The sequence below is a fragment of the Plecotus auritus genome (genome assembly GCF_963455305.1).
Source record: "Plecotus auritus genome assembly, chromosome: 1".
NCBI lineage: Eukaryota > Metazoa > Chordata > Mammalia > Chiroptera > Vespertilionidae > Plecotus > Plecotus auritus.
In genome coordinates, this window is record NC_137770.1 from 84,818,969 (window position 1) to 84,951,341 (window position 132,373).

The following is a 132,373-nucleotide window of genomic DNA, read 5'->3' on the forward strand; positions in this document are numbered from 1 at the left end:
TAGTTGGACTCTAGACTGGAGGTCTGAATGAACAGGAGAACTTGAAGTTGACCTGACACTATGGCCTAGAGGCCTTGGGGCCTGCTGGGAGGGGAAATCAGAGGGAGGAGTTGCTGAACCTTCTGTGTGTAGGGCAGACCAGGCCGTGGTGCCTCTTCTCCCAGCACATGATGCACTGTCACCCCCACTACTGAAGGTACTCCCAAACTGGTTTCCTCACTCCACCTGAGTCCACAAAAGACAGTCTGGCCAAGACTGCTGTGTCACCAACACTCTGTTCACAGATTTGAGGGGTCCAAATAAGCTGACGATCCTTTCCCTGACCCCATGTTTATTTGCCACCAAACTGGACATTTTTTTCTTCACAAGGTCACTTGTCATCCTTCTTCCCTGTGTATAATCAATTCCAGCAGAATAGTTCAGACCTAAATCACCACTTACTGATGGCCATGGCCTCCAGCTTCCCCCTTCCAGCACACGACACTAAATTAGAGGAGAAGGGGCCCAGCAGACCAGATTCCTTCCTGTCATGTCACTCATAAGCCTTCAGTGGCTCATATATCACCTATGTCAGTGGTCGGCAAACCGCGGCTTGCGAGCCACATGCAGCTTATGAGCTGCGGTTTGCTGCTCTGTTGACTAAAGAGTTTGCTGACCACTGTCATATACTACCCTTTACCTCTTTGCACACAATATGCCACAATTGCCTAATCCTCACAGCTTCCAACTACACGGTAACATTTAGTCTAGTCCAGTGGTCGGCAAACTCATTAGTCAACAGAGCGGCAAACCGCGGCTCGCGAGCCGCATGTGGCTCACGAGCCGCGGTTTGCCGACCACTGGCCTATGTGATAAAATCTAAATATCTAGAACCTTGAGGATCTTGCTGGCTCACTTGACAAACTTGAGTGCTGCTTTTGAGTTTGTCTACCTCCTCAGGCCTTCCTTTTCTTCAGTCTTTCCCATCCTCCTCTAGGCATTGAAGAAATCAGGTACTGAGTGCACAGGTGCACAAGCCCTGTTGTGCCCTCAATTTGCTGAATTCCCTTCTGGACCTTTGTACCTGCTACCTCCTTGATTTCCATTTTCTCTCGTACCCCACATCCAATCCATCAGCAAGCCCTGACATTATTCCTTCAAAAGCTACCCAACTGCTGCTCTTTGCTTTCACCACCAACACTTGGGAACAAGTCACCATTATCTCATACACTTCTTCTGGTTTCCTTCCACATCTTCTTTCCTACTTTTACTCTTGTCCACCCTCAGCCTGTTCTCAACACAAAAGTCTGGTTATGTTACTCCTCTGTTCAAAACCCTCCATCGGCTCTCAACTCAGGTTAAAAGCCCAAACCCTTACCATGGCCTCCACAGTCCTTGTGATGTGGCCGCTCTCCTCTCTAACCTCACCCCTCGCCATTCTCTGCCTCAGTCACTTTGCTCCAGGTTCCCTGAACCCACCAAACACACTTCTGCCCTGGACCTTTACACTTGCTGGTTCTTTTGTCTAAAATACTCTTCCTTCAGGTAGGCACATGACTTGCCTCCTCTCTTCCCTGAGCACCCACCTAAATGGCACTCTATATTCTCATATGCTGTCTCATTCTTCTTCATAGTACTGACCACTTCACATATTTCTATATGTCAGCTTGCCTAGCTCCTCTCCTTCCTTACTCTTTGAGAACAGGGACTTGTTCTGTTCATTGCTATATTCCCAGTACCTAAAGGAGCACCTGGCACATTGTAGGCACTTGTTGTGCCCAGGCGGCATGGCTCAGATGTTGAGCATCAACCTATGAACCAGGAGGAAGTCATGGTTCGATTTTCGGTCAGGGCACATGCCTGGGTTGTGGGCTCAGTCCCCAGTGGGTCATGCAGGAGGCAACCAATCAATGACGCTCTCTCATTGATGTTTCTATCTCCCTCTCCCTTCCTCTCTGCAGTCAATAAAAATACCCTATCTAATAAAGAGGGAATATGCTAATTGACCCTCACACCGGCACAAAGATGGCACCCACAGCCAATAAGGAGGGATATGCTAATTGACTGCCCCGCCCTCAAAGATGGCAGCGCCCACAGCCAATAAGGAGGGAACATGCTAATTGAATGCCACTCACTCAAAGATGGCGGCGCCCACAGCCACAAGATGGTGGCGCCCAGTCCCCTCAGCCCCGCAGTCTCCTTAGCCCTCCAGACACCCAGAGCTGGTCTGAGGCACAGGCAAGCCTCAGATGTTGGCTGCCCAGCCACCCAGGGCCAGCCCGAGGGGCATGCAAGCCTCGGATGGCAGCTGCCCAGCTGCTCAGGGCTGCCCGAGGCTCAGGTAACCAGGACTGGCCGAGGCTTGCGCTGCCAGCAAGTGGTAGCAGCAGAGGTTGTGATGGGGTGTAACCTCCCACCCCTGAGGGCTCCCAGCCTGTGAGAGGGGGCAGGCCGGGCTGAGGGACCCCCCCGCCCAGTGCATGAATTCTCATGCACCAGGCCTCTAGTAAAAAAATAAAATACGGCATAAATACTTGTGGAATGAATGAATGAATGAATGGGTGAACAAATTATCTCCTAAACTAGGCTCTAAGCACCTTAAGGGAAGGCATCTCTATTTTATCATCTTTGTGCCCCAATGTGAACACTTGTAAACATTGACAGTTTATGTAATGACTGAAACAATTGTAAGTATCTACACCAGGGGTGGGCAAACTTTTTGACTTGAGGGCCACAATGGGTTCTTAAACTGGACCAGAGGGCCGGAACAAAAGCATGGATGGAGTGTTTGTGTGAACTAATATAAATTCAAAGTAAAGGAGCGGAGGGGAGAGCAAGAGAACCGGATAGAACAGCCCGCGGGCCGTAGTTTGCCCACGGCTGATCTACACTAATAAAAGAGAAAGATGCAAATTGACCGTACCTTTGCAACACCCATCAGCCAATCAGGAGTGAGTATGCAAATTAACCCAACAAAGATGGTGGGTTAATTTGCATATGCAGGCACCGAGCGGCCAGGGGCAGGGCAGGACGCCTGTGTCGTTGCCATGGCGACGACGCAGGCGCCCCAGCCACAGGCCTCTGGGCAGTGTGGAAAGGCAGAAAGGTGGCTCCGGGCCGGAGCAAAGGCAGGAAGGTGGCTCTGGTCCAGAGCGAAGGTGGTGCCGGCAGCCAGAGGAAGGAAGGCCCATTCTTGCACAAATCTTCGTGCATCGGGCCTCTAGTCTTATATAAGCCAATTTAGCTGAACACAGTTAAATAGGGATTGGGAACACTGAAAGAGAGCAAAGTCCCTAACCAGGCTGTGACCAAGGAGTGTGTGGTCTGGAGAAAGTCTGTATTGGCCTCCATTGTCTCATTTGTAAAGACAAGGTTTGGCTTAGATTTTGAAATCCCTTTTAGCCTTGACATTCTGTGGTTGTAAGTTTAGGGCAGTGGTCGGCAAACTCATTAGTCAACAGCGGCAAACCGCAGCTCGCGAGCCGCATGTGGCTCACGAGCTGCAGTTTGCCAACCACTGGTTTAGGGCAACTGCACAGTCATTTGGCAGGTATTTATTGAACTAGGTTCTGGGCACTAATTGAAAACACAAGACCCCAATCTCAGAGCTCCCAGATTGAAAGAGCAAAATAAGCCGAAACCGGTTTGGCTCAGTGGATAGAGCGTTGGCTTGCGGACTGAAGGTCCCAGGTTCGATCCCGGTCGGGGGCATGTGCCTTGGTTGCGGGCACATCCCCAGTGGGGGTGTGCAGGAGGCAGCTGATCGATGTTTCTCTCTCATCGATGTTTCTGACTCTCTATTCCTCTTCCTCTCTGTAAAAAATCAATAAAATATATTAAAAAAAAAAAAGAGCAAAATAAAATAGGGTCAGCTGGGCTGCAATAGGAGCTGAGTCATAAAGAGGCCTCGAGTGGAGGCTGGGAAGGTCATCTATCTAGACCAGTGGTCGGCAAACTCATTAGTCAACAGAGCCAAATATCAACAGTACAATGATTGAAATTTCTTTTGAGAGCCAAATTTTTTAAACTTAAACTTCTTCTAACGCCACTTCTTCAAAATAGACTCTCCCAGGCTGTGGTATTTTGTGGAAGAGCCACACTCAAGGGGCCAAAGAGCCGCATGTGGCTCGCGAGCCGCAGTTTGCCGACCACGGATCTAGATTAAAGAAATGGATGTGCAAAGGCAGGAGGCATGGAGACAAGGGATATTTGTAACTAGAAAATAACAATTTTACACGAAGAATTGTTTGAGACAAATGGCTTTTGGGTGCTGAGAGTGTATCCTGCATCCAACAAAGCTAAAGGTCAGTTCCAGCCAGGAGAACATTTACAACTGGAAAACAGCCAGATCAGGCATGCCCACAAGTTAAACTGTTCAAGTTTAGGAAATGACCCAGCAAGTCCTCTCATTACTTCCTTTGAGATCTGAGTTTTCCCCCCATCAACCTGTGGTGACTCCCAGGTCACCTCACACCATTTCTACCTGCCAGCTCACGATTGGCACAAAGACGGACCAATCAATTGCTGCCTGGTGGGATTTTTGCGGGGAGGGGGCAAGGTCTAACTGCAGGTCAGCCTAGGAACACGGCCAAGGCTGTAGCCCCAGGCAGCACCTTTCTGGTTGAAATACCCTTGTTACCAGGCTGGATGCAGGAGAGTCTGAGATTTACTCTCCTCTCATTGGTCGGCGAAAAGCACCTCCGGGGAACCCTTGTTACTAGAGAAGAGAACGAGAGCCCATTGGTCAGGACACCTCACAATGGTCGGGCACCTCGCAGGTTCTGCCAATTGGTTCGTTTCTGCCTGGAGGGTGGGGGGAGGAGAAGGGAGGGCTGTCGCCTCGACCTCAGCAGGCAGCTGGGCGCCCTGGAAGGAGCTCAACCACGCCGACCCATTCCTATTGGCTGCTCTGGGGACCACCCTCTTCTGGTGCGGAGAGGTGGGCGGAGCAACCGAGCGCGTGTTCCTGCGGCGCGACCTAGGCCCGCGGGAGGGCGACCCGGTTGAGATTGTTGCTGCCCGAGTTGAGAGCAAAGGCCCCAGAGCCCGGCATCTCTGCCGGGAGCAGCCGTTTCTCAGGAGCTCTGCATCCCCGACCTGCTCCAGTAAGTTCGAAGCACCATGTGGCGTGCGAACCCTTCAGGGCTGACGAAGGGAGCATCCCTGTGTATCTAGTCTGCGTTTCCTTGTATCTGTCCCCTTAATCGTTTATCCATCACGTGTTTATCGGTTCCTTTATTTGGCGTATGGGTCCATCTGCTGCCCCACCTGTCCAAATCCTTATTTCTTTCTGACGGTGCTGGGAAATACTGTGCCCTAAAGAATTTGGATCGAGAGACAAACGGAGGAGCGGTGAAGACGAGAAGGTGAAACCCCAGAGGGACGATGTTCTACTATCCCAATGTGCTTCAGCGCCACACGGGCTGCTTTTCCACTATCTGGTAAAAGCGGCTGGGCCGGGGGCGGCGGGGGGGTGGGGGGTGACGTTGGGGGAGGTGGCAGCTGTAAGGGCCGCCCTGGGATCCCCACCTGACAGCCCCCTCCATCCCCACTCCCACTCTGTCCAGGTTGGCAGCAACACGTGGCAGCCGGTTGGTAAAGCGTGAATACCTGAAGGTGAATGTGGTGAAGACCTGGTAAGGCCCAGAAAAGAGAGGGGTGACCTGGTACTGGTGTTGGTTAGGGGTGGGCAAAGTTGTGGGACTGGTTCTTAGGGCAGGCACAGCGGTGACCAGGGCACGTTGTTTCCCCAGCGAGGAAATCCTCAGTTATGTGCTGGTACAAGTGCAGCCCTCGCAGCCCGGCCTGCCCCGCCCCCGCTTCTCCCTCTATCTCTCAGCCCAGCTCCAGATTGGGGTGATCCGGGTCTACTCACAACAATGCCAGTACCTCGTAGGTAAGGCTGGGAAGGCTGCCCGAAAGTGGGGCAGAGCTGAGTGGCCCTCAGCTAGGCTGGCTCTCTACCTTGCCCTCCCTGCCCACAGAGGACATCCAGCACATCCTGGAGCGCCTGCACCGTGCCCGGTTGCAGATCCGAATAGATATGGTGGAGACTGAACTGTGAGTGTCCTCTGGGACTGAGACCACCCAGCAGCCTTTGGTGGGGAACCTCACTGCTTGGCCTTAGCCCATCTCAGCCTCAGTCCTTGATAGCCACATTTTCTCTCAGACCCAGCCTGCTGCTTCCTAACTGCCTGGCCATGATGGAAACCCTGGAAGATGCTCCGGACCCCTTTTTTGGGATGATGTCTGTGGATCCCAGACTTCCCAGCCCCTTCGATATACCTCAGGTGGGGCTCATTCTCCCAGTTGACAGTACAGATGGGGAGTGTTATTCCTGGACCAGTCTGACACTGGGGTTAGGGGGAAGGGAGCTGCCACAGCTCTGCCCCACAGGAGACAAGCCTGCTCCACTTACTCAAGACCAACCTAGAGGCAGCTCTTATCCCCGCTCATCTCCATACTGTCCCCACTGCTGAGGCCCTAATCCAGGCCTTCATTGTCCCTCGGCACTATGTTTCACTACCCGTGTCCTCCATTTATTCCTAACACCCCCTGCAACTTAGGCAATGTTATTCCCTTCTTTTAAAGACATCTTCAGTGATTCCCCACTGCAAACAGAATACTAGCATTTAGGGCTCTGTGCCCTGGTGCAGAGCTAGCCATCCCCAGACATCTCAGCTCATTCTCTGGGCATTTTTGTCTCCCAACACACCAGTCTGGCCCCTGGTCCCAAAGATGCCACATTCAGTTCTTTGCTTAAGTCCATAATGGTTACCCCTGTTCTTTACTAGTCAAATCCTACAGATTCTTATAGACCTCACTCAGATGCTACCCTTTTCCATGAAGCTTCTATCCCACTCCCAGCCAGAACCAAATGTTGTTCTGGAACTCAGCCTTGTTTTATCCTTTGTGTTGACCCTTGCTAGGGTCAGATACAAACTTGTCTTCTAGACCATATGCTCCTTAAGATCAAGAACCCTTTTTTTCCCTTCTGTCCCCCACAACTTGATATAAGGGTGCAGTGCTTCTAGCACAGATTAATTGACAAAGGCTAAGTAACTGGTGGGGGGAACGGGGATCATGTGGGCAGGAACGGGAGGAAAGGAAACGAGATGGCGAGTGGGTTCACTGCATGCTAATACAAGAATTAGGCATTAAAGGTATTATTGTCCATTGTGTGAATAAGATTGTGAAACTGGGAAAACGGGGGGTTGAAGCTGACCCCTATATTTTGTCTCCAATCCCTCTCCAAAGATTCGACACCTTTTGGAGGCTGTGACCCCAGAGAGAGTACCTGAGGAGACCCCTCCTGAAGTCCCTATAGAGCCTGGGAAGCCAGGTGAGCAGAGAAGGACTTCTTTCTGGTGAGAGGCATAGAAGCTCTAACAGCTTAAGAAATAACCATCTTTGAGCTTCTCTTAAGAGCCAGGCCCTGGCCCTGGCCGGGTGGCTCATTTGGTTAGAGCATGGTTCTATACATCAAAAGGTTGTGGATTCTGTCCCTGGTCGGGTCACATACAGGAGGAAGCCAATCGATGTTTCTTCCTCCCTCCCTCCCTCCCTCCCTCCCTCCCTCCCTCCCTCCCTCCCTCCCTCCCTCCCTCCCTCTTACCCTCCCTGCCTTCCTCTCTCCCCCACTCTCTCTATAAAAAAAACCACAAAAACATATCCTTGGGTGAGGATTAAAAATACTTTTTTTTAAAAAAAGTCCGGCCAGTGTGGCTCATGGTTGAGCATTGACCTATGAACCAGGAGGTCATGGTTCAATTCCCAGTCAGGGCATATGCCTGGGTTGCAGGATTGATCACCAGTGGGGGCGGGGGTGAGGGTACGGGGCGGGGGCGGGGGAGTGCAGGAGGTAGCAGATCAATGATTCTCATCATTGATGTTTCTATCTCTGGGGCCAGGACCTGATCTGGAAGTAGCTCTGCTGCTTCTTCCACCCTGAAATCAATTTTAAAAATACATATTTTTAAAAAGAGCCAGTTCTATGAGATCAGAATTCTTATCCCCATTTTACAGATGAGAAAAGTGAAGCCCATAGTGGTTAAGTAACTTATCCAAGGTCAAATGGCCAGTGACTAGCCTGGGCCTGACTGGAACTCAGGTTGACTTGACTCATGAGTCCATGCTTTTGCCTCACATGGGTATGAGAACTTGGAAGGAAGCAGAGTGGCCGGTGTGACTTCTCTGCCCCTTCAGACAGGACCCTGGTCACTGTGCTGTCTCCGGAGGCCATCACCCTCCAGGAAGCAGAACCCATACGCATGCTACAGATCGATGTGAGTTGTCCTCAGACATACAGAGCCTGAGGCCTGAGTCCTGCTTCTGAGCCCAGCCCTCCTTGCATCTACTTCTCTCTGCCCAGAGTCCTGCCTTCTCTGTCTCCATTTCCCCTCTCTCTGCCCCTGGCACTTGAGTGCCCATTGGGCTACCTCGACCCTGCCCTGTGGCATGCTTCTTAGACTCGCTCTCCTGGATCCACTTTCTTTTTTCAGAAATGGAATTGAGTTCCCTCTCCTTGTTCTTCCTCTCACAACAGGGTGAACGAGACCTCCCAGAGGTTAGCCGTCGAGACTTGGACCTGCTCATTGCTGAGGAAGATGAAGCTATCTTGTTAGAGGAACAAGGCAGGCCTGTCCAGCAGTGTGGGACGTGCCTGGTGCTGGACAGTCAGGCCCTGGGCATGGGCAAGCTGGGCTTGGGCAGTGCTATCTCATCCCTTCTGTGCTCTGATCCTCTCTCTCCCTGCAGTGTCCAAGGAGGAACCTCGAGCCCCAGAAGTGGAAACTACAGTTCCCCCACTCTCACCTCTAGCTCTTCCACAGTAAGGGCAGGAACCCCTGAGCCAAGTAGGGGGTCAGTGCTGGGAGGAGTGTTCTCATCGCTCTTGCCCATTTTCCATCAGGGTGGAAGAGGCTGCAGAGCCACTTCCAGGCCAGGTCCTGGCCCCAGAGGAGGTGAAGCCAGCAGTCTGGGAGCCTGAGGCCCTGCTTGCTGGTGAGTAGCCATCATGCCTAGATCCTTCCTGGGGGCACCTGCCCAGCTGTTGCAGACAGGGGCCCTGTATTCCCACTTGCTAAAGGCAAGGCCCTCTAGCTTCTTGCCTGGGTGGCTGTGAGGGCAGAGGGTATGGGGCAGAGCCAGGACCTAGCATGTTGTTGCAGAGGTGACGCCCCCGCCACCGCAGGAGCTGCATCTCCCAGCCCCACTCAGCCCAGAGGTGAGTAGTAGTCCTTCTAAGCCTTCTCTTCACCCTCCTCACCCATAATCAGCTTCCCCAAGCCCCAGGCTACTGGTAGCCTACAAAAACCTTTGTGCAGCCCTAGCTGGTTTGGCTCAGTGGATAGCGTGTCAGCCTGGAGACTGAAGGATCCCAGGTCCCATTCTAGTCAAGGGCACATACCCTGGTTGCAGGCTTGATCCCCAGTAGCAGGTATGTAGGAGGCAGCCTATCAATGATTCTTATCATTCATGTTTCTATCTCTCTCCCTCTCTGAAATCAATTAAAAAATCCTTTGTGCAAATTAGTAAAAGGTGGCCCTACCTATACCACAATTTTACCAGCTGAAAGGGAGGAGCTGCACATGCTTCTGGAGTGCCCACCCAAGTCCTTTCCTAGGATACCTCGGGGGCCTGTTTGCAGTTCCACCAGGATGTCAAAAAAATGAATAATTAATAGCTTTGCCCCCACCTCCCTTCCCCACTTTGCAGAGGAGGCCCCCAGCCTCCCCACCTGCTCGCCGCCGCCGCAGTCGCCGCCGCCAGTTATTGTTCTGGGACAAGGAGACTCAGATCTCCAGGGAGAATTTCCAGAAACAACTGCAAACCAGAGCTCACTGCTGGGAGTGTGTGAGTGCAGCCCGGACCTTGCAGGGGATGGAGACAGGGAGGGCCTGGGGTAGGTACATGCTGGGCCTTGTAAACTCTTGGGGAGGCATTGGGAACATCCCCTTAAGTGCATGCATTGGGGTCTGCACATAACACAACTCCCCATACTCCTTTAGTGACCCTGCCCAGCATATCTGTCGGCACCAGTTAAAAATCCTACTTTTGCCGAAACCGGTTTGGCTCAGTGGATAGAGCGTCGGCCTGCGGACTGAAAGGTCCCAGGTTCGATTCCGGTCAAGGGCATGTACCTTGGTTGCGGGCACACCCCCAGTAGGGGGTGTGCAGGAGGCAGCTGATCGATGTTTCTCTCTCATCGATGTTTCTAGCTCTCTATCCCTCTCCTCTCTCTTCCTCTCTGTAAAAAATTAATAAAATATATTTAAAAAAAAAAATCCTACTTTTAGCAATGAGCACAGCAGGCAGGGGCATGAACCTGGAAGTTGGAAGGCCAGAAGCACTGACACAAGGCATTGCAGAAGTAGAGAAGGGGCAGTGTGGAGTGACTCACTCTTAACTGGGCTCTGACCTTCCCTATCACGCAGCCAATGGTGCAACCCCCTGAGAGGACCATCAGAAGCCCCACAGAGCTGTTTCGAACCCCAACTTACTGTAAGAGTGATGGGAGTTGGCATGTGGGATCCTCGTTCTTGGTGTTCCTTATGCCTCAAACCCTGTCCCTGCTACCACCTTGTCCCTACCCAGCTGGCTGGCTACCCCCAGAACTGCTGGCTTTCTGGACCCGCTGTGCCCAGCCACCCCCAAAAGCACTCAGACGAATGCTACCCCTGGAGCCTGAAGAGGCTGCTGAGAGGGAGGCAGCAGCTGAGGAGGAAAGGAGAAAAATGGAAACCCTGAGTGATATTGAGGTAATTGTGCCCTCACTCCTTCCTGAAGGACCTGCTTTGCTTAAACTCCAGCAGGCTGCCTTCTGCCCATGTGAGCCAATGGCATCGGGCTCGGTGTCCTGTCCCAGAGCCAAAGCTGTTCCAAGGCGGGGACTGTTTCACTTCTGCCCCAAGTGCTTCTGTGATGTTTGGGGTCTTAATTCTCTTTCTTTTACCCCCAGGTCCCGAGGGAAGCCCAAGAGCCCAGTGGGCCCCTTATGCTGTCTTCAGGTAAGCACCTGAAGAAGGGGCGGTGAAGACCACCACCCTAACCATTGTCCCAGGAAACTGGTATCTCAACTGCTGAGTTTTTGTCAGAGGGAGTATTTAACATAGCATAGATTGGTTCTCTTCAGTTCTCCCTCCTGGGTGCTTGTAACAAGTCACTGCACAGCTCTGACATCCAATTCACCCAGGTGGCCCCAAGGCCCCAGCTGCTCAGATCCAAGCAGACTGAATCAGGACCTTCCCTCCCTCAACAGAGCTCTCCATAGAAGCAGCTGAGGAGGAGAAGTCTCACATCAGCCTCATCCCCCCAGAAGAGCGGTGGTAAGCAGCTAGGCCTGGTGAGCTCAGGCACAGCCCTGGCCACGTAGGGTAGTGGCTAGGATGGGCATGCCTCTGGTCACCATCAATCACAGCTGCTACTTCCCTGCTCCACCTGACTCGCATGTTCTCCTAGGGCCTGGGCTGAGGCGGAGCAGCCAGAGCCCCCTGTATTGCCTGTGGTGCCCGAACTCCCTGAGGTGCCCATGGAGATGCCTTTGGAGCTGCCTCCGGAGGCAGAGCTGCTCTCACTTGAGGCTGTGTACAGGTACCAGGGAGGGGCTGCCTCGACTGGGTGGGCCTGGTGGGGGCCTTAGCTAACTGTTCTTGACCCCTACAGGGCAGTGGCACTGGAGCTGCAGGCCAACAGGAAGCCAGATTTCAGCAGCCTGGTGTCACCTCTTAGCCCTCGCAGGATGGCTGCCCGGGTCTTCTACCTGCTCCTGGGTGAGAGTGGGCACATGTGTGTGGACACACTGGCCAGAGGCCACTGTAGGGATTCCCCCTGACCAGCTCCCTCTTTCTGCCTTGACAGTGCTCGCAGCCCAGCAGATCTTTCGCATGGAACAAGAGAAGCCATACGGGCGCCTCCTGATCCAGCCAGGGCCCCGATTCCACTGTGGTTAGAGCCAATTTAGAAGCTGCCAAGAAACCAGCTATGTTAAATCCTGTCTTGCCTTACTTACTAGACACCCTGCCTATCTCCTTTCTGGAAGTCACCTCTATTCCTCATGCTCTCAGAGCAGAGCTACTGTTTAAGCAGAAAATGAACTGCCTTTATTATATTATGTTGTCACAGGTCAATTTGTGTTGTCCCATAGCATAGCAGATCCAGCCCCAGGGACAGCTACATAAGGCATACAGTAAGCAGGGCTGGGACCCCAGAATCTGGTAAGGCATGAGGTGGAACTGGGCTGAGAGGTAGTCTTGGGGCCCAGGCAGGCTGTTCTCTCTGGCCCAGCTGCAGCCCACAGTCTAGGTGAGGCCCAGGATGGCCTGGAGCTCCTGAGCCTTGTCGCCAGGCAGTGAGCCCAGTGCTGAATGGAAGCTGTCGGTGTGCTGTTCAGCCAAGAACGTCAGGAGCAGCAGCAGTGCGGCCTTGGTGTCTGGGTGGGGTGAAGAGAGAGATCCAGGGAGGACTGGCCCCCAACCCCTAGATGCCCCAGACCCTCTGAGCCTTGCTGCTTCTTGCCTCCCCCTGCCCTGCCCATGAAGGCCACCCTCACCTGGTGGGATCTTGTCGTCAGCCTGAATGAGGCTGCAGATGCGTAGAAGCTCAGGAGCCACATCTACAACCTGTGGAAAAAGGACCAACTTGGGCAGCTACACCCCTAAGCCCTAGGACTGGTGTGGGTGGTAGGGGCCAGGGAGACAGTCTCCTCCCACCAAGGCTGCTGGAGCCTGACACTAATTCACAAGAATCCAAGATAATTGTAAAACATGAGAAGGACCCATGAAATACAATGATGATAATTTTAGGGGTGGGGAGTGGAGAGGATTAGGGGATTGTGATTAAAGATGATTGAAATCATGACCTCAAAATCAAAAGCCCAAACACCCAGGAGCTCCACCAACACAGTAATTTCTAAAGGTACACACAAAGGTGAAAGACAGGAATACTAGGACATCAGTCCAAACCTATCTATTTGGTGCAGTCAAATCTCAACAGAAAGCAAAGCTGTTCTGACTGGAATGGATGGTGAGGTGGCCCAGACTGGTACCCAAGCTCCATGAAGCATAGCCTGAAAGAGCCCTGTTCTAGGAAACCAGCCTAGTCAGGTTGTGACTAATGGATCAAACCAGAAGAGGGAGGCTCCCTGAGGAAAAATGCTATGTGGTGAGAGTATGTTGTTGCAGGCCAACTCTGCCTATCGCTGAGAAGTAGCTCTGCTCTCAGAGCAGGAATAGCACTTCCACTTACATGATAGGCCTGGCTATCAATCCTTGCAGATCAATGAGAAAGCAGAATAGGGAGTGTCAAAGGGCAGCTTAAACCACCACTCTGCATCACCTACAACTGAGGCCAACTCTGCCTATCACGGAGAAGGGATCATTAAGGTCCCCTGAGGGCTCCAGCACTGGGGTTACCTGGTCAGGGCTGTTCTGGTACAGGAAGCTGAAGAAGTGTCCTATGGTGACCCACTCCTCCAAGTCCTCCTTCAGTGGCAGGGCGTGCAGCAGAGCAGCCAGCACCTGGACAGACAGATGGCTCTGGTCTCTTGCCCTGCACCCTCCTCAGCTTCCTACCACTGCCCAATGCCCCTATCCCTCACCTGGGGCTCTGGTTTCCTTGTGGGACTGGCCATCAGTAGGCGGGCCAGTGCCCCACAAATGTTGTCATGGACACGATCATGGCGCTCCCGTGCCAGGAGGGGTAGGAGGAGCCCCAACAGCTTGGAGAAGTATCTGATCCATGGTCAAGGAAAAGGCACTCTCTCATCCCCAAGCCCAGGGACACTCTCCCAATCCCACCCCAGTCACTTCTGTAAGCTGAGGATACTCCTGGGCAGGGCGGCCCCCATGCTCAGCCAACACGCCCAGCCCAAAGATGGCATTGCTCCGCACTTCGGGGTCTGTCTCCCGGGCGGCGCTCAGCAGCACGGGAAGCAGGCGGGACACAAACTGGGCTGAGGCAGCACCCAGGCCCTGAATGGACTCCGCCAGCGTCCCCACTGCAAAGGACTTCTCTGCCACTGTGCACCCCTGTTTCTGATGGGAGGAGTGCACATCAGCCTGGGACTGGGACAGAATGGGGGCGCTGGGCAGAATGGGGTTTGAAGCCAGAGGGTAGAGCACTCACCATCTTGCAGAGCAATAATGGCAAGAACCCAGCAAAGAAGGGGGCAAAAGTGTCTCCTCCTGCTGCAGCTGCCAGGGCAGGAATGGCCTCACCAGCGTACTCTAGCAACATGGCATCGTATTCAGCCTGTGGGGCCAGGTCAGGGCTGGAGCACCAGGGCCAGCTCTGTGACTGTGGCACCTCCCACCATGCTCCTCCACTGCTGAAGGTGGTCCCTGTGAAAGGACTGGCCCCTCCCAGGCTGGGCTTGTTTGTAGCCCAGCTTTTTTTCTTGGCCCTCCTACTCTCACCTATCAATCCAAGCCCACCCTAAATCCCCACCTCCAGGAAGCCTTCCTTGAACCCCCACTGCCTGAGTGGGAGCGGGGTTGTATCATTCAGAACTATTACCAATCTTTTAGTAGCCCTGGCTCCCCTAGGCCAAGCCCAAGTGCACTGTCCACCCTGCCCTTTGGAGACTACCAGACAAATTACCTGGTCTCACAGTTTGCATCCATAGCTCTCACCTGGTCCTCGTCCTCCTCCTCCTCCTCCGTGTCCTGACAGGCTGTCTGTAGGAAGTAGCTCAGCTCAGCCTGAGCTCTCTTGCCCCTTCCCCTCTCCACTGGGTAAGGGCATGGGGAGCTAGACTTGTAGCCTCTGATCATCCCCACCTGGGGCTGGGCCACCTCTTCATCCTGCAGCCCACCTGCCTTGCTCACCTTCCTCTGCAGCACAGCCTTCAGCATGTTGCAGAGCTCAGCGAGGCGCCCCGGGGGCTGCAATGTGAGGGTCCCACAGCTGCGCAGCACCCCAGTCAGGGCCTCCAGCACGGCCATCACCACTTGGCGCTCCCGCTCCTTGTATACTGCCTGCATGTAGGATGGTACCACCTGGGCCAGGATGACCTGCAGAGCTAAGGACATGAATGGCTGAAGTCCTGGTCAGGCCCTGCCCCTCTACCCCCCAACCTCTGGTTCCAGAGGCCCCAGCCTGGCCCTGGCACCCTTCTCACCAGCAGTACTGGGTTCTGAGGGGCAGCTTTGAGAGGTCTTGTGCAGTGCACAGCAGAACTGTCCCAGAGCCTCATGAGCTGCCTTTCGCACATTCAGGTGAGGGCACTGCAGGATGAGGAGGAGTAGAATGTGCCTGCTCTGTGCAGGGGGAACACAGGGCCCCTAACTCAGTGTCCACCCACCTCACCCACTGTCCACTCACCTTCAGATGTTTGAATACTTCTTCAAAGACACTCTCCATGTAGGGAAGGAAGGCCACACTGTGAACAGACACATGGCCATGGGGAAGAGGCTCCCAGGCAGGGTACCCCGTGTCAGGGAACCCAGTGCCAGGGAAGGGCCGATACTCACCTGGTGTTCACAGAGATCTCCCCCAGGGCAGCACAGGTGTCTTCCTTCTCATCAAAAAAGGCATTTTCCAGAATGTACCTAGAGTAAGGTAGGGAGTTAGCAGCGATCAGGCACCAGCAGGAATAGGTCTGGCACTGGCCCCTTGTCCAAAGCTAGGATTCCTATAATAGCACCCCTCCGCACCCTGAGATCTCTGAGTCATCCTCCTCCTCCTCGTCCTCATCCATGAGTTCTTCCTCTTCCTCTCCATCACTCTCATCATCAAACAGAAGAAAGGAGCTGCTGCTGTCGTACTGAGGCTGGACAGAGGAGGCACAGCAGGGATTTGGGCTCAGCTGGTTTAAGGAGATAAGTCTCACCCCTGGGCTGGCCTTCCCCAACCGCCTAGCCCTCCCATTCTGCTCACCACAATGCCCTCAGTGGAACGCAGTGACAACAGCATGAGTTGGGTGATTTGTGGCAGGTAGGGTGCCAGGCCCTCACCCATCAGCCCCGATAAGGCTGCAAACAGGCTGTACCTGGTGGAGGCAGGTGGAAGCTGTACAGTCCTGCCTACTACAGCCAGACAGGATGGAGGAGCCAGGGGAAACCTATGGTCCAGAACCAGAGGACTGAGGTCTGGAGTGGGGACAAATGAGGGTTCACTCACGTGCAGCGCCGCAAGTCAGGGTCGTCTACCTGGTAACATAGGCCCAGCCCCAGGTGGCAGCATTCCTCAGCCAGGGGCCTCATGGGCTCCCCCACTGCTCGTGCCAGCACCCCCAGTGTCTCTGTGGGGGCAAAGACTTGGTTAGCACTAGGATTTGGAGCTGGACAGAGGAATGCAGGGCCAAGGCCTGGGACCAAAGGTGGCAGTTGGAGGTAATTCAGAAATCCCACCTACTCTTAGATACAACGAGAATGCCTTCTTCAACGAGCAGGAAGACACCTGGGCTGCCCTGGGGAGATCTCTGTGAACAGCAAGTGAGCACCGGCCCTTCCCTGGCACTGGGAACCCTGCCTGGGAGCCCCTTCCTTACCCAGGCTCTGGATCCGCAAAGGCTGAAGGTCCTCATGGCCTATCATCAGGAAGTCCCGCAGATGCTCCATGACGGTGGGGAAGTAGGGCAACAGGGAGGCCTGGGCAGCCGTGGCTGAAGGACAGAATCAGGTGTGGGATGTGGGGGGTGCTGGAACCAACTGCTACAGGCTTTCTGGGTGAACCCCGCACCCTATCTCCTGCCTCCCTCTCCTCACCAATGGCCCCCAGGGCGCTCACAGCCAGCTCCTTGGCCCGGGGGCTGCTGGGGTTCCTCAGAGGCTGCAGCATACATTCCATAAGCTCCGGAAGGTAGGGCTGCACTTTTGGCCCTGTAGGAAAGGGCACCCCTCTCACAACCAAACCAGGTCTCCCCTTCTGAGGGTCTAACTGGTTCTAGGCTGACACTCCTTGTAGCTCTGCTACACCCTTCTCCCACCATAGGCAGCAGTTCTAGGAGTGGCATATCCTGCCCCACTTCAGCCAAAGCTATAGCTTTGTCCCCTACCTCGCACCCCCAACTGCCATCACTACCTAGGTTCTCCACGAAATTCTCAAGGGCATAGCAGGCCCTGGCTAGATGGTGTGCATGCCCAGGAGACACTGACTTCAGGTAGGCAAGGAGCAGTGGCATCACCTCCTGTGAATAGCTGCTGATTTGAGGCTGTGGGAGAGAGCGAGCCCTGAGTCAGCTCAACCGCAGGGCACATACTATACCTAAGTGCCAATGGCAGAGACATGAAGATGGTCCCTGGGACGGGTAGCTACCCACATGCAGCCCCGCTGACCTGTAGGTTATCTGAGAACTGGCCCAGGGCAAACAGCGCAGCATTACGCACAACTTGTGATGGGTCCTCCAGGCCCTTGCACACAATCTGCAGTAGTGGAGGCAGCAGTCTGGATGAGGCAGGACAAGAGAACATATTCTGAGGGTCAGGAACCGAGAGACCTAGGATGAGCTGTTCTCCTGTTTCCGCTGGGAAAACCAAGGCTTTTTCCATCATCAGATGGTAGGTACCACCCCCTGGTCCCTATAGCTGGGATAGCAATTTAATTTATCTTTCAAATCAGAATACTTCTGAGATTAAAGGGTAAACATTATTGATAATTAGGCATGAGTGACAAGCACAGGCGAGGACTACCATGGGCCATGTGGTCCTCCTTCCCATGGTCTACCCTCACTGTAAGACGGAAATAAACACCTCTGCCTGATGTGGTCGCTAGCTCCATCAGACAGCACAGCCAGTACCAGGAGCCCAGCCTTGCGCTGGTATGGGTTCTCACTCCGCAAGGCCTCTTCCAGCATGGGCATCTAGGGGAGCACAGGACATTCTCTTGAAACCCCAGCAAAGCCTGCCCATTCTTGTGGCAACAGGCCCTCCACACCCATAAGGGCCCAAATATCCTCCACCTTGGGGGACTAGGGGCACTGGGGCACCAGAAGAATGGAGCCACACTTACCAGCGGGGTAAAGAGCTTCTCAGGGGGCAAATGTAGTGCCAACATCTCCACAACCTACAAAATGATAGGGAAACTTTGCTGGACCCTATCTCTGGTCCCCAACCTCCCCCAGTCACCTAACACCCTGCCCCCCCCCCCTTTGTCTCATATCCCACCTGTACAGCAAAGTGCTTGGGTGTCTCTCCCACCAGCCCAGTCTCCAGTTCTTCCTCCTCTGAATCCTGGTCCTCAGGATCCAGCTGGCCCAAGGGGGGCTCGGCAGCCATAATGGGGAAAAGGGTGTGCAGCAAGGAGGGCAGGAGACGATTCTTCAGTAAGGCCTTGAAAGGGAGGGTGGAAAGGTGTTCCTGAGAATCTGCTCCCCAGATGGACTCACATTAAAAATTCTAGCCTTCCAGGCCAGAAAAGGGTCCAGCAGGAGATTCCAGATCTCCCAGTCGGAGCCAGGATGAGGACAGACCAAGTCTTAAGCATCTTAGCTATGGTACTTTAGATACTTGAAGACTGTAAAAACAAAAAACAAACCAAGAGTAAGATGAGGGATGGAGGTGGCAGAGAGCACTCACTCACCTTGCTCTTGACTTTGACCAAAAAAGTGAGGCTGCAGAGAATACGTACACGTACTGCATCACCCAGAGCCATGTTTCCAGCCACCTGTCCAGAGACTAAGGTGAATCAGAAACAGGCAAAAAAAAAATCCAGAACAAGCAGCAGGGGCCACGCCCACCCCAGGCTCACCTCAAGGCAGAATGTGAGGATCTCAGAGAGGTGGGAGGTGATGATAGGCATCTCTGACTCCAGCAATTCATCCAGGGCCTCCAGGGCCTTACAGGCCTTTGCCTGCCACACAGAAAGACAAGTCATAGGGTTACCATACTATTATTCAGTGGACCAGGCTGGATGCTCCTTCCTGCTCTTCCCTTCCAACAGAGGTCCTGCCCAAATGTCCTCACCTCATCTACAGAGATCAGAGTCTGCACGGCCGTGATGAGCTTGGGCACTAACATCCGTGCTAGAAGCTGGAGGACAAAGGATGACTTGAGTCACAGAGAACATGATGCAGCCTAGTCTCAGGCCCAGAAGCTGGCAGCGTCCTTGAAATCTGGACACAGGAGCAGCCCAGGTACAGCCACCCAGTCTCCCCTCTCAATTGTTAGGAAGGACAAAAGGCAGAGAAAGAATCTAAAGTAGCTCTGTGTCCTGCAAGGGTAAGGACACAAAGGCTTGACGATAGGGGGCCAGGGAAGGTGAGGGCCCACATCTCACCACATCATCAGTGCCGAGATAAGGGGCCATGGTGGTCAGAGTGCGCAGAGAGTAGAAGAGAAGCCCAGGAGAGCCCACCTCACCAAGGGTCTCATTCAGAAGCCGAAGAAGCTCCCGGTGATGGGGTCGGAAGGCCTCAGGCCGGGAGGTCACCACTATACTTAGCAGCATAAGCCCCATCTGTCCAGGAGTAGGGATGAGAGGGAAAAACGTATGTGGTCTATCCAGCCTCTTAGTCCCTCCCTCCTGCCAGCCATGTGACAGTACCTCTCTCTCGGGGATGTGGGGACTGTGGGTACTGTGCTGAAGCAGCTGCATGAGTTGAGGCCAGGCCTCCAGGCCTTCCTTCCGAAAAATAGTGGCTGAGAGCTGGGCCAGGCTAAGGCTCACAATGTGCCTGTGAACAGGAGAGATTCCCCAACCCCCAATCATCCTCCAATACCCTCCCCTGCACATGCTGGCCCTGCTTCCATAGGTTGCCAAGAGAGAAACTTCCAGGTGGAGACGCAGGGTCTTAGCCAGGTTGGGACACATAAGACAAGAGGCTCAGGGGGAAATCAACAGCATGGTGGGTGTATAATCTGGTGAGCTTGACCTCATTCATACTGAATTTCAGTTCCATTCTTCAGCAGAACATCACAGCACATTCTCAAGAACTTCCGTCTTCAACACACCTTTAGAATCCTTGCTCTACCCTTGGACTAAAACTGAAGTCCCTGCCCCCCAACTCCCAGCCTGGAGTTGAAAAGAGAGGGCAGAAACCCAGAGTGGGTATCAGCCTGGAGCCAGTTAGGCTCCGGGAGGAGGTGGGTCGGTCGGGGGGAACTTACTCTGTCTCTCTCTGGAGGGTCGTCAGGACCAGGGACTTGAGGCTGGAACACAGGGGCAGGCAGGTGTTTGGTCCTCTGCCCGCCCATCCCGGCCGGGTCCCGCCTCTCGCCCCGCCCCGCCCCGCCCACCTCTCCCGTTGCTCCGCCGCCAGCCTTCGCCAGCGGGTGTTGAGTCGTCTGCGGGTCAGCACGGCTGCGAACTGGCGGATCTGGGACGAGGAAGCAGGCACGTGAGGGTCTGGGCAGGAGCAGGGCCCTGACCAGTGGCGTACTGTGGAGAGCTCAGTGGGAAGGGGAGGGGCCTCACCTGGGGATCGGTCGCCGAGGCCAGTAGGTCGCAGAGCGCGGGTAGTGCGGCGGGGTCCCGAAGGGCGGTCTGAAGCTGCTCGGTGGCCTGAGGGAGGCTGGGGGTCAGAGTCGGGTTTTCCCCGCAACCTCCCAATCGCCCCGGTCCGGCCCCGCCTGCCCTGTACCCGGCGGATGCGCTCGGTGTCCGGCAGCAACAGCTCCCGCAGGATCTGTTCCAGGCCCGCGGGCTCCATGGCAGCAGCCGAGCGGCGGTTACTTGGCCGGGAGGTGGGAGGGTCTGCACGTGGAGGCTCTGAAACCCACTTCCGGCGGAAAGGGCGTTGCTTCGCGACCCTCCCGTCGCCTGGGTGATTCAACTTGCTTCCCGCAAGAGCTCTGGCTCCTCCACTTCCGTTGGGCTAAGCGCGGTTGAGCCGTGGAAACTGCGCCCAGCCGATACAGGTTCCTCCTGCCGAGAGTTCCTAAGCTCCGTGGAACACAGAATTTCGTGAATTCCGGGGCCAACCCGGCTTCCTAAGGGACACGGACTGTAAAGGCAGGTCTCGAGTTCCTATATCCAGACCAAACCCTCCAACTACAGGATCCTTTTTCTTAATAAATTTTATTTTGATAATTGTAAAAAGAAAAATCAGGACCAAAACCAAAGGCAACTTAAAAAGTTCAAATATATACTTCTTATATGATAGAGATTTATAATTTCCGGAACTTCCCGGGGAAGGGAGGCCCAAAGGGCAAAGGGAAAAGCAATGCCATCACACAATTCAGTCAGTCAGGGGAGATGTTGGTAAGAAATAAACGAAGCGTGAAGAAAGGGAGAGAAGAGCAGTTTGCCACCCAAAACTAGTCCATTTTGAGGTTAACATAGATATAACGGATGAACTTTAGGGAAGAAAAAAAGGAGATGGTGCCCAGCATGAGGAAGAAGATGTAACCAGTGAGTAAGGAGTAGCCAAAGAACTCCACTGTCTGTACCGGCCCTGACATGTTGGAGCGCCTGGCATAGTAGAAGACTGAGTAGAGGAAGATGAAGAGCCCAGTGGAGCCAACACTCAGTACAGATCGCCACCACCAGCGGTAATCCTCCCCTGACAACTGGAAGTAGGTGAGCGCAATGGAGATGCAAGCCCCCACACTCAGCAGGATGGCAAAGACAAAGAAGAGGATGCCATACAAAGTGTACTGCTCCCGACCCCATACTGTGGCAAAGATGTAGTACAGCTCCACAGAGATGGCACTGTGAAGAGAAGAGACAAGACACTGCATTAAAGGGCTGTGCACTGCCAGCACAGTGGCCAGGCCAAAAGCTAGCCATCACCCCTCCATGTTACCACGTCACTTGTGGCAATTGGGTCCATTGTTGGGGATTCTTTTACCTATGATCAGCTGCTTTCATTTTAAGAACATTTTTGATAGGTTGAGAGCAGGGATCTTGACTGTTTTATTTTCCATTGTATTATCTACCCACCACTAAGAGGTACTCAACAAATTGAATGAGTAATCAAATGGGCTTTAACTCACATAGCATTTGCAAACACTAAAGTCAGAAATCAGGAAGATGGTGAAAGGAGCAATTTCTCTGGAGAGCTTTACAAGTGAGACACCTCATATTTGTACTGATTCAAACTCAGTCCTGCTTGGAGAAAGGAGGAACCCTTAAGTGATCTCTTTATGGTATAGCTGAACCAGAGATTATCACTGACATTGGGTTAGGGCAGTGGTCGGCAAACTCATTAGTCCACAGGGCCAAATATCAACAGTATAACGATTGAAATTACTTTTGAGAGCCAAATTTTTTAAACTTAAACTTCTTCTAATGCCACTTCTTCAAAATAGACTCGCCCAGGCCGTGGCAGTTTGTGGAAGAGCCACACTCAAGGGGCCAAAGAGCCGCATGTGGCTCGCGAGCCGCAGTTTGCCGACCACAGGGTTAGGGCATAGGGTGAGAGGGGAAAAGGAAAAGTTGAGGTCAGAAACCTGAAAGTGGTGGCCATAGGATAAAGGGAGGATACCTGAAAGGCAGGAAGCCTCCAACAGTCATGTGGATGAGAGTAGACTTATACCAGGGCTGAGGCGGGATTTCCCTGGCGATGTTCTTAGTGCGACAAGGTGCATCAAAGGGGTTAGCATTGTTCTTCCCGAAGATACCGCCAATGACAGTGAGCGGAAAGCCCACCAGCAGCCAAACTGTCAGAAGCAGCAGGATGGTGGTGGCTGGCAAAGCTTGTGTCGAACCATTGGCCCAATGTACTGAGTTCACCACACTCCAGGTCAGGAAGAAAGGCACTGCAAGGATAGGCCCCCAAAGAGAGGGTCAGTACTAGGAGCTACATCCCTGGGGGCATCCACTCACACTGCTCCCAGGCACATGCCACCCTTTCCTGTTCTATTTCTTGTTCCTTATCTTACCAAAACCCCTTCCCTCCCATCCATTATCATTAAGGATCAAGGCAGCTTTACATAATGATCTAAGACTGACACAAATCCACCTGCCCCCAAGGGCCTGTCTTGCTGTGGTATCAATGATTCCTAACATGAAACATTCCTGTCCTGTAGAAAGCCCTGGTTCAACCATAAATGTGATGGAATATAAATCAGGCCTTCAGCATTGGGAACATGAAAGTTTTAGAATGCAAATTACTACTGCCTTTGAAAGGTTATAATAGCTTGAAGGCTAGAGTGCGGTAGCCCACCTCAAAAATAAGAAAATTAAACCCTAGCCAGTTTGGCTCAGTGGCTAGTGTCGGCCCGTGGACTGAAGGATCCTGGGTTCGATTCTGGTCAAGGGCATGTACCTTGGTTGCAGTCTCGATCCCCATGCAGGAGGCAACCAATCGATGTGTCTCTCTCACATTGATGTTTATCTCTCCCCCTCCACTCTCTCTGAAAAATCAATGAAAAAATATCCTTAGGTGAGGATTAACAAAAAATATATTAATAATAAAATAAGAAAACTAAAAAAAAATTTGAGTACCAAAAAATAAATTCAAGAGTGTTATCTCAATGTAATAGTTGAGACTACAGGCTCTAGAGTTGGACTGCTTGGGTCTGAAACCTGGTTCACTACTTTTTAAAAATATATATATTTATTGATTTCAGAGAGGAAGGGAAAGGGAGAAAGAAACATCGATGATGAGAGAGAATTATTGATTGGCTGCCTCCTGCATGCACTCTACTGGGAATTGAGATGCAACCCGGGTATGTGCCCTTGACCAGAATCAAACCTGGAACCCTTAAGTCCACAGACTAATGCTGAGCCAAACCGGCTAGGGCTGGTTCACTACTTTTTTTTGTTAATCCTCACCAGAGGATATTCTTCCATTGATTTTTTTTTTTTTTTAGAGTGGAAGGGAGAGGAAGACACAGAGAAACATGGATCAGCTGCCTCCTGCATGCGCCTCAACCAGGGCGGGGATTGAGCCTGCAACTGAGACATGTGCCCCTGACCGAATCCAACCTGGGACCCTTGAGTCCACAGGCCAACATTCTATCAACTAAGCCAAACTGGCTAAGTCTGGTTCACTACTTTTTAGGAGTATAATCTCAGACAAGCTACTTAACCTGTCTGAAATTAAAAATGGGGGCAATATTACCTACTTCATAGAGTTATTGTGAGGCTTAAATGAGATGAAAGCATGTTGAGTACTTACCACACTGCCTAGGACATTTTAAGGGCTTCATGTTTTTAACCATGCAAAATAAATGCATTCTTGTCTTTTGAATGGTTTTCTTATTGTTTGTTTGTTTTTTGTCTTCCTATTTTCATTCCCTTGGAGCCTCTGACTCTATCCCAGGTTCCATGATGTATTCTAAATTCCTAAGTTGGCCCACCAGGGAAAGGGCAATTCTCACCAGAGAAGAGACTGGTGGTAAGGATGATGTTCCACACCCAACGCTCACCACCGATCTGCCGGTAGAAGTGGCTGGACACATAGCCAGAGATGCAGCAGGTCAAGGCATACAACAGGATGGCTGCTGAGTTAATGGCCCCATGATGGTGCACATTGAACATGCCAAGCAGCGCCATGACAATAATGCCTGCAGGGTGGTAGTGGAAAATCTGTGTTAGGTCTCACCTATCCCTCTTATGGCAATTTCATAGGAATTAGCCCCTTCTCCCAGACCCAAGACCTCCAGCAAAACACTATCTCCCAGTTCTGTTGTCCAGAAAACCCACAATTAGAATATACACATCCTTGTTAGAGTCATCTCACCCTTAGTCTGCCCCTCACCTTGGACAGATCTGCAGATTCTTTTTGAACAAACCACCTACTTGGATTTAATCCTTTAGAAATAATCACTGGTTAATTTTTATCACCTCACCAGTGCCAAGGGCCAGGAACTGGGCACCCACACCAAGCACAGCGCAGAGCAGACCACGGTATGGAGGGAAACGGAAGACATCTGTATGGATGATTTTCCAGCCGTTGTCACCTTGGTCAAAGTCATCACCAGAACCTGCAGAGGTTGTCTCCTCATCCAAGTTGTACCGAGCCAGGTCATTCCGAAGCACACGCATGAGAATGACAGCCACAAAACCCACCAGTAAAAACACAAGCACCATGGAATTAATGATGGATAACCAATGGATTTCCAGTGTTCGGGGAAAGAAACCACCATCATCACCACGGCGCCTGTCACTCCGATGCTCCACTGAAGTCTCAGACCAGCGCACACTGTAAGTGTGGGTGAGGCCTAGGAACTCATCAGGTCGTAACCCGTCTAAACTGTGGGGCTTGACGTCCCGCACTGAGACATTGGCAAATATAATTCGATCTCCATGGAATTCCAGGTGAAAATCCAAATGGGTCCAGAGTCCTATCTTGTGGCTGTGAGGCAGGAAGCCACTCTCCTCCATGTAGCCCACAAAGCCACGGAGTGGTAAGTCGTCCACCACAAATTCAAAATAGTACAATTCCTCGATGGCCTGGCGCAGCTGTTCCACCTACAAAGAGCAAGTCAGGAATCAGACAAGACCTCCCTAGCACAGGGTTAGAGAAGGGTTTTTCAACTTTGGCACTATTGACATTTGGGGCTGAATAATTCTTTGTTGTTGGATGATGTAAGATACATCATTCCTGGCTTCTTCTCACTAGAGTAACATTCCTCAGTAATGACAATCAAAAATATCTCCAGCCCTAACCGGTTTGGCTCAGTGGATAGAGCGTTGGCCTGCGGACTGAAGGGTGTCTGGTTCAATTCCGGTCAAGGGCATGTACCTTGGTTGCGGGCACATCCCCAGGAGGGGGTGTGCAAGAGGCAGCTGATCGATGTTTCTCTCTCATTGATGTTTCTAACTCTCTATCCCTCTCCCTTCCTCTCTGTAAAAAATCAATAAAATATATTTTAAAAAAAATCTCCAGGCAGTGCCAAATGTCCCTTGGGAGACAAAACTGCCCCTTGTCTAGATCCACTGGGTTAGACCCAAGTATGTTGTGATTCTCCAAGAGCAAGTATGACTTGACAGGGTTAAGGCCTAGAAAAAGGAGAGAGGCAAGGTGTAAGAAGGTCTAGAGTAGATTAAGGAAAAGTATCCAAATATAAGATTTGCTAAAGAAAATGGTATGAGGGGTAATGGGGGAATAAGGATACATATGTAACACCTTAATCAATAAAGAAATTTAAAAAAAAAAGAAAATGGTATGACAGCCCTGGCTGGTGTTGCTAAATAGTTAGAGCATCACCCTACGCACCAAATGGTTCGATTCCCGGTTAAGGGCACATTCCTGGGTTGTGGTTCACGCCCTGCCCCCAATCAGGGCTTGTGTGGGAGGCAACCGGTTGGTGTGTCTCTCTCACATCAATGTTTCTCTTTCCTTCCTTTCCTCCCTCCCTTCCAGTCTCTGAAAAGCAATGGAAAAACATACCTAGTGAGGATTAACAAAAAGAAAGAAAATAGCATGACAGGGAAGTTAAGAGTGTAAAGGAGCCAATTATGGAAGGGCCGAAAGGTAAGTATGGACGGAAATAACTATGTAGTAGTGATAGTTGGGAGCTTACTACCAGAGAGAAGCTTGAGTCAGGAGCCCTGGGCTCTAATATCAGCTCTGCAATTCGCTATCCATGTAGTCTTGAAAAAGTCACCTCTGAGCAAAGTACTATGTTTCTTCATTAATTGAATGCAAATAATACCACCTGCCCTGCCTGTCACATGGGGTTGTAGTTAAAATCAAGTCAGATCTTTCCATAAAGATGCTTTGAAAACCATAAATATGATGCACTGTTATTAGTCCCTGGGAGGGAGGGCTAAGTTCTAGACAATGCAGAGACTGACCTGTGCAGAACTGAGCTGCATGTGGCACAGAATTCTCTTTTCCACATTCTCCCGAAAGCGAATCTCATACAAAGACTCAGCCATTCTGTCACCATCCAGCACTTCACCCAGGCTAAGGCTTTTGTGCCGTATCTTCTCAGGGCAGCAGACTGGAAGCTGATAGTAGTGGTAAGTCTCCTGAGGGTTATGGTAGGGTCCCACTTTGTTGACATACAGAATGACAGGGTCGCCGGCTTTGTAGTGTGTCACACCTGCCACCCCTGGCTCATGGCTTGTGCTCAGCAGCAGCATCAGGAGTGGCAACCACTGGCAGTTCCAACTTCTAGGGGGCCCTAGGACTGTCATCCTTAAGGCAGTGGAACCTGTTTGGGAGAGTGCTGAGGTTATGGAAACCAGCAATCAACTCATGACGCCCCAAGTCAAGCCTTTCAATTGAGTGACGCTCAATGATTGCAATTCCTCTCATTGGCATATCTGACCTTCTCTCAGAAAGCCATCTCCTGATCCCCTACACCACACCATGTTCCTGTCCCAAAGGCTGGCTGCACCTCTGCTCTCTTGTCCTCAACCCGGAGTTCCCTCCACCTCCCGCAGCCCACCTGCTCCAGGCTCCCCCCGCGCGCCCCAGCCCGTTGCCATGACAACGCCACGAGGCCTCGCACCTCCAGCACCTTCCCGCCGCAGTCCCGGGGTCCTCACCGCGCGGGAAGGGCTGGCCGAGGCGGCGCCAGAAGCCTCAGCGGCCCCGTAGCTGCCCTTGGGTTCCCGCTGGGGTCTGCCCCAGAGCTGCGCGCTCGCGGCGGCCTGCTGAGGACCTGGGGACAGACCTCCATGGGGTTGGCCGCCGCTGTGCCTGATCGTAGCGACTGCAGTCACACCACGTGGGACCCCGCACTCGGCTCATTGAAGTGCTCGCTCATGAGCTTTGTGAAGCGGCAGATCCGGCCCATCTCTGGAGACCGCTCAAGGCTCAGCCTGCCTCTCCCTGGGCGGGGGGCCCTCCTGGCGATCGGGAGAGCAGCCCAAGACACGTCAGTCTTACCACTTCCGTTCTCACCCGCGGGGACCTCAGCCCGGCTGGGAGCTTCTTCCTAGATGTTAAAGGGGACTGGGGCCCCGCTGACGGTTTCCTGAGCAGGGCTGCGGACCGGGTCTGGCTATCTAGATAAAGACGCCTTTTCGGGAAAAGAGTCGTCGCCGGGCTGCCCTCCTGTCCCCGGGAAGGTTTTGGGCGGAGGCCTTGAGAGCAGTTCCGCGTGCGCGCCCAGTGACTGTCCAGGACGTGGAACCCGGGCGGCGGCCGTGCCCACACCTAGTGGACGACCCGAAGCGTTTGCCGGCTGCTCCAATGGCATTTCGCCACCGACTGCTGAGGCCTAGACCTGAGCGGTTCATGGCCCCCAACCCGGGCCTGGTGAGGCTTTGGACACAGCCCACACAGGGTCCTAGAGCCTGGATCTCACCTCCCTCCTCCCCGTCATGAATGGCCTGTCTTCCCGAGGCTGTATTGGAGGCCCCTTGGCCGTGTGATGACCGTTCATGACTGACGATAGGCTAGCGGCTAGCCTGAGCGGGGGCTGGTGTAGAGGCACACAGAGAGGGTGTCTGCCGGTTCACCCTGTGAATTGGGCAGTCTGACAGGATTATTGTTAATTGCAGGTAAAGAATCTTGCCATGCGTTCGTCTCTTTTCTGTTTTTTTGTCCTTATTTATCTATGTATATGTATTTGAACTGCTCTTAATTTTGTATTGCAGATTATTCAAGGGTATCTACCTTTAAGGGCATTTTTCTGGAGATCAGGCCCAGAGGCAGTGACTTTCCTTTGGCCACCTGGGAGCAACATGTAAAGAAGCTGAAAGTTACAAGTGGCTTCTGGCCTGAAAAGTCCTTCATTTACTTACATCTGCTCTCTCTGACCCAGCCCTCCTTTCTGCAGGAGGTGAGGTTCCAGGAAGTAGGGGGTTGCGTTTTTTAGAAAATGAATCTTGCAGTTAGAAAAGTAGCTTAAGCCCTAGCCTGTTTGGCTTGGTGGATACAGCTTCGGCCTGTGGACGGCAGGGTCCCGGGTTTGATTCAGTTCAAGGGCACAAGCCCGGGTTATGGCTCCATCCTCAGTAGGCGGCGCGCAGGAGGCAGCCGATCAATGATTCTCTCTCATCATTGATGTTTCTATCTCTTTCTTCCTCTCCCTTTCTGAAATAAGTAAAAAAAAGTAAAAAGGTTTGGTTTTTATTTGTGTTTTGTTTGTTTGTTTTTTAAGTAGCTTAAGTGGCTTTGGAAGAGGTTTTTTTTTTTTTTTTTTTTTTTTAAAGACAGGATCTGACACGACCAGATTAGGGTGAGGGGAGTGAGGTAAGTCATCCCAGTGCAGGGTTGGATCTTGTCTCTGTTTTATTTTGTTTTTTGTTTTTTTTAAAAAAATGTATTTTATTGATTTTTTACAGAGAGAAAGGAAGAGGGATAGAGAGTTAGAAACATCGATCAGCTGCCTCCTGCACACCTCCTACTGGGGATGTGCCCGCAACCAAGGTACATGCCCTTGACCGGAATCGCACCTGGGACCTTTCATTCCGCAGGCTGATGCTCTATCCACTGAGCCAAACCGGTTTCGGCGAGTTTTTGAGTTTTTAAGCAACAACCATCTCTAAAGCCAGAAACCTGGGCCTCACCATCTCCCTCCCCACCCACCAGATCAATGCCACTAAATCCCTTCTGCTTATTTCACGAATATCTTCCAAATACCTGCTCTCCCTGGCTGTCTTGATTCAGGCCCACTGTCTCACCTAAATTACCATGACAGCAGCTTATTAAAAACATAGATATCTGGGTACCACCAAATCAGGATTTTGGAGGAGTGGGCATCACTATTTTTTAATAAGCTCTCATTTTGGTGCACACCAAAATTTGATCATGAGTATATAAGGTAAAGTCAAAAAAGCTTGGCATGGCCTGGCTGGCATAGCTCAGTGGCTGAGCTTTGACCTATGAGCCAGGAGGTCATGGTTTGATTCCCAGTCGGCATAGGCCCAGGTTGCCGGCTCAATCCCCAATAGTGGGGGCATTCAGGAGGCAGCTGATCAATGATTCTCATCATTGATGTTTCTATCTCTCCCTCTCCTTTCCTCTCTGAAATCAATAAAAATATATTAAAAACAAAAAAAGCTTGGCATGTAAGGTCACTCGGACCTGGGCCTTAATTGTTTTTTTAGGTACATTCTTCCCCTTCTGTAATCCTATCCTGTATTCAAGTTAAAGTTCTTTTTTCTTTTTTATTAATTTTCGAGAGAGGAAGGGAGAGATACATTGATTTGTTGTTCCACTTATTTATGCATTTATTGGTTGCTTCTTGTATGTGTCCTGATCTGAGATAGAACTGGCAACAGTGGCGTTTTGGGATGATGCTCTAACCAACTGCTATCTGGCCAGGGCTCATGTTGAAATTCTAAATGTCGTTCTCTCAAGCCTGCAAGCCTCATGTGGTTCCTTCTGCCTCAACTGCCCAATCTACCATTCCTTACCTGCCTGGAGACTTTTGAACAGTGCAAGCACCATCTTCTCTATAAAGCCTTCCCTTGCATCTCCTTCCATGCTTTGTTTGTAGCACTTTATCTCACTGTACTGTTATTTCTTATGTGTGTCTCCCTTGTTAATTGCTAACTCCTTACAGAAATTTATCCATTTCGGTATCCTCTGGACCTAGCAGTGTTTTTGTCAATAGTAGGTAGCTTAATACACGTTCTTCAAATGAAGTGGGTAACTCCCCTCCACCCCTGCCTCCTTACCACAGTGCCCTGGACAATGCTCATCTTGATAGATTGAAGATATGTAGGTCAGGTTGTCAATAAATGGGAATTTATCAATAGCCTATGGCATAATCTGTTAATGAAGTTTTTGTTTTATTTTGGAGGATGGAAGATAAAAGACATCTGATTCTTCCCTTGGTTTTTCCTCTGCATGCCCCCGTTCCCTCCCCGCAAATCTTAAAGCCAGACAACCCCTTTATGACCACAACCTCTTGTCCTGGCATTCCCACCAAATTTGTTCTTTCATTTCACTGAGACCTAGAACCCCTACCCCTACCTCTTTGGCTTTTTTCTGTCTTGTTTTCCAACCCATGCAGCTTAGATTCTGCATTCCATCATTTCAGCCACATTCTTGTCTGTATTTTGTTTGTTTTTTTAAATATATTTATTGATTTCAGAGAGGAAGGGAGAGGGAGAGATAGAAACATCAATGATGAGAATCATTGATCAGCTGCCTCCTGCATGGCCCCCACTGGGGATCGAACCCAGGACCCTTCAGTCCGCAGGCCGATGCTTTATCTACTGAGCCAAACCAGCTAGGGCTGCAATCAATTTTTAAAAAATAAAATTAAAAACATAGGCAAGCCCTAACTGGTTTGGCTCAATGGATAGAGCGTTGGTCTGTGGACTAAAGGGTCCTGGGTTCAATTCTGATCAAGGGCACATGCCTGGGTTGTGGGCTCAATCCCCAGTGGAGGGCCATGCAGGAGGCAGCCGATCAATGATTCTCATCATTGATGTTTCTACCTCTCCCTCTCCCTTCCTCTCTGAAATCAATAAAAATATATTTTTTAAAAAAGAATTTGTACTTGATCCTAAGGAGAATGGGAACATATTAAATTGTTTTAAATGGGCCTAGCTGGTGTGGCTTAGCAGTTGAGCATTGACCTAGGAACCTAGAGGTCCCTGGTTTGATTCTGGGTCAGGTCACATACTGGGGTTGTGGGCTCGATGCCCAGTAGGGGTTGTGCAGGAGGCAGCTGATTGATGATTTTCATCATTGATGTCTTATCTCTCTCCCTTTCTCTCTGCAATCAATAAAAATATATTTTAAGAAATTGTTTTAGCCCTAACCGGTTTGGCTCAGTGGATAGAGCGTTGGCCTGCGGACTCAAGGGTCACAGGTTCGATTCCGGTCAAGGGCATGTACCTTGGTTGCGTGCACATCCCCAGTAGCGGGTGTGCAGGAGGCAGCTGATCGATGTCTGTCTCTCATTGATGTTTCTAACTCTATCCTCCCTTACTCTCTGTAAAAAATCAATAAAATATATTTTTTTTAAAAAAGAAATTGTTTTAAATGGAATTAAATCAGGTTTATGCTTTGGACTTTAGGGTGAAGTAGAGTTTAGGGTCATGGAAGGCCAGATAATGCATTTCAGGGTTAAGAGGTGGAGTCTACTTCTCCACACCTTCTGAGTGATCCTTGTAACCTTGTAATTGTCTTTACTCTTATAAAGGTATTGAAGTGATGCTTTGTGATTTTAGAGCCTAGCCTTAATTGGTCATGCAACTTGTGATTTTTTTTTTCTCTTGAAATTCAGTGTCACTGTGTGAGGGAACTCAAGCTAGTCTGCTGGATAATGAGACCATATGAAACAGAAACAAACCATCCCAGCTGAGGTGAGATCACCAGATGAAACACCCAACTAAGTCTAGCTCAATTTGCAAAAATAAAGTTGTTTTAAGCCAAAAACAGAAAAATATATGAATTTTAAAGTTAGCTTCTTTAGAATTGCATCTACAATACCTTTCAATTCTCGTTAATATTCTCACACTCATTGCCCTAGCCAGTTTGGCTCAGTGGATAGAGTGTCGGCCTGAGCACTAAAAGGTCCCAGGTTCGATTCCTGCCAAGGGCACCAGCCTGGGTTGCAGGCTTGATCCTTCCCCCCCGCCCCCCCCCCCCCCGCCCCAGTAGGGGGCGTGCAGTAGACAGCCAATCAGTGATTCTCATCATTGATGTTTCTCTCCTTTCCTCTCTGAAATCAATTTTTTTTTAAAAAAATCCTCATACTCATGTGTTTTTCACGCTGGATATAAAATCTGGGAGCACAGGGTCTACTAGCCTTGTTGCTTATTTTATCTCAGTACTCAGCACACTGCCTGGCACATAGTAGATGCTCAATAAAAATGAATGGTTGAAGTGACCATATCTATGGAGGGAGTCTCACCAGATTGTGAAGGTGCTCCAGGAATGGGTATGTTCCAAACCACTTCATTCTCAAGCCTTGTGGCCAGTGGTGAATAGAAGGTGAATTGTGATGTGTGCGGAACATGGGACCTTGGGGAATTCCATAATCAAGAGGAGAATGAGTAACAACAGCTAGTGGAGACAAAGAATTACTTCTCCCTTTCCCCCCTCCATGTTCCCAGTAGACAGCTGAACCCAGCATCCCAGATTTGTGTGACTACACAGGCAAGCTTTTGGAGACTAACTTCACTTTGGTACCCTAGGCCTTAGTGGCTCAAGGTGTTGGTTTTCTGAGCAGACAGGAGGCTCTTAAGTAGAATAGCTCCCTGCTCTCAGCAAGCCCAGCACATGGGAAAGGGAGACACCCAGGAGGCAGCACCACCCACTTCAGCCTACCGCTCTGTCATGGAGGAGTACGGTTATGAAGTGGGCAAGGCCATTGGCAATGGCTCCTATGGGACAGTGTATGAAGCTTACTACACAAAGCAGAAGGTCATGGTGGCTGTCAAGATCATTTCAAAGAAGAAGGCCTCTGAGGACTATCTTAACAAGTTCCTGCCTCGTGAGATACAGGTTAGAAAGACAGGAAGAGGGAACTGGTACCAAGCTGCTTAAGGCTTCTCAGAAGAGGTATGGCTAGGAGGGGATGGGACCAGAAACCCCCAAACCAGAGCTGATATAAATTCACTCTCTTTCCACTCACTCATTCACTGCCAGCCCTCAAAAAGGGAAAGTGCAAAGCACAGGGTTTGCCCACAGGCCACCAAACCCTCTTTTGTTCCTATTGCAAAGTTCTATGAAAGAAGCCCTGAGAGAGTGGGGGGCTGGGAGCACAGCCACGGTTCTCCCTTCCCAGGTTTGATGGGTCCCTCTTCTGGGGCCAGGTAATGAAGGTCCTGCGGCACAAGAACCTCATCAACTTTTACCAGGCCATCGAGACCACGTCCCGTGTGTACATAATTCTGGAGCTGGCTCAGGGCGGCGATGTCCTTGAATGGGTCCAGCGCTACGGGGCCTGCTCTGAGCCCCTTGCGGGCAAGTGGTTCTCCCAGATGACCCTGGGCATCGCCTACCTGCACAGCAAGGGCATCGTGCACCGGTGAGTGTGCTGCCACCCGGACTGGGGCCTTTGGGCTCTCAAGGGGGTTTTATGCACATTTCTGCCCTGTTTTTTCTTCCTTTGACCTCCCTTCTCAGTATCCAGGCCCATTCATCCATATTTTTTAGTCAGCTGGTCAAGAACATTTATTAAGTACCCACTGTGAGTAAAGCACTTTATGAAATGGTGAGCTCTCAGGGGTCCTCAGATACCACCCTCTTTCCTCTTTGGGTTCTGCTCACAACTTCATGGCTTTCCTTCTCTTTGTTTTCTCACAATGGCATCTCTCTGCCACTATGCCTTTCCTCATCTCTAGCCTCTGACCTCTGGCCCTTCAGTTCTGAGTCTAATACTAAGTCCTCTCCCTGACCCCCAGCTTTTCTGCTCCTTATAGGGACTTAAAGTTGGAGAACTTATTGCTGGACAAGCGGGAGAATGTGAAGATATCAGACTTTGGCTTCGCCAAGATGGTACCTTCTAACCATTCTGTGCGTAATAGCCCTTCTTTACACCAAAGGAACTGTTTTACCCACCTCAGCCAGACCTACTGTGGCAGCTTTGCTTATGCCTGCCCAGAGATCTTGTTAGGCTTACCCTACAACCCTTTCCTGTCTGACACCTGGAGCATGGGCGTCATCCTCTACACTCTACTGGTTGCCCGTCTGCCCTTTGATGACACCAATCTCAAGAAGCTGCTGAAAGAGACTCAGAAGGAGGTCACTTTTCCACCTAATTTGTCCATCTCCCAGGAGTGCAAGGTGCTGGCTCCCCCAATAGTACTGAGGACTCAGGGATGACCCACAGGGAGGGAACCCAACCTAGGCTTCCCAACCCTGGAGAAGGCTCTTCCCTACCAGAGCCATCTTGCACTCTAGCCCCTGCCCTAGAATAGTGGGAAGGACTTAAAGGGCCAACCACTGGGCTCGCACCTTAGATGTGAGTGGTGAGCAGGATGCACCTAACATTTTAGGCCAGAAGAGGATTATGCAAGGGACCCCCGGCCCAATGAATCCATCCTTCTCTTCCCCTCCAGGGAGTTAAAGGCCTGGTTCTTCAGGATAAAATCAGGGCCAGAGCCCCTTCCATCAGAGTGGTGTGATGGGCTATCATGCTTCTTTCTTAGGTCCCCAGTTCATTGCCTGTGTGGCATAATGGGAGGCTCAGCCAAGATCCCTCTCTCCCCTGCCTTAGAACCTGGTCTTCCAGACGCTACGTCAAGCCACCAAGCGTGCCACCATCCTGGACATCATCAAGGATCCATGGGTGCTCAAGTTCCAGCCTGAGCAACCCACCCATGAGATCAGGCTGCTTGAGGCCATGTGCCAGCCGCTCAGCACGGCGAATCGTCGCCCATCCTTGGAAATCAATATCTGAAAGTGGCTGAGGCAGGGGTTGAGAGAGGAGCAAAGCAGGAAGGGTCTGGGGCAAAAATCTTTTATACCAAAAATAAATCTAATTCTGATTTAGTTTCATCAGTTGGGGTCAAAGATATTCTTTCCTCAGGGAATCTTAGCAGGGAACACTGCTGAGGGTAAGAGGTAGATTTCTGCCCAGAGCCTGTGACTAGTAATCTTGACAGCTGTTAAGTCCACATTGTCATTCACAGTGTAGTTCATATTTGGCTTATGGGGGAGGGGGTGCTCAGATGAAAACGTGCTTTAGGGAAGCTTCATTATTCTGGCTAAGTACATGTTCACTATTTTACATTTCTTTGCACTTTAAATGGTCAAGTCATAGGGTAGAGGCCCTGGTTGCTCTGGTCATGGCTCTGCCTCTGTCTATAGTCTAAAGCAGTGGTTCTCAACCTTTGTAATGCTGCGACCCTTTAATACAGTTCCTCATGTTGTGGTGACCCCCAACCATAAAATTATTTTCGTTGCTACTTCATAACTGTAATTTTGCTACTGTTATGAATCGTAATGTAAATATCTGTGTTTTCCCATGGTCTTAGGCTCTACAGCAACAGTTCTCAACCTGTGGGTTGCGACCCACAGGTTGAGAACCGCTAGCAGGGTTGCCTAAGACCATCGGAAAACACAGATATTTACATTACGATTCATAACAGTAGCAAAATTACAGTTATGAAGTAGCAACGAAAATAATTTTATGGTTGGGGGTCACCACAACATGAGGAACTGTATTAAAGGGTCGCAGCATTAAAAAGGTTGAGAACCACTGGTCTAAAGGGACAGCATTGTTTGTTCTTTTATTTGTTTTAAAATATATTTTATTGATTTTTTTGCAGAGAGGAAGGGAGAGGGATAGAGAGTTAGAAACATCGATCAGCTGCCTCTTGCACACCCCCTACTGGGGATGTGCCCGCAACCAAGGTACATGCCCTTGACCGGAATCGAACCTGGGACCCTTCAGTCCGCAGGCCAACGCTCTATCCACTGAGCCAAACCGGTTTCGGCTGTTCTTTTAGAAATGGGTTATCAAGCCTGGCCAGCGGTGCTCAGTGGTTGGAGGTCACAGTTCAATTACAGGTCGGGGCACATGTCTGGGCTGCCAGCTCAATCCCCAGTAGGGGGCAGCCGATCAATGATTCTCTCTCATCATTGATGTTTCTCTCTCTCCCTCCCTCTCTGAAAGCAATACAAATGTATTTTTTTAAAAAAGAAAAGAAATGGTTATCAGGATATATGAAGTATCTTGTTCCTTGTCGCTCCTCTAAATTCACTATTGAAACAACCCTAGTGTATCATAGCCCCATACACTATTGCTCCTAGACAGAAAAGCGTTCAAGTCTACTAACTATGGGTTCTGGATAAAGGAAAGCTACTTGCCCCTTTATCCCTGTATTCTCCCTCCCTATCCTATCTAATAAATCCTATCTAATAAAGATGGAATATGCTAATTGACCATCACTCCATCACAAAGATGGCTGCACCCACAGCTAAGGCCAAGTTCCCATAAGGAGCCTTAACGAGCAATCAGCAGGGACCTGAGGCTACGCCCTCCCCCGCCCCCATGGGGCTTGACAGGGGACCTCAGGCCATGCCCCCCGCCTGGCAGGGCTTGACAGGGGACCTCAAGGTGCTCTTCCAGTCCTGGTGCTGGGCTAGGGGACCTCAGGCTGCTCCCCACGCCCCAGCGCCAGGCCAGGGGACCTCAGGCTGTGCCCCCCACAGGTGGGGCTTGACAGGGGACTTCAAGCCCTGCCCGCCACCCTGGCACCAGGCCAGGGGACCTCAGACTGCACCACCCACCCAGGTGGGGCTTGACAGGGGACCTCAGGCCGCGCCTCCCGCCTGGGCACCAGGCCGGGGGACCTCAGGCTTTGCCCCCTGCCCTGGTGCCCAGCCGGGAGACCTCAGGTAGCGAACCCCGCCCCGGCGCCAGGCCAGGGGACCTGAGGCCACGCCCCCCACCTGGCGGGGCTTGATGGGAGACCTCAAGGTGCGCTTCCTGTCCTGGTGCTGGGCTAGGGGACCTCAGGCTGCTCCCCCCGCCCCAGCACCAGGCCAGGGGACCTGAGGCTGGGACCCCCTGCCTGGCGGGGCTTGACAGGGGACCTCAAGGTGCACCCCCAATGCTGGGTCCGGGGAACTCAGGCCACGCCCCCCACCCAGCGGGGCTTGATGGGGGACCTGAGGCTGTGCCCCCCTCCCGGTGCTGGGCTGGGGGACCTGAGGCTGTGCGCCCCCCCCACCCCCGCCTGGCGGGGCTTGACGGGGGACCTCAGGCCATGCCCCCCACCCAGCAGGGCTTGCTTGACAGGGGATCTCAGGCCGTGTCCCCCACCTGGTGGGGCTTGACGGGAGACCTCAAGGCACACTCCCGCCCCGGTCTGGGCTGGGGGACCTCAGGCCATGCCCCCCGTCCTGGCACCGGGCCAAGGGATCTGAGGCTACGTTCCCCTGCCTGGTGGGCTTGACAAGGGTGGGACTGGCCAGGTCTGGATCTAGCCCAATGGAGTGGGGGGGCACGGCTGGGTCTGGGTCTCACACGATTTTGAGGTGCATGTGGGTGGGCGGGGACTTGACTCTGGGTCCCATGGTGCGCCCCAGACTCTGATAGGAGGAAGGTTTTCATATACATTTTACTAATTTTCTTTCATCTCTGACACTTCTATTTTAGAGAAAGGGCAAATAGCAATATTAAATTATTTCCTCTAATTCCCTTTTAATGTGCACGAATTTCGTGCATCAGGCCACTAGTCATTAATAATGGGCTTTGCAAAAGGAAATGGGTAGTAAATCATGGGGCTGTCTTGTCAGACGCTGACTGGGGGAAAGTGATGAGGGAAGATGCAGAGAAAGCTCCAGTTCTAAGATAAGCAATAGATGGCAGTTTCCTCAACCACAGCTCTAGCAACTCTAGGACAAACCAACTTGAAAGATGAACCTAGTAGGTAAGATATTGGAAACATTTATTCTGTGTTCCAATGCCCCTTCATTATTCCTGTTATTATTCATTGCCTGAAACAGCTCCAACTTTCAGGTGTAGACAAGGCAGTATAAGCACTAGGATTCCATCTGCCCAATTTTATTGAAGATAAGGGCACTGTAACTGCTATCAAAGAGAAGGGAGCCCAGGGACTCCTCCCGCACCAAGATCCTTCTTCGGAGTTGAGCCAGGGATTGGAGGGCAACAGACCCTTTCTCTGGCAGGGCTATACCACCACCCTCAGCAGGGCCTCCCAAAAAGGCTATGTTCCTTTAGCTCAGCACTTGGCACTTAAGGAAAAGAGATCAATGAAGGCAGCATCAGGAAGATAAGCCCAGACTCATCAGGATACCCACTGAGCCAACTGCTGTAGTGCTTCTTCATCTTCATCCACTTTGGGAGCTTTGGGGACAAGGATATCCAGAGAAAGACGTGTTAAAGCCTCAGTATCTTCCAATCACCCCTTGCTACAGCACTCAGAATCTGCTGAATTCACTCTCCCCAGCAAAGAACCTAAAGATTTGGTACTTCTGCTTGCTGGGCTGCTGCTAATCCTGTATCTTTGTGCAAATTTTTAAAAGGTGCCTGTTTTGCACAGCATCTGTAGCCCTACACCAGGGCACACAGTTTGCTGAGTGGAGCACAGACTGGATTTTAGTCCCCATTCCCCTTTAGCCAGGTGCCCTTACAACAACAACCTGTGCAACTTTAGCAGCAGCGCTTTCTGCCTGGTTCCTTTAAGGCAGGATGGATGAGGAAATCTCTCCCCATATCTATCCCACCCTCTCAAGTCCTTGAGACATCAGAACAGCCCTGGGTACCTGGCCCTGCAGGCAGATGTGTAGAGGGTACACTGGGAAGTTTGACTGGGGGTTCTTCCTCCTTGTCGCCCACATGTAACAACTCCCGAGCCAATTCCTCCTGTTCTAGGTCCTCTAGTTCCGCCAACAGTTCATCCTAGATAGGGAATGACAAGATTCAAGACAAAGAAAGGAAACTTTTGCTTCTGAAAACATACCATGTTCCCCTCTAAACTTGCCCCCCAATTCTCTTGGACATTGTTTTTGGCTGGTCCCATGCTTTCTCCAAGACTTCCTGACCCCTCATTCCCAATCACCTCATCCACATCATCTGCAAAGCCCACAGGCCGAGAAATAGCATCAGAAATCTGCTGGGCCACCTCCTGTTGTTCTGTGATGTTGGCCATCAGTTCATCCACCTTGTCAATGTCCCTGAGAAGATATATAGCCAAGAAATCAGGCAACTGCCCCCCTGACTTTCTGATCTCACATGAATGAAGTCCCTTGTCTGTGGCCTCACTGATAAATCCATGGTTAGCAGATATAAGAGATCCCTGGAAAATTGTAACTAGGCAAGTTACAATGGCAAACTGAAAAATGGCAAGAATCCACATGGGAATGGGGGTGGGGCTGGGAATAGATTACACTCCCTTTTCTGAAGAATCTTTAAAAATTAGGGGAATCATTTTTCCTTGCTAGAAAGTTCTAGCCAGAAAAGAGAGATTCTTGCAAGAAGAAGGGGTGCTGACAGAGGTCTAGCCATCATAGGTGTCTATACTGTAGATTCACATTCTGAGAGCTTTTATTTATTTTTTACAGAGAGGAAGGGAGAGGGATAGAGAGTTAGAAACATCGCCTCCTGCACACTCCCTACTGGGGATGTGCCCGCAACCAAGGTACATGCCCTTGACTGGAATCGAACCTGGGACCCTTCAGTCCGCAGGCCGACGCTCTATCCACTGAGCCAAACCAGTTAGGGCATTCTGAGAGCTTTTAAAATCCAAAGCATAATATCAAGCTACTCTCCTGTGCTTGGGCCCCCTCCCCCCATACCCACATGTCCTGGTAGGCTTTCTTCATGCCATGGGCAGCAAGCTCCATAGTGCGAAGCACTTCTGCATTGGTGGTGGCATTCTCAATGGCTTCACGCTGAAACTCCAGGGTGGATAATGTCCCATCCGTTTGTGCTAGCTGCTGTTCCAATCTTTTCTTCCTCCGCAAAGCCTGTAGGGCAGCTGACCCAGCCCACACCTTGAACATCAGAGTCAGAAGCCCCTGCTTCCCACCTGGGTCCTCCCTAATGGCACCTTTCCCCTGTCACCTCTCTTATTTTTGGTCCCATGTTTCTTGGCTGTTTGTAGTTCCTGTTGAATCTTCTGTTCCAGAAACTCCTGTTTCTTGATCAGTATCTTCTCCGTTTCCTTCAGTTTCTGTATCGCCTCTTCAGGGGTTGGTCCCTTCTCCTTCTTCCCTGGAGTCCAATAGAGAAGGCCCATATTGTGTGAAGGGAAAAAATTAACCACCAATCATGGAGTGCACGGTATGTGCTAGGCACTTGGCTGTGTTATTTTAATCCCAAAATGACTCTCTACAATGAACGGACTTTACAAATGTGAAAACAGGCACAAAGACACTAATTTTTTTTTATATGAAATCACAATTAGTAAGAGATTGAGCAGTAATTGAAATGTGGCAGTATGACTTCCAAAGCCAGTATTCTTTTGCTGTCCAAGCTGCCTCTTCAAGTCATTTCCAGCCTTTAAAATTTTTTTTGTAGACTTTATTTCTTAGAGCAGTTTTAGGGTCACAGCAAAATTGAGTGGAAGGTACAGATATTTTCCATTTGCCCTTTGCTCCCACATATGCATAACCTCCCATTATCACATCCTCCACCAGAATTGTCACTTTTTATAATCACTGTTCCATTTGCTATCCTAGAAGATACCCAAGGTCCTGACACCACAGGCTTAAATGAAATGAAGTACAGGGGGACAGAGAAAAAAAATTAAAACCTGATCTCAATTTTTCCTTTCATCTTCTGCACTTCTCAGTTATTTCCATCAGCCCACAAATCTGATGGCCCTTGCCTACTTAAAATCCTTCCATACTCACTACTGCCTACAGGATAAAATCCAAAACTTTAAAAATGAGACACACAAGGTCCTCTCCAACTACACTTCCTTCTGCTTTCTTTTCCCTTTCAGTGCACATATTCGTGGAACTACTCTTCCACATAAATATCCTCTTTCCAGCTTTGTTTTGCGCACACACGCAGTTACCCCTTCCTGGGGGTATCTCAATTCTCCACTGGGCATACTTCTAGCCGTCTGGACCCCGGACACCTGCTTCTTCTATGCTTCCCTGGTTCTCACGAACATCACCAGGTAGTGCTACATTATATTGTAAATGCCAGTTTTTGCTTGTCTTCCCACATCAGATAGGAGCTTTGAGAAGGCCCCTTTCTTCGTCACCTCAGATTCCCTCTTGCCCTGCATCAGGAGAGCACAAGAGTTTTGGAAAGGACTGGAAACTGGCCGTCGGAACCTAAACCGTGGGAGCCAGCACTGCCGCCGTCCTCCACTCCGGTGCCTTCCCGGACCTAGAGTTCTTCCTTCCGAGGTGGCGGAAGTCGGGCAGGCAGCGCCTGGTGCACTGGAGGCCGTGCTAGGCCATCACCAGGATTTTCGGGAAAGCCTGTCCCCTGGGTTTCTTCCCCGTCTGTCTCCCATTCCCCTTCCCTTGTGGCCCGTGCTCACCCCTCCCGAAGAGTCGGCTGAGACCACTCATCGCCCCTGCCTCTCCTGCCTCAGCCCCACGGCGTCCTGCACACTTCCGCCTTATTTCTGGGAGCCTGCATCCCATCACTCAGAGACCCGCCTCGGCCAATCCCTTCTTGGGGCACCGCTGCGACATCAACAGGCGCCACTGCTATCACGTGACACGAGCCACCAGCCCCAAACCCGCAGGCTCGGTTCAAACAGACTGTCCAACTTATGAGGGGAGCGGGGGCGGGGCGGGGTGAGTGGGTAAGAGATCAACCAAAGGACTAGAATGCATGCATATGAGCATAACCAATGGACACGGGGTGGGGTGGAGGTGAGGGCATGTGCTGGGGGGTGGGGGCGGCCGGGGAGAGGTCAATGGGGGAAAAAGGAGACTTATGTAATACTTTAAACAGTAAAGAATTTTTTTTAAAAAAAGAAGTACAGCCGAAACCGGTTTGGCTCAGGCAGGGGTGGGCAAACTTTTTGACTCGAGGGCCACAATGGGTTCTTAAACTGGACCGGAGGGCCGGAACAAAAGCATGGATGGAGTGTTTGTGTGAACTAATAAAAATTCAAAGTAAAGGAGCGGAGGGGAGAGCAAGAGAACCGGATAGAACAGCCGGATCCGGCCCGCGGGCCGTAGTTTGCCCAAGGCTGGAATAGAGCGTCAGCCTGCTGACTGAAGGGTCCCGGGTTCGATTCTGGTCAAGGGCATGTACCTTGGTTGCGGGCACATCCCCAGTGGGGGGTGTGCAGGAGGCAGCTGATCGATGTTTCTCTCTCATTGATGTTTCTAGCTCTCTATCCCTCTCCCTTCCTCTCTGTAAAAAATCAATAAAATATATTTAAAAAAAGAAGTACAAATTAGTAGTTACAAAATAATCATGAGGATATAAAGTACAGTAAAGGGAATATAGTCAATAATATTATAATAACTATGCATGGTGTCAGGTGGGTACTTGAAATATTGGGGGGATCACTTTGTAAAGTATATAATTGTCTAACCACTATGCTGTACACATGAAACCAAAACAAAATAATATTAAATGTAAACTGTAACCAAAACTAAAATTTTAAAAATAAAAAATACACACATACACACACAAAAATAAAGCAGCTGCTTCACTTTGAAGTATTAAAAGGCTGCCCCCACCCCGCCCCAAAATAAACTGTTTCCTGTAAGGAAATGTACAGGGGACAGTGGAAGACTTAGTTCTTCATGCCCTGGACAGCTCAGGAGAGGGAATGGGGATGGGGCCAGTACGAGGGGATCAGAGTCCTGGTTTTGCCACAAGGCTGTAAGGCAGAACCTGATGCAGTCTAACCCTCACACTCTGGGTAGCCAACCCTGGTCCACACGCGAGAAAAACAAACTCCACACTGTGATAAGATTTCTTCTGTCACACAAATACACTTTATAATTTACACTTGCACCTGAAAATGCCTTCCTAGTTTTCTTGAGTTTTATGCCTCAGACGAGGCTCATTCACAGGACTGGACCTCAGGGTCCAGCGTGGGCCTTTGCAAATGTCTCTAATCCTTGAGTTAGTATTTGAAGACTCATTCCATTCTGAACATGAATGCAGGTAACACCTAGAAAGAAAAGAGATATTTATACCTAACTTCTCCTAGGAACCTTTTCTTCCCCATTTCCCAAATGGTTCTTCTCACCACTTAGTACCCAGTTTGCTGACATCTACAATATTCCGCTTCTCATCATCGAAGAAGATCATCTGGGAGAAAGGAACTCCAGTCTTCTGCTGCAGCCTGTGCAAGGCAGGGCAGGGGAGTAACCAAGTTGGCTTTAGTTCTTCCATTCTCTCTGCTCTTCTCTCCCCCTACTTCTACCCTCATCTTCCTCATACCTCTCAAAATGTGTGACCTTGCTGCCTGGATAGATTTCCCTTTGAACAAAGTATCTGACAAGGTCTAAGAGCTCCAGTAGCTGGTTGGCCCCTTCAATTTCACCTGTCCTGCAAAAAGATGTAGTAGATGCGATCAGGAGAGTGGAGGGCCAGAGCTGCAAGTGAAGTTATGTATCATCAGCGGGAAATCAACTTGCTACTTCCCCAGGATGGATGGATAGGCTTCCTAGGTTCTTATTCTACTTCAAATCCTTCCTGTCTGACATAGGTGGCGCTAAGCCAACATTTTTTTTTTTTTTGCGTGTTAAAGAGGAGGTTTATTCCGCACTAACGAGCGAGATTCATTACGGAGCGGGGTAGAAAGACCAGGATTAGAGGAGAAGGAGGAGCCAGTCGGACTGCCTCGCAGGCTGGGAGACAGCCTAAGCCAACATTTAATAAAGGCACAGGAGAAGTCATAATTTTAAAAATGTAAAATACTTACCAATTTTCCACCGCCTAAATTTTTGTAACCAAGGGGTTACACGAGAAGTCTCACGTATGCATCTGTCAACATTAGATTGACAGTTTTTTTCAGTTGTTCTTACCGTGAAGCGGCTGCCATGGGTACCCCAAGGCCTCGAAATCGATCCAGGACCTCGGGCACCTCTGGGTACAGTCGGATGGTCCTGCCCTGCCTATCTCGTACAGTTCCATCACTGGAGAAGGCGAGAATGCACTCAGCTCCAGCCCGACCCTCTGGCCCGTCCTCCCCAGCCCGCCCTCACCTGCTCTTGTGGAATGGGGGGTCTACGTGCGTGTCCACCCAGAATGGCCAGAGCGTGTAATCTGCGCGGGGAAGAAAGGGGAGGGTTCAGCCTGGAGGGGGCAGGGACTCGAGAACTGGAACTGGGGTTTGGAAAAGGAGAGCGCCCTACGAAACTCTCCGCAGTAGAGTCCCTCACCCAGATCGAAGACAGCGAGCTTAGGGAGCGGCGCCATCTCCGGCGCCCACAGGCTGCGTGCAGGGAGGCGGGGCCTTCTCTGGGGCTCAGAGACACCCTCCGGCAGCAGCCACCTCTCCAGACTGTGGCGTCGGTCAGCCTGAAGGCCGTGCAAGAGTGCCATCTGATGGTGGAGGGCGGGAAGGACAGCAGCAAGTGCCGATGCGACCGCACGCTGGACCACAGCGGTTTCTGCTTCACCCAGTCTCCCGAGATTCTACTAGAGACACCAAGGAAAGGAAGACCTTTCTTCTGGCACTGGTCCCTCATTTCACCTTACCAACTAAGACAAGTGATCCATCATAGCTTGTGTCACTCCTCACTCAACCTCTGTTCTTATCAGAGTCTTTCCATAGTATAGAGCCCAGAGCCCTCAGCAATATTCCAGCCATAAAGAATGTGGTATCTGTAAAACCTTTCAGGCCTCTCTCAAGTCAGACCCAAATGTCCAGTAGGTCCACAATAGGAGATAATTCACTCTCCTGGTTTCTACCACCCATGTCAGTAGTATGATAGATGTATAACCACCAGTTTGGGGGGAGAAACTGATTTTCATTGTTTGCCAATTACTGTAAATATTCTACCATGGCCAATTTCAAGCTACCAACATGAAGTTACTTAATATGGGGTTGTAAAGAGATGCCAATAATTAGCTCTCATGAACTGGTGAGATCTGGCTCCAGTACACCACTGCCACGGACAGTGGCAGGATTCTGAGGGCACATCCCTTCCACTGTCCTACTCTTTCAGCCTGCTATAACTGGGTGTGCACTGAGTCCATTTTGACTTCAGTCATGTTTGTATAACAGAAGAAAGATTCCAGGAGGCCAAGAAATATTTTATTGACAACCAGGGACATAGTCATAAGAGAGGGAAGTACACAGGACTGCAAACTAAAATCCAATAGCCAGCAGGGGCCATTTGGGACAGGAATACTGCATCCTGGGGTCCTCACAGTCTCCTACCCGTAGACACACAAGACTGGGCATCCAGGAGAGGGGGCAGTGACTCTGGTGTCCCAGAGAGTTACAGGATATATGATGCCTCATTACAAGAGACAGGGTAAGGAGGTAAAATGGAGAGAGGGTCCATCACTGCCTAAAACCACCTCCTCCTCTTAGAGCCAACACCAGGTGGAGGACTGAGCCACCTAGGATTTTATAATCAGCTGCTGTCTTCTCATCATTCCTGCAGGAAAAGAAGGCATAAAAAGGATTAGAAAAATCATCTAGAACAGGGCTTTTAACCTGGGTTTCATGGATCTCTCTTGGGGGGGGGGGGGGAGGTCTATAAACTCAGATGAGAGAAAAAAGTTACATCTTTATTTTTACTAACTCCTACCTGAAATCTAATATTTCTTTAAATTGTGAACATAGGCAAAATCCATAGTGGTATTAGCAATATGGGTAACCTATTAACAATAGAAATTAGGTATTTTCACATATTACAATTATTTGCAGTTATCTTGAAAATATTTTCAATATAATTTGCTTCTGTAATTCTATGTATTTTATTTTATGTCTGCAGAAATCTGATTCTGAGAAGGGGTTCATGGGCGTCACTAAATTGTCAAAGGGTCTAGGCCACCAATAAAAAGAAGCAGACTACTCCATCCCCAGTATTTGCTCCCTCATCTTCATGTAAGATCGCCACACCCTCATTTCCATTCCAAACTCACATCTGTTTACCACTGTAGATGAGCCGCTGCTGCTGTGGGGGGATTCCCTCTTTCTCTTCCACACGTTCCTTGATTCGTTCCACCTTAAGGAGTACAAGTAGTCAGGGGCTACCCATGGTAGATAGGGGTAGGACCATGGAAATGGAAAGAACAGAGCTATGCAGACAGCATGAAAGCAAAGGACTAAGTTCATCAGCATATCCACACAAATGTAGGGAGACAGGCATGAAGATGTGTTGGGGCATTACCTTATCTGTGGGTTCAATGTCAATCTCAATCTCTTTTCCGGTCAGCGTCTGAAACAGGCAAGGGTTTCATGAGTCCTACAGCCCACTGTACAATTTGTCTCTTAGGTAAAATGTCCTGTCCTGGTCTCTGGGGATCTACTACCTTCTAAGACAGTGGTTCTCAACCTTTCTAATGCCGCGACTCTTTAATACAGTTCCTCATGTTGTGGTGACCCCCAACCATAAAATTATTTACATCGCGACCCACAGGTTGAGAACTGTTGCTGTAGAGCCTAAGACCATCGGAAAACACAGATATTTACATTACGAATCATTAACAGTAGCAAAATTACAGATATGAAGTAGCAACGAAAATAATTTTATGGGGGAGAAACCAAGATGGCGGCATAGGTAAACACCTAAACTGCTGCCTCGCACAACAATTTCAAAACTACAACTAAAAGACAGAACGGACACCATCCAGAACCACAGGAAAGCTGGCTGAGTGAAAATTCTACAACTAGAAGGAAAAAGAAAAGCTCACAGAGAATTGGAGATACGGCAAAGGGGCTTTGTGCGCGCAGAGAGGAAGGGCGGCTGAGAGCCTGGCTGACTTTCTCTGGCGGAAGGGGGAAGGAAGCCTCCGACCGCACTGAACCCCAGTTCTGACTGCACTGAACCCCAGTTCCGGGCGAACCCCTGGGGACCCACGCTCTTACGGGGGGAGTCTGGACTCTCGGGCGGAGACTCGAGCTGGGAAAGGCAGAAGTCTGAAGGCGCACGCGGGCCAGTGCGCACAAAGGCTGCGGAGGTTGCCACAGGCTTTCCCTAGTGGAAGGGAGTCAGAGGCTCCTGACGGCACTGAGCCCCAGTTCTGACTGCAGTGAACCCCAGTTCCAGGCGAGCCCCTGGGGACCCACGCTTTTGTGGGGGGAGTCTGGACTCTCAGGCGGAGACTCGAGCTGGGGAAGGCGGAGGACTGAAAGCGCACATGCGCGCAAGGGCAAGGCTGACAGGAAGCCAAGACTGAGACTCCACCCCATCCAAGCTGAGCACAGAGGCTATTGCAATTTGGCAAGTCTAATCCTATAAGGCTGACTCCAGCACCGAACTTCTCCCAGCATAGACACAGCTGATCCTTACAGCCAACTGGCCCGAAGGTCAATTCTTCCCAGTGATACCAACAACAATAAAGACTTAATTACAACAAGGCTGTACACACAGTCCACAAAGGGGTGCACCAAGAGTGTCCACCTCAGGTTAACTGGGGAGGCTGACCCACTGGGCCATATAGGAAACTAGCACACAAATTTACCCTACCAACTCAGGGAAGCAGTGAAAATGCGGCGTCAAAGAAACAGATCACAAACGAAAGAAATGGAGGAAAACAAACGACTGGATATAGAATTCAAAACCACGGTTATAAGACTTTTTAAGAATATCCTAGAAAAGGCCAATAAATATAACGAGACCCTCGAAGATATGAAAAAGGACCAACTAGAAATTAAACATACACTGACTGAAATAAAAAATATTATACAGAGACCCAGAAACAGAATAGAGGAACACAAGAATCAAGTCAAAGAATTGAAATACAAAGAAGCAAAAAACACTCAACCGAAAAAGCAAAAAGCAAAAAAAAAAAATCCAAAAAGTTGAAGATAATGTAAGAAGACTCTGGGACAACTTCAAGCGTACCAACATCAGAATTATGGGGGTGCCAGAAGAAAAGAGAGAGAGCAAGATACTGAAAACCTATTTGAAGAAATAATGACCGAAAACTTCCCCCACCTGGTGAAAGAAATAGATTTACAAGTCCAGGAAGCCCACAGAACCCCAAACAAAAGGAATCCAAAGAGGACCACACCAAGACACATCATAATTAAAATGCCAAGAGCAAAAGACAAAGAGAGAATATTAAAAGCAGCAAGAGAAAAACAGTTAATTACCTACAAGGGAGCACCCATACGACTGTCAGCTGACTTCTCAACAGAAACTATGCAGGCCAGACGGGAGTGGCAAGAAATTTTCAATGTGATGAATAGCAAGAACCTACAACCAAGATTACTCTACCCAGCAAAGCTATCATTCAGAATTGAAGGGCAGATAAAGAGCTTCACAGATAAGAAAAAGCTGAAGGAGTTCATCACCACCAAACCAGTATTATATGAAATGCTGAAAGGTATTCTTAAAGAAGAGGAAGAAGAAAAAAGTAAAGAGAAAAATTATGAACAACAAATACATATCTATCAACAAGCGAACCTAAAAATCAAGTGAATTAAAAACCTGAGGAACAGAATAATCTGGTGAATATAATAGAATCAGGGGCATAGAAAGGGAGTGGACTGATAATTCTCAGGGGGAAAGGGATATGGGGGGTTCATGAAGAGAATGGACAAAAATCATACACCGATGGATGAGGACAGTGTGGGGGAGGTAGGGGCAGAAGGTGGGGTGGGAACTGGGTGTAGGGGAGCTATGGGGGGAAAAAGGAGAAATAATTGTAATAATCTGAATAAAGATTTATTTAAATAAAAAAAGAAGAAAAAAAGAAGAAAATAATTTTATGGTTGGGGGTCACAACACGAGGAACTGTATTAAAGGGTCGCGGCATTAGAAAGGTTGAGACCCACTCTTCTAAGAGATAGATGTACATTCTTGGCAAAGCTGCTCTGAAGAATCGGAAGGCATTGACCACATCTTAAATTCATCAAACATTTTTAGGCTGTGGACGTGTTTGAGAGGGCAAGCTTCTGTAAACCATTTGACCTTAGTCCTACAGGTCATTTCACATCCCCCACCCCACCCCAGTAGAATCGATGGTATTTTTGCTTGAGATTGCAATGAGAGGTATCCTAAAGATAGCATTCCTTTGAGTCAGAAGGATCTTGTTGTATATCAGTGGTAGAAATTAACATTTAGATAATTCAAAGAATTCTCAAGGATATCAGAGATCACCTCTGATTAACTTTTTAAGTAACACTAGAATTCAACATTCTATTCTCCCATATCTTCTCCAGACTTCTGTGTAAATCCTAAATTGCAGCTCTGGTCTTCTTGACTTCTTCCATAGGCTAAGGGCTGCTGACATCCAAATACAATTACTGACTGTACACTTAAAAATGGTGCCCTCTGCCCTAACCGGTTTGGCCCAGTGGATAGAGCGTCAGCCTATGGACTGAAGGGTCCCAGGTTCGATTCCGGTCAAGGGCATGTACCTTGGTTGCGGGCACATCCCCAGTATGTGCAGGAGGCAGCTGATTGATGTTTCTCTCTCATTGATGTTTCTAACTCTCTATCCCTCTCCCTTCCTCTCTGTAAAAAATCAATAAAATATATTTAAAAAAAAAAAAAAATGGTGCCCTAGCCCTAGCAGGTTAGGCTTAGCGGATACAGCGTCGGCCTGTGGACTGAAGGGTCCCAGGTTCGATTCCGGTCAAGGGCACATGCCAGGGTTGTGGGCTCGATCCCCAGTAAGGGGCATGCAGGAGGCAGCCAATCAATGAATTTTTCTCATCACTGATGTTTCTATTCCTCTCTCCCTCTCCCTTCCTCTCTGAAATCAATAAAAATATATATTTTAAAAAATCTTAAAAAAAAAATGTTGCCCTAGCTGGTGTGGCTCAGTGGATAGAGCACCGGCCTTTGGACTGAAGGGCTGCGGGTTCGATTCTGAACAAGGGCATGTAGCTTGGTTTGCAGGCTTGATCCCTGGCCCGACTGTGCAGGAGGTAACCAATCAATGTGCCTCTCTCACATCAATGTTTCTCTCTCTGTCTCTTCCCCTCCCACTCTCTCTAAAAAATTAAAAAAAAAAAAAATCAATGGAAAAAATATCCTCAGGTGAGAACTAACAAAACAAAACAACAAAAAAGTACTTACCGCACCATTACCTACGAATTATTTTCACACATGAACACATAGAAAAGACTAATCAAGGTTCTAGATCTTATTTACTATTGACAAGAAAAACAGGTAGAAGAGGAATGTATTAAAAGACAGCATGGAGATGTAATCAGCAAAATCCAAACAGTAGGAAACTCTATGGGACAAACGATATAGTTTATTCAACAAGAAAAAAGAGGGAAAAGGGTGCTTTACAGGTTTAAAGAGTTTAAAATACATATCAACCAATTGTAATGTCTAACCTTAGTTTATAATTAGATTCAAACTAACTATAAAAATAAATGAGACAAAAAGAGTACATTTGTTGATAGTGTTAATCTTTTAGGTGTGATCATTATGGTTATATTAGAAAAAAAGTTCTTTTTTACAGCTAAATACTGAAACATATGGGTAACATATGCTGGGATTTGTTTCAGAAAACATCAGCTAAGGAGGATTGGTGAGTGTAAATAGGATGGACCATGAAATTATAGTTTTTGAAGCTGGGGAAAGGGTGCAGTATGTCTTTCTCTATGCCGTCATATATGTTTGAAGTTGTCCATAATTAAAAAGTAACTGAACAATTTTAAAAGGTATTTTTTATATATCATGCAATACTGGGCTTCTTCCCTCAGATCTGCTCACTGTGACCCAGGAATGCATGCAATGCTATTTAACAAGTCTATGATGAACTTAAGCCCAACACATTGCTTTAGGTGCTGGAGGGTATATAAAAGAAATTAAGTGATCCAGCCTTTGCCAACAATGTTTTTCAAGTGAAGATTTACAATCAAGAAACACTAAGCCATATAATTAATAGAACAAACCTATATATACAAGGAAGTGCCATATTGAATACTACTGTCCAAATACAAGGAGCAATGTCAAAATGCTATGGTGAGTGAAAATCAGCACTGATTAATTTAAACCTAAATAAAATAACATTTCACACCCACTATTACAACTAAAATAAAAATGGCTGATATGGCCCTAACCGGTTTGGCTCAGTGGATAGAGCATCCGCCTGCGGACTCAAGGGTCCCAGGTTTGATTCCGGTCAAGGGCATGTACCTTGGTTGCGGGCACATCCCCAGTAGGGGGTGTGCAGGAGGCAGCTGATCGATGTTTCTCTTTCGTTGATATTTCTAACTCTCTATCCCTCTCCCTTCCTCTCTGTAAAAAATCAATAAAATATATTTTTTAAAAATGGCTGATATGACTAGCAAGGGTGCAAAGCAGCTGGAATGTTCATTCATTGCAGGTGGGAACGTAAAATGGTACACCTGAAGAACTGTTTAGCAGTTTCTTTTAAAGTTACATTATCAAGCCCTGGCCCGGTAGCTCAGTTGGTTAAAGCATCCTTCCGATCAAGGTTGCAGATTCGATCCTCAGTCAGGTCACATACAGGAAGCAACCAATGAATGCATAAGTAAGTGGAACAAATCGATGTTTCTCTCTCTCTCCCTAAAATAAAAAAAGTAAAAGAATACATTAAATAAATAAATAAATGAAGTTATATATATTTACCACATGACCTACTAATTCCATTCCTAGGTATTTATACAAAGGAAAAACATATGTCCACAAAAAGACTTGTATAACAATGTTCATAGGACTCTTATTCATAATGGCCAGAAACTAGAAACAATCGAAATGTTCATCAACAGTAGAATGGATAAACAAACTGTGACACTGCCATCCAATGGAATACTAATCAATTATAAGAAGGAAGTACAGATATACTCAACAGACATAATGCTGAGTGAAAGAAACCAGACACAAAAATTATGCATTGTAATTCATATGAAGTTCCAAAACAAGCAAAAGTAACCTATGGAGCCTTTTAGAGAGTAGGAGTGAAAATGTTCTAGATCTTATGGTTACATGAGTAGATACTGTGGTTGAAAACTCACTGAACTGAACCCTTAAGAATTTTGGGTTTTATTCTATGTTAAAAAAAATATTTAAGCCAGCCAGCATGGCTCAGTGGTTAAGTGTCAACCTATGAACCAGGAGGTCATGGTTTGATTCCCAGTCAGGGCACATACCCAGATTGCAGGCTCGATCCCTAATGTGGGGTATGCAGGAGGTAGCCAATCAATTATTCTCTCTCATTAATGATGTCTCTCTTTCTCTCTCTGTGTTTCTCTCTCTCACTCACTCTCCCTTCCTCTCTCTGAAATCAATTACGAGAACATATTTAATGCAGGATCTGGGGTTAGGGAGCAATATGATGAAGTTTAAAGATCTGTACACTATAATTTTGTATATTATGTCTCGATTTAGACTCTAGACCAGCCTTGGGCAAACTACGGCCCGCGGGCCGGATCCGGCTGTTCTATCCGGTTCTCTTGCTCTCCCCTCCGCTCCTTTACTTTGAATTTATATTAGTTCACACAAACACTCCATCCATGCTTTTGTTCCGGCCCTCCGGTCCAGTTTAAGAACCCATTGTGGCCCTCGAGTCAAAAAGTTTGCCCACCCCTGCTCTAGACTTTAGAGAGGGCATGGCCATATGAAAAACTGGTTGGAGGCATCACACATAAATAAAGACATAAGTTAATGAGACCCCAGACCAGAATAAGTGTAATGGGAATGAAAAGTAAACCAAACAAAAATAAATATCAAAGGAAAAATTAGATTCTAAAAGAGAAAAATGACACTAAAGAACTGAGTTCCAGATACCTGGTAGATTTGCAGGATCAATATATGAGATGAGTATTGGGGAGCCAGCTTAAGACAGAAGATGATGTATTTAATTTTAGAAAGATGAAGTATCAAGAGAAGATTTAAATCAGAAGGATCTGAAAGGACTGCAGAAAGAGATATGGAAGAAGTCAGCTAAGGGGAGAGAAAAGTTGAAAAATTAGTAATTTATAAAGGAGTCCTGCCAATAAAACCTATCATTTATATAACTCACAGCTAACTAATCACTTTTATGTGTATTTAACGTATAGAGAAATGTAGCAAACCACCACCAAAAAAGGGAGATGGAGGATAGAGAAACCCACTTAAAGGTAAAAAGGAGTGTTTCAGGAAAGGAACTGACAATTTCAGAGAGGTACTAAATAAAAATTCAAAGAGACAAAATCTAGAACCTTGCTACTCAAGCAGTATCAACATCACATGGGAGCTTGTTAGAAATGCAGAATCTCAGGTCTCATCCCAGACCCAATGAATTAGAATCAGTATTTTCACAAGATCCCCAGGTGATTCTTAAACACTTTTAAGTTGAGAAGCCCATCTATAACACAGTATATTTTTAAACTGCAGGTCTCAACCATCAATGGGTTATGAAATCAATTTAGGATAGAATTGAAATGTCAAAGCATATCACACATAATAATGTGTTGTTTTTTGGGGGGGTGTCTGAGACATGAGGTATAATTTTTTAATGTAGATTGATATTTTAAAAAGAGTTTCCAAAACACTGAACATCAAGTATAGTAATAACCTGTTAGTTGGACTAACAGTATACTCAGGGGACACAAGAAACCCTATGCATTGAAAAGAAGATAAAAGCATTGATCTGCTGGTGTTCTTCACACTTTTTGACAATGACCCATATTAAGAAATACATATGAACTAGTAACACAATACTTTTACCCAGAAGTATAACCTGATATTTCTATTTTTTTTAAACACTGCGCACTACCCACTGAACCCTTAAATTGACTTCACAATTAGTGACTCTTTTATAGGCCACTACTCAAGTTTGAAAAACAATATAGTTTGGCCATGCCGTTTGGCCTCAATCCTTAGCTAAGGGGTGGTTTGGAAGAACTGAAGAGGCTAAGAATGGCTATTATATATAGCAAATACACTAAGGAGCTGATTAAATAACGATAGACTTACTCAGAAGTAAAGAAGTCAAACTAATGTTGCACTGCATCAATTGTTAATTTTTGTCTGTCTGCAGGTACAAAAGAGGAAATAGCAGATAGGACTGGTGAGGGTTGGGAATGGAAAAATAATGGGAGTTGAGAGAAGATGAAGTTATCACTGCTAGTACCAAGAACTAGGGCACTGGTAACTAACTAACCCGCCTCAATCAAGGAAGTGAGACTGGCCCAAGATGCCTGGCCCAGAAAGGCAGGTCCCGACTGAACACTCCCAGTTTTGGCTCCTGAAGGCTGGCTGAGATACTAAACCTTGACGACAACCAGCGAAGACTTACGATCTAGCCTTGGAACCACCTCCTCACTCCCCCGACCCTCACCCCCGGTTCCCAGGCTAACGTTTTTTGTGCTGTGCTCGGACTGGGAGAAGCAGGTAACCTGGGCATGAAGCACGGAGACATGAGCTTATTCCAAGAATCTAAGAGAGTGGAGCCAAGCTGCTGCTAGGTCTTCTCCCTGACCGCGGGGGGTTTGAATACAGCGAGAACCCTGACAAAGGAGGCCTTCAGGGTCATGTCACGTCTGGTGAGAAAGCAGGAATGACAGAAACCCCGCCGTCACTTGGTTGGGCCAGCCCCTCGCAATCAAAGACATCTAGAGTCCCCCCACTTCCCATCACCCCTCGCGCGAAGCCCTGAGGGTGTCAGCGCCCTCAAGGCTTTGGAAAGGCGTGGTTTCCCTTCCCCGCTTCTCCCGTAAAGCACGGCGGCCAGCCCAGTACCACTGCATCTTGGCAAAGCTGGAGGTGCTCCCACCTTCACTTTAATTAGCATCTTCTTCCAATATTGGGCCTGCACACAGATAAATTGCTGCTTCTACCGCTGCGGTGGCTGCTGCCGCTCCCCAGCACTCTGTCGGTGGGAGTCACTTCTGCTTCCGGGTCATTGGCTGGCTCCACCCCCCCCCCTTTCCCCGGGATTCTCCAAAGGCTCAGAAATGCTCCCCGCGTTTACTTTCGGTGGCGTCCTAAAGAAAAAGAAGGCGGCCAGCTTAATTAGAGCAGCGATGACGCCTCCGCGATTGTGAGAATCCCCAGCGAGCAGGGTCTAGTGGGAAGACGGGGCGAAACGAACTACTTTTCCCATCCTGCCTGCGGGCAGCTCCGCGCGTTCCACCCTGGGAGTTGTAGTCTGCTTCTCAGACCAACGGCAACCTCAGTGTGTGAACTCTGTTAACCAGCAGATCTCGCACAGTCGCTGCCGAAGCTGGAATTCCTCAGTTAATCGTTCTCGCCCGCAATTAGCGGAACCTGTTGGCGTGGCCCACAAGGCTTAGCGGGGCTGCACGAGGTTAGTTGCTAAGCAAGGGGAACTTCGGTCAACTGCCACCTTGGCCACGGTCACAGGAAGTGAGTACCCCTATTCCGGAAACAGGTTGTGGGACCCCTCCCCCCATTCCTTCTCGCCCCCAAATCTCTCTCTTCCCTCATTACTTTTTTGCAGGGGAGGGAGAAGGAAAAGTAGTGTAAAGAATGTACCTGTTTAGGGACACTCACGATTCCCTCCCAACTATTCTCCCCTGGGATGGAGACACCGAGGGTAATCGCGACCGTGGGACCGGTCGAAGATGGCAGTCTTCAGGGACCGACCACGCCTCGACCAGTGCCCGACTTTGCACAATTTAAGCGAGGAGAGGGATGAGCCCTGCCGCCAGCCCTAACAGGGCATTAAGGCTTATTATTGACTCAGCTCCCCCGTCTCGTCTTTCCTTACCTTCCAACCCTCAGATTCGTTGCTACCCCGGAGCCCCCGCCATGCCTCACATAGACAACGACGTCAAACTGGACTTCAAGGATGTCTTGTTGAGGCCCAAACGCAGTACCCTTAAGTCTCGAAGTGAGGTGAGCCTGCTTCCCCTGGTGGACCAGGACTGAGAAAGACTCCTGGTATTTTTCCTCATGCAGTACTTGTTTCTTGGATGAATGAAATGCTCAGTTTTCCTGTTCATATCTGCAGGTGGATCTCACAAGGTCCTTTTCATTTCGCAACTCAAAGCAGATGTACACTGGGATCCCCATCATTGCTGCCAATATGGATACTGTGGGCACCTTTGAAATGGCCAAGGTCCTCTGTAAGGTAGGCCTTCTCTTATGCTGCTTCCTCAGTGGTGTCCAGCTATTTGGGCTGACTGCAGGGTTATTTGCATTCCCATCCCCATCCCAGATCAACTCTCTGGCAATTAACAATCTGGATGCTCCAATTTTCTATTTTTTCCAGTATCTGGTAAATTCAAAGAGCCATGTAAGTTAATGAGATTCAAAGCTAAGTTTTGATCCTATTTTTCTGATATACAGTGTGTCCCAAAAAAGTGTATTCACACTTTTTTTCCTGATCAATTGATATGTTTTTATTGATTTTTAGAGAGAGAGGGAGAAACATCAATGAGAGAAAAACATTCATCAGCTGCCTTTTCCATGCCCTCTGCTGGGAATTGAGCCTGAAACCCCCAGCATTTGCCCCGACCAGAATCGAACCAGTGACCTCTTGGTGCATGGGTCGATGCTCAACCACTGAGCCACATTGGCCGGGCCTGTGCAGCAGTTTTATTTATTTAAAATATATTTTTATTGACTTCAGAGAGAAAGGAAGAGGGAGAGAGAGATAGAAACATCCACAATGAATCATGGATCGGCTGCCTCCTGCAAGTCCCCCACTGGGGATTGAGCCCACAACCTGGGCATGTGCCCTTGACTGGAATCGAACCGGAGACCCTTCAGTTCGCAGGCCGACGCTCTGTCCACTGAGCCAAACCGGCTAGGGCTTGTGCAGCAGTTTTATACACCTTGCCAACTTTTCCCAGCCCCAGGTCACCCCCTCCAAGTCACATGCATCTCTCCTGTTACATCATTGTTAGAAAACTACACATTCACTGTTTTAGTCCAGAAATTAAATACATTTGGAGCATTTAAAAATTCCTAACTAGGAGATCCTAGAGAGAAGCTTATTAATTTTATAATATTCCTATTCATTTTTTTAAAATCTTCTTTATTTTAAGTCCTAGGTTCCTGGGAGTTTCTGGGATGTGCCCAAAATGGAGTGTTTTTCTTATATACAGGTTATTGTTCGCGTTCAAAGTAGAAGATGCTACTCTTGTCAGTAATATTACCTGCTTCTATATTTGTAGCTGAAAAGGTAGTTACTCTGGGTACTCTTGAGAACATATGCACTCTTCTGGTTAATCCACATAGCCCTTGGTTGATGGGATTCTGTTGCTGCTTGAGGCTCTGTTAACCTTCAGGACTTCATCTCCCTTTCTTTATTTTGGATTGCTGTAAGTCTCTGTGGAATGTCTGCTGTCATTTCTCTGAGGTTGGTAGTTATTATTTTAGTACTGTATTGCTGTTGCTGTGCACTAACTATTTAGGAATCCTGCTGTTGCCCTGTTGAGTTGAGGAACGGTGAATCTGACTTCAGTGCTAATAGACATGCGGTAACACGTGGAACTTGTGGGCATTGTTTTGATGTTTTTTGTTGAGACTGGCTTTTAAATACTGTTGAGTGCTTAAGAAATCAGATTTTAGAAATAAGAGTCAAGTCTCACAGTAATAATAAAAAGGTTGAGTGCAAGCATGCATCTTTTTTAGATCATTAGTTTGGTATATAATTGGATGTGCTTATCACGGGACACTATCTCCAAGGTCTGCTGACCTCCTAGAGTGATTTTCCTTTGTCAGCATGTTGATGGCAGAGTGTTGCTGAGAGCAGAATTCAGTACCAGCTAGGTAGTGTTGGTGGTAATCTCTGATTGAGTATAACAGTAACACTTCCTTACTGCTGGCTGATGCATGACTTCCTTGGATTTCTTGCCAGTTGCAAGATTTGTGCTGTCTTAGTCAACTGCTGTCTCATCTGTTTGCATGCCTGCACTTTTAAAGCACAAACACCAGCATTCACAGTGGCCTTTGAATGCCTTTCTCAAAGTATTGGGATATTGTTTGCAATTTGTTGAGCTAGAAAATACAAGTCCAGTGATTCATTATATCCTTGAACTTTGTTGACTGAAATAGATTGAATGAAATAAACTTTTCAGGTTGGTCCATGTCTCAAGAAAATTTGTCCTTTACTCCAGTGGAGATGGAGAAAGGATGGGGTAGCATCTAATTGGCTCCATTAAACTTAAGGCCTTACCTTTTGTGAGCATTTATTAATATTTATACATATATATATATATGTGTGTATATATATATGTATATGTATATATATATATGTTTTTTGAAGGGGGAGAGAGACATCAATGTAAGGGAGACACATCGATTGGTTGCCTCCTAGGTATGCACTGACCAGGGGATCGAACCTGCAACTCAGGTATATGCCCCAACTGGGAATTGAACCCACAGCCTTCCTGCGCATGAGACAATGCCCTAACCAATTGAGCCACCCAGCCAGGGCACCTTTTGTGAGCATTTAGACTCACTGAATTGCTGTGGATAAACTGACCAGAGATACCAAAAACAGGTTAGTTCTACCAGGTTACCATAGAAGGAAGGGCCGAGTCAGTGTAAGCAGACACTGGCTCTGTCCGGCGTCTTCATGGTTCTTGTTTACTCCTTGTCCTAGTGCACCAACAGCTTGTTCTGTCACCTTTCCCCCCCCCCCCCCCCCCACTGGTCACCTTTTAAGTCAGAAGCACAGCTTGTGCTGGCATGTGAAATCCAAACCAGATAACTTAGTGCTTTGTTTGACAGTACTAGCTATGGTAAAAAGTCCTATTGAGATTTGTAGGGAGACAAATGGTTGAATTAAAAAGCCTCACCTCAATCCCTGAGTTCTTTAAGTTTCTCTTTCCAGACCTCAGTCCTTTTTTCCCTCAGATAGTATTAAGGTCTCCTTCTAGAAAGAGAAATCCTAATAAGGTTCTCTCCTTTTTGATGGCTCTTTCTTCTCCTCAGTTCTCCCTCTTCACTGCTGTCCACAAACACTATAGCCTGGAGCAGTGGAAAGAGTTTGCCAGCCAGAATCCTGACTGTCTTGAGGTAATACTAGCCCTCCCGTGACACCTTCCTTATCCCATTTTCCACGAATCTTTTCTTGGCTTCCTGGGGATCAACTCTTAGACTGCTCATTAGGTCTTTTCAAACATGCCACAGCTGTCTAATGCCTCCCATACCAACGCCCCTGCTTCTCCCACAGCATCTGGCTGCCAGCTCAGGCACAGGCTCTTCTGACTTTGAACAGCTAGAGCAGATCCTGGAAGCTATTCCCCAGGTGAAATATATATGTCTGGACGTGGCAAATGGCTACTCTGAACACTTTGTTGAATTTGTAAAGGATGTACGGAAACGTTTCCCTGGACACACCATCATGGTATGTTTCTATTACCCTGTAGTTAGTACATTCCTCTCCTTCCCCTCTTTTATGCCATTCCATTTTTGTTGCATCAGTTTATTTCTCCTCTGCTGCATTTTGATTTTCCTGGTCTGCTTAATCATGTTACTAGGTGATTATCCAAGGTTCCATGCTTAAAATGTTTATTGGTCATTGCAATCTCTGACCCTTGATACATTGTTTTTGTAAGTCCAGTGTTCCTGACATTACTCACCAAATCATGTGCTTATGCATTGTACACATCTGTGATACTTATCTGCTTACTGAAATGAACATGATACTACAATCCTATTAAAGGGATCACATGCACCGTTTTATTTTTTTACAAGCTTAGGGGAATGATGATAAGGCCTCATTTTCTTCACAGCATTGAGGGAGCTCTCTTTTCTGTTCATCAGAAGCAAATACACACAACAAAAAAGCAAAACAAAACAAAAAAGCAAATACAACTATGTAGATGGGTATATAGCCTACATCATCATGCCTTCCCCTTTTCCCTAAGCCAGAGAGGTTTTATCGCAACAGCTTAAGGGCAGGAAATTTTGGGGTCTCTTTGGTAAATCAAATTTCATCTTGGTCCAGTTGAATCCCAGCTTTACCCTAATGCAACAGTGACACTGGCGACTAACCCCCTTACCTCACCTGGGGAAGCAGGATCCTTTGAAGTGGCTGGTCTAAAAGCTCTCAGAGGGCTCAGCAGAGGGAACCCAGGTACCCTTCTTTGTAAAAATGTTGGAAGGACCTGGTCCAGGCATGCTATATATGAGAGCACATAACTTCCTCTTCATTTCTGACCCTAAGAATGCTGTTTTGATTGCTCTGCCTTAGGCAGGGAATGTGGTAACAGGAGAAATGGTGGAAGAGCTGATCCTCTCTGGTGCTGACATCATCAAAGTGGGAATTGGACCAGGTAAGCTGGCTTATTGGGGGCCATTGGCTATCTTTTCAGTGGCACATAGCTATGGAGCACTTCTCTCATCCTTGTCATGTTCTTCTCAGGCTCTGTGTGTACCACCCGGAAGAAAACTGGAGTCGGGTATCCACAGCTTAGTGCAGTGATGGAGTGTGCAGATGCTGCTCATGGCCTCAAAGGCCACATCATTTCAGTAAGGTCCAAGGGCAGAGCAGGGTATGAGGCTGCCAAACATCTGGGTTTTCTACTGTTAATGGAAGCTCTGATAGAGGTGCATCAGGACTCTTGGGATCCTGTCAGCTTTGAGGTGGACTGTGGGGACACTGCTGAGAGGGCTTGGGAAATCCATGCTGTTTCTTCACATTGCTTCTTACTTTGCAGGATGGAGGCTGCAGCTCTCCTGGGGATGTCGCCAAGGCTTTCGGTAAGGACACTGAGGGCACAGAAGGAGGATCCTATAGGAGAGGATGTGTCTCCTTTGAGGGTCTAGGATCAGGCTAAGAAAGGCTGAGGAAGCCATTCAGGTTCTTTCATAATATGAACTTGTGACCCTGAAGCCTGTGGTGGTGTCATCGGGGCAAGCCAGCCGAAACTCTGATATGGACTCTCCCAAGTGTGGGCCAGGACCATCTGCACCAGCCCCTGCGCTGGCTGTTGGGCAATGTAAATGCCCTCAGAGTTACAAAATCCAGCTCTGGAAAGTGGGCTGCAGATCTGCATTTTTTACAACTTCCCAGGTGATCCTTGCTCACACTACAGTTGGAGACCTTTGCTCTTGGAATACTTAAAGTGAGTCTTGTTCAACTGGACAAAGTAAAAAGAAATGATCAGAAGACAGCAAAAGCAGCAAAAAGAGAGAGCAAAGCCAGGCAGGGAATCTCTAGTGGCTTTAGAATATGGTGTTTGTTTGTTTCTGAGGGTGGGTGGGCATGTGAACATCTGGGCCAGATTCATCTCTTTCCTCTCATTGATAGGGGCAGGGGCTGACTTTGTGATGCTGGGTGGCATGCTGGCTGGGCACAGTGAGTCAGGTGGTGAGCTCGTTGAGAGGGATGGCAAAAAATACAAGATCTTCTACGGAATGAGTTCTGAAACAGCCATGAAGAAGTATGCTGGGGGCGTTGCTGAGTACAGGTACGTGTAGAGGCCCAGGAGCTGAGGGTTCTTGGAAGGCGTGGCTAAGTAGGGTGGTGGCAAAACTCGGCTGCTGAGAGATGGATGGTATAGTTCTTGGGAGAAAAGTGGTGAATCAGGGTTTAATGTTATGGACTGGGGAAGAGTCATTTGGCTTAAGGAATCCAGAAGGAAAAAGTAAGAAAAATTTTCCTCCTTTAAGGGCCTCAGAGGGAAAGACGGTGGAGGTGCCCTTCAAAGGGGATGTGGAACATACCATCCGAGACATACTTGGAGGCATCCGTTCCACATGTACATACGTAGGAGCAGCTAAGCTGAAGGAGCTGAGTCGGAGAACTACCTTCATCCGTGTCACCCAGCAGGTGAATCCAAGCTTCAGTAACTTGAGCTAGATCTGAGCAGTTTTGCCCTCCCAAGGCACCAGCATCAAACTACAGGGCCTCCCAAGTGGGCCCCTCACCCATCCCAGTGCTGTGACTGTTATTTGATCATCTCACTCCTGAGAGTTCCTGCAATAATGCTATACTTCTCTATCTGCATCCACAAAATGCACTCACTAGGGAGGAAGCAAGGAAGGCAGGCTGAGAAAATGAAGTTGATAATCAAATGGGAATCTGGAGACTCAGCTTCTGAAGATTACTACAAGAAAAAGATACTGATTCATACAGTACATAAATGTTTTAGATATGGCCATGGTCTTAAGAGGTAGGCTTTTAGAATCATGTTTTACTAATCAGCTTCATTAAATGCGATCTTTGAATATCTAAAAAGCTCTTAAGTGTTTATATTTTTTAAGTATCTCTATAAAGAGAGATCTCAATGACTGTAAAGTGATTCTGGGGCTTTCTACACAAGCCTGGCGTCTGGGTGCTGGCTCCAGGAAAGTGGAGGTGGAGATGGCACTGACCCAGTGGAGTCAAGGACAGTGAGTACTTTTTCTGAGAAGCATCTCCATTCAAGTGCTAACCCCCTAGATAACCTGGCTGCATGAAAATTTACAGAGTATATATTCTGGCATCAGAACACACAGATATTTTCAGAATAGCAAAAGGAAATTTCTCATCCAGGTTCTCAGCCCTGGTAAGCTTTCTGATACACTTGAACAACTCTTTCCAAGGGAAGTAAAAGAGCAAAGGGATTCTTTTAGCCCCAGAGAGGCCAGTTATGTTTCTAAGGAATGATTTACACTGACCTTATAGAAGCCTTAATTCCCCTCCCTCACAGCAACACAGTGTTTTAACAAACAGGAAGTTTAATGATCAAGCATTACAAAGTAATTTGGGCCATACAGTCAAGCAATCCAAGGCTGGGCTTCCACTTTATCCCCACTAAACTGCCTGTAGAGGTGAGGAGGAAGGAGACAGGCAAGATGCAGATGGCATTCTGGTCCTATCTGAGGAGTCTATATGGTCATGGGAAGGGACAGAGACAGCCCTGGGACTAGAAGAGGGGAGATATTCACAGAAGGTGGGGATTAGGGTGTCAAACTTTGTCTTCTCATAGTTTTCCAGAGACTCCTGCAGAGAAAGGATCAGGAAGAGCCTGTCACCTGAAACATTCCCTGAGCCCTCCATATTCAGGGAGCATGGGTTTCTGTCTTGTTCTGCCCCATCTCCTCCTTTCCCCAGCTTTCTATTCCTCCCTACTCACCATTCCTCCCCTCTGGCCATTTTCTTCCTCATCTGAGTCCAAAACCAAGTCTCCTATGGTAATGACAGGGCTGCACAGAGATGGAGGACACACTGCAAGAAGGAAACCAGAATCAAAGTACTCCTCTAGGTGAACACAGGCCCTCAAGAGTCCCAAGAGAGGAGGCTGTCTGATCCAGCCCTGACTCAGTACACCTACCTGGCTTCCTGGCCCTAGGAGGTGATAATGACAGTCTCAGGGGCTCCATGGGGCAGTCCCAGCAATTCCTGGGGTGAGAACAAGCAAAGAAGATAGGATGAAGGGAAAGCAGGCAAGGAATGTGCTGTTAAGCAGAAGCAACTGTTCCACTCACTCCTTTTGCTCCGAGGCAGACAAGTCAACTGGGTTCTCCTTCACAGTCCTTCCGCCCAGGTTCTGGGATGGACTCCTAGACTTTCCAGTGGAGGCTGTTCTCGTGCTGACATCACCTGCTGGAACTGCCATGTGTGTCCCTTGTTCTTTCCTGTTCTCAGGTTTAGATATGACCTGGGTTGGTGAACCCAGATTCCTAAAGGGGAATAGCATGACTGTGGGGCGCTCCTTATGGCCTACCCTACTGGATGCCCACTGGGACTGGGTTCTTCGCTGGCCTAGAGGGGCCAGGTTGAAGTGGTGACCAGCCAAAGGTTCTGGGTGCTTTCTTGAGGCTGCTCTGTGAGGAAGGTGTGGGCCAGGCTTGGCTTTTGGCACAGGTTGATGGAGTGCTGGTCTTGGTTGCTGAGGAGGACTGGGCTCCATGGGCTCTGACATGTTCATTGAATTAGTAACAGAGCACTCTAGAAAGAAAAGAATGTTCCTTATAAAGAGAACAGACAGTAACACATAAACTCAGTCTGGTTTCTTGGGTCTCAAGCCCATGTAACCCCTATAATGGGTTGGCTGTCTCAAAAGGTCTCAGGCTACATATTCCACCCCCAAATTTCTAACTTTTTCCAGATGGTCCTGGTACCTGGAAGTGGCCACCCCATGTCCACACTATATTGGCTCAAAGCAAAAGAAGAAGTGATAGAAATTCCAGGCTGCATCCAACTCAGCACATCCTGAAGCTGTGGGCAGGGAGAGAGCATAAAGACCACAGACCTTGGTCCAACCACCCCACACTCTGCCCTCTGTGTTTAGGCCTAGGAAAACCTGCTGTGTCTGTGGGGTAGGCAGTGCTTTTTCCAGCCGACACAAGTATTCAAAAAATAGCTTTTCTATAGCAGCCAGAAAGGGTTCCCCATACTCTTGTTCAAGTTCCTGCAGACAGGAAAAAAGCAGGTCAGAAGGGGACTAGAAAATAAAGCCAATATCATAGCTTCCAAATTAGCTAGTCTCACCTGCAGCTTCCAAGCCAAATCCACAGGGGCCTCTGCCAGCAACTTCACCTGCTGGCAAAAGGCTTCCTGTGCCTCTGAGATCTTCTTCAGATCCTGCTTTGTCTGTTGAAGGTAAAGAGGGCAGACAAATTACGGGCACCAAGGATTAACTGTGGGTGGGTACTGTTCCAGGGATCACTTACAGCTTTGGGGTCCCGCACTACAGGTCCAGACTCTGGAAAGTGGTGATGCAAGACATTCAGAACCTGGGCCCAAGGCCGGCCCTGGAGGATCATCTCCACCACCACCTGTGAATGGGACTGAGCTCAGAATTCCCACTTCGGGGCAAGCTCCCCTTTTGCAACCGCTCCCAACCCCCCAAGCGGTCTGTCCTAGTCTGATCCTGGCATCCCGCCCCTTCCCCTCTTCCTGTTCTCGGGCTCACTGGCTCTAATACCTTGGCCTTTAGGCCCATACATAGGCGCTCGTGGTGGCGGTAGCGAACCAAGCCAGGAGCAGCAGCGCGCAGGGACCGCAGAAACTCCAACACTCGTGGAAAATGTTCCACGTAGCGTCGGTGCACGACTAGCCAGCTGGCAGCAGCAGCTAAGCGCAGGGCAGCGGGGCCGGCCCCCGGGGGCTCAGCCATGGCAGGAGCGCTCTGCCTCGGGGGCAGGACCTAGGTTCTTTCCCCCGCAAGGCTTTCTGACTCCGCCCAGGGGCGGGGCTTCCGGTGGCCCTCAGAGGCTCGGCTGTTTCGATGGACGCCGTACGCTTTGCGATCCGACTCGGCGCCCTTCCATAGGCCGCCAGAATTTTGTAGGTTTTCTCCAATTTGGGCGGGAGCCGGGGTGAAGAATCTAGCGGCCCAAATGGTTCCAGGATGTTCGCTCTGCCTTAAACGGCGCCGTTGTCTCGAACCCGAGGGCTACCGCGCTTTCTGCCCTGCGACCAGTTTTTCTTACCCCGGAAAAGGGCGGTAATGGGAAACCAATGGGTCATGGCCGGGGGCGGGGAACGTGACGGCGCGCCATAAAGCTCCGCCCCGGCGGTCCGACCCCGCCCCGCCCCGCCCCGCCCTTTCCGTCAGATCTTGGGCGGGTGGCGAGGCCCCTTCACAGCCGGAGGGGGTCCTCCCGGCCCCGTCGTTCTAGGCGGAAACTGAATAGAAGTAACGTCCCTCTCTGAGGCTTGACTTTCTAGTCTGTAAAGCGGGATCATGCCGCTTGTCCTCTCCATCATCGTCACCCACTTAAATTCCAGGCCTCCAACCGGCGCTGCGAAGCCTTCCGGGTTGGAACGCCGCTTCCAGTAAGAACTGAACTGTTCCTTTTACAAAGCAGGAGAGGGCGCCACCTTTTAAAAGTTTAAAGCTTACATCAGATTGTTAACCTGGTTTCTTTGGTTGGTGACACTAGGTAATTTATGTGCTTTTCTGTATTTCTTTTTGTATTATATAATTAACATTTTTTTAAAAAAGTAAAATAGTTTCATTTTTCGATTTTCTGTTGTGCGCTTAGTCCAGCCAGCCCCTCATTGACCGTTTTACTCGTCTGCCTCCTTGTCACCCTTCCTGGTGTCTACTTATTTCCATCGCCAAGTACAGAACCCGGCACACAGTGCATATTTTTTGTTGCTCGAATGAATTACCTGCCCTGACTACCTTACAGGGCTTTAGTGAAACTACCCTTTCCATGGGCTCTTTCTCTAGGCCTAGAGGATGGCTTCCATATCCCTCCGGCCTCCACCCAAGATCTGAGGCGATTCCATATTCAACTGTCCGTGGGACATTTAGTTGGAGGTCCCAAAAGTACCCAAATTGGATATGTATAAAATTCTAATAATCTCCCTTTTCATCTTGCCTTTATTTATTCTTTCTGTAAAGTTCTTCCTTTATGTAGATCTGAGTTTCTGACCTATATCATTGCCCTTTCTGAGAAAATTTAACATGTCTTGCAAGTCAAGTCTCCTGGTGACAAAATTTTTAAATTTTTGTTTGCCTGAGAAAGTCTTTATTTCTCCTTCACTTTTAAAATATAATTTTGCTGGATACAGAAGTCTAGGCTGGTGGGCTTTTTCCTTCAGTATGCTAAACATTTCATTCCACTCTCTTCGTACTTGCATGCTTTCTGGAGAGAAGTTTGTTGTGATTCTTACCCTTCCTCCTCTGTAGGTAAGGTGTCCCTTCTCCTACCCCCAGGCTTCAAGATTTTCATTTGGTGTTTTATTTTCTGCAGTTTGAATATGACATGCCTAGGTGTAGATTTTTTATTTTTATCCTGCTTGGTATTTTCTGAGCTTCCTCCATCTGTGTTTGGTGTCTGTCATTAATTTTGGGAAGTTCTTGATTATTATTGCTTCAAATACTCTGTTCCTTTCTTCTCCTTCTGGTATTCTCATGTGCATTTTATAATTGTCCCACATTTCTTAGATATTGTTTTGTCTTTTTCTTTACATTTCTTTGTATTTTCTAACATTTTGGAAATGTTTATTGACATTTATTCAAGTTTATCGATTCCCCAGCCATGCTCATCTATTGATCAGCCTGTCAAAGACACCCTTCATTTTTGTTTCAGTGTTATTTATTTCTAGTATTTCCTTTTGGTTCTTAGTTTATATTTTTCTGCTTATATTACCCACCTGTTCTTAAATGTTGTCCACTTTTTTCATTAAACTCATTAACATACTAATAGTTTTAAATTCCTGGTCTGATAATTCCAATATCTCTGCCATATCAATATCTCTGCCATATCTGAATCTGGTTTTGATAGGGGGAAGGTCATATAAAAGGAAGGGCATGTAATAAGAATAGAGCCACTGCCCGGCCAGCATGGCTCAGTGGTTGAGCATCTACCTATGAACCAGGAGGTCACGGTTAGATTCCCAGTCAGGGCATATACCCGGGTTGTGGGTTCAGTCCCCAGTGTGGGGCATGCAGGAGGCAGCTGATCAATGATTCTCTCTCATCACTGATGAGAGAGAGAGAGAGAGAGAGAGAGAGAGAGAGAGAGAGAGAGAGAGAATAGAATAGAATAGAGCCAGTTGTTTAATAGTTATTCATCTTACTAACTATAGATAAGAGTTTTCTTACAGACCCTGGGAAACTGGAGAATGAAACAAGGCTGTAAAAAGATAAGATGCCTAGCCAAAACCGGTTTGGCTCAGTGGATAGAGCGTCGGCCTGCGGACTGAAAGGTCCTGGGTTCGATTCCGGTCAAGGGCACGTAACTTGGTTGCGGGCACATCCCCAGTAGGAGGTGTGCAGGAGGCAGCTGATTGATGTTTCTCTCTCATCGATGTTTCTATCCCTCTCCTTTCCTCTCTGTAAAAAATCAATAAAATATATTAAAAAACAAACAAAACAAACAAACAAACAAAAAAGATAAGATGCCTCTATGGGTCCATTACTCAGAAAAGAAATACATTTTGAGAACAGACCAAGGACAGGACACGCTTTGATTTGGTTGCTGTGCCTGGACCCTGACCCCCTCCGGGAGTTTGCCTCGGGAATGCTGACCATTCTCTGGTTCCAGGAACGAGTTGAGCTGTTTGTAACATCATAGAACTGTGGTCGGCAAACTGCGGCTCGCGAGCCACATGCGGCTCTTTGGCCCCTTGAGTGTGGCTCTTCCACAAAATACCACGGCCTGGGCGAGTCTATTTTGAAGAAGTGGCATTAGAAGAAGTTTAAGTTTAAAAAATGTGGCTCTCAAAAGAAATTTCAATTGTTGTACTGTTGATATTTGGCTCTGTTGAATAATGAGTTTGCCGACCACTGTCATAGATTAGCCACCTTGTTATCAGGACTTTGAGCTCCTGAAGGCCAGACTGCAGACCCTGTTGTGGAGTGAATGCGAGTGAATGACTACTGGAGCCCAGACCAAATTAAAATTTAGGGAGCCTTTAATAGCCGGCCGGGCGACTGCTCTGCCATTCTCCACGCAGGGAGTCCAGAGAGCAGCCCCGACCCTTTGTGCAGGACCACTTTTAAGCGCATTAACCACATCCTGTTTTTGCAGAGCAAGTAACCCAAGACAAAACAGTTTTTCTTTTTTTTTTCTTTTTTTTTAAAAAATAAATCTTTATTGTTCAGATTATTACAGGTGTTCCTCTTTTTTTCCCCCCATAGCTTCCCTCCACCTGATTCCCCACCCCACCCCATGCCCTTACCCCCCGCCACTGTCTTCATCCATAGGTATAAGTTTTTTGTCCAGTCTCTTCCCGTACCCCTCACACCCCCTCCCCCTTGAGAACTGTCAGTCCACTCCCTTTCTATGTCCCTGATTCTATTATATTCACCAGTCTATTCTGTTCTTCAGATTTTTTATTCACTTGATTTTTAGATTCACTTGTTGGTAGGTATGTATTTGATGTCATTTTGTTGTTCATAATTTTTATCTTTACCTTTTTCTTCTTCTTCCTCTTCTTAAAGAACACTCTTCAGCATTTCATGTAATCCTGGTTTGGTGGTGATGAACTCCTTTAGCTTTTTCTTGTCTGTGAAGCTCTTTATCTGACCTTCAACTCTGAATGATAGCTTTGCTGGGTAGAGTAATCTTGGTTGTAGGTTCTTGCTGTTCATCACTTTGAATATTTCTTGCCACTTCCTTCTGGCCTGCATAGTTTCTGCCGAGAAATCAGCTGACAGTCATATGGGTGCTCCCTTGTAGGTAACTAACCGTTTTTCTCTTGCTGCTTTCAAGATTCTCTCTTTGTCTTTTGCCTGTGGCATTTTAATTATGATGTGTCTTGGTGTGGTCCTCTTTGGATTCCTCTTGTATGGGGTTCTTTGAGCTTCCTGAACTTGTAAGTCTATTTCTTTCACCAGGTAGGGAAAGTTTTCTGTCATTATTTCTTCTAATAGGTTTTCAATATTTTGCTCTCTGTCTTCTTCTGGCACCCCAAAAATTCGGATGTTGGTACGCTTAAAGTTGTCCCAGAGGCTCCTTACACTATCTTCATATTTCTGGATTTTTTCTTTTTGTTTTTCTGGTTGGGTGTTTTTTGTTTCCTCATATTTCAGATCTTTGGTTTGATTCTTGGGGTACGTTGATCTACAGTTGAGTTTCTGTATATTCTTTATTTCAGACAGTGTATGCTTAATTTCTGACTGGTCCTTTTCCATTTTTTTGGCATTCTCATTAAGGTCCTTGAAGGTCTCACTAAGCTCCTCGGAGGTCTCATCAAGTTTCTCGGCGGTTTTTAGAAGATTCTTGAGTAACCTTATAAATGTGGTTCTGAACTCTATGTCGTCCATTAGTTTGCTTTCCTCCATTTCTCTCATTCGTGACATGTTTCTTTGTCTCCGCATTTTGCTGCTTCCTTATGTTGATGGAGTGGCTTTGTGTGGTAGGTGACCTATAGGGGCCAGTAGCTCAGCCTCCCCAATCCCCTGAGGTGGACGCTCTTGGTACACCCCTTTGTGGGCTGAGTGCAAAGTCTTGGTGTAGTTAAGCCTTGATTGCTGTTGGTACACTGGGAGGAATTGACCTCCAGGCCAATTGGCTGTGAGGACCCGCTGTGTCTATAATGGAAGAACTGCTGTGCTGGAGACACGCTTATGGTGCAGGACTTGTTTCAGTGGGGCTTTGGTGCTCACTGAGTCTGCCTCTTGAATGTGTCACTTATGGATGTGAGGAGTTGAAATCTGGTGTCTCACACTGACCACTAGGTACACCGGCTTCTGGATCTCCAATGGGGTGCAGGTCAGCTACTGTCTGAGGCCACCCAGCAGGAGCTACAGCAAGAACTACAGTTTTCTCCTCTTTGCTTGGGGTTTGGAGGTTTTGGAGCTGTCTGACCCGGGCTGCAAGTTTGCTAGGTTAAGCTGTGATAGGGCAGGCCATTCATATGCTAAAGCCGCTGCTTGGAGCTTGGGTGGGTTCGTAGATTGTGCAGGGCGGGGTCTCATGGCGTGACTAGGCTAGGGCGTGGCAAACAGCGATGGCTGCCAGTAAGCCGGCTCTGCGGCTCTGTGTCTCCGACTGGCTCTGCGGCTCTGCGTCTCCGACCGTGTCCCCACGTCCCGCGCCCCAGCACAATAAACAATTGTTCCTGCTCGCAGCCCTGCAAGCAAGCCTCCCTCACTTTCCGACCCCACGGCAGACAGTCCAGCTTCTCCCCATAGGAGTTTGGGTCCCCCGCGTCTCCCCAGAAACGAGTTCGGAGTAATCGGGAGCTTATCTCCCTTCAGGTTGAAAACAGCAGCGCTCCCAGTCACCCGTCGCCAGCCCGATTCGCGTCTCCGTACCTCAGCTTTTCAGCGCTTGTGCACCCCTCAATGCTGTTTGCTCTTTCCTTCTAGTTGTAGAACGTCCACTCAGCCAGCTTTCCCGTGGTTCTGGGTGATAGACATTTTGTCTTTTAGTTGTAGTTTTGAAATTGTTGTGCGAGGCAGCAGTTTAGGTGTTTACCTACGCCGCCATCTTGGATCTCCCCTCACAAAACAGTTTTTCCTAAGCAACGTCAGCTTTGTGCCATTGATGACCATGTTATTCACAGGGTCATCCTGTTCTTCAGAAAGCTGACAGTGTTCTATGAAAGAAGACCTACGTGCTGGGAAGGGGCCATGAGACCGTATCTCAAGGCCTGGCCTGGTGTCAGCACTGACAACTCTATCTGGGGCATAGTCCACGGCCTCAGTAGTGCTCAAAAATTCCCACTCTCCAACATTCCCCACTGGTTTTATGTACATGAGTCAAATTATTGACTCTTTTGGGTCATTGTTGGCGAGGGAGTTATATTGACCCATGAGGACTATAAGCTTGATAGAATTAATTCTCTGCTGAATAAAGTCAGTGGGCCTGTTTATAAGATAAGGGCCCAGAATGATGGCCAGGACTAATCTTTAGAGGGTCCAAAGAGTCCTGGACTCTATTTTGCCTGGGCTGTCTTAAGCAAGGTGTGATGAAGCCACGTCGGGATCCCGTTGACTTTGACTGCTGTGGAAGTGGTCCTTTCCAGGTAGGAGTCAGTCCTTGTGTGGCAAATTTCTTTACCCAAACAGAGTCACCAGGGTGGAAGGATGGACCGTATCAGACATGCTTCTGGACTGCTTTCTGGGTGGATTATAAAACCTGTAAGAACTTGAGTAAAGATTGGTTATGGATTTTTCTAGATTGGGTTTCCATGTAAGCTGGTGAGGTGGGTAGGTCAGGGTTTGGAAGAGTCACTAGAATCTGTAGAGGCCCCACTGGTTTTAGGGCAGCCTCCCGGGTTGCTTTATCTGCAGCCTCATTCCCTCTTGCTTCTGGGGAGTCCCCTTGTCTCACATAGGTAGAGATGGAAAGACTTAATTACATCTGGTAGTGCTAGTTGGTCCATCGTCCTTGCCCTGCTCATATCTGTCTAACTGCCTAATATATTACCTCAAGGATCCTGGCTCTGAATTCTTTTAGGGAAAATGGACGTCGGTGGGCTCTCCTAGCTACTTCCTGCTGAGGTGGGTCAGAAGTTTCTCTTAGAGCCAAGAGATCCTTGCTGTCTGTCAGAGGGACAATGAGGCCTGGGCACAGAAGGAGGTGGCTTGTGACCTGGCGGAAACAAACTAAAAAATGGTCTGGAAAGAAAACCTTTCAGTTTTAATAACTTCTATTGAAATAGAATTTTTCTCCTCAAAATTACCCACATGTTTATCAAAAGAGCCAAATCAAGACTAATTTATCTATTGTATTTAATTTGGCCTGATGGTTTGCATAAACATAACAAGAATGGTAACTGACTACCTTTGCCGGAATTTCATGATTGAATCTTAATGTGCCCCGTAGGTCCAGGAAGCCAAGCCATCCAGCCTGCCTGTAGTATCTGCTGAGTTAGGTGAAGTCCTCACCTGTAGTGGCTCCACCCGGGCCCATGCCCTAGGCTTCTATGCCCATCTCAGCCCTCCTACTTGTCGTGGCTCAGAGTGCGTGGGGGTCCGGCAGGGACGCAGAGGCGCCCTTATTGCTCCCCTTCTACTCTGACCAACCGCCAGTGATGGTAGGGCACGAGCCTGATGCTCCAGCACCAGGTATTTTCAGGGCTACCAAGCAAGATACCAGGCTTTCTCCGTGGCACACTTATTGGCTTCAAGTCTTCAGAGTTCAGGCAGGGCTCTTTAAAACATGATACTCCAGTCAAAGTTTCTGGTTAATAAAACTACTGTTGGAAACCGGTCTTATTAAATTTATGCAAAGAGCCGAAACCGGTTTGGCTCAGTGGATAGAGCGTCAGCCTGCAGACTGGAAGGTCCCAGGTTCGATTCCGGTCAAGGGCATGTGCCTTGGTTGCGGGCACATCCCCGGTAGGAGGTGTGCAGGAGGCAGCTGATCGATGTTTCTAACTCTCTATCTCTCTCCCTTCCTCTCTGTAAAAAATTAATAAAATACATTTTTAAATTTATGCAAAGAAATGTATTGCCATGATTTATTTATTAAGTATTTCCAAATTTCGGAGGAATTGTATAAGGAGAAAAATATCCTGCTTTAAGATAGGATTTTCCTTGCCAGTCCTTTTTATGGACTTTCCAAAGTAATATTTTCTGAACAAATAGTAACTGTTAGATTTCTTTTATCAGTCCCTCCCTAAGTACTTTGGCATAAGCTATTTACCCTCTGTTTAGGGAGGCAAAATGCAAATTATTTACTCTTCCTGCTTACTGGCCTGTATTATTTGATTTCTTTTTAACATTTCTCTTCTTATTATTACATACACAACCTTTATTAATTTTACACTTCTAAATTAGCCTTTAAACCTTCTTTCTATGTCCTTTAAAAATGCATAACCATGCCTCAGACCTTCTACTCAGTATTCCTTATTCTTTGAAACCTCAATCCTTTAAACAGCCAGAATTTCTTAGATTAACATTTATGAACTTAGACCTTCTGTGATAAAACTAAGAGCAGGTAAAAATATTTCTTTTTGAGAGACAAATTTTTAAAACTTAAACTAGTTGTAACATTAAAGATATTATATCTTAAAGTTCCTTTGCTGAATATTCCACCACCGCCCAAGAAGTACCCAGTAACCCCGCCCTGCCAGGCTCGGACAATGAGATTTTCTTTATGTGAATTGGAAGGGTTAAAGAGAAGAAAACAGGGCAGAGGAAGATCCACTGTGTTTTGCAGAAAGCCTTGAAGCCAAAATAGTTCAGATAAGTAAGAAACCAAGGACGCCAGCAGAGTGGGTTGTAGCCAGCAAAATCAATAAAGACCTCTCTCTCCCTGCTCTCCCCGCCGACGCCCCCCCTTTTCTGCATTAACCATTTACTCTGTCCTTAGCAGGGGACATAAGACAAGTGGTCTGAGACCCTGTATAACCAGGCCTTTTACACTTAAGGAACAGCTGCTCTCCCAGATTTTCCTTCTTTACTCCAAGGCCCCAGAGGATCTCAATCTTTACCACTTCTGATATCTCCAACCATCTCCCTGTCCCCCAGCCTAGGGCTTCTCTATCTCAACAGGCTGAGAGTGAATTCCACCACCTCTACCCTTTCTCACACCTGCTCTGGAGTAGTTTTTGGCTCTCTTCCTCCCCCAGAGATCTATAAATCTATCAGGAAGGGCAGGCGGGTCGCAGTTCTCAGGACCACATGATTCTCTGTTTGCTAGCAGGGCTGAAAAAGGCAGCCTACAAAGCAGTTAATTATGACTAATCTTAACCCAATAAGCCTTTGTTTAAACTTCTCTGGATTGGCAACCTTAACAAATTAACCCTAGAATTCCAAAATTTTAAACTAACACAGCAAAATTATAAACCAAGGCAAAGCAATTAAAAGTTCTCTACTGTCTTCCCTCTAAAGCAGGGAGGTGCACTGTCTTTAAACAAATTAAACAACAGAAAGAGATAACAAATACTCTCATGTGTACAGCCAGACAGTACAAAGTAGCTTTCACTTCACACAGACCCTCACACTTACATTTATACACCAGACAGTCTGAGTTTTTGACTTCTGGGGAGGTGATCAAGCTCCCCCTTCCACTCACTGGGATATGGGAAAGTTGGCCATTCCCGCTCACAAAATTTCTGTAAATCAAAAGTGTTAATGGAGGCTCCATAATCATCCACTCGCTGCTTGAATTCCTGAAAATTTTTCAAAAAACATTGCAGGGGAGTGCAGACAGAAGAACATGAAGCAGACTGACCCATTCTAATGATAGAGACAATTAGACCACAATAACACAAAATAACAAAGACAATGACAACCAACTGAGGATCGCCGGGCACTGTCATGTGCCGGGATCTGGTCTCGGAAGTAGCGCTGCATCCAGCCTTCCAGAGACCCTAGATGGGCACCCAGAGAACCAGAAACAAGTTTCTTACCGGTAAGAACCAGATCCAGGCGGCTCCGATCAGAGTCAATCAGGAAATTTAGCAGGCGGGGTCTCCGACCTCTACCAGTCCCGGGGCTGAGGAACATCTCTCAGAGATCTCCCCCTGGGTCGGAGAGTCCGGGGACCCCGGTGGGCTCCGGACACAGGACCAGTCAAAAGCTGGTTATCTCGCTGGGGCCTCCAAATGTTGTGGAGTGAATGCGAGTGAACAACCACTGGAGCCCAGACCAAATTAAAATTTAGGGAGCCTTTAATAGCTGGCCGGTGACTGCTCTGCCATTCTCCAGGCAGGGAGTCCAGAGAGCAGCCCCGACCCTTTGTGCAGGACCACTTTTAAGCGCATTAACCACATCCTGTTTTTGCAGAGCAAGTAACCCAAGACAAAACAGTTTTTCCTAAGCAACGTCAGCTTCGTGCCATTGATGACCATGTTATTCACAGGGTCATCCTGTTCTTCAGAAAGCTGACAGTGTTCTATGAAAGAAGACCTACGGGCTGGGAAGGGGCCATGAGACCGTATCTCAAGGCCTGGCCTGGTGTCAGCACTGACAACTCTATCTGGGGCATAGTCCACGGCCTCAGTAGTGCTCAAAAATTCCCACTCTCCAACAACTCTACCCCGCTCCTTTCCCTCTTACACTTGCAGCTGCATGTAGTTATCTTCTCTTTCACTTGTATATAATCAGTCAACAAGCCAGGGAAATGAGAGCAGAATTTCCAGGATGACCGACTGCCCTCCCCATACTGCCAGTATTATTGGAATAAACGCTCATATATGATTCAGCCTGTCTCTTCTTAATTTGGTTCAAGTAGTGAAAGGCAGCCTCGGACCCGCTGTGTCTAGTATCAGTTCTCACAGTTGGCCTGTCTCTTCACAGTGTACTTTTTGTCTTAGTGTGCCTTGTAGTTTTTTGTTGAAAGTCAGATGTACTAGGAAAAGGAACTGAGGTAAATAAGCTTTTAGTGTGAAGTTTTATGTTTACCTGGTTTGGCAACCATGCCAGAGTACGCCAGATGGCCGGGGCCTGGGTGTCCAAGGACTATAGACAGATGCAAGGTTACAGCAATCTCACGGTACACTGTGCCCTTCTATAACCCAAATTAGTGAGGTCACTACTTGGAAAGAAGCCTCTTTTGTCTAAATAGTATAAGACATGTTACTGACCAGCTGGTGTGCTAGAGAGAGGCTGCAGAGACTACTGAAACTCTGAGGTTAGAGAGCTCAAGTGCTGCTGCTATGTGAGGCAGTGGCAGCGGCCAACAACTGGTCTAGAGGCAGCACGCGGTTGCTCAGAAAATAGCTGTAGGTACAGAGGCTGCTGCTGCTTTGTGAGAAAGATGATTTAACTAGCCGGTGTGCAGCTACCTATCGTATAGGACTACTTTGGAGAACTAGTTTGTCTAATGGCTCCTTGTTAGCAATGGCTACATGGCTACTAGCTTCTACAATAAAGATTCTCTTATACATCCACAACTTCTCATGGCTTCTCCATCTACTACCTGGTGTCCAGTCCCTGGCAGAGGGGCTCAGACCTAACAGTGGATGAGTAGAGCAGAATAAAGGAACCGAGTTCCCAACAGTTAGTGCAGAGAGCAGGGTTCGAGGAGAAACATGCTCTCACACTTAGCACTATAAGCAGGATTTAGGAGTAAGTACTCCAAGAATTAGACCTTTCTCTGACATCTGGCTAGGAGTTAGTCTGTATAGTTTACGATAGCTGTAGGTATCAAAAACTAAAATTTCCTCTGGTGTTATTGTTTCCCCTGTTGTTGTGGGATTTCTCTAGCGATGTTTTGAATAATGTTATTATCCAGGTAGTTCATCATAATAGTGACTGTCAAGAGAGTGAAAGGTGGCCTGAGGATTAGAAGGAATAAGAGATCAAGATGCAGCCCGGCCCATGTGGCTCAGTGGATGAGTGTTGATCTATGAAACAGGAAGTCACAGTTCAATTCTTGGTACATACATGCTAGGGTTTTGGGATGGGTCCCCATTAGGGGGCATGCAGGAGGTGGCCTATCAATTATTCTCTCTCATTGATGTTTCTGTCTTTCTCTTCCTCTCCCTTCCTCTCTCTGACATCAATAAAAACAATTTTTTTAGAAAAAAAATCAAGATGGAGAGGTAAAGGAACAAAGGGATTGTCATGGCAATATGACTTTGACTATTACACGTTGGAGCTCTGGGCACATTATGGAATTTTGTGGTATTTATTTTTTAAAAAAAAGAGGATATTTAACATGGAGAGGATTCAATATATTTACTCTGGAAATTTGTTTTTGGTTCTATTGACCCTATCTGGCAAAAGACTCTTTCTGACATTGAATTGATGGAATAAATAAACTTATCTGTTCTTTACATCATTATGACCTAAAGATATTAGGCTGGCTCACACTACCACAAAAAGCTTTTACTAAAAGGCAGTGATACCTAATACATGTTAAGGTAGCTCCTGTGGACCTGTGTCCTTGTACAGGATCTTAGTCCTCAACAAAGAATCTACAGCAGTGTACTCTGAACATGATCAGCTAAGTTGGGGGTCCTCTGAACATGCAGCACTGGGGGTCAGGCTCCTCTGTGCTGAAACATGTCAGTGGCTGATTGAATGGGATGTAATCTGTGCAGTCAAAATTGAGGTGCTGTGAGTGAGAGGAAATCTATTGCCAAACCCCTCAGATATTGCTCCCATCAGAGAAAAAATTATTCCTTTTGAACTACATATCCTTACATTTCTTATAGGAAATTCAGCTCCATTATAATATGGGACCATTGTCATATATATATGATCCTTCATTGACCAAAATGTCATTATGTGGCATGACTGTTGTCTTGTTTACTCTTCTAGACCCTGTTGTACCACAGGATCTTTGCACAGGCTGTTCCTTTTGCCTGGAGTGATCTCCCTTCCCTCTCTGCCTATCCTTCAGGGTTACCTATTCAGATAAAGCTTTCCTAACCATCACCAGGAGGCTAGGTCGCACGCCTTTACTGTGAACTTCAGAGCTATCTACTCTCTTTGTCTCATGCATTTATTCATTTAATCTGTTTTTTTCCTAGGGCTCTTAAGTCCCATAGGGCAGGAACTAGGTTTGTCCTGTGTTCTAGTACTTAGCCTATTCCTTGGCAACATGTCATTAAATATTTGTTAAATGGATGAAGGAATGAATCCATTAGCTATCACTATGGCTGGACCCTACCAATCAGAGTCTCTGAAAAAATTCTGTGGACAAAATCTCTTCCTAGAGTGGACCTTAGAACAGCGGAAACTAGTCGTTATTTTAAAAATTAACTTTGTTTAAAATGAAGTGCAACCACTATAGTCTGATCCATAAATTTGAGAAACATGTCACCTTTTGTAAAAAAAAAAAAAAATTATGTTTGTGATTAGTTTCACCTTACTTGCTTATTATCAGGAAGATTTTGGTGTGTTTTTGTTGTTGTTGTTGTTGTTGTTAATTCTCATCTGAGGATATTTTTTCCATTGATTTTTTTTTTTTTTTTTTTTTTTTTAGAGAAAGGGAGGGAGAGGTAGAGACAGAGAGAGAGAAACATCAATGTGAGAGACGGATCATTTGGTTGCCTCCTGCACGCATGTCCTGGGGATTGAGCCTGCAATCGAGGTATCTGCCCTTGACCAAACTGAACCCATGACCCTTCAGTCCTCAGGTGACACACTAACCACCGAGCAAAAACAGCTAGGGCCCTTTTGGTGTTTTTTCCTCTCTCAGAATTTCCCAAGAAATCTGACCAAAGGGGCAGGCCTTGAAGCTTCCATGCTTGTTAGGGGTGAGCTCTGCTGTTCACAGAGTCTGCCATACTTTCCCCCTTACTCAGTGTCTCCCTAAAAAACCAGCTGCAGGGGTTGAGCTCTCAAGATTCCACACCTGTTTTTATTTTTTGTGCCTGTGTTCCTTCCTCCCTTTTTATTTCTTCTTTTTATACCAGTCCCTTTAGTATTTCTTGCATTGCTGGCTTGGTGGTGATAAACTGCCTTATCCTTTTTTTGTCTGTGAAGCTCCTTATTTCCCCTTCAGTTTTGAATGTTAGCCTTGCTGGATAGAGTATTCTTGGATTCAGTCCCTTGCTTTGCATCACTTTGTAAACTTCCTTCCATTCCTTTCTGGCCTGATGTGTTTCTGTTGAGAAATCATTTGATAATCTAATGGGAGATCCCTTGTATGTAACTTTCTGTCTCTCTCTTGCAGCCTTTAAGATTCTCTCTTTGTCCCTGACTGGTTTGGCTCAGTGGATGGAGCGTCAGCCTGTGGACTGAAGGGTACTGGGTTCGATTCCAGTCAGGGGCACATGCCTGGGTTGTGGGCTTGATCCCCATTAGGAGACATGCAGGAGGCAGCCCATCAATGATTCTCTCTCATCATTGATATTTCTCTCTCTCTTTCCCTCTCCCTTCCTCTCTGAAATCAATAAAGATTAAAAAAAAAAAAAAAAAAAAAGAGATTCTCTCTTTGTCCTGAACATTTGCCATTGTAATTACAACGTGTCTTGGTGTGGCTCTTTTCGGGTTCATCTTGTTTGGGACTCTCTGTGCTTGTGTGACTTTTTCTTCCCCACATCAGGGAAGTTTTCTGACATTATTTCCTCAAATAGGTTTTCTAACCCTTGTTCCTCTTCCTGTCATTCTGGCTCCCCTACTAATTGTATGTTGCTTCATTTCATGTTGTCCCATAGCTCCCTTAGTCTCCCCTCAGTTTGGGTGTGTTTTGCTTCCCTGTCTTCTAATTGGCTAATCCTGACTAGGTCCTCCACTTCTCCTAGTCTACTGTTGAAACTTTCAATAGTGTTTTTTATTGCAGCTATATCACTCTTTATTTCTTCTTGATTCTTACATAAGTTGTTGATTTTTTCATCCATCCGGTTTATGAACTGTATGACCCTTATTCTGAATTCTTTTTCTGACATATTTCATGCCTCCATTTCACTTAGCCCATTTTCTGGCAATTCCTCTTTTTCTTTCCTTTGGGTTTTTTTTCTCTCCCCATTTTTGCTCTAAATATATCCCAAGAAACTAGAAACACCAATCAGAAAGAATATATGCACCCCTGTGTTCATAGTAGCACAATTTACAATAGCTAAGATTTGGAAACAGCCTAAGTGCCCATCAGCAGATGAGTGGATTAAAAAACTGTAGTACATCTACACAATGGAATACTATGCTGCTGTAAAAGGGAAGGAACTCCTACCATTTGCAACAGCATGGATGGAGCATTATGCTAAGCGAAATAAGTCAGTCAGAGAAAGATAAATATCACATGATCTCACTCATTTGTGGAATATAATGAACAACATAAACTGATGAACAAAAACAGATCCAGAGACAGAGAAGCATGGATCAGACCATCAAACCTCAGAGGGAAGGTAGGGGAAGGTGGGGATAAGGGGAAGAGATCAACCAAAGGACTTGTATGCATGCATATAAGCATAACCAATGGACACAGACACAAGGGAGGTGAGTGCAGGGGTGGGGAGGTGGGGGCGGGGCAAGGGGCAAGGTAAGGACACATATGTAATACCTTAATCAATAAAGAAAAAATTAATTAATTAAAAATAAAAGATTCCACACCCAGCTCCAGACTTTGCTCCCTGAGCCAAGATGCTATAAGAGCTTCCAGCATTAGCCACAGGTTTCGCCAAATCAAACCCATCCACATGGTGTTCAGGGATCCTCATATCCAGCTCAGTTCTCCAAGCCCAGGATGGTCCCCTTCCCTGCTGTTGAGCTTCAGTTGAAGCTACCATAGTACATACTGATCTTCCCACCTTTAAATCTTGAGGCAGAAGGTAGTCTAGTGTTGCTTTACACTCTAGAAACCCTGGGCTACTGATGCAAAGAACTCACCTTCTCCCTAGTGATTACCTTTATTTATTTATTTATTTATTTATTTATTTAGTTAGTTAGTTAGTTAGTTAATCCTCACCCGAGGATATTTTCCATTGATTTTTTTAGAGAGAGTGGAAGGGAGGGAGAAAGACAGAGAAACATCCATGTGAGAGAGACACATCAATTAGTTGCCTTCCACACACATCCCGACCAGGGCTGAGTATCTAGCCTGCAACCAAGGTATGAGATACGTGAGCAGAATCAAACCTGGAGCCCTGCAGTCTACAGGCTGATGCTCTATCCACTGAGCCAGAACAGCTAGGGTCCTAGTGATTTACCTTGTATACCAGGTGTCCCAGGAGAATAGAAACAGGTTACGAACACTCAGAGTGAATAACTGCCTTATCATTGTCCAGGGACAACAAGTAAGAGAGCACCTCTCTGCCCTGACTCATATGGCTCAGTGGATAGAGCAGCCGTGGGCAAACTATGGCCCGTGGGCCGGATCCGGCCTGTTTGGCTGTTCTATCCGGCCCGCGGAGCTGTAAGAGCGGAGGGTTCTCTTGCTCTCCCCTCCGCTCCTTTACTTTGAATTTATATTAGTTCACACAAACACTCCATCCATGCTTTTGTTCCGGCCCTCCAGTCCAGTTTAAGAACCCATTGTGGCCCTGGAGTCAAAAAGTTTGCCCACCCCTGGGATAGAGCATCTGCCTGCGGACTGAAGGGTCCCAGATTCGATTCCGGTCAAGGGCATGTACCATGGTTGCAGACACATCCCCAGTAGGGAGTATCCAGGAGGCAGCTGATCGATGTTTCTCTCTCATCGATGTTTCTAACTCTCTATTTCTCTCCCTTCCTCTCTGTAAAAAAATAAATAAAATATATTTTTTTTAAAAAGAGCACTTCTAGTAGATTTCTTGAAACTAAGACTAAGAATATCTTTTCATTAAAAAAAAAAAAAAAAAAAGTACAGCCCTGCTGGTGTTGCTCAGTGGTTGAGCATTGATCTATGAACCAGGAGGTCATGGTTTAATTCCCAGTCAGGGCACATTTTGAGTTGTGGGCTCGATCCCCAGTAGAGGACATGCAGGAGGCAGCTGATCAATGATTCTCTCTCATCATTGATGTTTCTATCTCTCCCTCTCCCTTCCTCTCTGAAACCAATAAAAAATATATTGAAAATAATAAAAAATTTAAAAGTGCACTATGTTATATAAAGGATGATGTGAAGGAAATCATCATCTAAGTAAATATAAATGGCATGAAATAGGTTTTCCTCGGTACAGTTTTCTGAGGTACCGTCGTTACTGAGCCCCCCTGGGTGCTCATTTATCTCTCTTTCCCAGAGCTGCCCTCATCATCCACTGCATTCTTCCTGCAAATGCTCCTAAACACAATCCTCCATTGCACTTCCAAGTTTTCAGACCCTCCATTACCCTCTGATTAGTTAACCTTTCATTTAACAGATATTTATTGAGCACCTCCTACATATTATAGACTGTGCATCAGCCATGAATAAGAGAGAGAAGGTCCCTGCCCTCATAGGGCTTACATTCTAGCAGGAGGAGATCTAGAGGCCTGAGGCCAGAACAGATTAAGCTGGGACAGCAGGGATTCTAATGCCTACCTCCAGAGAATTAAAGGAGATGATACCCATAAAGCACCCAATTTGAGCTTAACTCATAGTGGGAACTCAACATGTATTTCTTTCCCTCTATTTGGAGGATTGCATTGCCTTCCCATTGTTTTTTGTTTGTTGTTTTTAGGATTTCAAGCATTTTTGAGCTCTAATAAATATAGGGAATCAGGGTAAAATGAACAAATGTGAAGCAAGTTACAGAATTGTTGAAATCTTAATGTTTCACATTTTCTACCAGGTGTTGAAAAGAGAAACTGTTGTGTTGCTGATCAATCTTTCTGGAAACCAATTTAATAAAATGTATCAACCATCTTAAACATGCCGTCTCTTGAAAATTATTGCTTTTAAATTTGTAAGTAGCAAACGTTGTTTTTTTTTTTAAATATATTTTATTGATATTTTACAGAGAGAAAGGGAGAGGGATAGAGAGCTAGAAACATCGATGAGAGAGAAACATCGATCAGCTGCCTCCTGCACACCTCCCACTGGGGATGTGCCCGCAAGCAAGGTACATGCCCTTGACCGGAATCGAACCCGGGACCTTTCAGTCCGCAGGCCGACGCTCTATCCACTGAGCCAGACCGGTTTCGGCAGTAGCAAACGTTTTTTGTGCAACTCTGTGCTAGGCCCTGTTTTAGGGGGTGTGAACAAGACAGATAAGGTCTTAACTCTTATGAAGCTCACGTTTTAGAGAAAAGAGACAGCATTTAATACGTAAATAAACACTAATGTTAATACGTGCTAGGTAGGACACAAAGCAGTGCTATGCTCAGGAGACTGGGAGGTGGGAAAACGAATCAGATTGATGGTCAGGGAAAAGCTCCCTGAGGAGGTGACAACTGAGCTGAGACCCAAATAACAGGAGCTCCCCACCCCCTGCCACCCCACCATTTACCTGGGGGAAGTGTATTCACCCAGAGGAAGAGCAGGGGCTAAGTCTTAGGTAGGAGGGGATGAAGCTGGGAAGCAGAAGGATCCGGGCCGGGGCTGAGGCAGAAGAGCCAGGGTGTACAGTGGGAATGAGGTTAGAGAGGTCTGCAGGCCAGGTACATCAGAGTGGGACTTTGGATTGTCCCAAGGGCGATGGAAAAGCAGTGGGAGATTTTAAGTAAGATAGTACCAGATTTAGTTTAGAGCAGTGGTCGGCAAACCACGGCTCGCGAGCCACATGCGGCTCTTTGGCCCCTTGATGAGGCTCTTCCACAAAATACCACGGCCTGGGCAAGTCTATTTTGAAGTGGCGTTAGAAGAAGTTTAAATTTAAAATACTTGGCTCTCAAAAGAAATTTCCATCCTTGTACTGTTGATATTTGGCTCTGTTGACTAATGAGTTTGCCGACCACTGGTTTAGAGTTTCGAAAGCTCACTGGCTGTGTAGAAATTGGATTGTTCAGGTTCAAGAGTGGAAACTCACCAGGAAGCTGTGGCAGTTCTGTAGGGAGAGAGCACGGTGACAGTGTAAGTGGGGAGAATGACAGATTAGTAATATTTTGGAGGTAGAGCTGAGAAAACTTGCTGATGAATTGAATATTGGAGGAGAGGAAGAGAGGAATAAGGGGTGACTTTGTATGTTTATGGTTGAAAACTGGGTCATTATAGTAACAATGAGATGGGACAAATTAGGGGAAGAATGGTTCGGGATGGAATTACGAGCTCTGTGGGATCGCTTTTAGTCTGAGATAGAATATAGGCTATGGAGCCAGACTACCTGGTTTCTAATCCTATTCTAGATTGTTGAATGATTTTGGACAAACTACCTAACACTTTGTGTCCAGTTTCTTCATCTAAAGAGGTTTTGTGAGGGTGATATAAGTTGTTACAGATAGATTAGTGCCTACATTCTTATTCACTCAGCAGGTAATTAGTATCTCTAGGCACTAATTCTGAGCATGTAGCAAAGAGCAAATCAGACAAAAATCACTGCTCTCATGGAATTCATATTTTGATTAGGGGAGGGGACACAAATGCAGTGTTAAAATATTTGGTTTGCTGGATGAAAATAAGTGCTATGGAGAAAAATAAAGCAGGGAAAAGTGGAGTGAATTGCAGTTTAAAACAGGAGGGCCAGAAAAGGCCTTACTATGATAGTTGAGGAAAGATCTCAAAGAAGGGAGGGTGCCAGCTGCGTGGACATGGGTAGGTAGTGGGGAGAGTGTGCCCGACAGGGGAAAGAGCAAGTTCAAAAGTCCTCAGGTGGAAGTTTCAAGAAACAACAAGAAAGGTGAAGCTGAGTGACAGGAGGATAAGGGGGTAAATCAGAGGGCTCTGAAGGCCACAGGGAGGACCATGGCTATTATTCTGAGCCCTAAGGGGCCACTGGAGGGGGTGAGTGGATCAGTGACATGATCTGACTGACATTTAAAAACATCTCTCTAGCCTGGATGGTGTGGCTCAGTGGTTGAACGTTGACCTATGAACCGGGAGATCACAGGTTGATTCCTGGTCAGGGCACATGTCCAGGTTGTGGGCTTGATTCCCCAGTAGGAGGCAGCCAATCGATGATTCTCTCTCATCATTGATATTTCTATTTCCCGCTCTAAAATCAATAAAGATATATTTTAAAAACAACAACAAAACACAAATGAAAAAAATCTCTCTGGCTGCCAAATTGAGAATAGACAGGGCAGGGGCGGGCTACTGAGAGGGCTGGTGCTTCACTCCAAGGGAGGATTAGGATGGGGCAGTACCAGCAGAGAAAATTTGATAACAAATAATACAAATAATTCAATACAGAGAGCATCAGATGGTAATACTATGTACTATGCAGAAAAACAAACAAAAAAGGTATATGTGTGATGGAGGAAATTAAAGCAAGAGGGGTATACTAGTAGAGAGTATGGAGGATGTTATAGTTTTATTTTTAATTATAAGACAAAGTTTACTTAGAAAGTTGCAGAGGTAGTAGAAATGAGCCAGCTGGGCTTCTGAAACAAGTTACAGCAGCAAAAGAAGGGTCCTTGGAGCTTAGGAGAGAGATCGGCAAAGGTAACGCGCGCCTAAGGGGAGAAGGGGAAGGGAAGGTGCAGGCATGCTCTGAGAGGAAAGGCGGGAAAGCCAGCGAGGACCTTGCAGTTTTGGAATGGGATGGTGGGGAAGACCTCACCAAGATGTTGGAGAAGAGGGTGCAAACCATGGAGATGTCTGGGGAAGAACTTGTCAGGCCAAGTGCTGAGTCCTGCAAAGGCCCTAGAGTGGGAACACGCTTGGCACTGTGGGAAGGAAGGAGCCCAGGACCTGGAGTAGACTGAGCCTGAGGCAGAGGGGAGGGGAGGGCTGAGCCACAGAGCACTACAGGCGCTTTGGGGAAACCAGCAGAAGGTTTTGAGCAGAGGATTGACACAATCAAATTCACATGTTCACTCTGGCTGCTGTGTGAAGAGCAGAGTATCCAAGGGCAAGAGTGGGTGTGGGAATACGATTAGGAAGCAGAGGCAGCGATCCAGGTGAGAGAGGAAGCAGCTGGGCAGTTCGGCAGCTACAGAGGTGAGAAGGAGCAGTCAGATTCTGGACACGTGGGCATGGGAGACAGACCCAACGAGATTTGCTGACACACTGAATGTGGGATGTGAGAGAAAGAAAGGAGTCAAGGATGACTCCCAGATATTGGGCCCAAGGAACTGGAAAGATAGAGCTGCCATTTATTGACACAGGGGCGGCTGCAGGAGAATATGCTAGGGGCGGTCAGGAGTTTGATCTTAGAGTTGTTTTGCTTGGGTTCTTCTATGAAACACACTGTAGAGATGTGGTGAAGCCAAAAAATTTACGAGTTTGAGGTTCAGTGTAAACAAATACAATTTTTGGAGTTAGTGGTCCTTAAAACCACAAGACCGGCAGAACTCACCTAGGCAGAGTGGAACTGGAGGAGGGACAGCCTGGGGTGGAGGCTGGGGTCACTCCAACACCCCGAGGCTGAGCAGAGCCCAGGAGACTGAGCAGGGCAGCTGCACTCAGGAGGCCTGGGAGGGCGGCTGGAAGTGAAGACTCTCATCCAGTCTTTAGACAGGATGTTAACCACTAGTTAACGCTGGGAGAAAGTGCTCATCCGAGGTGATTTGGAGGGAAAGCAGCATATGAAACACAACGTTAATAGTTCTTTTCTGTACATGGTGGTGACTGAAGACCATTATTTTCTTCTTTACAATTTTCAACATTTTCTTAATTTTCAACTCTGAACATGTATTACCTTTATAAAAATTCTTAGACAAGAATATTTGAAAATAAACAGTGAAAAGGAGCTCTTGCTGCTCAGTGAGTTCTCCAGCCTATTTCTACCTCAAACATGTGCGTACAAAAGGGAACTTAGGTCCTTCTCTCCCCAGTGGGTGCCATGGGAGGGCAGTCCTGGGGGCTTCGGAAGGGCTTTGGCCAGTAGAAGCACCCTTGGGTGGGGGGAGGTTAGTCAGATAAGCACTGGAGGCCCAATCTGAAGAGCTGATGAGCTGGTATCATCTGACCTGCCAGCCACGCTTCTCAGAGCCAGGGGCGCCAGAAATGCCGCGTGTGTCCCCAGGACAGACAGTAGGTCCACACTGCTTGGCCCAGCATGGACGGACAGATGGACAGAACAGCACTTCATTAAAAAACCGTTTATTAGCTTCTGTGCTGCCCAGTGCAAGTGAAGATAGTCTCCCTCCCCGGCCTCCCCGCCCGAGCCCCTGGGGTACGGCTTTACAGCAGACCCCTGTCTTGAGGCAGTGTCCTTGTTCATCTGACTCCAGTCCCATTGCTCCTGGCCCAGGGCTAAGCCCCACCTCGAGAAGCCATAGGAATAGTTTCTCCTGAGAGACTGTTGCCTCCGGCATCTGAGAAGACACCCCGGCTGCCGGAGGCTGGGGCCACGTCCACTTGGATGACACCGTGCACCTGCGAGAGCTGTGGGCTGTCCAAGCTGGCGATGAGCTGGCGGGGCCCTGGTCTCACAGGCACGAACGTCTGGCGCAGTGTCACTGTCTCGTTGCCCCCAATGTCCCTGTGGGCAGAGATAGGGTCATGGGGGATGACTGGGGGTGGAGTGGGGAGGAAGGACTGATGGGGCAGCCAGGAAGGAAGGAGCAGAAGGTGGAGCTCTTCAGCCACAGCTGGGCTCAGCTGGGATCCCCACACCCAGGACCAGGACAAAGCCTGAGTCCCAAGGCCACCTCCACACAGATCAGCAGCCACCCACACAGCTGCCTGAGTTAGAAATGTCCCAGTCATCCGGACTCCTCCCTCCCCCTCCCACAAACACCTGGGCAAAACTGTGGCACTGCCTCCCCCTCATCTCCATTGCCAGCTGCTGCCTAACCAGCCCATCCCCGCCCCACATGGGGTTTCTGAGACCAAGGAAACTTCAAATGGAGATTTAGGGGCTCAACACAGTATTGCCAAGGAAGAAAGTGGAGGAAAATTATCTTCTGCCACAATCATCTTTCCAAAGGGGCATTTTAATCCCCAAAACATTGGGAAAATGTTATCTCAGAAAAAAAAGGGAAGTCTTTCCTGAGAACATACATGTTTGTGTGTATGTATGTGCATCACACACACACACACACACACACACACACACACTACAGTGCTTTTATTTTCTCCCTTCTTAATGGATCTCTGAAAATCGATTCCCAGACCACACCTCTGAGAATCGGTTTCACCAGCCTTCTAACTGCCCTTCTTGCCTTTCATCTCATTTTTCCATTCTATTCTCTAACCACTCGAACTTGAACTGAACCCTTCAAGGGCTTGGCTTCCTTGGTGCTTAAGGAATGAGACTGCAGCTCCCTAACCCGACACACAGGCTCACTCTGACTCAGCCTGCCTGCCTGCACGACCTCATCATCCCCCACCATTCCTCCTGCCCACGAGCCTGCATGGGCTCCTTCCCTGCCCTGAACCCACCTCCTCTGTTGTGCTTTGCCCTGGCCGCCTGTGCAGGCTCACCCCACCTCCTCAGTGAGGGCTTCTTGAGGACCTCCTGCCCTCAGGAAAATGAACCTGGCCCTTCTTTGAGCTTCTCCAGCAATCTGCATGTGTGCTTTATTTACTGAACGTGATTGTACTTATATCACACCTGCTCATGCCTGTTAGCATCTATCCTTTCCTCCTCTGCCTCAATCCTTACCTCTGCGCCCACCCCACCCCCGCCCTCAACTCAAGCCTGCCATGGAGACCCTCCCTGGAGCCACACCTGGCGCAGACACCCCAGTCCTCCAAGAGAATGAACCAACACCCCAACTTCAAGGATAAGCTCTCCTTGGGGCAAAACATTTAGCTTGAAGCCTGCTTGCTTGCAAGAGGTGTCCCTGGACCATTCTGTAATCCTTCTTCTACCATTGTCAGCTGTGTGGTTTAGGACACGTTACTGAACTTGTCTGATCCCCACTTTCTGGTCTACAAAATGAAAGTGAATATAAAATAAGGGGTGGTATAAGATGGTCTTGAAGATGCTTCCAAGCTCCATGCAGGAGGAGAGCAGGGGGAGGCAGGGAGATATAGAAAGCCTAACTGTTAAGTTATAGATCCAATTGCTAGACTTCCTATCATAGCAGGTAACTAGAAATTAAGTCTACAATTTAGTAGGTAGTTTATACTCTGGCTGGTTACAAATTAATGTTTTTAACTTGTGCCCACTTTTCCATAGATACAAAGGTAAAAGTGTTTAGGCTCAGACCAGTCTGTAAAGGCCTACTTGCCCTGTACTATAATCAACCTGTACTATTTCAGAACCTGGCCTTTATTTATAACATTATTTCCAGAAGAAATTGCTTTCCACTTTCCAGCATGGATGTCAAGATTTCTCCCTGCCCTGGGCTTAGTGTCAGGTGAGACCTTCGCCACACCCCTGTTGGGAGTTTAAGCTGAGCACATCAGCTGCTAAAGCTGGAATGTGCCTGTAACAATGAGTGCAGGCAATGAAACCAACTCCTTAGACATCCAAAATTAGCACTGTCCTTCCATTATGTACTAGTTCAGCCAGGTTGCCAGTGCTTGAAACACTTTTTAAAACTTCTCCTGGACTTTTCTTCAGAGTCATTGAAAATCATATACACATCAGAGCACCCAGTCACACACGTGTCCCCTGTGCCCCCTTTACAGCCAAGCTTCATTTCTGATTGAAAAGGGCATTGTTCCCACCCTGTTTGCCCATCTTATTAATTTGTCTTAGCTCTAGATGACTTCAGGCTGTTTCCCCTAAAGTTAAATGCACCCCCAGGAAGACTACCCTAGGAATATTCTGGAGAATATGATTCAGACTCCGGGGAAATTCAGCCTCTGCTGGTGCCGGATTTGGTGGTGACAACAGCCATCTGGAGGAGTAAGTTCTGGAATGTTTATTAAATGGCTAGTCACCACTCTGGGTGGCACACCTTATGCTATAATGGGGTTCCATACCACAGTCTTTGATGTGCAAACGGGAACAAAGTAACACCCATCTTGGAATCCAATGTATCTGAACCAACAGCTCAGGGACTTCCCCTCCGGGTTCTCAATTGTCCTAGTGGCCCTGGCCTGGGACAGCAGCAGCCGAGGAGCCACAGGACATCCAGGGAGAACCTGCCTTGAGAAACCATCTTCCAACCCTCTCATGGACTGAGGGGAGACTGGGACCTTTAATGGGAAGGGGGTCTTATACAACCCCACGGGGGAAGAGATGGGGCAGGTCTCCATGCTTAGCTCGGTGTCCCTCTCATTCTTCCCGGGAGGAGGCAAGACTCAAAAGTCTGGCAGGGCTGCTGAGGGGCATCCAGCTCTGGGGACCTCTCCGAACAGGGGAATCTCCTTCCATCATTTGCAGGTGAGAGACACCTGCAGGGAGGAGCTATCTGGGAGCTGCAGTTCCACTCTCTAAGCTGCCAGAGACTCTTGTAGGGAGATAAAGGGAAAGCATTCCTTTGTGACATATGACATCATCCAGGGTTTGGGCTGGGGCACAGATCAGGAAAACAACCTTTTCAGCTTTGGCCTGTTGGCAAAAGTGGAGGCTACCACCACACAGAGCCTGCTGTGACTAAGTGTGTGTGTGTGTGTGTGTGTGTGTGTGTGTGTGTGTGTGTGTGTGTTGGGGGAGGGATGTTAGGCAGGGTGGGCAGGAACCCTCTGCTTCCCACACCCAGCCCCTCACACAGGCCATCTCTTTCCCTCAGGCCCTCTTTGTCTAAAGAAGAAAACACACGCCCCTGTCCCCAGAACGCTGATCTTAACTGTAAGCCTCTGGCCTTCCCTACTTTCCCTCCGTGCTGTTCCTGGGGAGGGAGAGGGCACTTGGGTGGGTCTGTGTCAGAGATGACAGCACAAGCCCAGGAACATAAGCATGTGTGAGGCCCTCACACAGCCTCGCCTGGCTCAGGATCAGGTCCAAGAGGGCTGGTAAGGGCCTGAGGTGCAGGGCCCTCGCCTCTGGAACTGCTGCTCAGCCCTCATGGCTCAAACCAAGCAACAGGCTTAAGAGTCTTAACGTGGCGTGCACCACGCAGAAGAGCAGAGTCTGGCCCTTATGAGCTATGGGGCCCTGTGAGACGTGGCCATTAGGTCCCCATCTGCAAAGTGGGGGTGATGGTGGCACTAATCAAAATGAGCACTAACTTTGCTCCAAGCACTATGCTAAGTGTGTTACGTGCAGCATCTCATTTAATTCTCAGGAGACCCTCAGAACCAGGTACTATTGTTTTCCCCACATTACGGTGAGAACAATGAGGCTCAGAGGAGTCACCTGCCCAAGGGCTCACAGCCAGTGAGTGATGGAGGTGGGACCTGAACCTGCTTTGGAATCCCAAAGCGTTGCTTTTAATTATATGATGATCTCTAAAGTACTTTAAAGGGTTTTTATGGTCTCCTAAATGAGAAAATATTCCTGAAAGTGCTGGTCAACTCCTGAGTGCTGGGCAATGTGAGTGGTGAGTTGCTAACGATTCCCATGTGAGTTTTAGCTCGCAGTGAGATGGTGAGGCAGACGGGGACACAGCCTAACACTGCACACGCAGCAGGTCTTAAACGCTGCTTGGACTGAACTGAGTCAGGTGGTATTGCTGGCTGGCCCCAAGATGCTTTCTTGGACCCTGACAGATGGTACCATCCTGACCAAGAGAGGAAGCAATGTGGGGCCCAGTCTGCCCAGGAGGCAGACAAGGCGGCATCAGACTCACCCAACGTTGAGGATCTTGGGTCTCTGTAACCCGGAGCCCTCGAGCCGGAAGACTACGTTGGTGAGGGTGACAGGCACGGGGTTTTTGAAAACAATCTGTACTTCGCACTCCTGGCCAACCACAGCTGCTCCCAACAACTGAGAAAAAAAGAGACCCATCCCCATATCAGAGACCCCGGTCAAATATATGGGGCCCATACACCGCATCAGGGAGGGATCAAAACCTCCTCGAGTCCCACACGTCTGTCTCCGAGAGGAGGCTCTGCATCAGCAGAGAAGCCACCACCGAATCGAGGAGATGAGATCTCATTTTACAGAGGAGAAAACGGAGGTCTGAGAACCCAGAGCCAACCTCTGACCTTCTCCTCCTAGAACCGCTCGTCAGGCCATTGTGTTCCTGACTTAGCACCCTGTCCCCTTCCGCTCCAGTGTCCCTCAGCCTCTGGACACCCCTCAGGCTCTAGCCAGCTGCCCTCACCGTGAGGGAGAGGTCCGGGGTGCGCAGACGGAAGGTGTGCTGCTTGGCCAGCACCTGCCCACTCTCCTTGACGTGGCCCGAGACATTGAGCAGCATGGCCCCTTGGTCCACAAGGTGGGGCTTGTATTCCTTGTAGGCCACCGGCATGGTCACACGGTCCGCTGGGGAGAGGAAGCATGGTGTCACGGAGGCCTGCTTCCCCAGACATGGCTTCCCAGGGTCTCCATGGCCACAGCCCCAGTGCCTGGCCGTTTAGGGGGCAGGGCTGGGGAAGGAGCACTTACAGGCGCCTGGAGCCAGCACCACTTCCTTCTTGCTTTCCTTGAAGACGGACCCGGTGACACCGGTGTAGAAGGTGACTGAGAGGTAGAGGTGTAGCTTCACAGTGCGGCTGTTGCTGCTGCTGCGATTGGTCAGCACCACGCTGACCGACAGATCCTGCCCCATCACTGCGTCCTGGGCCTCCACCTGTATCGCCACATCCTCAGCTGAGTCCCGGGTGGCGTACACATTGGGTTTGCTGCCGTGGGCGGTTGCTGTCTCCACTGCCTTACGCTCTGCTTCTGAGCCTGGGGGTTGAGGGTCAAGGGTGAGGTTACCGCTCCTGTGAGGGTCGGGGAGTGCTCAGCGGGAACATTCAGGCTGGGCCTGCGCTGGCTGGGTTGGGGGGATGGTACCTTCTGGGTGCTTATAAAGATGGGTGACATCCTCCTGCATGTTGGAGCCAATGGCCTTTGTGATGATGAGTGTGCCAATGGCCTTCTCCTCCACGTACACAATCTTGAAGCTGCCATCGTCCTGTCGCTGCCAGTAAACCTTGTCACTGTTCACCTATGGGGAGAGGGCAGGGGGGTGTGAGCTGCAGTGAGCGAGCCACAGGGTCGGAGGTTGGACCTTCCCTGGACCCTCCAAGAGCAGGGAGGGTTAGGTGTGAAGGTTGGGATCTTCCTGGCAGAGCCAAACACGGAGACTTTCCAAGCTGAGCCAGATGAGGCCGGAGAGCAGGGAGGCTGGTCTGGGAGGCTCCTCGCAAAGCACTTCGGCATTAATAAAAGTAATCCCTTACGCTCGTTTGCTGACTTTATGACTTGTAAAGCCGTTTCACACCCATTATTTCTTTTGATCCTGAATACAGGAAGCACGACAGCCATTATTATTCCCTTAGTGGAGGAAACGAAGACTCTTAGAATGACTTTCCCAAGGACACACAGCTGATCAGTCAGCGGTGAAGTCAGGACCAGAGAACCAACAGCTACACCGGGCCTCGGCCTGCAGAAGGCATGTGGAACACAGCCCTCACCTCGGCGAAAATGAAGGGTGTGTCGTACTTCATGTAGACCAGGCCATTCTTGACAGACTGCACGGAGCAAGGGCCACAGCAGAAGATGCCTAGGGGAGTCAGGGCAGGATGGAGGTGAGAGATCCAAGGATCCTGGGAGGAGCCCACCCATCCAGACCTAGTGCCCACTGCCTTGGGGTCAGCTGCCACCCAGTCCACCCAAGGGAGGGCAAACAGAAGAGAGAAGTTCCATTTGGCCTCAGTCAGTGGCGGCAGGGGCGGGGCAGGGCCAACCCTGGGGACAAGTCTGCCTTTTTAACCAAATCATTGACACACTCTTCTTCCATTGGCTAAGTTGGCTATTGGCTGTCTGTGATCCCCAGAGGTCAGGACCTTCTACATCAAGACAATTCCAGAGCCCAAGGTAACTCTGCTTGCTGTCTGGGAGACCAAGGACACCACAGACACCATTCCAGAAAAATCCAGAACAACCCCTCGGCTCTATAGCCCAATGTGCCCTCTCTGTGGGGAGGGGAGGGGAGCTGGTGGGAAATAGAGTCTGGCCTCAACATGCTCAGGAGGGTTTTTTAGAGGAGATGGGCTAACAGGGAAGATGCTTGTCAGGAGAGGACACCATCCAACAGGAAAGAATCTTAGAAAGTACCTAGCACTATAGTCTTCTTTTATAGCTGGGCAAACTGCGCCTCAGAAAAGCAAGGTAGATGCCAGGATCTCACAAGACAGCTGGGTACAAGAGAATGGAAGGAGCTAATATTTACTATGGTCTGGGAATGCTGCTGGTCTCTCTAATATACAACTGCTCATGTGATCCTCCCAACCACCCTTTATGGTATATATTACCCTCATATTACAAACAAGAACACCAAAGCCCAAAGATGCAAGGGCCTTGCCCACGAGGACATAGCTAAGAAGTAATCAAGCTGAAATCAAGCCCGGGTCTGACTGGCCCCAGAGCCCCTGCCTGCCGCCCTCCCCACCACTTCCCAGAGCGGGGACAGAACTCAGGGCTCCCAGTGTCCTGGGCCAGGCGTTTCCAGCATCGCAGATGCCTCTGGGTTGCATGACTCAGGAGGGCACTGTTCACAGAGATGACTGAGAGGGAGCGGTCTGGCCAGAGACCAGAGGAGAAACGTAGGCTAGGCGAAGGCTACCTGACCCAGGGTGAAGAAGGGGAGGCAGAAGGAAGACAGCAGGAGGGCAGGCTGGCTGCCTGGGGCTGCAGGGTTAAGGTGAAAAGGGGAGGGCCCTGTTTGAGAACAAAGTGTATGACAGGCCTAATTTTTGCAATCTTTGACTTTTGAACCATTTGAGTACACTAACCATTATAAAGAAATGAAACGTAAGCATATAGTTATGCAGTAAGGTAAAAATAAACTAAAGGCCACATGGCTAATAAGTCTGTTTAAAGACCCATGCGGTTAAAGGACCTGGCTCCAAGGCCCCGTCCAGCGCTGACCCTGGAGCTTATTACCCAGGTTGGGGATATGGGGACAAAGCCAAAGTGGGGTACAGGAGCCAGACAGGGCCCCCCCTCACCACTGCTGGTCTCCTGGGGTGTGGCATCCACCACCTGCCAGCCATCAAAGCCTGAGGGCAGATCCGGCCTCTTCATCCAGCAGTCATTCCACACGTGGAAGTTCCTGGGCAGACAAGGAGGGAGTACTGGGTCTGAGCAGCCCACCCGGGCTGCCCCAGCACCCCCTCAGGATCCAGGTCTCAGGTCACTGTTCTTTTTTTTCATTCCTTTTTAATCATCACCCGAGGATATGTTTTTATTGATTTTTAGAGAGAGGGTCATTTTTAGAGAGAGAAAGAAACATCGATGGGCCCTGGCCGGTGGCTGGGGGTTGTCCAACCATGCACTGAAAGGTTGCTGGTCAGGGCATATGCCCAGGTTGTGGGCTCCATCTCCAGTAGGGGATGTACAGGCAGCAGCAGATCCATGTTTCTCTCTTACATCCATGTTTCTCTCTATATCTCTCTCTTCCTCTCTCTCTAAAACTTGATAAAGAAATCTTTAAAAAAATAAATAAATAAAAGAAACAGCCCTGGCTGGTTTGGTTCAGTGGATAGAGTCTTGGCCTGTGGATTGAGGAGTCCCAGGTTCGATTCCAGTCAAGGGCACATGCCCGGGTTGTGAGCTCAACCCCAGTAGTGGGTGTGCAGGAGGCAGCCAATCAATGATTCCCTCTCATCATTGATGTTTCTATCTCTCTCCCTCTCCCTTCCTCTCTGAAATCAATAAAAATAAAAAATAAAATAAAATAAGAAACATCGGCCCTAGCTGGTTTGGCTCAGTGGATAGAGCGTCGGCCTGTGAACTGAAAAGTCCCAGGTTCGATTCTGGTCAAGGGCACATGCCTGGGTTGTGGGCTCGATCCCCAGTGGGGTACTTGCAGGAGGCAGCCGATCAATGATTCTCTCTCATCATTGATGTTTCTATCCCTCTCTCCCTCTCCCCTCCTCTCTGAAATCAATAAAAATATATTTAAAAAAAAAAAAAAAAAAAGAAACATCAATGGGCTGTCCCTTGTATGTGCCCCGACCGGGAATCGAACCCAAAACATAGGTATGTGCCCTGACCGGAAATTGGACCCGAAGCCTTTTTGGGGTACAGGAGAACACTCCAACCAACTGAGCCACCTGGCCAGGGCTCCGCTCACTGTTCTTGGCAGGAACGAGCCATCTAGGCCCAGCCCCAGCCCCAGGCTCAGCCCCATCCCCAGCCTCAGCCTCACCAGACAGAATCGTGGTTCAAGTGCTCGAGCGGCTTCATGTTCTCGTCGAAGTAGATGTCCATGGTGAGGGACGTGTCTGTGTCATGTGCTGAGTTGAAGTTGGTGACAGTACGAGTGGCCAGGCCCAAGCAGCGCAAAACTGCAGAGGAGCCAGGGTTGGGGGTTCAGGGCCCAGGGCCCAGGGCCAGGGCAGTGGGGGGGCGGGCATGGAAGGCATCAGGCGAGGAATAGCATGGGGAGAAGGGCAATTGGGTTGCCAAGCTGGGTCAGCGGTCATTGGGATCAGGAGGCCTTTGGGTCAGGGTGTGTTGGGGGTTAGGGGAAGCCAGGCCACCTGACTGGCTTTGTCCCTGCCTGCCTCCTCTCCCTCCCCTCCCCTAGGCTTCTCTCTGGTTGTTAACATTAATTAATGATAATTAAGGCCAGCCTACCATCCACCCCCACTGCCCCTACACTGTAGCCCAGCTGGGCCTGGCTCATGAAGGTGTAGCCCGGCTCCCCACCCTCCTCCTTGTCGGGCCCAGGCCCCTTCTGTGCTAGTCCCTCCACTACCTGTGGTGGTCACACCGGCAAAGACCCAGCATTGGCCATAGGGGACAGAATAGCCGGTGCGCAGGTAGCTGAGTAGGATCTCCACGCTGCCCACCCAAGCTGACGGGTTGGTGCCTCGGGAGTAATCGCCAGACCAGTTCCCAATCAGGACCCCATTGTCATCTAAGGAGTTCACCTGTCCAGGACAGAATGGGATGGGAGGAGTTGGAGGAGAGGCTCAGGACCTGACATGTGGTCACTGGCCCAGCCCCTGGCACTACAAACACTCTCACCCCTAAATGCCTCAGGATCTAGCTGAGCCACGCCCACTCCTCCCAGAGTCATTCCCCCCTCCCGCACCTCCACCTCTGGTCTGACACAAGAATGTGAATCCTGGGTGTGCCAAGTATTGGGTTTGGCCCTACATTCCATAAGAGCTGGGACAGGAGCCAGGAAGGGTGGGGTGGGGGACAGGCAAAGGAGAGAAAAGGAGTGAGACCCCTTCCCAGGATACCATTTGCAAGGGCAGGGCAGGGCTGGGGTCCTGGAGGAATCAGAAAGGCCAGACGAGGGAGGCAAGAGAGGCAGCAGGCAGACACACAGTAGGGCTCAGAGCCATGAGGGTGCTCACCATGGCAGAGATGACCCGGGAGACACTGACTGGGTCCCCACGGCCTCCATATGGCATGCCCCGCCGGTCCAGGATGTACAGGCAGGCATCCAGCACCCCATGATCAAACTGGAAGGAGGGAGGGCAGAGGTGAGCGCAGCCCGAGGTGGCTAAGCTTGACCCTAGGCCAGCATCTCCTCTCCCACCCCACCCCACCTGCCTCTAGCTCCCCTGAGTGCATGTGGCCCTGGCCCGCTGTACCTGGCCGTAGTTCCACGTCCGCTCGCCAATCTGTGCTTCAGTCCCGTAGTAAATTCTCCCAGACTCGTTAAGCACATACTCCTGCCGCCAGTCCTCATGGTCCACGTACACGATGTCCTCTGCATCCCCAAAACACACGTGCCTGGTTCCCTCCAGCCCTCTCCCTGCCCCGGGCCAGCTCTGCAGGACTCACGTCCACAGAGGAAGAACAGGGACCCCTCTAGCCTGAAAGCCCTCCTCCCAGGAAGGACGGAGGGAGCACGTCAGAGATGGTGGGAGGAGGATTCTCACCAGGAGAATCGAGGCTGTGTGACCTTGAGGTGGTCACCTTTCTCCATAGGACCTAGATCGCCTCACCTGGAAAATGGGAGGCTGCCTTCTCCCAGGGTCAGGCACCCAGCTGGGTCCTAGGAAAGGAAGCCCGACCTTCCTTCTCTCCTGTCTACCCCCTGCGCCTGACTCCAGCAGGCTCACCTGGGCACCAGGGATTGAAGAGGATGTAGATCTCATTGTGGGGGTCGAAGGGCAACAGGAACTCGCCAGCCTCTGAATGTGTGCGGACTGTGAACTGAAACTTGCCGATGATGGCGTTGGGGGAGGTGTGGACCCGTAGGTCCAGATTCTGCCCACTGGACTTGGTCACCTGGGCCTTCCAGCCTCCACTGCCGCCCTTGCCCACTGGGATGATCACATGGGTGCCCTTGCCCACCTCGGGGTTGTTTCCTAGAATGGGGAAAGCAGCAATTAGCGGGTGAGGCCTCCCTGCAGTAGGGGGGATGACTTCTCCCAGCCCCACCCAGGATGTGCATGAGCCAGTGTGTGTGTCCCTGAGTTGGGCCATCGCCTTACAGTCTGAGAGCAGCTTTGTTCCCGCCCGATGCTTGCCCACATGCCAGGACAGAAACCCAGTCCAACGTCCCAAACCTGTTCCCCTGACACTGAACGCAAAGGTGGGCAGGAGAGACCAGGCCACAGTCACCCTCTGCCTGCCGGTCCCAGCTCCTGCTCTGGCGGGCCCAGATGCCTCCACCTCATGTGGAAGGGCAGTCCTGATCTGAAGGCCAACCCTGCCTGCTCCCTGGGGCTGCCCCTTCCAGAGCCCAGGGCATCCCTGGTGGAGGTGGTGGGTACTTGGAAAATTAGAGGTGGGGTGGGCAAGGCCAGGGCCTAATCAAAGGGTATGAGGAGTCAGTCACCCGCCCCCGGCAGCATGGTAATCACCAGCCTGCGCAGTCAACGGCCACCAAGCAACGCGCTGAGGGAGGCACCTGCCCTGGGCCATGGAGACAGAGGAAACAGAGAGACAGAATTGGGCAGAGAGGGCAGAGCAGGAAGGAGAGCAGAACCAGAAAGACACACAGAGGCAGTAACACCCAAGCAAACATCCGAGGAGAAAGAATATTGAGAAAGATGCCCCTGGAGGCTTGAAGGTGAGCTTAGGAAAATGGGAACACCAAGACTCCCCCCAGACACACCCCTAGGGACACGCACACTTGCACCTGCCTTATCTGGCAGAGAGGGAGAAGTGAGATGGGGGAGGCGCACGAAGACGCACCTCTGACCCTAATACCAGGACTGGGAGGCCCTGCTAGCCAGCCCCTCTGTCCAAGTTTCCACCCTTCCCACTGCAGGCCCCACTGACCAATGTGCAGTTCCAGGATGACGCGATCGGAGGACTCATAGGGCCGAGACAGGAAGAGCACCATGTGGAAAGGCTGCCCGCGGCGCAGGATCAGCTCATCGTACTCGAACTCGTCCGTGTGGTGCTCTCGGCGGTTCTGGTCCGAGCGTGAACTCAGCAGATCCACCCCCGTCACCACCAACATGCCCTCTGCAAAGTCACAGCTCCTGGTCAGCAAAGCCCCCTGGGGAGCCCAGGGCCCCATCATTCGCCTCCCAGGCTCTCTGAGATGCCAGGATGAGTCTCAGGCCCCACTGAGGCCTTTGGCTCTCCGCTCAGGTGGACAGGCCCGCCTCACCTCGGATGGCACCATCTCCAGCTGCGTTCACACCGCTGCCCCGTGAGATCGGCCGGCGGGAGTCGGAGCCCCGGGAGCCAGGTCTCCGTCTCCCAGAGCTGGACCCTCGACCCCTGGAGTCTCTGTGGGGCTCAGACCCCCAGTCATCGTCCGCCCCACTCCGGCAGGAGCAGCAGCTGCAGCATCGAGCCCAGAAGGAGCGGCTTCCTCTGCGGGACCGTCTGTCGGGCTCCGGCTCTGGCTCCGGGGAGGGTGTGGTGGGGGGCTGCCAGGGGTTCCCGCCCCAGCGGCCCACATCGGAACGAGGACCGTCCATCATGTCTGCGTGGAAGAGGCAGGGCGGCTCGGGTCAGTCACCCCCTCCGGTTTCCTTTACCCAGGACACCCAGCCAGCCCAGCCAGAAACCTGCTATTCAGAGCGCTGCTCTGATTCCAGCCAGTGACAAAGATGGTCTTATTTTTTGATCCAGAGATTCCCCCAGACCCATCCAGAGACCCTCCCTGAAGACCCCTCTCAGGCTTACCTCGGAACTTCCCCCTGCAGGGGAGAGGCTCCCCCCTCCCTAGACACCCACCAAACCAGATGCCCAGTGGAGAAACCTGCTCAGACCCATCCCAGGAAATGTGTGAACACTTGTCACAGCCTCTAGACCCAGCAGGACCATCCCCCGTCCTGCTCCCTCCACATGCAGCTCCTCAGTCTAGATAGAGGTGGGTGGACCAGCTGACCGCCTTAGGACTCCTTCCTTCCTTCCTTCCTTCCTTCCTTCCTTCCTTCCTTCCTTCCTTCCTTCCTTCCTTCCCTCCCTCCCTCCCTCCCTCCCTCCCTCCCTCCCTCCCTCCCTCCCTTCCATTGATTTCAGAGAGGAAGGGAGAGGGAGATAGAAACATCAGCTGCCTCTTGCACACTTCCCCACAGGGGCCCAAACCCATAACCAGGGCATGTGCCCTTGACTGGAATCAAACCCGGGACCCTTCAGTCCGAAGGCTGATGCTCTACCCACTGAGCCAAACTGGCTAAGGCTCTTTCCTTTCCCTCCCTCCTTCCCTTCCTTTCTTCTTTCCTTCCTTAATTCTCACCAGAGGATATGTTTCCATTACCTTTTAGAGAGAGGGAGGGAGGGAGAGAAAGGGGAAAGGAGGGAGGGGAGAGAGAGAGAGAGAGAGAGAGAGAGAGAGAGAGATCAATTAGTTGCCTCCCAACCGAGAATCAAACACACAACCTTTCTGTCTACTGGATGATGCCCCAACCAAACAAGGCACCCAGCCAGCTAGGACCCATTTCTTAGCAGAAATTCCCCACCCAACGCTCTTTGCAAAAAGACAAGCGGGTGAGGAGTGAGACTTGGGGTCCTTGGCATTCCCCACGTCGGGTCAAACCCGGCGGGGGCATCCGGGAGCGGCGGCTCGTCGTGCTGGAGTCCGCGCTCTCCCGCACATCGGAGCAGCGTCGCTGGGGCTGGCCAGAACCCACCATGCTGGGGTCGGATCTGGGCGCGCGCGGCCCCCAGACGGCGTTGTGGGGCTCAGCATCTCAGAGCCCGTCGGGGCCCCTCACCTGGAGGCGGTGCTGGCGAGGGCAGCGCTGAGTCGCGCAGCCGGGGTGGAACAGGTCGGGACTGACGGGACAGGACAGACGCGCCGGACGCCGCTGCACAAGTGGAAGGTGTGGGGCGGGCGGGTAAGTGGTTTATGTGGGGGGGAGGGCGGGGCCGGCTGCTAATAAGGGGAAGCGTGGTTGCTCCATCGAGGCCCAGCCCCCTCCGGAGGCAGGGATGAGAAGGCCCCGTCAAAACCTGTGCAGGCTAGGGCTGGGGCAAGGGACGGTCGGGTCGGGGTCTGTCAGGGCTGAAGCTGGGGGAAAGTGGAAGGCGTTGGTGGGACCATCACACCAGGCTGATTCCTGCCAGACTGCGTGCTTAAGGAGCCCCTCCGAGGGCAATGGGGCAGGGAACCCTTTCACCCACACCCCTGTCCAGCTGACCCCGTTGTCCAGCTCAGGCTGCCTGCCTGTGGTCTCATAGGCCCCTGTGAAACTGGCCTGGTCCTGGTATTCATCCTGCCCAGGGAGGTCCCTGAATCCCAAGGTGACATCAGCAACCTGGCCCTCAGACTGGCTCCACCAGCCAACCCATGACCTGCAGGCTCCACCAGATCCTCTGACCCCCACCCTCTTCCTCCACAGCCCCTGGCATGAGTGGGCAGCTACCAGCTTCCTGTATCTCTTCAAGTTTGGGATTGGAGGCTGGTCAAAGTAGTTTTCTCCCCACGGCCTGGGGGTTTGGGGGAAGCTGAGGGCTTCCTCTGAGGCTTGGGTGAGAACTGGCTGCAGAACACCTCCCTCTCTCACTGAGAGGAGTGTCTGGTCAGCTGGACTCCTGGGTTCTCCAACCCTGAATTCTTCCTGGGAATCCTGACCAACCAGCTCTAGGAACCTGCCCTGTGTCCATCCCAACTCCACCCTGGCACAGGGGAGACACCCGGAGAGGAGACCAGGTGTCTTCAGGGAGGCTTTCTTGGGGGTTCTGCAGAAGGTTGGGCCCCTTTCCTCCATCCCACCTGTGTCCCAGCTCTGCCCATCGGCCACTGAACAGAAGACAGTGAAAACAGGGTTGGCAAGAAGACACAAGGAAGCCAATCGAGGAGAGACTGAGTTTGATGATGCATCAGGAAGGGAGGTGCCTCAGGGAGTGGGGACAGAGGCAAGGAGCTCTCCACACTCATGCTGACCTTTTTCAGTCCATTTCCAAGCCCCAGCCCTGCAGGGAGTCTGCCCCCACCTCCAACACTTTCAGACAAACCACCAGTGGAATCAAAATCCCAGGCAGATGTGAGGCAGGTCAGCCAAAGGACTCTGTTGAGGGGCTATTTGTTCATCACTATAGGCAAGGAAAGGGGCAGGACCCTGAGGATACGGATGTGTGTGAGCAAATGTGGGCCCAGGTAGATTCCCAGGGAACCAGGAAAATGCCTTGTCACACTCTCCCTCTGGTTTCAATCAGTTTTTCTCTTTCCCCACCCAGCCAGGTTGACTCAGTGCCCTAACCTGAGCCACTCCTTTTTCCTCCCCCCCAGGAAGCTCAAGTGTCTCAGGGATTTCAGTCAGGACAAGGTGTATGTGTGTGTGTGTGAGAGAGAGAGAGTGTAAATGCACGAGGGTACATGTGTGCACGGGCCTATGTATTGGGGGTCACCATGGGAGCGGACACTGGGCTCAGTACCTCAGGGAGTGAGGCCAGGCTCTGCCCAACCATTCCATATCCATAGAGAAGCAAGAACATGAGTCTGGAATCCCAGGGCAAGGTGTACAGGCAGCTTTGGCTCTAGCACTGAGCTCAGCAATCGTGGGCACGTCTTAACAGCAGTTTCCTCGTCAGTCCAATGGGCCTAATCATCTCAACTCTAGAGCTTATGAAGATCATATGGGATCAAGCATTTTCAAGGACTCTTCAACCAAAGAATGGAGACAGATACTGTTGTTCTAAGAGGGTGGAGCAAGGCCGCTCTGACCCACTCCTCCAGGAAACAGCCTTCTCAGCTGTGGTGAATGAGAGCCAGAGCCCCTGGGCAGAGTGCACCTGGAAGGGGCAGGGGTCATGGAAGAAAGTTTTAGGAGTCCTTCCATTTGGAGACTTTGAGTTCACTTGTAGCCTAACACCAATCAGAACCTGATCCTAAACCTGATCCCAGCCTGGAACCCAGACCCGGCTCCAGCCCCAATCAGAACGTAAATTCAAGTCCAGCCCTCACCCTGATTTTGCCTAAACACGGAGGCTCTGATTCTCCATGACAGGGAACAGTAGGACTGAGCATAAAATAAACAGGGCAAGTCAACACACCCTCTCTCCCTTTCGTTTCCAGAAAGGTGGCAGTAATGGTGGTGGCAGCGGTGGCAGCAGCAGCAGCTGAGCAGCCTGAGACGCCTCTCCATTCTTTATTCAGTCCTAATAAGTTAGAGGGCAAGGATGGGGGCAGGGTCTCTTAGGTGAGGATGCTGCTGACTGAAGGTAGCAGCTCGGCCAGGTGTTCCAAGGTGCCCACTGTTTGGCACAGTGGGTTGCCCTGCAGGTTGAGAAGCACCAGCTTGGGGCAGGAGGCAACAGGCTGAAGTGTTGCAGGCTGCTGGAGACCTTGGGCAGGAGAGTCAAGGAAAGGTTGGCAGGTTCCCCCAGATCTTGTCTGCTCCTGTGTACCCATCACTGTTTTCCCTCAAGAGCGGGGACTGCTGCCTGGCATCCTGGTTGGTGGGCATCTTGCACACTTCCCTAGAGGGAGTAAGGCTCTGGGCAGGGACTGCAAACACCTGCCCACAGGGTCCAGGCAAGAAGCACAGATGAGGGCTGGGTGTGGTACTAGAAAGAACGGTGGAGACTGTGGCCAAGGAGAAGGCTAGCCCTGGCTAGAGGCATCCATGTCTCAGCAGTGAACAAAGACTGCCGAGTGAAAGTGCAGTGAGGATAAAAAAATGCTTTGTTAAAAATCATTCTATAAATAAATACATAAATGGCACCCAGACGGAAGGATACGGTTGTTGCACAGTATGAGCTCCTGCAGCCGGGGCAGGTTAGTGACACCGTCCAGGGACTCTATGGCATTATCGCTGGCCTGCAGCACCTGAGGAGCAGGGAGGGGAGGGAAGACAAGGTGGGCAGGCAGGCAGCTATCAGCCTGAGACTGGTACAAGCAACTGGGGAGCTGAGGGTGAACAGCTTACAGTGCATGGAAGAGCTCCTAGGGTCAGGCTGGGTGATGGAAGGGGGAAGGCAGGGGTCGTCTGCTGGGACTGGGAGGACTGGGCAGTCTTTGTAGGGAGGGCAGGCTTCTGAAGTAGAGGAAGGAAGGGAAAAAGGACCACCAGGACAGTGACGGAGGAGTGAATGCTTTACCTCAAGACAACGCAGGGCTGCCAGGGCAGGGGGCAAGGCTCGGAGACGATTGTGCGACAGGTCAAGATGAGTGACCAACAGCAGCTGTTCCAGATGGCAGAGCACCGTCAGATCCTGAGGAGACGGAATGGTATACCCAACGGTGAGGGGCCTCAGCCATTATTTATGAGGCACTTGCCCTCTGTGCCCCACACAGGCCCTTGGGGACCGCAACTGAGGGGAGGATGGGCCAGGTGGGAAGCTTACCTTACAACCCACCACAGCACATGCTACAAGTCAAGGACATGGAACAGACGTGAGTGCTGTGGGCGACGTGGCCAGTAGAGTGAATAGAGTCGGGGCAGGTACAGGGGACAGAGGAGGGCACTGGGGGAGACACAGACACTGGCAGGAGTGGGCCTGGCGAGTCTGGGGGGTGGGTTTGGTGGGAGCAGAGGTGGACTGCAGTGACGGGATAAAACTGATGTGTTGGGAAGACTGGTTGGGAAGGACTTCAAATAGAGGAAAACCAGTCTGGACCGTTTGTTAGGAATCTCTGGGAACTACTCAGGCTTTAGGAGCTGGCCTGCTCCAATGAGCAGAGAAAGCAATATCCAGAAAGGCACCTGAGACGGAAGGCCGGACAGAGAGGGCCTCAGCTGAAGCCCCGGGGACGAACAGAAAAGCTGGCGAGGCCATGAGGAAGAAGGGTGGGCCAGCGGGATGAGGGCCCGGAGAAGGCACACGCACAGTCCATACCTTGTGACTCAGGTACAGCACGCGCACCTCTGCATACTCCATCTTGAGCACGCTGTTCTCCAGCAAGAACTTGCTGCGCAGGTCGTCCAGGTACGCTGCCCGCATTGGATCCACAGCCTGGCGGAGATGGGGCCGGCAAGGAATTTGTGTCAGCTGCCTTCCTCCTGCCCACGGGGCCTCCCCCTTGTCTGTTCCTGCAGGCCCGGCTTGCCTTGAGGGTCTGGAAGTACTGCAGTGTCTCCTTCTCATACAGGAGGGGGTCCAGCGCCCGCATCAGCAGGATGATGGTGAGCAGGCACCCTGAGGAGAGGGTGGGAAAAGGAGCATCTCTCGTGGACCCACCTTTGCTCCCATACTATTGAGACCCTTCCTGCTCCCTGTCCCCCCAACACACACAGAAAGAGGCTCCCTGAGAGGAGCAGGATCTCAGGAAACAGGGCCTCACATTTATTCTCAGGCTCCAGCTCCTGTAGCTCCTTACAGGATTTAAGCTCAGACTGTAGCACCGTGGACTTCTCCATCGACAGCTCACACCTGACGGTGGGCGGGGGCGGGGGCGGGGGAGGGATGATGCCCATAGCACTGGGGTATGGGCCATCCCTCTCTCCAGGCTGAGACCATCTGCCTGAGCACCCTGCCTCCCATCCCAGTTGCCTGATGCCCAGAACCCTTTCTTGGAGGCGTGCTTCCCTGTCATCACCTGAAGAGCTGCTCATCTGTGGCCGAGTCCCGGCACCAGCCCTCGTGGTGGCCTGAAAGAAACAGTAGGTGGTAGGAGGGGAACACCCGTGAGAGGAAGAGGGGGCAGGGGGCTGCTGCACGTTGCATCACCTTTTAAGAGCACACACTCCTTCTGGACATCGCCTGCTGTCCAAATGACACGAAATGTATGTTGGGGCAACTGGTCGTTGAGGGAGGCAGCAGGCAGGTCACAGAGCTGGGAGCACTGGGTCAAGGAAACCCCCAGCCGTACCACTTTTATGACTGTCCCACCCCAGCCCTGCCTCAGCCCCCACTATGCCCCACCAATCCTAGGATACCCAGACAGGGCTGGGCCGGTTCCTGCCATCTGGAGTCCTCCACTCCACAGCCAGGGGTGATTCATCAACTATGAGCAGCAAGGTCTCCATCCTGGAGTCCACCTGGTACAGGAGACAAAGAGAGACGCTGTCAGCCCAAAAGCACGAAGCTCACAATCCACAATGTTCTCTGGCCAAAGCTGGAGGACTCACCAAGAGGGGCCGAGAGAAGGAGACCGTCAGACAGGCCTCATCCCGGCTCACGTGCAGGCAGCGCAGAGCATCCTGGGGGTCAGCTGGGGTGGAGAGATAGCTTCGGGTCTCCTTTAATCCTCTCCCATTCCTTCCAAGCCCTAAACACCCAGCCTCCTCCCCCCGCTCACCTCGTCCCAGGAGCCAGCGGTGATAGAACCAGGCGCTCTGATCATTGGGGTCAGTGAAGAAGGCGTTCTGCACCAGCTCCAGCTCTGCAGAAGCCAAGGAGGCACAGGGCTTTGGCTAAGAGTCTGGTGGGATCCTGGCTGTCCCAACATCCCACCTGTCCTTGGAGTACCTCCAGTCCTCAGTTTCACTATATGCTGGCTTTGTACAGCGGCTGTATACATTAGCTTTATTTTCCCCACTGGACACTTAAGCTCCCTTCTGTCAGGGGCTGAATGTTATGCACCCCCAGAGCCAGGAATGAAGTAGGTGCTCAATAAACCCAAGCGCAGATTCAGGAACAGGACTAGGCTGGAAGGGCAGTGCTGCAGAGCCCTCCCCAGCACCCCTGGCCCTGCTTACCTTTGAGCAACACATCCTCAGGGAGGCGCCCCTGTGGTCCAGAGTCTGGCTGGGGATGAAGCTGGGGCAAGAGGCAGGAGCGGTAATGCCAGGAAGAGTAGTTGGAGAAGTTTCGAACAATGAGGCTGTCAGTGAAGGCAAGCTCCTCTGCAGGGGGCACAGCTGCCTGTGCAGCCACAAAACGCCGGTAGTCCCAGCAATGAACTGGGGGAAGGGGTTACAGCACATCTCAGAAACAGGGCAAGGGAAGCTCCCTGGCTGGTGCCTCTGGAGTTCCCTCAAAGGTCCCAAGAAAGACCTCTGCATCCCACGCTGTTTGGCTCCATCATTCCTTTGCCATCAGCTTAGTGGGCCCATCCTGGTCATCCCTCCCCACTCTGGGCCTTCCTGAGGCCCCAGTACCAGGATGTGGGGCAGGTGAGGGCTGTAGGGACAGAATCTGCAGGCACATACAGTTCCGTTCATCAACCTCGAGGAAGCGGGCACACAACTCCAGCTCCCGCGCCCAGTTGGGCTCTGGCAGGCGGCTCAGCAGCCAGCAGCGATGGTGCCAGGTACCATAGGACTTGGGGTTCACTCTCAGACAGCTCTCCAGGAAGCCCAGTTCTGCCTTCACCAGAGCGGCCAACTCCTCAGGGGACCTGCACCCAGAGAGGCATAGGGATCAGGGCCCTCCAACACCCAACTTCACCTCACCCCTGACTTTCTGCACCCATCCTCCACGGCCCTCTGCCTATGTCTCTGGCTACACCATTCCTACTCTACCGCTGGACCCAGGCAGGGCAGGGATAGGGCTAGTGTCATCTTCCTGGGGCCCTGCACCCCTACACACTTTTGGGCCTCCAGCCGCTGGAGCACCTCTCGTCGACAGTTCCAGAGGGTAGCAAAGTCAGGGTTGGCTCCCAGAATCTGGCTTGTCAGTTCCAGCACTGACTCATCCAGCTCGCCAGCCTGGCGCTGAGAAGATAGGTAGCAGGGTCAGAGATGGTATCATTCACCCACCACAGGGCTAAATAACATAAACAGAACTACGTTCTACAAATCCCATGCCATACAACAGGTAGTATGTAAAGCACTCCATGGGTTTACGTGTATTGTCATTTAATTTTCACAAAAGCCTTATTGCAATTATTAGGCTTATTACAATTATGAGCCCCATTTTACAGATGAGCAAACGTGAGGCCCAAAGAGATTCGGTAATTTGCCCAAGGTCACACAGGATTAAGTGACAGAACCCAGATACAGATCCAGACAGTCTGATTCTGAGGCCCAGCTCTTGGCCTCAGTCATATATATATACACACACACTAAGAGTGGCCATGTGGAGAGAGGGCTACTTCTGCGGGCCCCACCTTCTGGAAGACAGTCTGGGTGGCCGACTGGTATAGCTTCAGCTTCTGTTCCCGTTCTAGCCTTTTGGCCTCTGCCTGCTCTTCCGAAGTCTTCACCTTCAGGCGCCCGTGCTACAGGGATGGGCGGGTTGGAAGGGAGCAGGCTGACTTGCAGGGGCAGACCCACCGAAAACCCACTGCGGAGCCCCAGGTTTACACAGGGAAATGGAGAGGCAAGGCCACTAGGGGCAAAGGCATGGGCGTGCTGAGGTGAGCGGCTGGGCTCAGGGTTCTCACCATGGTGTCGGCTCAGGGTTCAAGACCGGAGGGGTCGAGTGGCAGCCTGTGAAACCTGGGGGAAGAAGTGTCAATCATGGGAGCCCCGCCCCCAGTTGTCTCCCGGAAGCCGCACGCGGGCAGGGACAGAGACCCCCCGGGGTGCAAAGTAAAGGGGTTCTGGACGGCCATTGCACGTCCAAGAGGAGTTGCCCACCGGACTGGGACTTGCACCAGTGCGGCCCTGCCTACAGCCCTATCCGCCGGGGCTAGATCCGAGCCCAGGCATTCAGGCGATCGGGACCACTCCGCGCCCGGAGGCTACGTCGCCTGCCCTCCCCACATCTACCAGGCGCTCCCGCCCCCCGCGGGCGGACCCACCTGCGCCGGGAGGCCGCTTGGGGGACGTGGAGCAGCGGCACCCGCCACCGAGCCCGGACGCTGGCTAGAGCGGCACCGCGCCCCGGCTCTCCGAGGCGCAGCGCCCTCTGCAGGCTTGCGGAGGCCCGAGCTGAGTAGGTGGGCTAGAAGGCGCGTGCGCGGGGTCCGGAAATGCCAAATCTGTTAGCCCTCCGGTGAGTACGAGTGCGCATGCGCGGCTGTGGCCTGCGCGTGAAAGCAGCGGGCACTGTCGTCCGTGTCCCCTACTCTAACAGCAATTCAGTCGAAGAGGTTTCTCTCCAGCAGAGAAACATGTCCTCACTACTCCACTGACCATTCTGCCCACACCTCCTAGTTGCCAGAGCTAATGGATGGAGTTTCCTGTCCTTATCTTCCATGACCTCTGCAGCATTTGGCGCTACTGACTTCCTTCGACTTGACACTCTCTCCTGGTTTCTCCTCTAGCACCTTTGCCCCTCCCTTCTCTCCTAAAAGTTGGTGATCTTCAGGCCCTTTCCGCACCCCCTTTTCACTTTACATACTGTTACCAGGAGAACGTTCACAAATCAAGCCTTCACCTGCTAGGAGTTGGAGCTCCCTAGAGCTCTGTCCTGGGCCCACCAGATCTTCTGAACCCACTTTTCCTGGGTGACTTCATCCACACGCGTGGCTTCAATTGCTACCCATAAGCTGATGTTATTCCAACTTATATCTCCAACCCAGATATCTTGCAAGCTTTACATATTCAAAAGCCTACTAGATATTACATGCATGTTCCAGAGACACCTTGAACCCCAAATGTCAAAAGGTATCATTGCCTCTCCTCCATCCAGGCTGAATTTTGGCTTTTATGTTTCCCTATTATAGTGTGAATGTCACTATTCCCTCCACCACTTTCTTTAATACAGTATCTCTTAAATAGAGATGTCTACCAGTATTCCCAATGCACTAAGAATTTAAGCTCATTTCTTCCCTGGATTGTTGAATGTCTTTTTAATGTTCCCCCATCTCCACCTTGTCCCCTTTATGATCAGTTCATCCTTTGTGTTGCTGGATTAGTCTTTCTAAAATGCAGATTTAATCATGTCACATCTCTGCCTAAAAGACTTCCATGGCTCCTGACAAATTTTCAGGACAGACTTTGGATCTCTCAGGTTAGCACAATAGGCCTTTTGGCACTTTGGCCCTGCCCACCCCTCTGGCCTCATGTCCTGCCTGTCCCTGTTAAAAACTCTTCATCACAGCTGATTGCACTACTTGCAGTTTCCCAAACATATTAACCTATTCTCTCTTCTTGACCCTCCTTCCTTTGCTAGGTAACTCCTGTTCATCTTATAGATTTACCTCAAATGTCACCCCAGGAAGTTCTCCAAAATACCCCAGCCTGATTTAGAAGACCTTCGTATGTGTTGTTAAAGATAGTGCTTATAGCCCAGCTGGTATGGCTCAGTCGTTGAGTGTTGACCCATGAATCAAGAAGTCGCCAGTTCGATTCCTGCTCAGGGCACATGCCCAGGTTGTGGGCTTCATTGCCTGTAGGAGGCATGCAAGAGGCAGCCAATCGATGTTTTTCTTTCATCAATGTTTCTATCGCTCTCTACCTCTCCCTTCCTCTCTCTCTCAAATCAATAGAAACATATTTTTTTAAAAAGATAGTTCTTATATACCCTGTGCCCACTTTGTTTGTACACCAGCCTTTCCTATCAGATTCAGAGTTCCTGGAGGACACGAGCAACGTGTTTGGTCTCGCCTCTCCGATACCTAGCTCTAGTTCTTAGGAGTTATTGGATACTTATTTGAAAGAATGAACAAAATACCACAGAGGGTGAGGGCTGGCTTGGCTGGGCCTAATAGTGAGTACTGTTGGCATTTAGGGATGGGAGAGTTTGTGTGGCCTGGACGAGTTCAGGAAGGTTTCCTGGTGGAGCCTTCATGGGGTTCAGGGTGACAATGTGTATGTGTGTGTGATGTATTTTTGAAAAGTGTATGTCCATGTGACATATATATGTTTATAAATCACATTTGGGTGAGAAAGTATGGCTTTAAATTCTTCATATTTCTTCCACACCATTTTTTAAAACAAAATATTTTTTATTGATTTCAGAGAGGAAGAGGGAGAGAGAGATAGAAACATCAATGATGAGAGAGAATCATTGATAGGCTGCCTCCTGCACGCCCCCTATTGGGGATTGAGCCCACAACCTGGGCATGTGCCCTTGACTTGAATCGAACCTGGGACCCTTCAGTCTGCAGGCTTAGGGTCCACTGAGCCAAACCAGCTAGGGTTTCCACGCCTTTTAATAATACCTACCTACTAGGGTTAGAGTGAAGAGGAAATAAAATAATGTATGTAAAGTGTTTAGAACAGTGACTACACTGAATGAGGGCTCAGTAAATAGTAATAGTAGTAATTTTCCAATTTTTGTGACAAATATGCAAGGAAACTGAGACTCAGAAAGATTAAGTAACTTGCTAAATGTCACCAACATAGTGACCAAATGGGACCTATGTCTGGTCTGGTCTAGCCCTCCTATATCACTAACAGCCTTTTTTGGTCACCACCTGCTTTTGCTTCCTGCTCTATACACACACATGTGTACAACCAGCTACCTGGGAAGACAGGTGCCAACAGGTGCAGATAGACCAGGTATAGTCTTACATCATAGTCACGAAGAGAAGAGGAAAGGGATGGGTGAAGGCTGAAACAGGCATGAAATATTATTTAGTAATCAGCAATCTTAAAACTGGGAAAGTTGAGTCAACTAGGCTTAAGGGAGGAAGTGAGTGTTATGAACAAATCAGCTTCTGAGAAGCAGGGCCTGTTTTTGGAAAGAGTGGTCAGGAAAGGCATTTCAGGCATGTACTACGATATGAAGGTGGGGAAGACAAACCAAACAGACTTAGCTGGCTGGCAGACAGAAGGTGAGCCAAGTGGCTTTAAGATAAGAGCAGTGGAAGAAATGACAAGCCTCTTGCTTTACGGCAAGATGAGCTGTCAGGAGTTATATTTAGCCTCCTGTGTAGGATAAGTGGGAAGCATGCAGGTGTCTCAGAGCCATGATCTCAATGATGTTTGAGGAAGGAATTTTACTGTTTTGGGGCCTGGTGCAGTGTGGGGGTGTGTAGAGAAAGGAGTAAGCAATAGTGAGTTTCGATGGAGCCCAGACTTGTTAATGTACTCACTACATATGTGAAGTAGGTATTGTTATCCATACATCACCTGAGGAAACAACGCATACAGTGGGTTCACAGAGGTTACGTTGCTTGCCCAAGGCCACACAACTGGGAGGAAACACAACCAGAATTCAACCAAACCCTGGGTGCCTGCCCACTGCATAGGTGGGAGCAGCCATTGCCAGAGGCTCAAACTTGAACTTCTTTTGGCCTGGAATCACCTCCTGCCCTGCCCTACCAATCCTTTCTCTACTCCTACTCCCCAATACACACACACACACACACACACACACACACACACACACACACACACTTACAATGCCTCTGAGACCCTGAGTCACAGACCAGAGATGGTTTGGAGGGAGGAAAGAGACCATGAGCCCTGGGTTAGGCCCTGGAGGCAGGCGAGTAAGGAAGAGGCAGGTACCAGAGCTGTTTTGGGGCCCGGTGCAGTGTGAGGGTGTGTGCATTAATTAATTCAATCAGCTGATAGGTATTTAGCATCAGAGCTGGGCCTGAGGGCCCAGGGAGGCATGCCAGGGATGCAGTGCCAGACCACAAAGACTCAGTCTCTGCCTTCCTGGAGCTCATAGTTTAGTGAAGTGTTGTGCCAGACTAGAACTTTCTGCGATGTGGAAATAGTATCCGCACCATCTCATACGGTCACCACTAGCGCCATGTGGTTGTTGAGCACTTGAAATGTGGCTAGTGCAATTGAAATGAGTTTTTAATTTCATTTAAATTTATTATTTTATTTTATTTTTTAAAATATGTTTTTATTGATATTTTAGAGAGAGAGGAAGGGAAACATCGATGAGAGAGAAACATTGTCCATTGGCTGCCTCCTCCACGCCCCCCCACAGGGAATCGAGCCTGCAACCCAGACATGTGCCCTGATTGGGAATCAAGCCTGCGGCCTCTTGGTTCCTGCGTCGATGCTCAACTGCTAAGCTACACCGGCTGGGCTAAATTTATTAAAATATAAATAGTTACATGGGGCTGGTGGCTAGTATTGGATAGGACAGGTCCCATGGGTGAGACAGACATGTCAGCATATAAACTAGAGTAAGAGAGGGGCACCTGACCCAGACTGAGGTTAAGAGGACCTTGTTCTAGATCTGGTGATGTGTAATGGTTTACAATTTTTCCTTAAACTCCTGATGCTCTTTATCTTCCTGTAAAACTTGTCAATGAAGTACGCATAGATACTGAAAGTGCACAAATTGTAAGCGTACAGCTTTGATCCTCCTATTTTAAACTTTCCAGCCACAGGGTTGCAAAAGGGAGTTATCAGGTCCCTCCACAGGGAGTGGAGGTGAATGTCAGAGGGGGTCAGAAAACCCCTCCTCAGGGGCATTTAGGCAGACCCTGAAATCCAGATCCAAGTCCCCACAACCTTGCTAGAAAGGAGCCCGGCGTTGAGGAGGGGGCTTGTGAGAGGAGGGGATGGTGAGAGGAGGACTACTTTTTAAAAATATATTTTTATTGATTTCAAAGAGGAAGGAAGAAAGAGAGGGAGAGATAGAGACATCAATGATGAGAGGGAATCATTGATCGGCTGCCTTTTGCATGCCCTACACTGGGGAGCGAGTCTGCAACCCGGGCATGTGCCCTGACCTGAATCAAACCATGACCTCCTGGTTCATAGGTCGATGCTCAACACGGAGCCACGCTGGCCAGCCAGAGAGGAGGACTATTTTTGAGGAACAGTAGGCAGGACTTGGTAGCCGTTGGGACTGAAATGTAGGGTCAAAGGTGACTTTGAAGAAGATCTGCAGGTAGAAGAGCTTCTGGAATATGGGTGGGGGCAGGGTGTGTTCGGTGAGAAGAGAAAGGCTACTTCTCACATGTTTGGTTTGCTGTGGAGATGTCCTGAGGCAGCAAGAAATACTTGCCTGCAGAGGGGTGGAGGGCAGAAGGTGTCAGCGTGGGGGCAGGTAGTATTTATACCCAGCAGGGAATGGGCACTCCAGAAGAGAAAGATGGGGGAACCTACAAACAAGCTATGGTAGAGTCATGGTGAGGGCTGGACTAGGGGTGCAGGGCGGAAAAGCCTCAATGGGGGAGCAAAGGAAGAAATGGATTTTGAAGAGAAGTTCTGTGACCTTTAAGCCAATCTTAATGAGAAATAATAATGACTGAATGCTTTATAGTCTTGACGAGAAGAAGCTGAGGTTCTGACCAAGATCATGCAACTCATAAGCAATGGAGCCCGGTCTCACGTCCTGGCTGTCCGATGCCAGAAGACACACGCTCACTCGCTTTCCCTCCAGCCTTGCATTGCCCACCAGTGTCTGCTGTACCTGGCAAAGACAGTGTGGAGGAGGCTGAGAAAAGTGTGGCGATGCCTCAGACTGCTGGGACGCTGGGGTGGGTATGCTGGAGGGTCTGGTGGCGGCGGGGGTGGGGGGTGGGGGAGAGCCAGCAAGGGGAACTTGGGCCCTGATGGTCGATGGTCCAGATCTTCTTGGAGCCCTAGATGAGCAGGCTGTCACGTGACCAGTGTTCAGATGCCTGGATGTGGACAGCCAGGCACTTGAGGAGAAATCAATGTTGGGCAAGTCTGAGGGTCTGCCTGAGTTGTGGTAAAAGAACTGTAAGGTGCAAAAGCTGCACAGCGGGGAGGGAGGAGCTGAAGCTTCCCCAAGGCCTGGGTGGAAGTGCCCACTTCTGTTTGCTTTGTTTTTTGTTTTGTTTTCTTCTTTTTTTTGAAGTGCACACCTCTTATTTCTTGTAACAGGGGCCCGCCTCTGCCCCAGCTCCTGACTCTCTAACCCTGACCTCCAAAGAACAGGACATTAGAGCTGGGGAGGGCGTGGCAGATCATCTGGCCCCCGGCTCATTTCCCAGTGGCCCTGCATCTTTGTAGGGAAAAACCCAGTTCTTCCTTGCTATGAGGCTTTCACCTCTGGGTCTCCTTTACTACACACACAGAACACGTCACTTCTGACACTTCTGGTTACCAAATGTGTAGAGGTTTTTTCCCACAATAAGCAATTCTCTGTGACACCCGCTGGGTGTCCTACAATTAACTGACTACCTGGAGACAGCACCAGAGCCCACAGGTTAAGGGCTCAGTACCACAAAGGTACTCCCCTTCCACCCTCCTCCCCACTTACTTCAGGTGCCAATTAAAAGCCCAAGTTATCACCTTGCCTCTGACCAACCAGCTATAGATTGGAGGTTCCAAGGACCCCCTCTCCTTGAGCCTGATTAATCTGCTAGAGCAGCTCATAGAACTTAGGGAAACACTTGTGTTTACCAGTTTATTATAAAAGGATATGATAGGTCTGGCTGGTGTGGCTCGGTTGGTTGAATGTCGCCCCATGCACTGAAAGGTTGCTGGTTGGATTCCTGGTCAGGGCTTCCTGGTCAGGGCACATGCCCCGGTTGCAGTCTCCATCCTAGGTAGGGAGTGTGCAGAAGGTAGCTGATCGATGTTATGCTCTCATGTCAATGTTTCTCTCTCACTAAAAGAATCAATAAAAAAATAATTTTTTAAAAAAGGATATGGTAAGGAGGATCCAAGATGGCGGCATAGGTAAACACCTAAACTGCTGCCTCGCACAACAATTTCAAAACTACAACTAAAAGACAAAACGTCTATCACCCAGAACCACGGGAAAGCTGGCTGAGTGGAAGTTCTACAACTAGAAGGAAAGAGCAAACAGCATTGAGAGGTGCACAAGCGCTGAAAAGCTGAGGTACGGAGGCGAGTGAATCGGGCTGGCGACGGGTGACTGGGAGCGCTGCTGTTTTCAACCCGAAGGGAGACAAGCTCCCGATTACTCCGAACTCCAGTTTCTGGGGAGACGCTGGGGACCCAAACTCCTACGGGGAGAAGCTGGACTGTCTGCCGTGGGGTCGGAAAGTGAGGGTGGCTTTCTTGCAGGGCTGCACACAGGAATAATTGTTTATGTGCTGGGGCACGGGATGCGGGGACGCGGTCTGAGACGCAGAGCGGGCTAACTGGCAGCCATCACTGTTTGCCACTCCCTAGCCTAGTGACGCCCTGAGACCCCGCCCTGCACAATCTACAAACCCACCAAGCTCCAAGCAGCGTCTTTAGCATATGAATGGCCTGCCTTATCGCAGCTTAACATAGCAAACTCGCAGCCCTGGTCAGACAGGTCCAAAACCTCCAAACCCCAAGCAAAGAGGAGAAAACTGTAGTTCTTGCTGTAGTGCCTGCTGGGTGGCCTCAGACAGTAGCTGACCTGCACCCCATTGGAGATCCAGAAGCCAGTGTACCAAGTGGTCAGTGTGAGACACCAGATTTCAACTCCTCACATCCATAAGTGACACATTCAAGAGGCAGACTCAGTGAGCACCAAAGCCCCACTGAAGCAAGTCCTGCACCATAAGGGTGTCTCCAGCACAGCAGTTCTTCCATTATAGACACAGCGGGTCCTTACAGCCAATTGGCCTGGAGGTCAATTCCTCCCAGTGTACCAACAGCAATCAAGGCTTAACTACACCAAGACTTTGCACTCAGCCCACAAAGGGGTGTACCAAGAGCGTCCACCTCAGGTGATTGGGGAGGCTGAGCTACTGGCCCCTATAGGTCACCTACCACACAAAGCCACTCCATCAACACAGGGAAGCAGCAAAATGCGGAGACAAAGAAACATGTCACGAATGAAAGAAATGGAGGAAAGCAAACTAATGGACGACATAGAGTTCAGAACCACATTTATAAGGTTACTCAAGAATCTTCTAAAAACCACCGAGAAACTTGATGAGACCTCCGAGGAGCTTAGTGAGACCTTCAAGGACCTTAATGAGAATGCCAAAAAAATGGAAAAGGACCAGTCAGAAATTAAGCATACACTGTCTGAAATAAAGAATATACAGAAACTCAACTGTAGATCAACGTACCCCAAGAATCAAACCAAAGATCTGAAATATGAGGAAACAAAAAACACCCAACCAGAAAAACAAAAAGAAAAAATCCAGAAATATGAAGATAGGGTAAGGAGCCTCTGGGACAACTTTAAGCGTACCAAAATCCGAATTTTTGGGGTGCCAGAAGAAGAGAAAGAGCAAAATATTGAAAACCTATTAGAAGAAATAATGACAGAAAACTTTCCCTACCTGGTGAAAGAAATAGACTTACAAGTTCAGGAAGCGCACAGAACCCCGTACAAGAGGAATCCAAAGAGGACCACACCAAGACACATCATAATTAAAATGCCAAGGGCAAAAGACAAAGAGAGAATCTTGAAAGCAGCTAGAGAAAAACGGTTAGTTACCTACAAGGGAGTACCCATACGACGGTCAGCTGATTTCTTGGCAGAAACTATGCAGGCCAGAAGGAAGTGGCAAGAAATATTCAAAGTGATGAACAGCAAGAACCTACAACCAAGATTACTCTACCCAGCAAAGCTATCATTCAGAGTTGAAGGTCAGATAAAGAGCTTCACAGACAAGAACAAGCTAAAGGAGTTCATCACCACCAAACCAGGATTACATGAAATGCTGAAGGGTATTCTTTAAGAAGAGGAAGAAGAAGAAAAAGGTAAAGATAAAAATTATGAACAACAAAATGACATCAAATACATACCTACCAACAAGTGAATCTAAAAATCAAGTGAATAAAAAATCTGAAGAACAGAATGGACTGGTGAATATAATAGAATCAGGGACATAGAAAGGGAGTGGACTGACGATTCTCAGGGGGAAGGGGGTGTGAGGGGTGCGGGAAGAGATTGGGCAAAAATCTTACACCTATGGATGAAGACAGTGGCAGGGGGTAAGGGCATGGGGTGGGGTGGGGAATCAGGTGGAGGGGAGCTATGGGGGAGAAAAAAGAGGAACACCTGTAATAATCTGAACAATAAAGATTTATTTAAAAAAAAAAAGATATGATAAAGGATACAGACGAACAGCCAGATGAAGAGATGCGTAGGGTGAGGACTGGGAGGGTCCTGAGAACAGGAGCTTCTGTCTCCATAGAGTTGAGGTGTTTCACATTCTGGATATGAATGTGTTTGCCAACCTGAGAGCTCTCCGAACCTCATGCTATTGGGATTTTATGGAGGCTTCATGTGTAGGCATGATCAATTATAACTCCATTTCCAGCCACTATGCCCTCTCTGGGGGATGCAAGGTGGAGCTAAAAATGCTGAGCTTCTAATAATGGCTTGGTCCCCATGCCATTGGCAACAAGTCCCCATCCAGAAGCCCTCCAGGAGCTCCCCAGAATTGCCTCATTAAAACAAAAAATGCTCCTAGTGCTTTTATCATTTAGGCAATTACAAGGTTTTTAGGGGCTCTGTGCCAGGAACTGGGTACAAAGACCAAATATATATTTCTTATAAATCACAATATCACAGGCTCATGAAATCGATATACATGGTGGCAGAGTCAGGGCCAGAAACCAGGTTCCCCAATGATCATTGCAGTACTTTTGCACCCATTGGCTCCATCTCAGGATAAGTTTAGGAACAAAACGATGAACTGTGGGTGGGATGATAGGACAGTAGATATAGTTATAACTGGTAGGACATTCATCTCCAAATAAAGTTGATTCATGTGCTTAGGAAAGTCCCTAGTGGTGGCAGTTTTTCAGTGATATGTTAGATGATCATATAAGTGCCATTCTCATATTTGAAAATAATTAACACATGGTTGGGAGAAATGCTGGGTGATGGAACCTGATCTAAACATAATTTGAGAGGCCCGATTTGCCCAGATGGTATTGAATATGGATAGAGGTAGAGTCTGGGGCTTTGGTCCCCAAATAATCATCTGCATAAGAGCAAGGTTTGTGGGAGGTGGAATAACACCAGTGTGTGTAGAGGGAGATTCTGATTGGCACACGGCTGGTCAGACTTGATCCTGTCATTTGCTTGCCAGAAGCACTGACATGACTTTGAGCTGCGTGAAGAGAGCTTTAGGACACAGAATGATGGGGCCCATAGGCCCCAGATCTGTGATGGGCAGACCCTGTTGGGAGGGTAAGGTCTATTTTAAGAGGACAGGGACAAACTGCAGGGTCCAGAGGGAGAAATCAGGCTGGTGAGGAGAGCCTATGCCCAGAAAGAGGACTGAAGATGTTGAATTAGGGGACAGGACTCACGGAGTAGGTGATAGTGGTCTTCACACTCCTGAAGGACTACTAGCTGGAACAGAAACTACATTGATTCTGTGTACCTGAGAGCAAAGAAAAAGACTAGTGTGCCAGGGTGTTTCTGCATCTACTAGGGTTCAGGAATCTGGAGAAGGGCTGTGAGTAAATTAATAAAAAGACTAGACATGAAATATAAATTTGGAATACATGGGGGAGCCAGAGGAAGCTGAGTTCCAGTGACTAAGTTCTCTGAATCTCCACACACAGGGCTTTTTATTCACACATCTTGCCCTCTAGCAAAGCAGATATACATATCAAAGGTAAAGTTTGGTAAACAATAAAAAGATTATCAGGTTGGGGGAACTGCCCGCAGCTGTCTGGCAGCAGGCAATAATATATGCAAATCTTCAGCCCTGCTGAAGCTGGCCATCAGCCTTCTGATGAACTTCTCGCATTTATTATGCTACCTACTGGAATTTGCTTCCAGCATATCCCCCTTTTTTATTTAAAAAATTTAACAAGAATGTATGTCATTTGCAGAGCTCCGGTCCTTTTAAGATTTTTAAATTCAATGGAAAGGATAGAGTTCTTTTATGTCCCTTTAAATTTCTGCCAGGCACCAAAGAAATCATTCTGCAGTAAGCTCCTTTCTGGGCCAACAGTTCTTTGAGTCCCCTTTCCAATGTCCCAACAGTTTTTTATGGGTTCTCTTCCCTATCACTGTCTCCTGTGACATGACAGCAATGATATTCTAGTTCTGGATGGTGGACAAACACTGGCAATACAGGTCCGACCTTCTCTGGCTTGGTCCTGGGCAACCTGCAACAATGCACAGCTGCTGACTGCTAGCATGGTAAGGCATTTTCACCATCCTCCATCTCTGGACTGTTTCTCCTCTCTCATCAGTGTGTTGCTTGGGGCCACTGCTATCTGTGGCTGAAGTAGTCTGGTTAGTTCCTCTCTCAGATCCATTGTTGCAGGAATCCACACGGGCTTGGAGGAGTTTTCTGGAAATATATAAGCATATTCTCGACCAAAGGTTAATAAAGGAATCCTTTCTATAAACTAGACTCGGGATCCTTTCATTCTGTCAAACCATTTTCCTTTGGCTTATTCTGACACCATGTGTGTCTTGTCATCAGCATTACAAGTGAAAAATAATTTTCAAAGTAAAAAAATTTAAAGCAATTAAGGCTTTTATTTTCTTACAGGGGATTATTCCACTATTCCCCCCTTTTTTATTTTAAATATAATTAAGAGGCTTTTTGGAAATCTTGCAATGCAGTCTTGATAGATTTTAATTTATTTTTTTGCACAGAAACATGACTGCTCTGGATTCATTGTATTATAAGTAGTTTTTACTATGAGGTGAACCATCAGTAAAACATTAGTTAATGTTCCAGGAACAGTTTACTGCCTAGTACAACAAAGTTTCCTTGAATATTCATTTATTTTAACTTGCCAATTTAAATTAGTCTGAAATAATGCTTATTTTAAAACTTTACTTGTCCTTGGCTGTGAACAATAAATGATAGGAATTGAATTTCTGCTATTAGTCTGAGTAATTTTACATATGCTTTGTCTAGGGAGGCAAAAACACAAATTACTTACTTTTCTTTTTGAAGCCTAATATATTAACTTTTAATTACAGTTTTCCAGACATTTGAAGGAAACCTCTCTTTATTTTCTTCCAGAGTAATTTTTAGGCAACCTTTACAGAGTTTTTTTAAAATCTTTTTCTTTTTTTTACACCAAGCAACCTACATGGCTGCTTCTTGAATGTTGGCTGATACTACTGCATATCTATATTTAAGTGACTCTTTTAAAATTTATGTTGACTATATTAATTATCAGATTTAATGCTTGAATAATAACCTTCAGTTTACCCTGTAAATATTAGTGGAAAAGATTAAAACAATTTTAAATTTCTCCTTTTTATTAAGCTTAAAATTTACTTTTAAACAGCATACTTTTTTGCTCATTTGCATATACAGAGGGATTATGGGAAGTCTCGGTAACTTTCAGAGGACTTTATTAGAATCCAATTGCTTATAAAAATATTGGCTTCTCATATAACTTAATTTATATGAGAACTTGATTATAATTTAGAAAGCTAATTTATTAATTAATTAAAGTAGGTATCTTTATTGAAAAAGCAAAGCAAGCAAATCTATATATTTGATCTATGAGGCACAAACGCCGCCCCACCCCCAGCCCATTTAAAATGCAGGCTGCCTGAGGGCTTTTTGTCTTTAAAATTCCATTGCTGAGTAATTGGCCTTTACTTAAGAAATATTTTAGCAAATTTGCCTGCCCTCCCTTAGAGGTTAAAACTTTATAATATTTAAAGTATATGTATATAAATAAAATATATTTATTTTTATTTGATAACGCTTTCCATGTGATTTCAAGTATATTAGATTAGCTTATTTTAAAAATATTTCTTTTAAGAAGAGAGAACAAACCCTTTGAATTACTCCAGGGCCATGAAATGTTTCAAAAGCCATCCCTCAGTTAAAGTCTTGAAATTGAACTTGAAAAGATTATCAAACATATATATATATATATATATATAACCCAAAGATTATATTATATACTTTTTGTAATTATTCTAAAAGATATCAATTAAATTTAAATTTAAACTTTTATATTAAAAATTTGGTTGAGACCACAGAATTAATCCTCTTTTTAAATTAGACCATATAAAATATTATATCTTAGGTTGAAATTTTATCACACTTGATACATCAATATATTTTAAACTACTAATTTCCTTAGAGATAATACAAGAATTATTTTTTCAAAAATAAATTTTTATATTTTATGCATTTTGTTACCATAACTATATAATTTCTCCTAATTCAATTTGAATTTTAAACTCTTAGAAGCCTTAAATTTTAGTTGGCAAGTTAAGTATTTAGCATTTCTTAGATTAGTAACACCTTTACATTTTAAAGAATATATTTAAAAAATACGAGATATATTTAATAGATTCAATTCTATCCTCTAGATTTTTTTATGCAGCAAATTCAGATTAACATTTCAGTATTTTGTCTTTTCAAAATACCTAGATATTCAACAAGTTTTTTATTATTTAATTCAGTAAACTCTCAAAGTTTTAAGTTGCCAAGATTTTGGAGGCAAGCTTGTAGCCATTTAAATGCAAAATAGTCACTTTCTTTCCTCAGAGGCTGCCTTGGGAAGGCCAGCCCCCTACTCCATAAGAGAAGCGAAGCTAGTTTCCCCCTGGGCTACTGGACCCCTATTATTAATATACTAGAGACCCAGTGCACGAAATTCGTGCGGGGGGGGGGGGGAGGGCGGGTTGTGTGTCCCTTAGCCCAGCCTGCACCCTCTCCAATCTGGGATCGGGCCTAAATGGGCAGTCGGACATCCCTCTCACAATCCAGGACTGTTGGCTCCCAACTGCTGGCCTGCCTGCCTTCCTGATTGCCCCTAACTGCTTCTGCCTGCCAGCCTGATCACCCACTAACCACTCCCCTGCCAGCCTGATTGATGCCTAACTGCTCCCCTGCCAGCCTGTTTGCCCCTAACTGACTTCCTCTGTCAGCCTGGTCACCCCTAACTGCCCTCCCCTGCAGGCTTGATCGACCCCAACTGCCCTCCCTTGCAGGCCTTGTCCCTCCCAACTGCCCTCCCCTGCTGGCTTGATCACCCACAACTGCCCGCCCTTGCAGACCTGGTCCCTCCCAACTGCCCTCCCCTGCTGGCCATCTTGTGGTGGCCATCTTGTGTCCACATGGGGGCAGAATCTTTGACCACATGGGGGCAGCCATCTTGTGTGTTGGACTGATGGTCTATCTGCATATTACTCTTTTATTAGATAGGATTATTACTGAAAAGCTTTACTACAAATTGCTTATTTTAGCTATATCTATGTTTCAACTATTTTGAGATTCTAAAATCAATTATTACTATCCAAGGCATTTACTTTAGAAAATTCTGTAACAGAGATAATTTATTGACTTTTTAGCAGCCTTAATGTTAACCTTGGAATGCAGTCCATTATTATTCAAAAAACTACCCTTTATTATGGAAACACCAATCTTATTGCTGAGAACCAGCCTGTATCTTTCTTTTGGGTTCTTTCCACCATCTTTCTTTTGAGAAAAAACAGTCTTGGGTTTTATTCTATAGCATTCGTAAAGAGAGTTAGGTTGAGCCCAAAACTATCTAAAATCTGAAATTGGACGGTGAGCGTCTGTCTTAGGCCAGCTTTCTCTCTTTACGAGTACAGAAATCCCAGACGCATTTCTGAATTCTGTAAAACTTTTGAATTACAAACCGGGAAAGAAAAACCATGATGGAGATGAGATTTTTCTAATAGTATTCTCAGGAGCCGGGGGGGGGGGGGGGGGGGGGCGAACATTTTTACAGGATCACCACGTGTCTCCCAACCCCCACATCCTGTTTGTTTTGGGGAAATTTCAGTAAATGGTCTGGCCATGTTTCTTTCTTTTTTTTTTTTTTATATATTTTATTGATTTTTTACAGAGAGGAGGGGAGAGAGAGTTAGAAGGATCGATGAGAGAGAAACACCGATTAGCTGCAGGAGTGCCTGCAACCAAGGTACATGCCCTTGACCGGAATCGAACCCGGGACCCTTCAGTCCGCAGGCCGAGGCTCTATCCACTGAGCCAAGCCGGTCAGGGCTGGCCATGTTTCTTTTCTTATTAAATTAAAGGCATGCTTAATAGAAAATGACAGATAAAACTACATTCAACAGATAACATATAGACTTAATAAATCAAAGTTCTTTTCTTAAAACTTTTTCTATTCCGCTCTCCATGGCATTGACTAGCTTTTAAAATTATTTTTGCTAAAATTTGCTTGTGCCAATGCATCCTATGGTAATTTTTAAACAAAGCATTAAAGAGTCTCCCTGCGAGAGAGCTAATAGTTCTGCCCTCTCCAGCCGCCCAGCCTTTCAATATTAGAGGCAGATTTGGCAGTGGGGCTTTTTTTCTTATTACAGACTTTCGATCCCAAATACAAATTAGGCGTACAGTTTGAACAAGAACCCACATAATTTAATATGACAATGGCACTCTTTTTCCTTGAGCCTGATTTTAAAAAGTACCTTTCGATATTTTAATTTTTTTATCCTTGAGCATGGAAGCTAAAAATTTACAATGATATTTTTGCCTTTAAACCAAATTCTTCCCCATCATAGTCTGACTTGAAACAAAAGGCTTTCCTGCTCACTCTGGTTCGCGAAATCCAAAGCTTGGTATAAGCTTTACGCGCAGTGACCCCACCTTTACTGGTGACTAATTTCTTTTCTTCGCTCAGGAGAAACTTCTCTAGACATCCTTGTCTTGGGCGCCATTAATGCCAGGGTGTTTCTGCATCTACTAGGATTCAGGAATCTGGAGAAGGGCTGTGAGTAAATTAATAAAGAGACTAGACATGAAATATAAATTTGGAATACATGGGGGAGCCAGAGGAAGCTGAGTTCCAGTGACTAAGTTCTCTGAATCTCCGCACACAGGGCTTTTTATTCACACATCTTGCCCTCTAGCAAAGCAGATATACATATCAAAGGCAAAGTGTGGTAAACAATAAAAGGATTATCAGGTTGGGGGAACTGCCCTCAGCTGTCTGGCAGCAGGCAATAATATATGCAAATCTTTAGCCCTGTCCATCAGCCTTCTGATGAACTTCTCACATTTATTATGCTAACTACTAGAATTTGCTTCCAGCACCAGTGAGTGGATATAGACTCACGAGGAAAGACTTTCTAATAATTACAGCTGTCCAAAGGTGGAATGGACCTCACTTGAGTGGTGGTGAGCTCACCATCATGGGAGGTAATCAAGCATGTGTTGGTCAACCAATTTATGAGACTGTGGTAGAGGGCATTCAAGGATCAGAGTCTCTCTACCCCAAAGTTCTGCAAGGTTTTGATTTTTGAGATGGACCAAGGACCAGGATAACTCAAAGTGCAAGAAGATCCTTTACACTGCCTGTCCCCTATGGTTCTGGGGTTCCTTGGGAAGTTGGTCTGAGTGTTTGGATTTTTTCTCTCCTCCCTGCTCTACAGTTCCTTCTGCCAGGCTGGGGAAATTCCTCAATGGCCGGTAGTGCCACCATGTGCTCATAGCACACTTCCTGGCTGGGGAAGAGGAAGGAATAGGCTGGCTGGTGAGAGGGGAGGGTGGGGCCCCGGAGGGTGGGGCCCCAAGGCTGGGCCCCAAAGAAGGGCCACAGAGGGAAAGTCTCCACTATAGAGCATCTGATCTTACCCAGCGCAGTGGGTGCTGACTCAGGTTGGCATCTCTGAGGAAGGAGATGCTGGAAAAGCAACCAAGCAGTGAGGTTGAAAATCTGGTAAAACTTCTTGAGCCAAGCTGGAGCCTCTGTTACAGGAGTCAGGCACTGCACTGAGGGTTTTGAAGATGACAGCGTTGCCTTAAAATTGCTGAGAGCACTGGTGGGCTGGGAACATGGCCAAAAAGCTTGCTGCCTGGCAGAGCTGGAGTAGCAACCACTGCTGCACAACTCCAGGGGGCACCTTGAGTTTAGGGAATACACAATGTGAGTGGTGCCAGCAGACAGCAGCCCTGAGGTTCTATGCTCATATGAGAAACAAAAGCCTTAGAACAAAGTGAGACTGTGGGGCCTGGGTAGGCAGGGGAGCTCTGGCTGGTAGATGAGCACAGGGGACAAAGGACCAGTCCCAGGAAGGAAGAGCTCTCTGTTGGAGTAGGACCCAGCCTCTACCCCTTCCCTGTTCCATTCATCCATTCAACAGCTGGGGACTGAGTGCCCTCTGTCCTGAGCACTGTGCTAGGCCTGGGGGCCATGGCAGTGAGCCAAGCACAGACACAGACCTTGCCCTCATGGAGCTTATGGTTCAGAGCAGGGCTGTCTGACAGAACTTTCTGGATGATGGAAATAGTGCTGAGAGGTAGCCAAGCCTGCATCTGGGGTGGGGGAGGTTTCCTAGGGAAGTGAGCTTAGAGCTGGGCCTATACAGAGGGGAGGAGCCCTGGCTTGTCCTCAGTGCCTCTCCAGCATTGGGGCCTGCAGTGCCTGCATTCTAGCTCATCCCATGGTGTGCAACATCCCCTTTCCCTGCAGCCCCAGGGGGCTTGTTTGACTGCACATCCACTCCCCTGGCCTGGTGTCTGCACCAGGGTGGTTGCTCAACAAACATTTACATAATTCAGCCAATCACCAAGCAATACTCATTGAGCACCAATAACAGCTCACTCTACAGCAGTGACCCAGACTGCCAAGGCCCCAGCTCTCACAGAGCTTTCACCCTTGAGTCAGGGATACAGACTCTGTAGAAGCAAGTGTACACAAAAGATGATTTCAGAGCGTCATAAGGGCCCCGAGGAAATGAAACAGGGTATGGAGATAGGGTCATTCTTGTTATTGGTGGTGTTGGGGTGTCCTGGGAAAGAATGAATGAGTGAATGAATGAATGGTAAGAATGGAGGCCAAAGAAAGGTACACTGCACCCCTAGGCTGGGTGGGGATTAGGAGGGAAAGCTGGGGACTCTTAGATCCCAGGGTGGGGCGCTTGGGGTGAGGTGGAGAGGGAGTGGACAGGGGACGGGGTGGAACCTCAAAATTCATTGACGAAGGAGAACACCTGGAATTGCTGACACTATGTCCCCACGTCCCCTTTGCACCCGATCATGACTCAGGCTTGAGTTCCGAGAGGAGCGGTGGGGCAGGGAGGACCTGGAGTTAAGGTTCAGGGAGCTTGCCTTAGTTTCCTCAGCTGTAAGAGAGTACTTACATTATATGGCAGATGAATAAGGATTAAGTAAGACCTAGAAAGAGTGTTTAGGTCATTGCTGGCGCTCAGCAAACACTAATTCTCTCAGTCTTGCAACATTGCGAGCCTCTGGCTGGCTCAGCTGTGTTCCAGTGACGAAACAGCCCACAGACCAGTCACCTTGCTTCCTCTTGCACAAGCCCCTCTGCGGATGGTGGGATATTGTCTGCTTGTGGAGTTTCAGCTTTGCTTGTTTCTTCTGGAACTACCTCTTCAAGGAAGGGGGAGCCAAGGGTAGGGGCACATGTGTTCAGACACGCTAACAGAAATGAAATAAAGCAGATCCCACCTCCTTCCCCGGCCTCCATTTCTAAGGGTTTAAGGAACCAGATTCCCCGTTTTCAAGTTAAGCACAGGTGGCTTCCAGTTCCTCTCCTCTTCTGGCACACAAGTCCAGGCAGGCTGTGGCTTGTTGACCTTGCTGTGAGGGAGCCTGTTCGGGCCCTGGCTAGAGACAGGACAGACCGAGACGGGCAAGGATGCCCTTGGTTCCTGGAGACCGGAGCTGAGACAGAGGTGAGGTTTTGCAGAGAAAGGCAGGGATTAGAATGTTGTAACACTCCCAGGAAGGTGAAACCTGAAAGGAACAAGAGCTGTGCATGAGCTGGCGAGCAGCCTGGCCGCACTGACGCCTCCTGTTCCTGCGAGTCCCCTCCCAGGGTCTCACCGTGGTTGTCTAATTGTTTTGTGATGATGACTGAGCTGGACCCTTGTCTCCTAAGGCTGGCCTGTGCCTGTCCGCCCTGCCATGCCTAGGGCACAGCAGGAGGCTGCAACGAAGGCCAGCTGATTAGGAGATGGAGGGGAAGGGGGGGAGGGGAGGTTAGAGGGCCGGTGAGGGTGGGCACAGGGGCCAAGAGGAACAGTGGCAGGATGGGAGGCCTGAGAGGACACAGGCAGAAAGGTCCGGGGAGGACAGGCTCTGTGGAGTAGTGGACCAACTTGGAGGTAAGGACCAGGGACAAGAGTGATGGGGGCAGGCTGTGGCAAAGTGACTTCTAAGATACGGTGGGGGTCCTCCCCAGGGATGGGGAGGCCAAGAAGCTGAAGGGACATCATTCAACATCTCAGAGACCGTGTCAAGGCCTTTGGGGGCCATGGTGGGTAGCAGCCAGGATGAGGAAGGAAAAAGGACAAATGTGGGCCCAACCACCTCACCTTGGTTTGTCTGTTGGGCTGGGGCTCCTCATTCCTTGTGCCTAAACCCCCACCACTGTCACCCACATCACCCAAAGGGGCCTTCAGGAGCCAAGGAGAGCTCCTCCTCAGGGACGTCCCAAAAGCTGGGATCTGAGACACCTCAGTCCAGCCCTGCTTCCATCACCTTCCTGCTTTCATGTTGGCCAGTTGGTCAGAGCTCACATCCCTGGAGACACCCTGGGAACAAAGGTGCCTCAGCCTGCCTCATTTTAGCACCCCTAACCATTGGGCAGTTGCTCTAGGAAGAGGACTCCACTTCAGGTGTGACATGCATCTCCCAGTTGCACTGTGGGTCCTCTTCTGAGAGGAGGCCAGGGCTGGGCTGGGCTCCTCAGCATTCACACCCCTTCCCTGTGGCCATTCTTCTCCATTCCTTAAGCCATCAGTCACTCTCTTACCCTCTCTGCTGATAGGGTAGGGAAGTTTCTGGTGACGGAAATAGCTGCATAAGGACCTGGAAAGGGGAGGGGCTTCTGGACCCAGGGCTGCTCCTAGCTTAGAAGTAAGTATAGGACACAAGGGTTAGAACAGGCCTCAGAGACTGAAGGTACAACCCCACTTAGCTGGAGAAAGAGAGGCCCTGATGTCCATGCAGTCAAATCTCTTCTCTGAATATCCTTAGCTATTTGCTGAGAGCTACTTGTCTGGGCTCTTTCTGGGGCTACCTGAGAATTTGGTAGCACTAGTTGTTTTGCCTCTGAGTTGGAGACTGGGCACTCAAGGGCAGGGATGGGAGGGGACTTTTCACTATTTTTCACTGTACACTTCTTTATACCTTTTGGATTCTGAGACACATAAATATGTGACCTTTTAAAAATGTAAACAAAAAATGCAGCCCTAGCCGATTTGACTCTGGATAGAGCATCGGCCTGTGGACTGAAAGGTGCTGGGTTTGATTCCGGTCAAGGGCACATGCCCAGGTTATGGGCTTGATCCCCAGTGGGGGCGTGTAGGAGGCAGCCAATCAATGATTTTCTCATCATTGATGTTTCTATCTCTCTCTCCCTCTCCCTTACTCTCTGATTAAAAAAATAAATAAAATTTTAAAAAATGCAAATAAAGTCCTGGCTGGCATTGCTCAGTGGTTAGAGCACCAGCTTGCTTACCAAAGGGCATGTACCTGGGTTGCAGTTTCAATCCCCAGCTCCTGCTGGGGAGCGTGCAGGAGGCAACCAATCAATGTTTCTCTCTCACTCTCTCCCCCTCCTTTCCACTTTCTCTGAAAATCAATGGAAAAAATATCAAGTGAGGATTAAAAACATTTTTTTTAAAGAGAGCAAATAAAAATTCTCTTCTCAATCCCTCCCTGGGATCCTTTGGGGGATTGACCATATTCTGGGGACTGGCCAAGCTGGTGAGGGTAGGGGCTGCATGCATCTCAGCCAGCTTCTCAGTGTCCCACCAGGGCTAACCTCAGGCAAGCTGGCATCTCCTTCACAGCTCAGATACATTCTTTCTTCCTCTGTGCCTGCTGCTGGTTTCATGGTTCCCCATGCCAGTGGTAATACCACAGTAGTCCGGCTATTATAGCCTCGCTTCCCTTCCCACAGGCCCCCCAGTCTGTTGACTCTGCCTCCTGCCATCTCTCCTTAGCCCACACCTCCACTACCATCACATCCTGGATATGGTATGTTGACTCTTTTGATGGCTGCCTCTACTTCTGGCTTATCCTCCCCAGTCCTCAGTCCCAGTGAGCTTCCTAAAATACAAATCTTCTCACACTACTCTCCTGCTTAAGTCCTCCTGTAGCTGACAATGTTAGTGCTCTGCCCACACCCCCCTGGATGCCCCTTTCCATTTTTGTGCATGACACGCCCCTCAGTGTGCTTTTGAGGTTGACGCCTTCAGTTCCTGGAGGATTGCCCTTGGCCTTCTGGAGCTGCTCTACCCCTGGGCCACAGCATAACCGGTGACTCCCCCAGGCTGGGCTGCCCTGAGGCTTTTCACTCCAGAGCTGTTTGGGTGACTAGTTTGCTTGTCGGCCCACAGCCCCCACTCACCACCTGGGAGCACTCCCGTAATAGTATGTCACTCAGCATCTGAGATGAATCCCTCACCCCGGCTGGTTTGGCTCAGTGGATAGAGCGTCAGCCTGCGGACTGAAAGGTCCCAAGTTCGATTCTGATCAAGGGCACATTAGTGGGTTGCGGGCTCAATCCCCAGTAGAGGGTGTGCAGGAGGCAGCCGATCAATGATTCTCTCTCATCATTGATGTTTCTCTCTCTCTCCCTTTCCCTTCCTCTCTAAAATTAATAAAATATATTTTTAAAAAATGATGAACCCCTCAGTGGAAACCTATTGTCCACAACTTAAATTTAAAATCACCTGTCTTTACTCACCTTTCTCTCTGGAAATCTATTCCATATCACATCTAAATTTAACCCACACCAAAGTTCTAGCTGTTCTGCTCTGCCACATTTTTATATCTTAGTACCAGCCTTTTTTTAAATTAAAAAAAACTAGACCTCTTTATTCCTCTCTCCCCATTCTTTACATCTCTGGTCAATATAATTTTCTTTAACTCTCTAATGGAGCTAGTTGCTTCCTCCTGTACTAGTATTCTCAGGGTACTGTGTGTAAACTTTATTAAAGGACCCATCTTGCTAAATTTAACTAGTCTTCCCTGGTGCCTAGCATGGTGCTGGGCACAGAGTAGGCATTAAGTGCATGTTTTTAAATGAATATCAATCCTCCAAATGTCCTAAGACTCTCCACTATTGGGCTTCTCAGTCTTGAATCTCTTTTACCTCCAATCAAAATTCACTGTCCCTGCTTCATTCTCAGAGCTCTGTACTCTATTGCTTATGTTGCTAAGATTAATTAAGTCTTATCAGAGGAAAGCAGGACGGTGGACTATAAAGAACACTGTTCCTTTTGGTATCTTGGGATATCAGAAACTCAAAGTCTAACTCTGTGTTGTGTGGACTCTTGGAGGCCCAGTTTGCTCACTTCTTTCACTAAGTGGAAGGTGTATATGACTTCTAAGATCTTCCAGGGCTGAAATGAAAGTCCTTTGTAGGCTGGGGCCTGGTCTGTCTTATTCTCTGCTCTCCCAACACCAAGAATGGCGCCTGATGCAGAGGATGCTCTTAAATATTTGTTGAAGAAGGAACTATTTCAGTAGCTATATATTGCTTGGTGCTTTAAAAAAAAAATATATATATATATACATATATATGTATATATATATATATACATACATATATATATATATATATATATATATATATATATATATATATTTGTATTGCTTTCAGAGAGGAAGGGAGAGAGATAGAAACATCATCGATGAGAGAGAATCCTCCTGCACGCAACCCAGGCATAGGCCCTGACCAGGAATTGAACTATGACGTCCTGGTTCATAGGTCAATGCTTAACCACTGAGCCATTCCAGCTAAGCTGCTTGGTGCTTTATATGTTATTTTATGTAATTCCCAAGGTGGTAGAGTCAGGATTTATATGTAGATTTGGATGACTTTTAAGATCATGTCCTTCCCAAAATACCTTGTAGCCTTTAGGAGACAAGGCCATCACATAAGGATTTGTTCCATTGATGGCTTTTTTAAAAAATATGTTTTTATTTATTTCAGAGAGGAAGGGAGATAGAAACATCGAAGATGAGAGAGCATCATTGACCGGCTGCCTCTTGCATGCCCTCTGCTGGGGATTGAGTCTTCCAGGAATGTACCCTGACCAGGAATTGAACCATGACCTCCTGTTCATAGGTTGATGCTCAACCACTGAACCATGCTTGCCGGGTCCATTAATGGCTAAAATGGTGGCTGTGGAAAAGTGGAGGAGATTCTCAGGTCCTTATTCTTCATATTATAGCATACTAGTGGCCCGGTGCACAAAATTCGTGCACATTAAAAGGTAATTAAATTAGAGGAAATATTTTAATATTGCTATTTGCCCTTTCTCTATAATAGCAGTGTCAGAGATGAAAGAAAATTAGTAAAATGTATATGAAAATCTCCCTCCTGTCAGAGCCTGGGGCGTGCCATGGGACCTAGAGTCAAGTCCCCGCCCACCACCCGCACGTGCTTAGAAAACGCACGAGACCCAGACCCGACTGGCCCCACCCCCATTGGGTGAGACCCAGAATCAGCTGATCCCACCCCCATTGGGTGAGACCCAGACCCAGCTGGCCCCACCCCCATTGGGTGAGACCCAGACCTGGCTGGCCCTACCCCTGTTGAGCCCCTCCAGGCGGGGGGCACAGCCTTAGGTCCCCCAGCCCGGTGCCAGGTGGGGGGTGCAGTCTCAGGTCTCCTGTCAAGCCCCCTGAGTGGGGGGCACAGCCTCAGGTCCCCCGGCCTGGTGTCGGGGCAGTGAGCATGGCCTGAGCT

At 48.9% G+C, this 132,373-nt stretch overlaps 11 protein-coding genes and 1 long non-coding RNA gene across 29 annotated transcripts; 4 read left to right on the top strand and 8 right to left on the bottom strand.

The window, feature by feature from the left end:
- The first annotated feature begins 3,812 nt into the window (after nt 1-3,812).
- REC8 (REC8 meiotic recombination protein) lies at nt 3,813-12,088 on the top strand. Of its 6 annotated transcripts, XM_080663657.1 has the most exons (20): nt 4,796-5,084; nt 5,302-5,420; nt 5,547-5,615; nt 5,733-5,875; nt 5,964-6,039; nt 6,149-6,269; nt 7,237-7,321; nt 8,185-8,264; nt 8,525-8,612; nt 8,737-8,809; nt 8,891-8,982; nt 9,150-9,205; nt 9,697-9,834; nt 10,416-10,482; nt 10,576-10,739; nt 10,940-10,988; nt 11,240-11,306; nt 11,440-11,571; nt 11,644-11,750; nt 11,839-12,088. In XM_080663657.1, exons 2-20 carry the CDS (start codon nt 5,365-5,367, stop codon nt 11,928-11,930), a joined length of 1,755 nt encoding a protein of 584 aa, XP_080519783.1. In that variant the 5' UTR covers nt 4,796-5,084; nt 5,302-5,364; the 3' UTR covers nt 11,931-12,088. The 6 variants fall into 6 exon arrangements, with proteins under 6 accessions (XP_080519786.1, XP_080519784.1, XP_080519781.1 ...); XM_080663660.1 differs by having other exon boundaries at nt 3,813-5,420; nt 8,525-8,654; XM_080663658.1 differs by having other exon boundaries at nt 3,813-5,420.
- IPO4 (importin 4) lies at nt 12,054-20,720 on the bottom strand. 4 transcript variants are annotated; one of them, XR_013960310.1, is made up of 30 exons: nt 20,498-20,701; nt 20,332-20,418; nt 20,154-20,233; nt 20,025-20,066; nt 19,462-19,591; nt 19,195-19,374; nt 18,882-18,947; nt 18,667-18,768; nt 18,499-18,582; nt 18,084-18,248; nt 17,929-17,982; nt 17,670-17,779; nt 17,256-17,364; nt 17,002-17,131; nt 16,686-16,799; nt 16,469-16,582; nt 16,099-16,219; nt 15,856-15,967; nt 15,633-15,748; nt 15,450-15,527; nt 15,301-15,358; nt 15,098-15,203; nt 14,805-14,998; nt 14,610-14,654; nt 14,104-14,204; nt 13,804-14,006; nt 13,577-13,709; nt 13,392-13,496; nt 12,530-12,599; nt 12,054-12,409 (listed from the first exon to the last, which is right to left on the bottom strand). XR_013960310.1 is itself a non-coding variant. In XM_080663361.1 (30 exons), exons 1-30 carry the CDS (start codon nt 20,564-20,566, stop codon nt 12,279-12,281), a joined length of 3,240 nt encoding a protein of 1,079 aa, XP_080519487.1. In that variant the 5' UTR covers nt 20,567-20,720; the 3' UTR covers nt 12,054-12,278. The 4 variants fall into 4 exon arrangements, 2 of the variants coding, with proteins under 2 accessions (XP_080519487.1, XP_080519486.1); XM_080663361.1 differs by having other exon boundaries at nt 13,804-14,012; nt 14,104-14,229; nt 20,498-20,720; XM_080663360.1 differs by having other exon boundaries at nt 14,104-14,229.
- Nucleotides 20,721-20,926: 206 nt separating this feature from the next.
- Nucleotides 20,927-27,644, bottom strand: TM9SF1 (transmembrane 9 superfamily member 1). 3 transcript variants are annotated; one of them, XM_080664096.1, is made up of 6 exons: nt 27,267-27,644; nt 26,605-26,966; nt 24,654-25,275; nt 24,183-24,368; nt 22,343-22,616; nt 20,927-21,567 (listed from the first exon to the last, which is right to left on the bottom strand). In XM_080664096.1, the coding sequence occupies exons 2-6, from the start codon at nt 26,947-26,949 to the stop codon at nt 21,174-21,176; spliced, it is 1,821 nt and encodes a 606-aa protein (XP_080520222.1). In that variant the 5' UTR covers nt 26,950-26,966; nt 27,267-27,644; the 3' UTR covers nt 20,927-21,173. The 3 variants fall into 3 exon arrangements, with proteins under 3 accessions (XP_080520222.1, XP_080520223.1, XP_080520224.1); XM_080664097.1 differs by having other exon boundaries at nt 27,304-27,615; XM_080664098.1 differs by having other exon boundaries at nt 27,432-27,545.
- Nucleotides 27,645-27,677: 33 nt separating this feature from the next.
- LOC308246292 lies at nt 27,678-32,096 on the top strand. The gene is made up of 3 exons (XR_013960391.1): nt 27,678-28,263; nt 28,360-28,544; nt 31,950-32,096. It is a non-coding gene; the product is annotated as an uncharacterized lncRNA (long non-coding RNA).
- Nucleotides 32,097-32,947: 851 nt separating this feature from the next.
- TSSK4 (testis specific serine kinase 4) lies at nt 32,948-35,072 on the top strand (the record flags this gene model as incomplete). The annotated part of the gene is made up of 4 exons (XM_080651025.1): nt 32,948-33,172; nt 33,484-33,698; nt 34,075-34,456; nt 34,890-35,072. The coding sequence occupies 4 exons, from the start codon at nt 32,948-32,950 to the stop codon at nt 35,070-35,072; spliced, it is 1,005 nt and encodes a 334-aa protein (XP_080507151.1).
- Nucleotides 35,073-38,173: 3,101 nt separating this feature from the next.
- Nucleotides 38,174-41,820, bottom strand: CHMP4A (charged multivesicular body protein 4A). The gene is made up of 6 exons (XM_080670581.1): nt 41,644-41,820; nt 40,209-40,358; nt 39,945-40,122; nt 39,205-39,319; nt 38,909-39,044; nt 38,174-38,489 (listed from the first exon to the last, which is right to left on the bottom strand). Exons 1-6 carry the CDS (start codon nt 41,747-41,749, stop codon nt 38,431-38,433), a joined length of 744 nt encoding a protein of 247 aa, XP_080526707.1. The 5' UTR covers nt 41,750-41,820; the 3' UTR covers nt 38,174-38,430.
- LOC308249328 (magnesium-dependent phosphatase 1) lies at nt 40,343-44,595 on the bottom strand. 5 transcript variants are annotated; one of them, XR_013960710.1, is made up of 7 exons: nt 44,462-44,595; nt 44,285-44,345; nt 44,105-44,215; nt 43,518-43,625; nt 43,334-43,419; nt 43,087-43,245; nt 40,343-40,358 (listed from the first exon to the last, which is right to left on the bottom strand). XR_013960710.1 is itself a non-coding variant. In XM_080670595.1 (7 exons), exons 1-6 carry the CDS (start codon nt 44,496-44,498, stop codon nt 43,101-43,103), a joined length of 558 nt encoding a protein of 185 aa, XP_080526721.1. In that variant the 5' UTR covers nt 44,499-44,595; the 3' UTR covers nt 40,343-40,358; nt 43,087-43,100. The 5 variants fall into 5 exon arrangements, 4 of the variants coding, with proteins under 4 accessions (XP_080526721.1, XP_080526723.1, XP_080526722.1 ...); XM_080670595.1 differs by having other exon boundaries at nt 43,324-43,419; XM_080670597.1 differs by lacking the exon at nt 40,343-40,358 and having other exon boundaries at nt 43,039-43,245.
- Nucleotides 44,596-45,326: 731 nt separating this feature from the next.
- On the bottom strand, nt 45,327-55,281 carry NEDD8 (NEDD8 ubiquitin like modifier). Its single transcript, XM_080670641.1, has 4 exons — nt 54,945-55,281; nt 46,427-46,474; nt 46,179-46,261; nt 45,327-45,688 (listed from the first exon to the last, which is right to left on the bottom strand). The coding sequence occupies exons 1-4, from the start codon at nt 54,960-54,962 to the stop codon at nt 45,592-45,594; spliced, it is 246 nt and encodes an 81-aa protein (XP_080526767.1). The 5' UTR covers nt 54,963-55,281; the 3' UTR covers nt 45,327-45,591.
- Nucleotides 55,282-55,326: 45 nt separating this feature from the next.
- On the top strand, nt 55,327-62,326 carry GMPR2 (guanosine monophosphate reductase 2). 3 transcript variants are annotated; one of them, XM_080670547.1, is made up of 11 exons: nt 55,327-55,537; nt 55,916-56,029; nt 56,145-56,264; nt 59,078-59,161; nt 59,319-59,492; nt 60,342-60,423; nt 60,513-60,619; nt 60,808-60,850; nt 61,401-61,560; nt 61,763-61,922; nt 62,121-62,325. In XM_080670547.1, the coding sequence occupies exons 2-11, from the start codon at nt 55,943-55,945 to the stop codon at nt 62,151-62,153; spliced, it is 1,050 nt and encodes a 349-aa protein (XP_080526673.1). In that variant the 5' UTR covers nt 55,327-55,537; nt 55,916-55,942; the 3' UTR covers nt 62,154-62,325. The 3 variants fall into 3 exon arrangements, with proteins under 3 accessions (XP_080526673.1, XP_080526674.1, XP_080526672.1); XM_080670548.1 differs by having other exon boundaries at nt 55,329-55,478; nt 62,121-62,326; XM_080670546.1 differs by lacking the exon at nt 55,327-55,537 and having other exon boundaries at nt 55,680-56,029; nt 62,121-62,326.
- Nucleotides 62,322-65,525, bottom strand: TINF2 (TERF1 interacting nuclear factor 2). Of its 2 annotated transcripts, none has more exons than XM_080670523.1 (9): nt 65,005-65,525; nt 64,751-64,855; nt 64,569-64,661; nt 64,381-64,488; nt 64,199-64,295; nt 63,563-64,025; nt 63,409-63,476; nt 63,211-63,302; nt 62,322-63,077 (listed from the first exon to the last, which is right to left on the bottom strand). In XM_080670523.1, the coding sequence occupies exons 1-9, from the start codon at nt 65,194-65,196 to the stop codon at nt 62,889-62,891; spliced, it is 1,407 nt and encodes a 468-aa protein (XP_080526649.1). In that variant the 5' UTR covers nt 65,197-65,525; the 3' UTR covers nt 62,322-62,888. The 2 variants fall into 2 exon arrangements, with proteins under 2 accessions (XP_080526649.1, XP_080526648.1); XM_080670522.1 differs by having other exon boundaries at nt 64,569-64,670.
- A 21,387-nt stretch (nt 65,526-86,912) lies between these two features.
- TGM1 (transglutaminase 1) lies at nt 86,913-99,199 on the bottom strand. Its single transcript, XM_080649702.1, has 13 exons — nt 99,015-99,199; nt 97,847-98,095; nt 97,373-97,491; nt 97,133-97,240; nt 96,523-96,697; nt 95,971-96,109; nt 94,769-94,872; nt 93,233-93,321; nt 92,610-92,763; nt 92,217-92,501; nt 91,933-92,093; nt 91,456-91,592; nt 86,913-87,308 (listed from the first exon to the last, which is right to left on the bottom strand). Exons 1-13 carry the CDS (start codon nt 99,196-99,198, stop codon nt 87,080-87,082), a joined length of 2,133 nt encoding a protein of 710 aa, XP_080505828.1. The 5' UTR covers nt 99,199; the 3' UTR covers nt 86,913-87,079.
- A 2,791-nt stretch (nt 99,200-101,990) lies between these two features.
- On the bottom strand, nt 101,991-108,877 carry RABGGTA (Rab geranylgeranyltransferase subunit alpha). The gene is made up of 17 exons (XM_080685721.1): nt 108,766-108,877; nt 108,406-108,460; nt 108,130-108,240; nt 107,610-107,734; nt 107,231-107,418; nt 106,778-106,981; nt 106,378-106,461; nt 106,208-106,290; nt 106,016-106,117; nt 105,807-105,912; nt 105,676-105,727; nt 105,421-105,509; nt 105,187-105,275; nt 104,976-105,092; nt 104,238-104,351; nt 103,878-103,965; nt 101,991-103,481 (listed from the first exon to the last, which is right to left on the bottom strand). The coding sequence occupies exons 2-17, from the start codon at nt 108,406-108,408 to the stop codon at nt 103,333-103,335; spliced, it is 1,704 nt and encodes a 567-aa protein (XP_080541847.1). The 5' UTR covers nt 108,409-108,460; nt 108,766-108,877; the 3' UTR covers nt 101,991-103,332.
- Nucleotides 108,878-132,373: the final 23,496 nt, after the last annotated feature.

Excerpts from the sequence above, each read along its gene's own strand:
- REC8 (XM_080663655.1), top strand. The coding sequence starts at position 5,365 with ATGTTCTACTATCCCAATGTGCTTCAGCGCCACACGGGCTGCTTTTCC. Across the intron at positions 5,616-5,732 it reads GTGAATGTGGTGAAGACCTG|CGAGGAAATCCTCAGTTATG; the intron begins GTAAGGCCCAGA and ends TTGTTTCCCCAG. Across the intron at positions 9,835-10,415 it reads GAGCTCACTGCTGGGAGTGT|CCAATGGTGCAACCCCCTGA; the intron begins GTGAGTGCAGCC and ends CCTATCACGCAG.
- IPO4 (XM_080663361.1), bottom strand. The coding sequence starts at position 20,566 with ATGGAGCCCGCGGGCCTGGAACAGATCCTGCGGGAGCTGTTGCTGCCG. Across the intron at positions 17,983-18,083 it reads CCAAGCACTTTGCTGTACAG|GTTGTGGAGATGTTGGCACT; the intron begins GTGGGATATGAG and ends ATCATTTTGTAG. Across the intron at positions 16,220-16,468 it reads TTTGCGGATCCAGAGCCTGG|AGACACTGGGGGTGCTGGCA; the intron begins GTAAGGAAGGGG and ends TTGCCCCCACAG.
- TM9SF1 (XM_080664096.1), bottom strand. The coding sequence starts at position 26,949 with ATGACAGTCCTAGGGCCCCCTAGAAGTTGGAACTGCCAGTGGTTGCCA. Across the intron at positions 22,617-24,182 it reads TACCACCAGTCTCTTCTCTG|TGCCTTTCTTCCTGACCTGG; the intron begins GTGAGAATTGCC and ends CTATCCTTGCAG. Across the intron at positions 21,568-22,342 it reads GGAGGCTTCCTGCCTTTCAG|TGCCATCTCTGTGGAGCTGT; the intron begins GTATCCTCCCTT and ends TTCTCTTCACAG.
- CHMP4A (XM_080670581.1), bottom strand. The coding sequence starts at position 41,749 with ATGGGATGCAGGCTCCCAGAAATAAGGCGGAAGTGTGCAGGACGCCGT. Across the intron at positions 40,359-41,643 it reads CAGCCGACTCTTCGGGAGGG|GGAAGAAGGAGAAGGGACCA; the intron begins GTGAGCACGGGC and ends ATTGGACTCCAG. Across the intron at positions 39,320-39,944 it reads AAGAAAGCCTACCAGGACAT|GGACATTGACAAGGTGGATG; the intron begins GTGGGTATGGGG and ends ATATCTTCTCAG.
- LOC308249328 (XM_080670595.1), bottom strand. The coding sequence starts at position 44,498 with ATGGCGCCGCTCCCTAAGCTCGCTGTCTTCGATCTGG. Across the intron at positions 44,216-44,284 it reads CCCCCATTCCACAAGAGCAG|TGATGGAACTGTACGAGATA; the intron begins GTGAGGGCGGGC and ends CGCCTTCTCCAG. Across the intron at positions 43,626-44,104 it reads CCCATGGCAGCCGCTTCACG|GACAGGTGAAATTGAAGGGG; the intron begins GTAAGAACAACT and ends ATCTTTTTGCAG.
- NEDD8 (XM_080670641.1), bottom strand. Across the intron at positions 46,262-46,426 it reads ACATTGAACCCACAGATAAG|GTGGAACGAATCAAGGAACG; the intron begins GTAATGCCCCAA and ends GTACTCCTTAAG. Across the intron at positions 45,689-46,178 it reads ATCTACAGTGGTAAACAGAT|GAATGATGAGAAGACAGCAG; the intron begins GTGAGTTTGGAA and ends CTTTTCCTGCAG.
- GMPR2 (XM_080670546.1), top strand. The coding sequence starts at position 55,826 with ATGAGCCCTGCCGCCAGCCCTAACAGGGCATTAAGGCTTATTATTGAC. Across the intron at positions 56,030-56,144 it reads CCCTTAAGTCTCGAAGTGAG|GTGGATCTCACAAGGTCCTT; the intron begins GTGAGCCTGCTT and ends TCATATCTGCAG. Across the intron at positions 61,561-61,762 it reads GGGGGCGTTGCTGAGTACAG|GGCCTCAGAGGGAAAGACGG; the intron begins GTACGTGTAGAG and ends TCCTCCTTTAAG.
- TINF2 (XM_080670522.1), bottom strand. The coding sequence starts at position 65,196 with ATGGCTGAGCCCCCGGGGGCCGGCCCCGCTGCCCTGCGCTTAGCTGCT. Across the intron at positions 64,856-65,004 it reads GTATGGGCCTAAAGGCCAAG|GTGGTGGTGGAGATGATCCT; the intron begins GTATTAGAGCCA and ends TCCCATTCACAG. Across the intron at positions 63,078-63,210 it reads ATGGCCAGAGGGGAGGAATG|GAGTCTCTGGAAAACTATGA; the intron begins GTGAGTAGGGAG and ends CTTTCTCTGCAG.
- TGM1 (XM_080649702.1), bottom strand. The coding sequence starts at position 99,198 with ATGTTGGTGGTGACGGGGGTGGATCTGCTGAGTTCACGCTCGGACCAG. Across the intron at positions 92,502-92,609 it reads TCTTTATAAGCACCCAGAAG|GCTCAGAAGCAGAGCGTAAG; the intron begins GTACCATCCCCC and ends CTCAACCCCCAG. Across the intron at positions 91,593-91,932 it reads CCCCGGACCTCTCCCTCACG|TTGTTGGGAGCAGCTGTGGT; the intron begins GTGAGGGCAGCT and ends TTTTTTTCTCAG.
- RABGGTA (XM_080685721.1), bottom strand. Across the intron at positions 107,419-107,609 it reads CAGCGGCTGGAGGCCCAAAA|GTCCCCTGAGGAGTTGGCCG; the intron begins GTGTGTAGGGGT and ends CTCTGGGTGCAG. Across the intron at positions 106,462-106,777 it reads TGAGGATGTGTTGCTCAAAG|AGCTGGAGCTGGTGCAGAAC; the intron begins GTAAGCAGGGCC and ends TGGCTTCTGCAG.